This window comes from Miniopterus natalensis, chromosome 10 (assembly GCF_054644295.1).
Source record: "Miniopterus natalensis isolate mMinNat1 chromosome 10, mMinNat1.hap1, whole genome shotgun sequence".
Taxonomy (NCBI): Eukaryota; Metazoa; Chordata; class Mammalia; order Chiroptera; family Miniopteridae; genus Miniopterus; species Miniopterus natalensis.
In genome coordinates, this window is record NC_142090.1 from 28,091,351 (window position 1) to 28,235,529 (window position 144,179).

At 34.7% G+C, this 144,179-nt stretch overlaps 1 protein-coding gene and 1 non-coding gene across 2 annotated transcripts; one reads left to right on the plus strand and one right to left on the minus strand.

Moving 5' to 3' along the window:
* Positions 1-40,594: 40,594 nt before the first annotated feature.
* LOC148092223 (U5 spliceosomal RNA) lies at positions 40,595-40,710 on the minus strand. The gene has a single exon (XR_015715254.1). It is a non-coding gene; the product is annotated as a U5 spliceosomal RNA (small nuclear RNA).
* An 11,235-nt stretch (positions 40,711-51,945) lies between these two features.
* On the plus strand, positions 51,946-118,920 carry TFEC (transcription factor EC). Its single transcript, XM_016201629.2, has 7 exons — positions 51,946-52,176; positions 65,325-65,411; positions 94,269-94,383; positions 96,586-96,642; positions 100,992-101,067; positions 117,013-117,160; positions 118,540-118,920. The coding sequence occupies exons 1-7, from the start codon at positions 51,997-51,999 to the stop codon at positions 118,918-118,920; spliced, it is 1,044 nt and encodes a 347-aa protein (XP_016057115.2). The 5' UTR covers positions 51,946-51,996.
* The last annotated feature ends 25,259 nt before the right edge of the window (positions 118,921-144,179 follow it).

Here is a 144,179-nt window from a genome sequence, read left to right on the forward strand (position 1 = left end):
TTGAGCATTGATCCCCTCTACCCTGTACCACTCACTTCAGGCCTTCACCCCACTATTGTCTGTGTCCATGGGTTATGCATATATGTATGTAGATTCTTATGTTAATCTCTCTCCACCCACACATCCAGCCCTGACTTCTCTCTGAGATTCCTCTCTGTTCCATGCTTCTATGTATCTGGATGCATTTTTTTCAATGGTTTATTTTGTTCATTAGATTCCACATGAGTAAGATCATGTGACACTTGTCTTTCTCTGACTCGCTTATTACACTTAGCATAATAGTCTCCAGGTCTCACCATGCTTTCTCAAAGGGATAAGGATTCTTTATTTTTATAGAGGCATAGTATTCCATTGTATAAATGTTCTAGAAGATGCTTGATGTTATTTCAATCTTCTTGAACTTGTAGAGACTTGTTTTGTGTCCTAACATATGTTTTGAGATGCCTAGTGTATAATTTTGGATTAGAATATTCTGTAAATGTCAATTAAGTATACCTGGTCAAGTGTGTCATTTAGTTACTGTTTCCTTGTTGATTTTTTCTCTGGAAGATCTATCCAGTAAAGTCAGTGGGGTGTTAAAGTCCCCTACTATGACTATTATTGCTGTTGATCTCTCCTTTAAAGTTCTTCAGAAGCTTTTTGTTTTGTTTTGTTTTGTTTTCCAGCCTGTGTGAGTCTTTTGTTCTGAGGTGGGCCTCTTGTAGACAGCATATATTTGGGTCTTGTTTTCTTATCCATTTAGCTACCCTATATCTTCTGATTGAGACATTTAATCCATTTATATTTAAGGTTATTATTGATAGGTACTATTGCCATTTTATTTCTTTATGCCTAAGTTTCTCTTTATATTTCAATTTCTTATTACAGCAGCCCCTTTCACATTTCTTGCAATGCTGTTTTGGTGGTGATAAACTCCTTTAGACTTTTTCTGTCTGGGTCGCTCTTTATTTCACCATCTATTTGGAATGATTGCCTTGCTAGATAGATTAGTCTTGGTTTCAGATCCTTGCTTTTCATTACCTTGAATACTTCATGCATTCCCTTCTGGCCTGTAGAGTTTCTGATGAGAAGCCAGCTGAAAATCTTATGGGAGCTCCTATGTAGGTGACAGATTGCTTTTCTTTTGCTGCCTTTAAGATTCTCTCTTTGTCTTAGATGTTTGGCATTTTAATTATATGCCTGCATACGGGTCTCTTTGAATTCTTCTTGCTTAGAGCTCTCTATGTCTCCTGAACTTGTGTCACTTTTTCCTTGACAAGGTTAGGAAAGTTTTATGCCATTATTTCTTCAAACAAGTTCTCTAAAGCTTTCTCACTTTCTACTACTTCTGGCACTCCTATGATGTGGATATTGTTACATTTCATGTTGTTCCACAGTTCCCTTAAACTGTCCCCCTCTATTTTAATTGTTTTGAACTCTGATTGAGTGATTTTTTTCTACCTTGTCTTCTTACTTGCCAATGTGATCCTCAGCTTCCTCTAATATGCTGTTCATTTCTTCCAATGTTTTTGTTTGTTTTATTTTACTATGTCATTTTTAATTTCCTTCATAGTTTCTATATCTTTTTTCATGCTGCTGAGCATGTTTATGATCCATATTCTGAACTCTATATCTGATGGATTGCTTATCTCCATTTCATTTAGTTCTTCTTCTGGAGAATTCTTTTGTTCTTTCATTTGGGGCTTGCTGTTTTGTCTTTCCATTTTGGCTGCTTGTTTGGATTTGTTTCTATGTATTAGGTAGACTTGCTAGAACTCTCAGTCTTTTGGATGGTCTCTGGTGCAGGCCAATGTCAGATGCTGTTTGTGACTAGCCTTGAGTACCCTGTTAGAAGTTTTCCACACTCCACAGCCTGTGGTTTCCTCTGCTGGGGCTGAGTGTGTTTGGGCAGCATCAAGATGATCACTAAGGTCTGCTTTTCCAAGCCCTGGGTCTATAAGCAAATCAGGCAAAGACTCAAAGTACCCAGAGGCTGTTATTCAATCTCTTAGTGAGCCTCAGGCTGTAGAAACTCCACTGGATGGGGCAGCTGATTGTTATTAGTCTCTTAAGGAGCCTCAGGCAGTGGAAACTCCACAGGGTGGGTCCAGAGGTTTTATAGCAGGATGGGGCAATTGCTTCCCACCCCCTACCCCCAAGCAAAAGCTGCTTGGAAGGTAAATGTCTGCTTAAGATGTGTCTTCCTTATGGAGAAATGACTCAGCACCAGGATCCAGATGGATGCCCTGTGAGATATATTCCCCCAGCCAGCCCCCTGGATTCTCCTCACACTGCTCTAGTCCACTCTGCCTTTCCTTTGCCTGAGTCAAAGGTGAGTGGCTGCACACAAAACTTTTTGTGTTGGTCCTTTAAGTGGGTGCCTGCATTTCCAGCTATCTCTCCCTGGCAGACAGAAACCTGATTGATTTTCACAGCCAGATGCTATGTGGGCACCTTTCTCATTTGTGGTGCTGTGGGCTGGGAAGCCCAGCTTGGGATTTAGGCCCCAGAGATCTCAGTGGGAACTCACACAGCTTAGATATCTCTCCGGACCTTCAGCTGCTTCCTGTGGGAGCCCAGCTGGCCCTCTTGTGCTTCCACACTTTCTACCAGTCTCTCTGAAGTTCACTTTTCATCCTTGGTTATGAGGGTGCTCCCCAGCTAGTCTTCAGTTACAGTTGATTATTCAGGGTAGTTTTTCTATAATTTAGTTGTAATTTTATTTTGGTCTTGGGAGAGTGTCAGTGTAGCTTCCACTCTGTCCACCACCATCTTGGATCTCTACAGCATTTGTCTTTTTTAACTCCACTGGGACCTACAATCCATTGATCCTTCCACCATTTCAGTACCTTCATTCTCATTATCTTAATTCTCTCTTTATTCAACGTATTCCACATTCTTCATACAAGAATAGAATTATTGTTATATGAAACCAGACAATGTGAAATTACAGGACTTAAATTCTACCTTCTCTATTTACTAGCTATAACCTTCAATAGTTTACTAAATCTTTAGTCTCAGTTACCAAATTTTAAAAATGCCAATAATAGTATGCATGCCACATAAGGTTATTGTGAAGAAAAATATATATATAATGTGCTTAGAACCTTAGTTCCTATTGGTACATAGTATGCAACATAAGGTTAGCTATTGTTATCATTGTCAACATCATTAACATTCTCACCATTGGCAATATCAAAATGTCCTTGTTCACACTCTTAAATCTTTGGTCCATCTCTTCACCTTTCTTATCTGGCAAAACCTCAATCTTATTTAAATTCAACTTTACTCTGTACATGCACACAGAAAGTAGAGAGAAAAAATTCAAAACACATATGCTCTCTGGTTTCACTTTTAATTAATAACTGTGAATTGTCCCTGATTGTTGTCCATAAATCTCACTACACATTCAAGATTCATCCCATCTCTGTTTCACACCTCCCCTTTCTCAATCACCTAAAATGCTTCTCCTCACTCTTACATTCTGCTTCACTGAGGAAATTTGATCCATTAGAAGAACACATCCCAAAACTCTCACAGCTATGTTTCCCAAGCTTTCTGAGTCTGTCCATTCTCTGGCTTCCTTCTTTTCACTGTGAACTGATTCTTGCTGCCACTAGCCATGAGCAATCTTTCCATTTGTGAAATGCATCTCCAGAGCTGCTATATATTTGCATTTGGATATTTAATAGGCACTATGAAGTTAACATGTTCACACTCCTAATTTCTCCAGCAGATTATCTCCATCTCAGGAAACAGCAGCTCCATCTTTGTAGTTGCTCTATACAAATCACTCATTCCTCCCTTCCTCTCATACCACACATCCTTTACTTGAGCCTCCAAAGAGCACCTGACATTTCAAAAAGTTTACTTATCCAATTTTAGTTTTATAATCTGGAAAATGTAGTGGATAATAAATAGTAGCATGTATTAAAAAATTAGGAGAGAGCTGGCTGGGCGTGGCTCAGCGGTTGAGCATCAACCTAGGATCCAGGAGATCAGGATTCAATTCCCAGTCAGGGCACATGCCCGGATTGCAGGCTAGGCAGCCGAACAATGAATCTTTTATCATTGATGTTTCTATCTCTTTATCTCCCCCTCCTTTCCTCTCTCTGAAATCAATAAAGATATATTTAAAAAAATAAAAAATAAAAAATTGGGAGAGAATTAAACCAATATGCATGAAAAATGATGACCACAGTGTCTGGTGTGTAGTATATATTAAATAAATGTTTGCACCTATTTTTACTTTTAATACTATCCTTTTTTGTGTTTCTCTTCCTCTAGACTATATTAATGTAGATAACTACATATATGCTCCTGAATATAAATGGGCTTAAATGTCATCAGATGTATAATAATAAAAAACATGCTATTTGCCTAAGTTCTATAGAAGAGCAATTTATTTGGACTGTTTATACAGGTTTAGTTTGAGAGATACCTCCCAAAAATCTCATCACTAGAAGTGATGTTGTGTAATCTTGAGAATTCAACTTGAACTAGACTTCTTGAGCTTGAATTTTGCCTCCAGTATGGATTTGGTGCCTGAATATAACTCTATACCTCAGTTCTCTTATTTTAATGTGGAGAGTATAACAGTACCTCCTCATAATATTTTTCAATTTCTTCATATTTGTTCAGTGTTTAGTGCAATTACTGACATATAAGTGAGAGTATGCACCACTTTTTTTATTGTAATAAAGTTGTCTTCTGCATAAGAAAGTTCTAAGGCATACATTTAAAGGACTGTTTTATTGTTTATCTCTTGCAGGTATTAAAGTCTATGCATATGAGAATAGTTTTTCACAACCTCACAGCAAAGGGAATACAGACAATACTATTGTAATGCCTATGTGTGGTGCCAGGTGGGTACTAGACTTATCAAGGGGATCACTTAGTAATATAAATGTCTAACCACTATACTATACATCTAAAACTAATATAATACTGAATACCAACTGTAATTGAATAAAATTGTCTTTTACATTCAGCCAATTTTTTTGTAATTTAAAAAATTTTTAAAAAATATCACAGCAAGATTTTGCCCTAGATCATTTACATATTTTTTGTATATACATCTTGCTGGAACAAAATGGATTATTTCAGCTGCACTTAAAGTGTGGAGAATATAATCAATATCAAGTGCCTGTCAATTTCATTCTTTCAACTGAAAGCTATTAAGCACTAATAATATGCTGTGCACTAAGTTTGTAGTGGGGTATAATGGTTATTAAGCTGAAAAACTTTCTGCCCTCTTATGATATGAAATGAGATATTTTTCACATAAATTACTAAAGCCCAACTATTTCTCTTCTTTTTGATATGAGTGTTGGATTAAAGATCCAGCTAACTTTGTAGCATTATAGGGTGCCAATTTTTAAGTGATACTGCAACAACACTGTGATATATTGGATATGGGGTGCTAGTTTGCTCAGGTTTCCCCCATGCAGTTCTTTACATAATCTAATTTAGTCTCCCTCTCACTGAAATAAACAGTGCTGCCCAGTGGAAATAAATTTGGAAAAGAGAAACCTCTTCACAGTTTCTGGCCTGTCCCAGATGAGTATTTTGCACCTCACATAGGCAGGTTCCAAGTGGAACTACAGATTATGCCTCCAAGTCTGAGACCAGGCAGGTGTCAGATGCCTGAAGTCAGCAGGTATAAGCAGTGAAAATGCTCAAGGAGAGAATGATGCTCAGTATTCAGCTGTTTACCAGGAACCAATGATTCACGTTATCACCTAATCTTTAACCCTTAAATATGCTTCCCAAATAGTTGTTGCTAAAAAAAAAAAAAAAAAAATTAGAACACACAGCCACTTAAGAAACTGGAAGATTTTTTGCTGATATAGTAACCAGAAGACAATAACCATACATTCTGATGAGATTTTATTACAAAATAAGTGTAAGTGTAAGTTAGTCTCATCTATTCTTGGTGACTGTGAAAGGAAAGAATATTCAAAGTATATTCAATTTTATGTTCAGAGTATGTAATTAGTATCTTATTTTGAATATAAAGAAGCATACTAGTAGTATTAATTAACAGCAAAGCTTACTCTCATTAAATAGATATTTTGCAAATACCTTAAAATATCAGAAGGGTGTAACACAGTTAGCCTGTGTGGTAGCCCATAAGGCTTGCTCTGGCTATGATGGAGAATGTGTGTAAGAGAACTTCAGAATATTTAATGAATTCCACTTTGGTCTTCTTTGGGCCAAGTCACTTCTTTGTTTAATGCTCACAGGCCCAAGTTCATAATTCCTGCATAAAAGTTTACATTGTTCACATTTGATGACAGATTCTAATTCTGCCATAAATTTAAATGATATAACTTTACAGACTGTAGGTAACTTTTTGTTTTTGAGAAAATAACTAAACATTATGTATCAGCTGAGTGTCCCTGAAATGGGATACTAGTGGCTTTGTAGTTAACATTTACAGGAAAGCTCCTTAGAGCACCCAGAAGAGTCTTCCTTCCAGGGGTGGGGAACATCCAGCCTGAGTGCCATATACAGCCCACAAAATCATTTAGTCTGGCCCTGCCAAGGCAACTGCAGGTGGGACTCTAAATTCAATAAATCTAGGAGCTTTTTTCATAGCTAATTTTTAAGTTGATAATTTTTTATGGTCCTAGAATAATGTTGTAAATATCCAAATGGCCCTTGGCTGAAAAAAGTTTCCCCACCTCTGCTAGCATTACTATTCCCTCCCAAACAATCTATTTTGTTAATCAAATAACTCAATAGTGATCGGTTTATTAAAAAATCTCCAAGTAGACTGAATATGCATAAAAAGTTGACCTTGGATTTGTCAGTGTATGAGAGAAACCCTTGGTGACCTCCCATCACATTTCATAGCAGCATCTGAAATGGTGACACTCCATTAAATACTAAGACATGCACTTTCATGTGGGTTTACTTTCCTTTTAAATACTATTTGCAGGTAAGGCTTATTTTTAATAATTTTCTTTGAGAACAAGAAATGGTTCATTTTAAAAATATTTTGATAAATGTAAATAGATATTTCAAATTTGATTATAGCTTGCTTAGCAAGTTTTGTTAAGCAAAAGCTCCTTAATTTTATTTAAACCCTTATGTGCTCTGACTCTGTTTTAACGATTATGTTTTAGCCCACCATTTTCTCATAAAAATTTTATGAGGGATTTTTTAAATGACTTTTTCATTCATAAGCTTATTCCTCTTTGTATAACCTTCACTCACACAGCATATAGTTTTTCAAAAACTTTGGTTCTCTGTAGAGTGTGAGACTTTTATTATTAATGAAATGGTGGATTTTTTCCCCTGAATTGTCAAGAGAATAATGTTCTCATGCTCAGAAAAAAGCCCTTTAGAATGAGGTATTCTAATAAAAAATTTTATCCACATATGTTCATAAGATACTTTATTAAATTTAGTAGTCCCATCACATGTAAGCTTCAGATATTGTTGCTTTAATGCATTCCCTTACTACTTTGATAAAAGCCTTAAGATGTTGCTGCTAGTTCTTTGATGATTTCTTCTGATGTTACAGTACCTTTCTGTTTTCTCTAAAAATCTGTTTTGTATAAATATGAGAAGTCAAGCAGTTTGAGTTAATGAATAAAAAATTTCAAGTATTAGTAACAAAAATACTTCTATATGTGATCATTTCTCTCACATATTATAGTCCACTCTCTTAATGTGTGGAAAGTTTATTTATTTTGGAAAGTTTATTTATTTTACATTTCTGCAAAATATGAATCATTAGCTTTAAAAGAAGGCGAACTATGTTATTCAAGTTTATAACTTTGAGGTTTATACAATTATTTCCCCATTGAATTAATGAGATCTATTAATGGAATTGGGAGAAAGAAGAGTTATATTGACCTAGATATTTATTCGTTCTTATTCAGTTTCTCCATTACTCCTGCTTGACTTCTGAATGAGTCTTACATTCTTTTAAATATAAGAATGGATATAAATATAAATAATAATATAAATATAAATATATATATATTAGTTCTAGCTTCCAAATCATTTTGTATCAATCACACTTAATAAAAAGCCATTGTGAGTTACCTGTATGTCCATTCTTAGGTTTAACATTCCTCTAGGAGTGAACTATTAGCAAATTAATAATGAGCTTAAGTTCTGCTTTAAACTAGACTATATCATTAATAATACAGTATCATGTACCTGAAATTAGTTGAAAGTAGGTCTTAAGTGTCCTCACCCATAAAAAAAGGTTAACTATGTAAGGTGATGTAAGTGTTAATTATCTTTATTTTGGTAATCATTTCACAATGCATATGTCTATTGAACCATTACATTGTACACTTCAAATATATACATTTATATTTGTCAATTATTCCTCAATAGAGCTGGAAAAATTAGATAAATGCTCTTAACACTCAGAATTAAATAATATTAGCAAAACAACTCCAGACTTACTTGTGATATGGAATAGTGTCTATCTCATATTATTTTTCTTTTTATCAATGTCTGGACAAGGTTGTCTACACTGTGAATGTTTCCCTGAGCTTATCTAACCCATTTACTTGTTTCCTCTTCATATGAAATGCAATGCTACTTATATTCTATGAATTGGTAACATAGACCTCTAAAATCTAACTATTGTGTTTGACACTTTACCCTGTATTTTCCTTTATTTTTTTTATGTATTTAAAATATATCTTTATTGATTTCAGAAAGAGGAAAGGAGAGGGGGGAGAGAGATAGAAACATCAATGATGAGAAAGTCATTGATCAGCTGCAGCCCGCAACCCGGGCTGACAGGGAATTGAACCCTGATCTCCTGGATCCTAGGTCGATGCTCAACTGCTGAGCCATGCCTGGCTGGGCTCCTTTATTTTTTAAAATTAAGGTTACTAGGCACCACTTTCCCTATTTTTCCTTCCTTGTCACACCTGTTGTATTTCTCCAATACCTTATTTATAGCTTTATATCAGCTTGCCAGCAGGTGTGCAAATTGTATGAGAAATGCATCTCTTGTCCCTCATTTTGGGAACTGGATGAGAGAGAGGCTCTGCCTGGAGGAGTCAGAGTCACTAATAGCCATATAATTTGCATGTGTGCCTGTGTGCATGCATACCTATGTGTATGTATGTTTGTTTCAGAGCTGTCATCCAAAACAGGGAGAGCATAACAGAGCACAGAGCCTGTGAAATTTTGGGGTTTTCAAAGCTCAGCTCTTCCTGCTTTGAGTTGAAATGAGAGTTTTCTACATGAGCAGCAAGATCTACACACAGGAGAAAATAATCTACACACTTCTGAGCACACCATAATTGTCAGAGATTTTCAGATATACCAACTTGGTGACTGCCATTTACAAGCTCTCTCTCCTTTTTTCCCCCTAATTTAATATAGGAAGTTTTAAGAAGTTGAATTTTATCATCTATCTTTATAATTTCTTAAGTATGTTAACTTTAAAAAAATATACCACTGCATTCTATAATGTGTGCAAGTGAAAGCACATAGCATAGCTCCTGGCACATAATACACATCCGCTAAATTACTTGAATCTAGAGCTGATATGTGAATAGAGTTGTGCTTATAATAGTTGCCTTTCTCTAGCATTTAATTGGGTATATTTTCAATTCTTTTTTTTTTTTTTCATGTTTCCATCCTTTTTTATTAGTTGATAGCACAATGAAATAAACATTATCATATGGGACATATAATACACATGTTATATTGAATGACGAGGCAACGTACACCTAGGGTAATTTGTATGTTTACAAGTTAGTCTAGATATGCCCAGTTATTTACACTCTGGGAAATATTTCAGTTAACAGATTTAGCAGACCTCTCTCATTTCAGTGTCATGACAGGAGATAAATATCAAGCAACATGAACTAAATGTTCTGGGAAATTTAGCATTAACATTTCCTTGAAGGAAACCTCTATCTATTAAGAACATGTTCCATTTTAAATCTCCTAAACCATGGCAGTGTATCTAATTTATATTGCTATTTGAACTCTTTCAAAATAAAAGTGAATAATCCAATGTTAATTCTTTACAATTTGGCATAAGAATATTAATTCTCACAGACGCAGAGGCCACTCATAGAGTATGGTAAATCTAGGTTAAATCATATCAGATTAGTCCCAATGGCAAAGGTGCAGTTGGGAAGGAGGTTTGAAAAGTGCAGGATAGTTATTATGGGCCATGATATAAGTGGCTAGACATTGTAAATGTCTAGACAGTGTGACTGTATGTTTATACTTTTCAGATTCAATGTTATTGTTCCAGGCACTCAAAGCTGACTATCACAACACTGTGCTATTATAATAGAGTCTTAATCTGGGGAGAAAAATAAATAAAAATATAGTACTTTAAAAAATAATTGTGAAATAAAAATAATATTAAAATATCAGGTCTTTCTACTTGTAATATCTATTTTATGTGTCCCTATAAAAATCTGAGGGAAAGGATATTTCAAATGCTGATTTGGGTATTTATTTTGGCTGCTCTCTTCTGAATCCAAGTGAGAAGAAAAATTTTAGTAGAAAATATTAACATTCTCTCTCTCTACATATGTGTGTGTGTATTTTTTAAAGTAGAAAATCAGAATGAATCATGTTGGCTACTTTCTAAGATACTCTAAATTCTAAAAAAAGACAATAGTTTCCAATGCATTAATTTTCTTGAGATTTGTTGATACCTTTACTGAAGTCCTATAAGCCTTCTATTTTCCTTTGTTAAATTCCCACACCATGAAGCACTTACTGACCAAAGTGAATTTAGACACCACTACATTTCTTGTCAACAAGAGTATGAGTTATCCTTAAAAGAACATTTATACCTTGCTTTATTCTACTTTTTTGTTGTTGAGATCACATCTAGACATTGCTACATTATTGCATGTTACACTCTCTTATATGAGAAATAAGAATCTTACCCCTCTCTCCTTCTCCTTCTCGTTCTTACCTTACTTCATCAAAATGTTGTTTTAGCAGAGCTAAAAATAAAAATACATATATAAATTAAAACAAGGAGTGTGAATTGATGATTATTTTGTATGCATGGGCATTTTTTAAACCACTAAAGAATTAAAAAAACCCACAAAACTTAAAATGGAAAATATTTCTACATATTTCTTTATTCTGTATCTCTGATCTTATTACTCCTTCCATATTTTCTTCTTTTAAAAATAATTATATTGTTATAATTCTTATAGTTTTCTCAGGAAAATTTTATGTTTGCTTGTAGCAAAATTTGAATTAAAAAAATTTCTCTCTCATATTTTTATGCTTCTCTGAAAGATGCTCTCTTTGCAGATAAATTCTAGAGATCTGTTTCGTATAGAACTAAAATAACAATACCAATAAATAAATATACTTTTACATAGAGCTCTTCTTCTAGTTTAGTTCTTTTCTCCCCAAATCATGATAATCAAAATTATCATCTTTGTCTCTGCTCCCTTTCCTATTCCTGTGCCCACTTCTCCTTCTTATTTATAATAAAATAATTTAATAAAACTAATAGCTTATTGGATGGACTGAATTTGTTTCTTAGGTGACACTATAGAAGAACTGATCTTTATTCTAGAAGGATTCTTTTGGAAAAGTTGATTAGTACAAGCCAATAGGAAAGGGTCATAGTCATTGGCCTTAATAATAAATATCTAGTTCTCTCTTCTCAACACATAGTAGAATTATAGGTTAATTTCCTTTGAAGTAGGCATGGCCATTGACAGCTTTGGCCAGTGAATGATGAACAGAACTTATGAGTATCATGTTCTGCAGAAGCTTTAGGAACCTGCACATGCCAGTCTCCTTATCCCGTTTCCTTGCTTCAGTGGTGTGGAGATGTAGCCTCCAGATCCTGGGTCTCCTACTAATTCATACTGGACATGTAGAGTATGAAATAACATTCTGTTTTTAATACTTTGTGTTTTTTAGGAGTTGTTTGTTACAACAGCATATCCTATTTTCCCCTGTCTGACAGGGACTAACTGTACAATTTTGTCAGACTGTAGAAGTCTTGTCACTTTTCTAATCTCTAGGGAGCAGAAGTGTCAATCATGGGAGATACCATCTCATTTGGATCATCCTAACATTGCAAATGAAGAAGCTTTATACTTTTATATATGTTATGGATAATACATTGTTTTCTCTGAGTATAGCAGTGCTCAGATTAAATAGCAGTCTCCATGGGATATTTTTGGTTTATCAAATTTATATATAATAATCCCTTCCCAATTTTAGCTATATTTTTTCCTTCTTTACCTTAAAGATTCATTACCTTCAAAATGAAAATGCTTTTGGGAGGGAGAATATTTTATGTCTCATCAATCATTTATACCTTTGTGAATAAAGTGTATAATGAATTAATTATAGAGTTTCTAAAAATAATTTTAGATAGTGGCAAAGTGGGGAGATGGCATCATGGCACCTGTCTGGCAAAAGGGAAAAGCATGTAGAGATTGCATACTAAAGACATATTTTACCTACTCCATAAATTTCAGAAGAGCTGGCTCTTTGTTTAATACTCCAGTGTATGCAAAGATTAAATATAAGCTCTAGTGAAATCTTAAAGCCCTTGGCATCACAGAATAATTAAATTATATTAATGTCATTAAGGTTTCTAGAGACTCCTTGTTCTTCAAAACTGAGTTGGGGACACAAACTTAGGAAAGTCACTTGATTCTCTTGATTGAATTTACCCATTTCTTTTGGAACAATGATAAGTCCATGCACTACTTGAACAAGGATGGATTAATGAGTTGATATTTCTTAAATTCATTGAGGTAGATAAAGAGCATTTTAGAAGTGAAATTCTAGGTTTCTTCAGTGTTTAACAGATTGTAAGTTTTTCATAAATTAATAATTGTCTTTAACTTGGCTACTTGTTGGTTGGTAAGATTAAAGGAATACTTATGGGTATATAGACCCTCAACATCCCAGGTGTGTATGTATAAAACCAATTGCCATTAAAAGGATTTTTAACAATAACCCCTTTTTTAAAAAGAAAAAAGTATTTTTATTGTTGAGATTATTCCAATTGTCTCTCATTTTCTCCCTTTGCTCCACCTGGCTCCTGCCTCACCCCAGGCCTTCACTGCACAATTATCTGTCCATGGGTTATTCATATATGCACATAAGTTCTTTGTTTAATCTCTTCCGGCCCCCAACCTCCCCACCTCTCTCTGAGATCTGTCAGTCTGTTCCATGCTTCCATGTCTTTGGATCTATTTTTTTCATCAGTTTAATTTTTTCATTAGATTCCACATATAAGTGAGATTATATAATACGTGTCCCTCTGACTGGTTTGTTTTACTTAGCATAATACTCTCCAGGTCCCTCCATGCTGTCTCAAAGGGTAAGAGTACCTTGTTTTTTACAGCTGCATAATATTCCATTGTGTAAATGTACCACAACTTTTTTATCCACTTATCTACTAATGGGTACTTGGCTGTTTCCAGGTCTTAGCTATTGTAAATAATGCTGCTATGAACGTAGAGGTGGATAAGTTCTTTCTAATTGGTGTTTTGGTATTAGTACATATACCAAGAAGTGAGATCACTGGGTCAAAAGGCAGTTCCATTTTTATTATTTTGAGGGAACTCCATTCTGTTTTCCACAGTGGCTGCACCAGTCTGCATTCCCACCACCAGTGTATTAGTGTTCCCTTTTCTCCACATCCTCGCTTGCACTTGTTTGTTGATTTATTGATGGTAGCCACTGTGGCATGAGTGAGGTGTTATCAAATTGTACTTTTAATTTGCATTCTCTGATGATTAATGATGTTGAACATATTTTCATATGTCTCATAGCCATCTGTATGTCCTTTTTGGAGAAGTATCTATGCAGGTTCTTTGCTCATTTTTTAAAAAATATTTTTTAATGATTTAGAAGAGAGAGAAAGGGAAATGGAGAGGAGAGGAAACATCAGTTGAGACAGAAACATCTATTGGCTGCCTCCTGCATGGCTGCCTCCTGCACACCCCCTACTGGGGATAGAGCCACAACCCAACCATGTGCCCTGACCAGGAATTGAACTAGGTACCTTCTGGTACATGGGGCAATGATTAACCAGCTGAGCCACACCAGCCAGGACTTTGTCCATTTTTAAAATTGGATTATCTGTCTTCCTTTCATTAAATTGTATGAGTTCTTTATATATTTTGGAAATTAACCTGTTATCAAATGTATCATTGGTGAATATATTCTCCCGTACGTGTTCCTTTTCCATTTTGAGGATGGTTTCTTTTGCTGTGCAAATGCTTTTAGTTTGATATAGTTCCATTTGTTTATTTTTTCCATTGTTTCTCTTGCCCTAGAAGATGTATCAGTGAAAATTCTGCTATGTGAGATGTCTGACATTTTACTGCCTATGTTTTCTTTTAGGATTTTTAGGGTTTTGAGACTTGCATTTAAGTCTATAATCCATTTTGCGTTTATTCTTATGTATGATGTAAGTTGGTTGTCTAGTTTCATTTTTTTTGGATGTACCTGTCCAATTTTCCAAACACCTTTATTGAAGAGAGTGTCTTTACTCCACTTTATGCTCTTGCCTCCTTTTTCAAATATTAATTGACCATAATGAAGTGGGTTAATTTCTGGGGTCTATGTCTGTTCCATTGATCTGTATTCCTGTTATTGTGCCAGTACCAAGATGTTTCAATCACAGTGACTATGGTTTCCAGTATTGTGATCCCTCCAACTTTGTTCTTTCTCAAGATTGCTGTGGCTATTCTGGGTCTTTATTGGTTTGATATAAATTTTTGTAATATATGTTTCAGATCTGAGAAATATGCTGATGGTATTTTAATAGAGATTGCATGGAATTTATAGATTGCTTTGGGTAGTATGGACATTTTAATGATATTAATTTTTCCAATCCATGAACATGGCATATGCTTCTACTTGTTTGTATCTTCTTCTATTACTCTTTTCAATGTCCTATAGTTTTTCAAGTACAGGTCTTTTACTTCCATAATTAAGTTTATTCCTAGGTATTTTTAAAAAATATATCTTTATTGATTTCAGAGAGAGGAAGGGAGAGGGAGAGAGAGTTAGAAACATCAATGGTGAGAGAGTCATCATTGATCAGCTGCCTCCTGCATGCCCCTGACTGGGAATCGAACCGTGATATTTTGGATCTTAGGTAGTTGCTCAACCACTGAGCCACGCCCAGCCAAGCCCTAGGTATCTTGTTGTAGTTGTTGTAATGGTAAATGGGATTTTTTTTTTTAGTTTCTCTTTCTGAGAGTTCATTATTGTGGTATAAAATGCCATTGATTTCTGGATGTTAATTTTGTATCTGGCTGCTTTGCCAAATTCATGTATTAAATCTACTAGTTTTTTGGTGAAGTCTTTAGGCTTTTCTATGTACAATATCATGTCATCTGCAAATAATGACAGTTTTACTTTCTCCTTTCCAATTTGGATGTCTTTTATGTTTTCTTCTTGCCTGATGGCTAGGTCTTCAAGTACTATGTTGAATAAGAGTGGTAAAAGTGGACAACCCTGTGTTTTTCCTGTTCCTAAGGGAAACACCTTTAGTTTTTCCCCACTGAGTGTGATGCTGGCTATAGGTTTGTCATATATGGACTTAATTATGTTGAGTTATGTTTCCTCTATTCCCACTTTGTTGAGAGTTTTTTCAAAAATTGGTGCTGGATATTGTTGAATGTTTTTTCTGCTTCTATTGATATGATCATTTGATTTTTATAGTTTATTTTTTATGTGATGTAACAGATTTATTGATTTGCAAACACTATACTAGCCTTGCACCCCTAGAGTAAATCCTACTTGGTCATCAGATGGGATCTTTTTAATGTATTTCTGGATTTGATTTGGTAATATTTTGTTGAATATTTTAGCATCTATGTTCATCAGGGATACTGTCTTGTAATTTTTGTTCTGTGTAGTGTCTATTTATTTAATTTAATTTTATTGTTGAAAGTATTACAGATGTCTCCTTTTTTACTCCATTGATCCCCTCCATCCTGCATCCACCCCACCCCCAGGCCTTCCCCATAACAATGTCTGTGTCCATGGGTTATGCTTATAGACATACAAGTTTTTTGATTAATCTTTACCCACCCACTCCCCCACCCCCACCTTCCCTCTGAGATCCCTCAGTCTCTTCCATGCTTCTATGTTACTGGATCTATTTTGTTCATCAGTTTATTTTGTTTATTACATTCCATGTATGAGTGAGATCATGTGGTACTTGTCTTTCTCTGACTGGATTATTTTGCTTAGCATAATACTCTCTAGTTCCCTCCATGCTGTCCCAAAGGATAAGAGATCCTTCTTTTTTATAGCTGCATAATATTCCATGGTGTAAATATACCACTGCTTTTTTATACACTCAGTCCTCTAGAAGTCTTTTTATAAATTTAGGTGCTCCTATATTGGGTGCATATATGTTTATCAGGGTTATATCCTCTTGTTGGATTGACCCTTTTAGTATTATGTAGTGACCTTTCTTGTTACGGTCTTCATTTGAAGTCTATTTTGTCCACTTTGAGTACTGCTACCCCAGCTTTTCTTTAATCATTTCCATTAGCATGAAAAAATTGTTTTCATTCCTTCACTCTCATACTGTGTGAGTCTTTTGTTTTGAGGTGGGTCTCTTGTAGACAGCATGTATTTGGGTCATGTTTTCTTATCCATTCACCCACCCTATGTCTTTTCATGGGAGCATTTAATCAATTTACATTTAAGGTTATTATTGATAGATACTTAACTATTGCCATTTTAATTCTTTATGCCTATGTTTCTCTCTCTCTTTAGTTCTACTTCTAATTACAGCAGTTCCTTTAACATTTCCCGCAATGATGGTTTGGTGGTGATAAACTACTTTAGCCTTTTTTTTGTGGTAACCTCTTTATTTCACCATCTAACTTAAATGATACTATTGCTGGATAGTGTAGTCCGTTTCAGATCCTTGTTTTGCATTACATTGAATACTTCATGCCATTCGATTTTGGCCTGTAGAGTTTCTGATGAGATGTCAGCTGGCAGCCTTATAATGGCTCCTTTGCAGGTAACAGATTGCTTTTTCTCTAACTTTCTTTAAGATTCTCTCTTTGTCTTGAATTCTTGATATTTTAATTATGGTGTGTCTGGGCATGGGCCTCTTTGGGTTCTTCTTGCTTGGGACTCTCTGTGGCTCCTGAACTTGTGTGATTTTTTTCTTCACCAGGTTAGGGACATTTTCTGACATTATTTCTTCAAATAGGTTTTCTAACTATTGCTTACTTTTGGCCTTGTCTGGCACTTCTATGATGTGACTATTGTTATGTTTCATGTTGTCCCACAGCTCCCTTAAACTGTCCTCCTGTTTTTAAATTGTTTTTTCTTTTTGGGTCTATGATTTAGTGATTTTTTTCTACCCTGTCTTCTAATTCACTAATCTGATCCTCAACTTCCTCTAACCTGCTGTTTATTCCTTCCAATGTATTTTTTATTTCTGCTATGTCATTCTTAATTTCCTTCAAAGTTTCCATATCTTTTTTCATACTTTTGAGCATCTTTACAATCAGTATTCTGAACTCTGTATCTGATAGATTGCTTATCTCCATTTCATTTAGCTCTTTTCTGGAGACTTCTCCTTTCATTTGAGGCTTCTTTATTTGCTTCCCCATTTTGGCTGCCTGTTTGGGTTTGTTTCTATGTATTAGGAAGGCCTGCTAGGACTCTTAGTCTTTATGGAGGGTCTCTGGTGCAGCCAATGTCAGATGCAGTTTGTGACTGGCCCTGAGTACCCTGTTTGGAGCTATCAATAGCCCTCAGCTTTAGGTCTCCTCTGCCAGGGCTGGGTGCATTAGAGAGGTCCAAGATGCACACCAAAGTCTGCTTTTCCAAGGCCCAGGACCAGAAGCAGACTAGGCAAACACTCAAAGCACTCTGAGGTATGCCTCTGCCTGCAGACTGATTAATCTGATTCTCTTAATGAGCCTCAGGCTGTAGAAACTCCTCCGGGTAAGGTGAGGTTTTCCAGCAGGGTGGGGCAATTGCTTCCCCCACCAGGCAAAAGCAGCAAATTGTCTGCCTATGAAAGTTGTCCTCTGCAGTTTGGGGGAATGACTCAGCACAGGAATCCAGATTGGTGCCTTCTGATCTCAATCTCCAGAGCCCATAACCCTAGATTCTCTTCAGACAGCTCCAGTCCACTCTGCCCTCCCTCTGCTGGAGCCCAAGGTGAGTCACTGCACACAAAATTGTGTTCTCTGGCTCTTTGAGAGGGTGTCCGCATTTCCAGATGTCTCTCCCTGGGAGACAAAAACTCTGTTGCTTTTCACATCTAGTTGTTGTTTGGGCACCTTTCTCAGTTCTGGTGCTCTTGTCTGGGAAGTCCAGCCTGGGGTTTAGACCACAGAGCCCTCAGTGGGAATCTCTCACAGCTGAGATATCACTCTGGACGTTCAGCTGCTGCCTGTGGGAGCCCAGCCAGCCCTCTTCCACCTCCACACTTCTTACCAGTCCCTATGCTACCTCTACTTTTCCTCCCTGGTTATGAGGGTGCCTTCCAGCTCATCTTCAGTTGCAGCTCATTATTCAGGTTGGTTTTTCTATATTTTAGTTGTAATTCCATTTTGGTCCCAAGAGAGTGTCAGTGTAGCTTTCACTTAGTCTGCCACCATCTTTAATCTCTCTTTGTAATGTCTTTATCTGGTTTTGGAATTAGGATAATGCTGGACTAGTACAAAGAGTTCTGTGGTCTTCCCTCCTCCTGAACTTTATGGAAATATTTAAGATGGATGGAAATATTTAAGATGGACAGGGGTTAATGCTTCTTTGAATGTTTGGCAAAACTCTCCTGTGAAGTCATTGAGGGCAGGGCTTTTGTTTTCTGGGAGTTTCTTGATACTGCTTCAGTTTCTTTAGTTCAGCCTATTCAAGTTTTCTAATTCTTCTTGATTGGGTTTTGTCAGATTGTATGTTTCCCAGAATTGTCCATTTCACTCAGGTTGCCCAGTTTGTTGGGATATAGATGTTTATAGTATTTTCATACTCTTCTTTGTATTTCTGTGATGTTTATTGTTACTTTACTGCTTGGATTTCTAATTTTATTTATTTGTTTATTTTATTAACAATAATAATAATACCAAAACAACAAAAAAGAAAAAAAAAATAAAGAAAATAATGAAAAAAGCCAAACAAACCCCAAAACCAACCAAGTGAAGTTCAACTTGAGACATTTTAGTGCCAGCTTGGATTTCCCTTTGGGTCTTGCTATTATGTTGTCTGAAGCTAACTGTATTGTATGCTGATTTAGGGCCTCTTTGGAAGTATTTTTTTGCTAGCCAATGTCAGAAGCTGCTCATGTTTGGCTCTTGGCACCCTGCTTGAAGCTTCAAGTGATCCACAGCTTGTAGCTGCCTCCACTGGGGTTGGCTGCCCATGGGAGGGGCCAAGATGAGCTCCTAGGCCACTTTTTTAGCAGCAGGGGGGAAATGGCTGTGATATTGGAGGGGATAACTCAGCACAGTTATCCTGGCAGCCACCCTCCCCACAACTCTCCCCAGCTCCTTTCATCCCTGTTTCTCCTCTGGTGACTCCAGTCTACACTGCCCTCCCTCCACAGAAACCTAGGGTGAGTGTCTGGGAAGAAAAATCTTGTGCACTAGCCCTTTAAAAAAATGGATTTGTCTCTAGGAACTCAGTTCCTTGGCTGATAGAAACCCTAGCACTGGTTGCTGAATGGGTAGGCTGTTTCTGGCTCTGGCTATCTGGACTGAAGCACCCTGCCTGGAGTCCAGGCCTCTCTCCTCTCTGGGGGAATCCTCTTCACCCTTGGACCACTGCTCCTGGGAGCTGGGCTTGCAGCTCTGTGTCCCCACCCTTTCTACCAGTCTCTAAGTGGTTTCTGCCCTTCCTGGCTTAAAAGTATTACCCTCATCTAGTTTTCAGCTGGTATTTCAGAGTGAATATTTCCCAATTTAGTTTTAATTCCAGTTAGATTCTGGGAGGAAGTAGGGGAAAGATCCACCTACTCTGCTACCATCTTCTAATCCTCAACAATAATCTTTTATTTTTAGGACTTCTATGAAAGCAATCTGAAATAACAGATGTAGTATTTTTCCTTTTTGAAGGGCCAATAGTTCATCTTCTTGTCTGCTTTTTACTTATAGAATTACTTTTTAAGTCAATTTCCAAAAGTGGTTTAGCTGCCATTTGGCAAGCAACAACTTTTTCTTTTATGAACTGTTAATATTTTTAACTTAAACATTATTTAACTTAGACATTATGTATTATTTCTTTTCTTAGTGCTTCCAAATATGTTTTTGACTGTAGAAACCAAACAATCCCTACTTTCTAGGCATTTCTTATTTCAGTATCCTATTTTCCCCCAAAATCAGATGTAAGGAATAATCCTTTTATTCTTTACATTCTTTTTGTTTTGTTAATTCATATAACCCATTACATTCCTATTTTTCTGTCTTTAATTAATTTAAAGGATAGGTACTTTATCTTCCAAATTCTATTAGATTTTAATCTCTTTCAGGGTGATGAGAATACCTGTTTGTCTTTGTCTCTTAGTGCCTGATACAGGGTAGATATTCAATAGAAGTTTATTAATAAATGAATGAATAAATAAATAATTATGGTATTCATTTTGATGGAGAGGTTAATATAAAGAACATTAAGCCTTAGTATTTAATATACACTTTCTGTATACTGGATCAATTCTAAGTACTTGGAGCAGATGCTATTGCTGCTCTGCCTATATACCTCCATACCCCCTTACCATTTCAGTGAATGACAGCCTGTCTCCCAACAGCCTGCAATAGAAGTTTTATCAGAGGGCTTCCCACAGCTTGAGCAGAATTCACTCTGCTCATGTGTAACTTGGGCAGAATGAGTGATTTTTAAAACACAAAGGCAAGAAAAATTTGAACATAACCTTTGCATGAAACTTCAGTAATTAACATGAATGTTTTGCTTCATATATATTGTTTTTAATTATAGGTAAAATAAGCAAATGGTGTAACTGTTACAAAATGAAGGCAGATTTTCACAGCACAAATTGTAGTTTGGGAACAAAGTTGTATCTTTTGATCTTTTAAATTTATGCAGATAACTAATATACAAAATGAGACCTCTTTAGATGTTTCATTTGCAAAGGCAATGAGTAAATAATGTTCATGTCCCTTAAAAATACTAGGTTATGAAAAACAATAAAAATTAGACATCTTATAAGTTAAATTATATACCTTCTATCTACATGGGAAGATAAAATATTTTTGGACAAGATAAATATTATCCTGAAGTTACAGTGAAAGGAAAGTTACATATGTAAGGAAAATGTGATTATATAAAATATGGAAAATTTGATGTCCTTGAGTAAAAAGTCAAAATCTAGTAATACTCTAAACAAAACGGCAATTCTTAAAAACTGGAAATTGGTGCAGGTTAGTTTATTGAAGAAATGTTAAATGTGAGACTTAACACCCTACAATGAATGTGGGATCTTATATTTATATGTTATATTTTGATAACCATATAATGCTGTGTATATTCTGGGAAGAATTTTTACTTATGGAGCAATAATGGGATAAACGAGAGCTTTCACTATGCCCACAGTACTATGGTGGAGTAGTTTTGTTGGAGTGCTGTTTTTCAAATTGGTAGCATACTTTAGATAAAGAAAGGAACTTCCCTTACTTGAAACTGCTGTGTCATTTCTTCTTCCTTAACTGAAATTCCAACCAAGGTCAGGAAATGCCCTAATGAGCCACTTCTCTTTTCTCTTTCCTCTACTAAGTGGATCCCAACCAGCCCAAATTATTCATGATCAGATCCTTTACTTTGGTTGTCTCTTTGGCTTGGTGCTTATGTTATGAGAAAAGAGATTATACTTTGGTGCTGTTTGTAGAGGTGATAACAGTGATAGAATCCGGTCACTGCTGGTAGGTAACTAAACTGGCAAGTTAATCTGTATTTTAAACAAACTCTGAAGCGATGAGTCTAATCAATACCTATTTTACTTTGATATGTGCTACTTGTTTATAATTATGGTTTCATTTTGTATGATCACTAGGCATCAGGATATTAAAGTAGCCAACTCTGGTTTGCTTTAATTTGGGTAAACTATATCTGTAACTCAGTGCCTTATGTTAACCAAGATGGAGAAATCACTGTTTTACTTCATGATAACCAAAGCAATTTCTTCTTGCAGTTTGATATTCTCAATTATTTACTGAATTGGAGCATGATTTAACATTTTATTGCATCTTACATATTATTTTATGAGTAAATGTTAATTTCTGTTTACAGTTTAACAGTATATATTTAATTGGCTTTTAAGTGTAGGAAACTATTACTGTTCATAACAGAAATAATAAGAGATAGTGCTTTAGCATATGTTATTTTTCTAAGGTTAAACATTCTTTTCAATTTTTTAATGAAGATTTAGATCCAGAATATTTTTGTAGGAGATGTCGAGTATCCCAAAGCAATAATTTTTTTATAGTAATAGTTTCAATTATAATAGAGTTGGAGTAGGAACTTGAATGTTATATATCTGAATATATACACATACCTATGTGCACATATATTTTATATATTTGTTTATATGAATTATAATTTCATACTTTCAATATTGTCTTAAAATGTTTTATCAGAAATAGATATTTTGAGAAAAATCTTTAGTTTATTTCAGGTAAGTTATTAATGTTATTTACTAGAAACTTTATTTAAAGTTTAAGAGACTAAAATGAACTTCATAATTCTTCCCTGTTCAGAGATTGTCAACCAAGCAAAGTGAAAGAGAGTATGGAGTTCATTATCAAGATTACTCACAATTCTGTTTCACTTCTATTTTAAGTGAATCTGATCATAGCTTTATACTTTTGAATAGTTTTTGAATTAATACTAAATTTTTTATTTTTTTGCTGGAAGGTATCTTAAAGAAGCCAAACTTTGTGATATCCATTTCAGGATAAAAAAATAAATAAATTTTTTTTAGCTGTAAAGCAAATGGAATATATATAATTTTCATGTTGTCTATTTCTTTGGCTTTTATTATTATTATTTTTTTAAGTTTTCAATTTCATTCCAGAGAAGTAGAATAGTTTAATATATGAGTAAGTTTTGTTGAACTGAAACTTGGAGCTGATGTCAAAATGAAACAAACTGAAAAATGTTTCTTAAAAGTCATCTTAATTTTAATGATTGTGGAACAAGGATTTGTTATAAATTCTAGAAAGAAAAAATAATTATGAGGCTTTTAAATATGATGTACATTTCTAGTATAAGTAAAATTTTTTGAAATTGTGGTAATTAACACAGTGGAAGTAGAAAATAATTTTGAAAACAGTGGTTTGAATAGCTAGAAAAGAGAAATAAGGAAAGGAGAAACTGAAAAAAATTCTTACACAATAATTTCAAATAAACTGATGAATTATGGTTCAGAAGGAATAATGATGACTATGAATAAAATAATAAATATACATGTGGAAATGCAATCCTTCAATTCTTTATAAATCAACTTACAAATAAAATTATGTGAAATCAGCTAGACATGCCAGATTCTTCATGGAGATAAATATAATTAATTCTTATAGTAAAAAAAAAAATAGATTAAGCCCTGGAGTGATAGCAGATCCAGAGAGGTAATATTTACAAATAACAGGTTACAATTTTTTACTATTTGGCAAAACAAAACAAATGTATAATGCAAAATATAGCTCCTGTGCAGGTTTTACTGATTATGTTTACTAAGATCAGAAAGAGGGGTCTGTGAGGCAGAGCAGATGTATGAGCAAAGCTGTAAGAATCATACGTGTTCTCAAAAACATAAGCTATGAAGGAAGAGCTTAACAGTAGTCTTGTAGAAAAAAAAAAGGAATAATAAGAAACTAATGTACAGAAGTATTTTTTTTTTATTTTATAGAGTTGTGAATTACCAGCCAGTTAAGGAATCTATGCATTAGGCTGCAGGTGTTTGGAGATATATCAATATTTGGCAAATATTACTTTACCTATGAGACCTAATATATGACAGATAATTTTGTGATTCTGTCAAATTGTATTTATTGGAGTGTAGAAAGCCTTGGTCATTTTATTGACCAAAATAGAATAGTATGAGAATGCATTACAGATAGTTTATGTTAAACATTAGGAAAATTGGGGGAATCTAAAACTGAAAATGAAACAGTAAGATAGAATTTTCTCAGGTGACCTTTTTTTTTGTTTTTTTATTTGTTTGTTTTGTTTTGTGCTTGTTTAAAATATATCTTCATTGATTTCAGAGAGAGGAAGGGAGAGTGAGAGAGTGAGAAACATCAATGATGAGAGAGTTGTCAGTAATCGGCTGCCTCCTGCATGCCCTGACTGGGGACCAAGCTTGCAACCCAGGAAGAGCTTAACAGTGGTCTTGTAGGGAAAAAAAATGAATAATAAGAAACTAATGTACAAAAATTTTTATTTTATTTTATAGAGTTGTGAATTACCAGCCAGTTAAGGAACGTGCCCTGACCGGGAATCAAACCACGATCTCCTGGATCCTAGGTCGATGCTCAGCCACTGAGCCACTCCCAGCCAGGTGGGTGACCTGTTTTAAGAACTGATTGGTCAAGGAGAGAAAGCCCATTTTTCCGATTTTGTAATTGCTCTCAGGAGAGGTTGAGCCTAATGACCTTAAATACCTTTTAGGTCATCCTTTTTCTCTTTATCTCTTCAGTGTTGAAAGAATACGCAAGAATTCAAAAATAGATTAAAAAAGGAATCAAAGGGAAAGAGTCTAGGAAATAGAGATTGAGTTTTAATAAGGATTCCCATGCCTCCTTATATTCATTCCTAAAAGTTACCATGGGAGAATATCTCCAAATCATCTCTTGTCTTTCCTGAAACACTCCTTCTTAGCCTGCATACTAGAACCGAGTGTGATTCACTTTCTAGCTTCTTCCATGGAGCCAGAGAATCTTTCCCTCCCTGCCTTTGTTCTTTTCTTTGTTTCTTATTGTGTGACCATGTTTCCAATACAGAAATTCATTTGTACCTGAACAAATTAAGTTCTGAAAGATATTCAGCTTCCTTAGATGTATTTCCATCCAGATACAAAATTTAATCATATATATATATTGCTATATCTTTTTTCCACCTTTGCCAAAATTTATTTTCTCAAACATCTTTTCCCAGTCCCCCCAAATTTAGACCAGTATCTACGACATTGAAAATCCGGCAGATAATGGGCTCAGTTAGTGTCTGTAAGAAATTCTTCAGCAGCCAAGAAGTTTACACTCTTTGCTTCTTTTGGTCCTGTGAAAATTCAAATGAATTTGAACCTACTGAACAATCTGAGGTCTGCAACAGTTTTGTAAGCATTTTTTTTTTAACATCAGATTTTAAGTTCCGATAAACTTTTATGTTTCTTAATTAATCTTAGTCTAAGAAGCATCTAATCCTTTAGTTATACTCTCAAATGTTTCTCTTTGCCTAGCCAATCACTTTTCCTCTTTGGTAGCTTATTATTTTCCTTCACACATGCAAGGCACTTTTCACATGATGGATAATTTTCTCATTCTATCACAGTTATACCTATCATTAAATGTTCTCCCTATATCAATGTTCTTTACTCTCTCTCTGCTCTCAAATTTTAAGACATCAATAGTTTTTATTGCAAATAATTTTTTTTATTAGCCTTTTGAATGCTTACTGTGGACATATGTGTTTGGAAAGCTCTGAGCATATCCACTCTTAAGTGTAGAAATAAGCCATGGTCTGAGTCTGCCCAATGAGATGACTGATGGCATCATCCTGTGGAGAATGTAGAAAATGTGTGATTTTGCCTTGATCAATCACTTAACTAATATCTACATAAGTTTAGTTAAGTGGAAGGTGTATAAGTAGAGGAGTGTACCAGGTGCTATACTAGGTTTTGAGGATAAGATGTATAAGATATGTTACCTGCCAATGAGCAACTGCATTTCAACAATTAATCACACTGGAAAGTGTTATAATAAAAGTATATATGAATTTGCTGTTAGTCTGGGGTTTTACAAAGTATTCAAAAATATAATGGTTGAAGTAGATCTTGAAAAATAATTAACTATCTTCTAGGTGGGCAAAGAGTAAGAGAAAGGCATCAAACCAAAAACTAGCATGTGTAGAGTTGTGAAAAGCCCAACATATTCTGTGATCTTTGATTAGAGCTTGGGATCTTCACAAGGGGAGTAGCTTGCTCTGATTGTGTTTTAGCAGGCTATCTCTGTCCATTTGGAACACATACTGGAGTTATTAGTTTTAGATTTTACTTATAGAGTATATCTGCTTTAAGAGAGCAAGGACAAGCATGTGTCTCTGGGTAATACTTTGCAAAGTGGTTGTACTTCTGGCAAAAACAGAAGGCAAGTATTTTGCTAAAAATATGATAGAACCCTGCTTCATAAGAAAATCAAAGGTGATGGACTATGTCATTTTTCATTTCAGAAATATACATTTAAACAGAACATGGACTAATTCCCAAAGAGGTGGGCCAAGCAAATATTTGCAAGTGATTTAGTCATTTCTTTGTGGTTGCTTGGTTTAGTAAATAGGAAGTCAGTTCAGCATTTTTAGCTTGCTACTAACTTGCCATGTGACTTTGAGTAAGCCCCCCTCTCGTGTTTGTGTGTGTTTGCTGAATGTTCTTTTTAAAATTTGTCTTTATTATTGAAAGTATTATAGATGTCCCCCTTTTCTCCCCCTTGACCACTTCTACCCTTCACCTGCACCTCCCCAGGCCTTCACCACACTATCCTCTGTGTCCACGAGTTATGCATAATATGCATATAAGTCCTTTGGTTAATCCCTTTCCACCCACCTACCTACCCTGCCTAGTCTCTGAGATTCATCAGTCTGTTCCATGCTTCTGTGTCTCTGGATCTATTTTGTTCATCAGTAAATTTTGTTCATTAGATTCCACATATAAGTGAGATCATGTAAAACTTAATCAGGAAGAATCAGAAAACCTGAATAGGCTAACAATAGCTGATGAAACTGAAGCAACAATAAAAAAAACTCCCAGCAAACAAAAGTCCTGGTCCTGATGGCCTCAGGGTGGAGCCCCACCAAGCATTCTACTTTTTATTACATGTTTGCTGACTATTTTAAGTTAAATTAGTATTTAGTATCTAGTGTGGTGAGTGAAGGACTGGGATATGGACTGCGTGTGAAGAAAGGGTCTGGTAGTGTTATAGGTTAGTTCTTCTGTGCCTGAAGAGCAGTTCTGAATTTATTCCTAGGATACCAAACTTATGTTGAATATGGGAGCTCTAAGATTGGAAATACAGCTTGGAGAATAAAAGTAGAACCTCTCTCCTTCCTATGGGGTGCATGATCTCACATTTCAGATAGATTTTCAGAGCATGAAAGATAACCATGAACTACTATTTCTTGTCTCTCGCCTTTCTTCCCTTAATATCCTCTCCTTAAAATAGCTCAGAGGATTTTGCTTTAGGACACAGCTCTCAGAGAAAAATTAAGTAAGGAACAAAACAATTCTTTGCATAATTTGGGAAGTAACCTTTAATTTTTAAAAAAAATTAATTAATTTATTTAAATATGTCTGTGTTGATTTCAGAGAGAAGAAGGGAGAGGGAGAGAAAGAGAGATAGAAACATCAATGATGAGAAAGTCATTGATCAGCTGCCTCCTGAACTCCCCCTACTGGGGATCAAGCCGCAAACCAGGCATGTGCCCTGAATCGAACTGCTATCTCCTGGATCATAGGTTGATGCTTAACCGCTGAACCATGCAAGCTGGGTTGTTTTTTTCTTTATAGATCCTCTCAACTTTTCCATATTTTCTAAAAACTTTTTGCCAATTAATTTGCATTTCTATTTGTTTCAACATGAAACACTGGTTGTACTAAGTTGTATCTAAATTCACTTACACCCCATCTTTCTGAACACACTTAGTGAAATGTATGACAAAACTTTATCAGTTGTTTAAGATGTAGCTGTCTAAAGAAAAAACAAACAACAACAACAAAATGGTAAGCAAAGATATTTCAAAATATACTAGTAGGGAAGAATTTATAAAATAAATGCACAAGGTAAAATTTTAAGTCCTCTACTGGGGGATAAATGGGAATCAGTAAATGTTAACTACTCTGTTTGAGTAGCAGTCATCTTAGAAGAGTTTTAGTGACTATCAGTATTAACTATATTACATGAAATCTTTTTTTCTTCACCAGTTGATAATAGCTAAATTTGATTGGGCTCTCATCAGGTACTAAAAGGCTTTATATGTATCACCTCTTTTGAGCCTGACAATACCTTTATGGCAAAAGCTGTTAATTGTTCAGAAAAGTGAGATGTTTGAAGGATAACTTTCCCAAGGTGACCAGTGAATAAGTGATGGAGCAGGGACTTGGATCTAGGTCTGTATGGTGCTTAGACATAGGTAAATTATAGCCTTTCTTTTTTCCCCACTTTTAAATTTAAACTATCTTTGTTGTTCGATTTTATTCATTTTGAACAAGATCCTATTTTTATACCAGAAAAGGAAAACAGTTGAAGAGACAAGGATTAGGGAAAATCAGAAAGCACTACTATGCTAAAAATGACTCCTAGGCTTACATATGGATAATGAGGTCTTTGACTTTGTCACATTTGCAAAAAATAGCAGTTGCAGAGGTAACAAGGGACCAGAATAGATGGCTTCAGTCCATAAAAGAAAGGGGCAAAGTGAAGACACTCATTAATGATGAAGCAGTAGATGGATAACCAGTGACAAATATCAAGTAGATTTGCTTCAGTTTGGTCAGAGAAAGGTCATTGATTATTTTTGGTTAAACTGGTTCACCGAGGCCAGGTCTCCTCTAAAAAAGGGAATTAATTGCTTCCATTTCCCACTAATTGCCTCAACATTTCCCTTTGCTTTGTCATTGGAGATTTGGTCAGACAGGCAAAAAGTCAAAAGTCAGAGTTTGATGGAATCTACATAAAAAGGGAATCTGAGGAGACCAAATTATGGCATTTGGTGTAATAATGATAATGATAGTTAGCATTTTTTCCTGGGAGTGCTGTAGATTTTTAAGAGACCTTTTCAATCTTTAATCAGACCGTAGGGCACATTTAAGAGAGTTCACTGTTTTTATTTCCATCTAGAGGATAAGGCATCACAGAGAGATGAACTAACCTAGGGCAAGTCTCCTGAGATGTTAATCCTATAAATTAGAATATACTCACCTATGTTGAGTTTTAGCTGGAAGCTTGGGCTTTTCCCAGAGTTATCATTCACTCATGCTCCTTCAGAGTTTTTAGGCTTTTTGTACATTATTGTCTGAGATTACAACCTCTATCAATGACAGAAAAATCAGCCAAGAAACAACATGAAAGGTTTTGTTGTTATAACAGTTGCTTAGTTTGAAGGTTATTAATTGATGCTACAGCCATCTTCAATTAACAAGACATGCTACTTTATATTTACTGAATTTATCATTCTTTGAAATCCTGTCCAGCTCCACCCACACCCTTTGGGATATGTGAGTTTTATATTTCAGACATTTTGCTTTATTTTTTTGAAACACAAAGTGGCAATATAGAAAATTGAAAGAACATGGGCTCTGGATATGATAGGTCAGTGTTCATTTTGGCTTCTCTGATTTATTTGTAATATCTTCAGAGGCCCACTAGACAAGTTCTCCTTAGGAAGTCCCGAGTCTGCAATATCAACTACTCTTCTTTCCTTGAAGAACCAGAAATATGTTATTATTAATTATATATTTATTATGATATAGGCTCTTAGAAACATGGTAAATTAGAATGAACACAGGTTTTAAAGCAAGACAATTAGGTTTCAAACAAGCTCTGTCATACCACTCATCGTACCACTCATTGCACTCATTGTACAGGTAAGGGTAGTAACATCCTGGGAAGGAAATATTTGACCCAAAGGCATACAACTTGTCAGTGAGGAGCTCAGGTTTGAGGCCATGTGGGCTAATTCCAAAACCTCCAGTTTCAATTGCTGCTCTACTAATGCTTTTGAAACATCGAATTGCAATCCAAGATTGTCATGTGTCCAAGCAGAGAAAGTGAACAGCCCTCACCCTCATTTTTAAATCAATTAAGTGTATTCTTAAAGCTTATCTTTCATTTAACAACAATGGCTATTCACTCTAAGAACAAGAATTGCAAAGCATTATTGACAGTGACATCTATGTCACCAAACTCTGCATTGGGTTCTAAGTGTTTTAATTTAATCTCAGAGTATAACTAGCTGATTCCCTTGTCAAGACACATGTCTCAGTCCTCTAATCAAAAAATGTTAGCCCGGCCGGCTGTGGCTCAGCAGTTGAGCATCGATCTAGGATCCAGGCGATCAGGGTTCAATTCCCGGTCAGGGCACATGCCCGGGTTGCCCGGGTTGCGGGCTTGATCAATGACTCTCTCATCATTGATGTTTCTCTCTCTCTCTCTCTCTCTCTCTCTCTCTCTCTCTCTCTCCCTTCTTCTCTCTGAAATCAATAAAAATATATTTTTAAAAACAAAAAATGTTAGGAACTGGGCATATGAGTCCTTCCTGCTCCCATGGTGCTTTTCTCTTGTCTGCCCCTCACTCCCCCCCCAGCCTCCCTCTGTAGCTCTCAGGCATATCCAGTGAGCCTTTTCTTTCCAGTGCTGAAACTGAGGACCAACTCTGAAGAGGGTCCTAATTATCAAACTAGTTGCTCACAACTTTTTTGACTTGTTTCTCTTAAACAATGTAATTTAGTAAAAGTCCTTTTAAGTATATAAGCAGGGCATACCTACTAAAACAAGAGGAGCTAAGATTGGGAAATCTGGTTTGACTGTTTTGATTAACTTGACTGCTCATGTCAATCAAAGAGTAATCACCAGTTAAGCAAACCATTTTGACAGATTTTTGGCCCACTGTGACTGCTTATTTGACTGGCTTGCTTGTCAAGTTTAAGTGGTCAGATGACTGGAGACAGTCTAACTGAAAAATTTATCTTTGGAGGACATGGGTGTCTGTACACCAGAATCTACTTTATTTGAAATTTGTACCTGTTTTTCTATGACCAGTGAGAGAAGTTTGAAAGTGACACATTGCAGCATTTGACTTTCTAGACTAAGATGTCTTTCCACTTGCTAGGGCTGGCAGTATATTTATAGGCTAAAAAAAATCACATATTTCCCTATGCACATATACAGTTCAATAAGATTGAAATGCTACCCTAACTTGCCCAAGTACTAATAAGGCATCATATTTTCTTACACTTCTGAAGGGTTGATGATAGATGTATGACAGAAAATTACTTCTCAGATACCAGGTGTCCAATTCAGTAGTTAATGACTGTGGTAAGGAAAAGTTGACCTTGCCACTAATCGTCATTCTTCTAAGAAGAATAATTTGAGAAAAAGAAAACACCACAACAAAACAGCAAATAAAACCTTTGATGAGGCAGGAGAATCTGGTTGTCGTTATTAATTGAGCTGCTTTTTAAAGCAAGCCACTTTATATATCTATGCTTATGTTCCTTTAGGAAATTTTCTTTGAAATGAGCACCCAGATTTGGAAACGACAAAAACACCACTAAAAAGATGGAGAGAATGATTTATTTTCACATTTATGGGGAGAATATAACAAGGTTATTGTCTGTGGTAAGCACATTGTTATAAGGTCTGGCCTATGTTGGTTGAGTATCCTAGAGCATTTACATTGATAATTTGAAATATCCTGTTATTGTTTGAAAGACATTCATGTGCTGCTTTCCAGTGCTCCTAAAATTCTAACTTTTTCCATGAAAATTTTTTTGTTCAGGACTTAGACTCCACTTTGTGTACTTTCATTAAATAAGTTCAATGGTAAGATTAGATAGAAGTTAGGGCCAGAGTGTCAGTAATGAATAAAATGATGACATTGTTCCCAAAATAGCTGAATAGTTGTAGTTTTCTTGTGTTAGAGTCACTTGATGTATCATTCTATTTTTAAAAATTTTTTATTAATAGAGGGAAAGAAACCTTGCTTTAGCCTTACTTTCAAAGTTTTTGCTTTTTTAGTAATTTTATGATTAAGTGTATTAAGCAATAAGCCCTTTGACCTGAGTAAAAGTGAGGAGCAAGTTAAATCTCCCAGTTTGAATAATGCTATAGAGTCCATCAGGGTATATACCTTTAAAATTTTATATGTTCACTACATTTTAGAATCATTACTAATAATGTTTCAATAATCATCTTGATGCTTCAAATTTTTTACACTTTGAGTATTATTTCCTTAGGTTATAAAAATGTACAAATTTACCTCCTGGGCAACAACTCATGCTGGTGCCTTTTGCATTGTTTCCTATTCAGTACTAGGTATTATTATTTAAAAATATTTGTTAATTTGAAAGGCAAGCAGCTTCATTTTAATAATTATTCTGATGAAAAACAAAGTCTCAATAGTGAGGCCAGTGAGGATTTGAACCCTTGTTTTGCTCTAGAGCTCTTTAACCTATGCATTATCTTCACTTTCTGATGTGTAGAGCATAGAGAAGACGGGTAGTGCTCCTGTTCACCTTACTGGTTTGTTGTGAAGTTTATATGAGACAAGATAGGTAGTGCTCCAAGTTCTGTGCCTGACACGAAGCAAAATTTCTATACTCACCAGCAATGTATGCCATTATCAGTACTAAGAATATTAACATAGTTTGTACTTTAAAGAGAGCATCAAAATAGAGATAAGCAGGCTTGGATGAATTGATTTTTAACTTTGTGCTACTTTAATAACTTCAATTAACTTAGCTCATCAATAAAATGTGTCAAATAGAGGATCATAATCATAAGAGACCAAATACGAGATCATAAAAAGGATCAATATATAAGAAAGTGCTGTGCATTCCAAACTTTTTAAAGCTTATTAAGATTGTAAAGTCTGGAAGTAGACTTACTAGGTTCAAATCTTGGCATTACTAACTATGTGTCCTTTGGCATATAACTTACCTTATCTTTGCCTCAGTTTTCATCATTGAAATTGGGATGAGAATAGTTCTTACTCCATAAAATTGTTGGGAAGAGTAAAAAACTAATACATGTACAATGCTTGGAATAGTTCTTGGCATATAGTAAGCACCCACTATGTGGTAGTCATTATTGCTTTTGTTTTATTCTCAGTTTATTTCAAAAATATTTATTGAGAACCTACTATATATGAGGTGCTGTGCACAATACAGGATGTCTAATTATAAATGAAAGAGAGAAATTCTTTGTTCTAAACCAGCTTAGAATGTGGTCAGTAACATAGGGAACAAATAATGCCATATGAATAACTAGTTAGAAAAATGCAAACACTATAAATGATTTAGAAATGGAAAATATTAGGGAAGGATCCATTTAAACAAAGTGGCTAGGTGACATTATAATCAAGTCTTGAAAGGTGAGAAGTCATTCCTTTAAAGAACCTAAGAAAAAACATTCCAGGCATGGAGAAAAACATGTCTGCAGGATATATGGGGGTGAAGGGTAGAAAGTCCACCGTGGCTAGACTACAGTGAGCAAAGGAGTTAGTGATTTGAGATGAAGTTGGATAAGCAAGGAATCACCTATCCAACTTTGTAGGCTATAATAAGCAAACTGGATTTTTTTCTAGATGAAATGAGAAGCAACTGAAAGATTTTAAGCAAGAGAGAGGATAATCCATTTTATGATTTTAAAAGTTAATTCTGAATATAAATGAAGAATAGTTGAGGAGAGCAATGGAGGGACATGGAAGATCAGCAGTGGAGACTTATAGTTAGGGATGATGGTGACTTGGACTAGAGCTCTGGTAGTAAAGATAAAGATAGATTTGTTTGAGATATATTTGAGAGCTAGCATGGACAAGGTGGATAATATATTGTGGGTGAGGAAAATGAAAGATTCAAGGAAGACTGTCGAGTTTCCAAGTGGAGAAATTGGATGAATAATGATGCCATTATTTGAAGACTGGGAGAAACAGGTTTTGGGCGTATACTCATGAGTACTTGGGCATATACATTTAAAATTTTGAGATATTTATGAGTAATCTTTCTATCTCTTTCAGTGTATCTCTCTCTCTCTCTCATCTCTCCCTCTTTCTTTAATATATATAAAGCTGGACCTACAAAGAGAGAAAATTTAGGATTTATGTTCTTTTAGTATATAAATGGTATTTACAACTATGGGAATAGATCATGTCATCCACATTGACAAGAAGAGGAGAAGGTGCCTAATGAGGAGTCTTCTGGCACCTTCAATTCACTTCTCAAGCCACTATATTCTAGTGTCTAACCTCACAGGCCACCTGGAACAGAAATGCAAATTTGAGAGTCAAGCATGTAGGTAGTATTTGAAATCATGAGAACAGATGCTTCGTCTGAGAGAGTGTGGAGAGAGAAAAAGTGCAACGCTATGCCCTGAGGTCTCCTTATTTACAATTCACAATGTTCCTCTTGTTCACACAGGCTGGCTTCAGTTCTCACCAGGTCTTGGAGATCATTCTCCTGAGGAACATCAGTGACCCAATTATTTCCCAGTCTGCCAGCAATATCTTCTGCTCTTTCTCTTCCTGCATCCCTGTAGCATTGGACTTTTAAACTACATTTTTTTCTTGAAATTCTATCTTACTTTGTCTTTTGCAGGTTGCTCTGTACTATTTTTTTAATACTTTTTGAGATTCCTTTAGTCTTCCCTGCATATTACATGTTGATGCTCCTCAGAAGTTCTTACTTGGTATTTTGTAATTTTAATTCTTCATCCGGTGTAGATTTATTTAAAACCTGATTCCACTACTTCTTCTCAGCTGGTAACCAAATCTGTATTTAAAAATCCACACATTTAACTATTGACCAGGTCTCCCTCCTGGGAGACACTCAGATTTCATTGAAATTATTATTTTTCTTTAAAACTTTGCCTCCATTACTTATTTGGTAACTGCCACCTTCTCCACCACTTCCCCTTTCAGACTAAAGTATCATATATGAATCTTTCTTCCTCTTCATTACATGTATAAATCAACCAGAAGTCCTAGATATATTTTTTGTTTAATTCCTCTATATTAGGGGTAATATTTGACCTATTTTTTCAATTAAATACCACTGACTTAGCTTGGAACCTTTATTCTTCTCTCACAAAATATTACTGAAAACTCCTAAATATTATTTTTGTGCCCAGTCTGGTTTTTTCATAATTCAGTCTCCATATTGTTACCTGAGTGATATTTATGAAATACTAGTTGTTCATGTTACTATCCTGCTAAAAGCTTTTTATGGCACATCAGGGTTATAAGATTAGGATGATATTTATTCCTCTTTATGAGCTGGCTTCTGCCTAGTTTTCCATTTTCATCTGACCTTAACCTATACTTTCTTGAGATCATGAAAGGAAAGAGAAGAAAGAAAGAAAGAAAGAAAGAAAGAAAGAAAGAAAGAAAGAAAGAAAGAAAGAAAGAAAGAAAGAAAGAAAGAAAGAAAGAAAGAGGGAGGGAGGGAGGGAGGGAGGGAGGGAGGGAGGGAGGGAGGGAGGGAGGGAGGGAGGATGAAGAAAGAGAGAAAGAAGAGAACAAAGAAAGATGAAGGAAGGAAGGAAGGAAGGAAGGAAGGAAGGAAGGAAGGAAGGAAGGAAGGAAGGAGGAAGGAAGGAAAGGAGGGAGGGAGAGAGGGAGGGAGAGAGGGAAGGAGGAAGAATTGAACAAAGAGAGAAAGAAAAGAACACAGGAAGATAGAAAGGAAGGACAGGACAACATTTTGCCTTTATAACTTCTATTACTGGAGCATTTTAATAACACTGAGAAGTTAATTAAAGGTGTTAGATTTAGGAAATTGACCTCTGTTAGGATTTTCCTCAAGTGACTGCAGCTATGATAGGGAAATTTCATACTACCAGCACTTCCATGCAGTGTGTTTCTTAAAAGCCATCGACAAAATTCTCAATGTTACAAGAATGAGAAAATAAAACTCGGAATCAAATTAAAAAGGGGTACATATTAATTCTCTATTGGTGCTGTAATAAAATTTCAATAACTTAGAGACTTAAAATGGCACACATTTATTATCTTATAGGTTTAGAGAACCTTGAAATATTGGGGGATGGAGTTAAGTTTTATTTTTCTTGTGAGCTGATAATAAATAACTTGCAGTTGAACCTATTTGTAATCAAAAGACAAGGAGTTGAGTTCACTTTTTTTGCCTGTATGATTGTAAGCAAGTCAGACAATCTGTTTGAGCTTTAGTTTCTTCTTTAATAAAATGAGGATAAAAGCCCTTACTCAAATCATTGGAATGTTTGACTCAACTTGTCTTTGTGTCTACTATTATTTTGCATTCTGAGCTTTCAACTAGTCCATGAGGCCCTGTGGTCAATCTTCTTGATGAATTAATGTTACATGACAATGTACTTTCTATAATGATAAAAAATTTAAAACAAGTATGTTTACTTGATTATAAAAGAACAAGGGTAAGGTAAAGCTAGAGCAACTATATAACTGAAGGCCTTTCCTACAAGATTATATAATCACTTGAGGAATTTGATTAATGTACATAGTGTAATAACAGGTGGATTTAGAACATAGCCAAAAATCATTATATTTATTCATAAGTAAAACAAAGACAATATAAATTTTACATTTCCCCCCTGAGAAATGGAAGTAATAGCTACAAAAACTGAGTGATAGAAATGTACTTATGTAACAGAGCTATTTTCTTCTGTTTGTTGATCAAAATGAATAATTTCAGTCTCATTTTCAACTAGATTATTTTAATATTTAATTACCTAAAGTGCTCCCAATTATAGTCTTTTTTTAAAAAAAAATTGTCTTTACTGTTGAAAGTATTACAGGTGTCCCATTTTTCCCCCCATTGACCTCCTCCACCTTGCTCCCACCCCCTCCCCAGGCTTTCACCCCGTTATTGTCTGTGTCCATGTGTTTTACCCAGTTTCCATGAGGTTAATTCACACAGAGACCAAATTGACCGTTTGGAATTTATTAGCCAGCAACTGCGAGCAGATTCCCATCCTAAATAAACTCGCAGCCCCGAACAGTCTTTATAGGGAGAATATAAAGGCAAAACTACATCCTGGTTAGCATGGAGTGGGGTGGGAACCTAGCAAAACAATGTGCAGAAGCCAAAACAAGCATTGTTTAACTGTTACAGTTGGCTATTTCCTGGCACTAGCTTGTAACTGTTTGTTCAGGGATATAGAACAGAGTTGACAGATTAAAAATGAAGATTACATGCTTCATGATTAAAAATGAGGGTTACATGTTTCACATGGGTTATGCATATATGCATATAACTTCTTTGGTTAATCTTTTCCCATCCCCCACTACCCTTCTCTTTTCCTTCTGAGGTAAGACAGTCTATTGCATGCTTCAATGTCTCTGGGTCTATTTTGTTTGTCAGTTTCTTTTGTTCATTAGCTTCTTAAAGAAGATTCTTCAACATTTCATGTAGTACTGGTTTGGTGGTGATGAACTCGTTTAGCTTTTTCTTATCTGTGAAGCTCTTTATCTGATCTGCAGTTCTAAATGATAGTTTTGCTGGGTAGAGTAATCTTGGTAATAGATTCTTGCTTTTCATTACTTTGAATATTTCTTGCCACTCCCTTCTGGCCTGCAAAGTGCCTTTTGAGAAATCAGCTGATAGTCCTATGGGTGCTCCCTTGTAGGTAACTAATTGCTTTTCTCTCGCTGCTTTTAAGATTCTCTCTTTGTCTTTAACCTTTGGCATTTTAATTGTGATGTGTCTTGGTGTAGACCTCTTTAGGTTCCTCTTGTTTGGGACTCTCTGTGCTTCCTGGACTTGTAAGTCTATTTCTTTCACCAGGTAAGGGAAGTTTTCTGTCATTATTTTTTAAAATAGGTTTTCAATTTCTTACTTTCCTTCTTCTCCTGGTTCCTTGTAATGTGAATGTTGGGCTGCTTGAAGTTGTCCCAGAGACTCTTTACACTATCTTCATATTTCTGGATTCTTTTTTCCTTTTTGTTCTTCTGATTGGGTATTTTTTTGCTTCCTCATATTCCAAATTGCTGATTTGATTCTCAGCATCCTCCACTCTACTATTGATTCTTTGTAAGTTATTCTTCCTTTCAGTTAGTGTTTCCTTCCTTTCTGACTGGTTCTTTATTATGTCATTGATGATCTCACTGGTTTCCTTAAGAGTCTTACTAAGATCCTTGAGCATCCTTATAACCATTGCTTTCAACTCTGTATTTTGTAGTTTGCTTGGCTCCATTTCATTTAGTTATTTTTCTGGAGATTTATTCTGTTCTTTCTTTTATGACCTCCATATTTTGGCTGCTTTCTGGTGTTTGTTTCTATGTATTAGGTAGAGTTGCTATGTTTCCTGGAATTGGTAGAGTGTCTTTGTATAGTAGGTGTCCTATAGTGTCCAGTGGCCCCAGTCACCTGAGCTGGGCCTTCTAGGTCCTTCCCTGTCTGTACTGTGTGCGCTGTCCTGTTGTAGTTGAGCCTTGGTTGCTATTGACATCACTGGTAAGAATTAACCTCTAGGCCCATCAGCTGTGAGGACCAGCTGCAACTACAGCCAAAGAGATGCTGTGCTGGAGACACCCCTATAGACAGGATTTACTTCAGTGGAACTTTGCTGTTCACCGAGTCCATCCCTTGAGTGTGTCACTCATGGATGTGGTAGGGTTATAATCCAGTATAGTCAAAACTGACCACCAGGTGCACTGTCTCTAGGGACTCCCAGGAAGTGCAAAGTTATCCTTTCCCTGTGCCCTGCCCAGGGCCACCTAGCATGAGCTACCCAGCAAACCATAAATGGCTTCTACTTGTGCTGGGCATGGAGGTGTCCTGGAGAGGCCAAGTTTTGGAACAATACAGGCTGCCTCTACTGCCAGGCCTGAGGCCACTTATGGAGAGGTATGGGGCATGCTGAGGCCAGCTCTTCCTTGTTTGATAGATTTTAGGAAAGTCCAAAGCCTGAGACTAGAGAGGCCACTTTCATAGAAAAGCCACTGGAAATGGCTTGGATGAGTTTGCAAATAAGGAGGGGTGGGGGGTCTCTGGGAATCACCAGGGTGGGGCAAAAGGTATGAGTCAGGTTGATAGAGATTCAGAGAAGGCACCTGCTTGCTAGCTCTGTGTGGGGAGGGCTTATCAAAGGAACAATGGCCTCTGACAACTCATCTGTCTGGGAGAAAGCTGCCCCTCCAGCTCTCACCCTGATTCCAGGCAAGTTAGTTCCCCCCAATATGTCCCAGGTTCCTTTTAAGCTGCTGCCCAGAACTGGAGCTCAGAGGGAGTGCATCTAAGTTCATGCACTGGCCCTTTAAGAGGAGCTGCCTGGTACTCCAGCTGCTGGTTTTCACAGTTCAGAGTTGTGGGACCTTTCTTCCAGGCACTGGAACCCTGAGCTGGGGGACCTGATGTGGGGTTGGGACTCCTTGCTCCTCCAGGAAACCTCCACCAGCTGAGATACCCCTCCTGGTTTTAAACTGCAGCACCTGGGTGTGGGACCATGGCTGCATCTCAGTGATTCAGTCTAGATTATGCCCCACATCTCCACCCCTCCTACCAATCTCGATGTGCTTCTTCAATTCCCTAGCTGTAGGACTTCTGTTCAGCTAGGTTTTAGGAAGTTCTGAATGATGGTTGTTCTGTATTTTAGTTGTAATTTTGATGTGTTTGTAGGGGGTGGTGGGTACCACAGTTACCTACACCACCATCTTCTTGTCTCTCCCAATTATATTCTTTAGAAAATGGTTAGAATAGAATACCAGTTCTAATGATGACATTTTATTATGATAAAAATTACTTCATTAATTGATGACCATATATCAACTCATAAAGTAGATACACTATTTTAAATCTTTTCCAGTCTAAGATAGCATAAAATCATTTTAATTGTTTTTAACTTTTTGAGGAATAAACATTTATGACCCTTTCATTTTTACAAAATTGTGTATAAATTTCTTTGTTATAAATTTAACTACATTAAGTGGCCAGTCCCTTTCTTTTATGAGGTCTGCATATGTTGATAACCTATTGATATTATCCCAAATCTAACCATTAAGATATAGTTGAAAAAGAAAAATATAATGTATTTGTAACAGAACGATACAAGAGATGGTAAGTATTGTAAGGAAGCTTGGATTTTTATCCCACATGTCCTTATGTATGTCTTTGGTTCTATTTTAGAACATGTAAATTTTTTAAAAATGCAATTGATAACTTTCCAAGATATTTGATCTATGACCTTTTAAAAAAGTCAATCTTGTTTCTTCTTTATTCTCTGCATCCTTGAAAGAACATTCACAACTTCGTAATGAAAATATCAAAACGTCACTATACTGAGGATGAAAAAAATAATACATTTAAGCATTACATGGCAGCTATGTTTTTAGTTGAAAGTAACTGTGAAGTGTAAAGCACCATTTAAACACAACTGTTGATTTCTCAAGCAAAATATCTTTTGCTTTATAAAAATAGTCATAATAAATATTAATGTTTAAGCATTAATTCAGTCAAATAAACATTTTTCATGAAATGTTTTACTGAATGTTATACTGAATCTGGCTTAAGCAATTAACTTGTATATTCCCATATTTACAGGAAACAATTGAATTGTATGAGAAACTTCTAAAGAGCATATGAACTGTAGTATTAACTTATTTAAATATAGCCAGAAGCACTAAATACAAATATGACTAATAATCCCACAATTATTGCTGGTTTATCTAATTCTTTTTTTCCCTCTTTAACCTTGCAGATGCAAGGCCTCAAAAAATTGGTTCAAAAGTCAGAATTGTTCGCCTCCATGAAAATCTTTAGTAAAAGGCAAAGTATTTATGCTATCTGAAGAGAAACCAGAATATTACCTAATTCTCCTAAAGGTATAAAGTGCTAATTTTACTATGATACTAACATAAACAAAAAAAATTCAGTGCAGTAGATGGAGTTGGATTAATTCTAAGAGATTTGCAAGGGAATCTTAGACTTTATAGTGCAATTATGAGTGCTTGTGGAGTGAAAGTATTTTACTGCAAGCAATTTACTATTGAGTTAGGAAAACTCTGATTAATAAAATGCATGCACACCATTGGAATTAGCCACATTCAAATGATTAGGACTGAAGGAATATATTACAATCATATTTTATTAGTATCTTTCAAATAGCTTTGGCTTTATAATACTCAACTGAAATATGCTCACATTTATTCAGAAGCTAAGTAAAACTTTTGATAAACTGGGCCTTATTTTGTTCAATTGTTAAATCTCAATCAGACAAGATCAAATATATAATTTTAGGTTTAGTCAAAATGGAATTTATGGATATATATGTATGTATATCCAAAGACTGCTGTGAAGAAAGAAAGAGTTGATGAGGCATTAATCTTTACTACAGAACCTTAACAAATGGCTTTTATAAATAAATAGGAGGTTGTAGATCATAAGCTCCCCAAAATAGATTTCCTCTTATATACCTGTGATACTTGGAACATAATTAATAGTTACTATTACTCACTTGTGAAGTCAAATCTTTTACTTCATTTATTAAATTCAAGCTTTAGTACAAAATTAACAAAATTAAATACTATCATAGTGAATGGGAATGTCTATCTTGCTTTTTTAAAAAAAAATATTTTTGAAAGAATTAAAAATGTTCTCTTTCCCCACCATTGATACACTCCATCCTGCACCCTTCCCCACCAGGCCTTCACACTATTGTCTGTTTCCACAAGTTATGCATATATACATATTAAGTTCTTATGTTAATCCCTCACTACCCACCCACTCACCCAAGCTTTCCCTCTGAGATTTATCAGTCTGTTCCATGCTTCTGTGTCTTTGGATCTATTTTGTTCATTGGTTTATTTTGTTCATTAGATTCCGAATATGAGTAAGATCATGTGATATTTGTCTTTCTCTGATTTGCTTATTTCGCTTAGCCTAATACTCATCAGGACCCATCTCAAAGGGTAAGGGATCCTTCATTTTTACAAATGAATAGTATTCCATGGTGTAAATATCTGAGAAGATGCGAGCTATGATTTCAATCTTCTTGAACTTGTAGAGACTTGTTTTGTGTCCTAACATGTGGTCTATCTTTGAGATGTCCCATGTACACTTGCGGAGATGGCATATTCTGCAGCTTTGGGGTGAAATGTTCTGTAAATGTCATTTAAATCCATCTGATCTAGTGTGTTATTTAGAGTCACTGTTTCCTTGTTGATTTTTTGTCTGGAAGATCTATCCAGTAAAGTCAGTGAGGTGTTAAAGTCCCCCACTATGACTGTATTGCTGTCAATATCTCCTTTAAAGTACTCCTGATGTTTTTTTCATCCTGTGTGAGTTTTTTGTTCTGAGGTGGGTCTCTTGTAGACAACATATATTTGTGTCATGTTTTCTTATCTACTCAGCAATCCTATGTTTTGCTTGGAATATTTAATCCATTTATATTGAAGGTTATTATTGATAAGTACTTATCTATTGCCACTTTATTTCTCTATGTCTATGTTTCACATTCTCTCTATATCAATTTCTATTAAAGCAGTCCCTTTAACATTTCTTGCAATGCTAGTTTGGTGGTGATAAACTCCTTCAGCCTTTTCCTGTCTTGGATGCTCTTTATTTCACCATCTATTTTGAATGATAGCCTTGCTGGATAGAGTAGTCTTGGTTTCAGATCCTTGCTTTTTATTACCTTGAATACTTCATGCCATTCACTTCTGGCCTATAGAGTTTCTGATGAGAAGTCAGCTGACAGTCTTATGGAAGCTCCTTTGTAGGTAAAAGATTGCTTTTCTCTTGCTTCCTTTAAGATTCTCTCTTTGTCTTGTATTTCTGATATTTTAATTATGATGTGTCTGGGTGTGGGCTTTTTTTGGGTCACCAGGTTAGGGAATTTTTCTGCCATTATTTCTTCAAACAGGTTCTCTAAACCCTGCTTATTTTTGGCCTCTTCTGGCACTCCTCTGATGCAAATATTGTTAGGTTTATGTTGTCCCACAGCCCCCTTAAACTGTACCCCTGGTTTTTAATTGTTTTTTTTTTTTCTATTTTGCTAATTCAGTGATTTTTTTTACACTCTCTTCTAATTTGCTAACCTGATCCTCAGCTCCTCTAATCTGCTGTTTATTCTTTCCAATGTATTTTTTTCTACTATGTCTTTCTTAATTTTCTTCATAGTTTCCATTTCTTTTCTAATTCTGTTGAGCATCCTTAAGATCAGTATCTCCATTTCATTTAGCTCTTCGTCTGGAGAATTCTTTTGTTCTTTTACTTGGGGCTTATTTTTTTCTCTCCCCATTTTGACTGCCTGCTTGGATTTGTTTCTATGTATTAGGTAGATCTGGTAGGATTCTGTCTCTTGGATGGTCTCTAGTGCAGGCCAGTGCCATACACTGTTTGTGACTGTCCTTGAGTACCCTGTTTGAAGCTTTCCCCACTCCACAGCTTGTGATTCCCTCTCCTGTGGCTGAGTGTGTTTGGACAGGACCAAGACTCACACCAAGGTCTGCTTTACCAAGCTCTGGGCCCAGAAGCAAATCAGGCAAAAACTCAAAACATCCAAGGTAATTGTTATTGTCTTTTAATGAACCTCAGGCTGTAGAAACACTAAATGGGGGGGCAAGAGGTTTTCAGTAGGTGGGGAAATTGCTACACCCCGGGCCAAGGCTGCTTGGAAGGTAAATGTCTGCCTGAGAAAGATGTCCTCTGCCTTATGGGGAATGACTCAGCAGAGTAATCCCGATGGCTGCCCTGTGAGCTCTATTCCCCAAGCCAGCAACCCTAGATTCTCCTTACACAGCTGTAGTTCTTTCTGCCCTCCCTCTGCCAGAGCCCAAGGTCAGTGGCTGCACATCAAACTTTGTGCATTGGCTCTTTAACATGTGCTTGCATTTCCAGCCTTCCCTCCCTGGTAGACAAAAACCTGGCTGCTTTTCACAGCCAGATGTTATCTGGGCACCTTTCTCAGTTGCGTTGCTCTGGCTGGGAAGCCCAGCTTGGAGTTTAGACCCCAGAGTTCTTGGTGGAAAGCCCCCACAGCTGAGTTATTCCTCTGGAAGTTTAGCTGCTGCATGTGTGAGCTTTGTCACACCTCTTCCACCTCAGCACTTTCTACCAGTCTCTATGTGCTCTCCTCTTTATGTCCTTGGTTATGAGAGTCCTCTCCAATTAGGCTTCAGTTGCAGTTGATTATTCAGGATGTTTTTTCTGTATTTTAGTTGTAAGTCCAGTTTGGTCCTCAAAGGGTGTCAATATAGCTTTCAGTCTATCCACTGCCATCATCTCTATCTTTCTTTTTAATATATGTGTGTACATGTGTGTTTGTGTGTGTGTGTGAGGGGGTTTTGTGACAGTGTATATTTTTTTATTCACTATCACTTGGTAATATATTTAGAAGAAATTTTATTTCTGTCTTAATATACTTCTGTTTATGTCCGTGAAGATAGTGTATACATGCTTACTATGTAGGTGCCCATGTTTGCTTTATTAATTTGTTTTGCTAGTCAAATTAATGGTGATAAAGAGCCTTGTTATTGAGATAATTGCTTATATGATTTTTGCTATCACTTTTTAGTATTGAGCTTCAAAATGTTAGGACGCAGGAGGTGTTTCATCTCCTCCAAGGTTACATGACCTCAGTTTAGATAAGCGGTCTCCAGGTGGATGGTGACACAGGAGTCACAGACCTGCTTTCTAGAGAGGCATAACTTTCCCATGGGACTGGCTTTAACAAAGAGCAAACTCTCAATAATTGTTTGCTGAGTGAATGTTGAAAGAATTATCTGAGGGTTTTTACCATTTTTTTATGCTTTCTCTATCAAAAGATAAGATTTTTAAATAAGCTAAAATACATGCAAGCCTTCATAAATATGAATATATAGCAATATTTAAGGAGATATGATACAACTACCAAATATGATATGTACAACCTTATACATAAAGAGTCACAGGGTTGGTGGAATCCTCCAAAGTGTTTTTTAAGTATGACTATCCATTTACTTCTAAAATTTCCTTGTACAATATACTTTCCTTATTGCTACCCACTGGATAGGTTCTGAAACCCATATAAGAATTAGGTAAAAAGACTACAGTATAGAACACTGAAAAGTAAATTGGGGGAATGAATTCATGTATCTTGGAGCATAATTTGAATACCACTGTGTGAAAATAACAATGATGCCACATGGGGACTTTGAGAGTCTTTCTAGTTAGCACTGCTTGGCTGGCTTAAATTACTTCTCAGTTCTTCCACCTACTAGGAGATTTTAAATCCAAATGCAAATAGGACCACATAATATTTTGTTAGTATTAATTAATTTCTAACTAAATGTTTGCTAATTTATAGAGTTGAAAACTTCCAAGACTGATCTAAACTCTAAGATTTGGAGAAAAAGGCATCAGATGTTCAATACACTAAGTCATATTCTGTTGTTTAAACTGCTATGGTCAGAGAATGAGATCTGATTTTTCTCTATGGTATTAGGGTGCTTTCTCATGGATCTCCATCAAATCTTTCAAAAATCAAGATGCCTGTATCTATTCTAGTTCAAAAACAAGAATAGAAAAAGAAAAAAAAAAGAATCATACATACATACATTTTGCATTTGTGATTGTGATTCCCCAATGATTATGTTTTCTACAACTACAACGATGCTTTTTTTTCTTCCTGACCAATTCCTTTCCTTAGCTCATTGTACTTGCAAGAGTTTGTGTGATTCTAATTATTTTCTTTACTTTTATTGTTCACATTTTTACAACAGATGTTACCAATTCCCCCCTCCACCACCACCTCTGTCCAGCCCCACACTATGCTCTGGCCATCACCACACTGTTGTCTGTGACTATTAGTTATGCATACATGTACTTTGGCTAATCCCTTAAATTTCTTTCATCCATTCCCCAACTTCCACTTTCCCTCTGACAGCTGTTAGTCTGTTTCCATGCATCCATGCCTCTGTTTCTATATTGTTCATCAATTTGTTTTGTTCCTTAGATTCCACATATAAGTGAGATTATATGATATTCATTTTTCACTGATTGCTTTATTTCACTTATCATAATAATCTCCAGATCCATCCATGCTGTCACAAAAGGCAAGAATCCTTCTTTATGGCCATGTAGTATTCCATTGTGTAAATGTACCACAGCCTTTTTATCCACTCATCTACTGATGGGCACTTGAGCTGTTTCCAGATCTTGGCTATTGTAAACAATGCTGCTATGAACATAGGGGTGCATATATTCTCTCTGATTGGTGTTTGGGGATTCTTTGGATAAATACCCAGAAATGGGATCACTGGGTAAAAAGGCAGTTCCATTTTAAATTTTTTGAGGAAACTTTGTACTGTTTTCCGTAGTGGCTGCACCCATGTGCATTCCTACCAATAGTGAATTAGGGTTCCTTTTTTTGCCACATCTTTGCTATCACTTGTTGTTTGTTGATTTATTGATGTTAGCCATTCTAGAAGGTGTGAGATGATATCTCATTATGGTTTTAATTTGCATCTCTCTGATGATCAGTGATGTTGAACATTTTTTTATGTCTATTGGTCATTTATATGCCCTCTTTGCACAAGTGTCTATTCAGGTCCTTTGCCCATTTTTAAAAAATCCTCACTTGAGGCTATGTTTTCATTGTTTATAGAGAGAGAGGAAAGGGACAGAGATATGGAGAAGAGGTAGAGAGAAGAAACACCAATCAGTTGCCTCCCATATACACCCCAACCGGGGATCAAACCTGCAACCTAGACATGTGCCCTGATGGGGAATTGAACCCATAAACTTTTGGTGTATGAGAAAATGCTCCAACCAACTCAGCTCCTGGCCATCCCACCTTTGCCCATTTTTTAGTTGGAATTTTTAGTTGGATTCCTGGTGTTGAGTTGTATAAGTTCTTTATATACAGGGCATCCCCCAAAATGTGTACACACTTTAACAGCTCGTAGCTGAATTTTGAAAATGAAATGTATTTTAACAAATACGGTCTTTATAACTATTCAAAGTGTATGTATACAGTTTTTGTGCAACCCTATATTTTGAAAATTAACTCCTTATTAGATGTATCATTGACAAATATGTTCTCCCATACAGTGGCTTCCCTTTTCATTTTGTTGATGGTTTCTTTTGCTGTGCAGAAGTTTATTTAGTTTGATATAATCTCATTTGTTTATTTTTTTCTTTGTTTCTCTTGCCCTAGGAGATATATCAACAGAAACATTGCTATGAGAGATGTTTGAGATTTTACTATGTTTTCTCCTAGTATTTTTATGGTTTTGTGACTTACATTTAATTCTGTTATCCATGTTGAGTTTATTGTGAATAGTGTAAGTTGGAGGTCTAGTTTCATTTTTTTGCAAGTACTTGTCCAGTTTTTCCAGCACCTTTTGTTGAGGAGACTGTCTTTACTCCATTGTATCCTCTTGCTTTATTTGTCAAATATTAATTGACTATAAAGGCATGAGTTTATTTTTGGGCTTTCTGTTCTGTTCCATTAATCTTTTATTAATTTTTAAAAAATACTTCATATTACACATTGTCTGGCTTCTCTTATGAGTGGGTCTAAGCATTTTTATAGCTTGCCAATACATATATTTCTTTTTTATTAAATATATCAGGGTGAAATTGGTTAATAAGATTATATACATTTTAAGTGTGCAATATTATAATACATCATCTGTATATTGCATTCTGTGCTTATATACTAAAATTTAATCCCCTTCTATAACCATATATTTGACTTCCTTTACCATCTTCAACTTCCCCCACCCCACTTCGCCTCTGATAACCAGAATACATATATTTTTAATTTTTTAAAGACATATGTCTCTCTATTAGAATATGGGAATTTGATTACATTTGAAACAAATTTCTTTGAAAAATTTGCCTTTTTAAGCTAAATTTTATATTTTCATAACTTCAAATAATAAAATTTAAAAACACACACAAGTGTAATTCTCTCTAAAGCCTAGTTTGAAACAATTGATAGTGGGGTAATGATCTAACCAGGTGTACCTTTGGGTTTGTGTATGCAAATATGGAGTCTGCAGGATAAATTGGCTTTGAAAACATTGCTCTGTCTCTGTACTATCAAAGGATTAGTCAGATCAGTACCAAAAAATATATTTGGGTTTTTTAGTTGAGCTGATTCATAGTATTCTTTGGGCCTTTTATAAAAAATATAGTGGATATTATAGTGGATGGCCTAGATTATATCCTTCATAGCTGATCTGCCTGGCCCATGATTGAATCAGATGGAACTGATAATTTGTAGATCAAAAATGGTCAAATATCTGCAGTTTCACAAGTCCTACCTAATATGTATATGTATATTATTGTCCTTTTTTCTTGGTTTCCAGGATGCTCATGAGTAAATTTTGTACTCAATTATAATATTATTCTTCAGCCTACATTTTCTGGTGTAAATACCTCATCACATTCACAACTCCTGTTTATTTACAATTTTTCAGCAAATAGGAAGACTATAAGTTAAAAAAATATATATTTTAATTGAAATAATACATATTTCTGCACATAGAGAAAACCTTGGAATTAAACTGCTAATTATTATATTTAGTTTCCAGTAGCAGAGCGATAATGTTGAAACATAATTCAGACTTCTGGAGGTATGATTTATTTATTGTTTTAATAGCAAAACTTCCTGGGAGATTTGGAGATGGCAGTAGATTGGAAGTTATACTGACATTCTCCCAGGACCAAATTGGACTTACAATTAAAATATAGAAAAAACATCCTGAAAAATCAACTGCAACTGAAGATTAACTGGAGAGCACTCTCATAACATAAAGAGGAGACCACATAGAGACTGGTAGAAAGTGCTGAGGTGGGAGAGGGCTGACAGGGTTCCCACATGTAGCAGCTAAACTTCCAGAGGGATATCTCAGCTGTGGGAGCTTTCCACCAAGAACTCTAACATCTAAAGTTAATCATACACTGTACTTTGTTGATCCATTCATTCATTCATTGAATACATGCAATACATATTTTTAAATGCCTACTGTGTGCCATTATCTGGGTTTTGTGTAGGAAATATGACAGTACAGCATCCAGCAAGGTAAACACAGTGCTATCTATTGGAGATCACATATTTTTCTTCCCTGTCTAGACTGTGACTAGGCTGCAAGATCTTTGAAGGCACTGACTTTTAAAATTTTTTTTAAAATTATTGATTTTTGAGAAAGAAAGAGAGAGAGAGAGAGAGAGAGAGAGAGGCATTTATTTGTTGTTCCACTTATTTATGCATCCATCGGTTGATTTTGTATGTGCCCTGACTGGGGATTGAACCCTCAACCTCGGTGTATCAGGACAGTGCTCAAACCAACTGAGCTACTGGGCCAGGATGAAAATCTTATTTTTTACATAAGTGAATAAATGAACAATGGCAACCTATAATTTCATTTATTTCATTCAAACAAATTCTGGCATCTTTAGTAAAACAACTCCAATGCATAGTTTTAAATCCCAGGCAATTTAAAAGTGTTTTAAAATTGGCTTATATGATTTAACTGATGCATTACACTTAGTTGTATCATTTTCTGATATCAGTCCATGATTGGAAAAGACAGATTTTTCTGGGCAGTAGTTTTGTTTTGTCTTTTTGTAAATATATCTTTATTGATTTCAGAGAGAGGAGAGGGAGAGGGAGAGGGAGAGAGAGACAGAAACATCAATGATGAGAGAGTCATTGATCAAGCCCACAACCCGGGCATGTGCCCTGACCAGGAATCAAACTCTGATCGCCTGGATCATAGGTCAATGCTCAACCACTGAGCCACGCCCGGCCGGGCTGGGCAGTAGTTTAATCACATTCCATTGATTCTTTCTCTGCTCCACTGAGATTTTAGACTCTTCTGCTTAGTTTACAGGTATTACATGAATTGGGTCCAAGAGAGTCTTCACTTTTGCCTGCTAAACATTTGGAATTCCCTGTAAATAACCAATAATTTAAGCAGACTTAGAGTTGGTTCCATTTTATATTTTATTTTGTCTCTGTATAGAGTGGTCTAAAGAAAAGATGATAGTCTTGCTGTGAGAAAGAAAGGTATTTCTGTGAGTTCCTTTTAATGACTAACTTTGTGACTTCCAACTTCTTTTATTCTTTCACTTTGACCCTTTGCATTTGAGATTCCCTTCCTTTTGCTCCTATGCAGGACCATCTCCTTCTAACACCTGATTTATAACCATTTTCTATTTTAATTAGTTGGGTTTTTTTTAACCACTTTTCTTTGTGGCATTTTAAATTTGTTGTGTACATTACTGAGCCAATAAGTATAATGTTTAAGAAGGCAGGCTATGTATTCTGGTTTAATCCCTTATTTGAGGAGTGATGGCATGCATGCTACTTAATCTCTGTCTCAGTGACTTCATCTATATGCTTCAATGGAGATATTAATGATACCTATCTCCTAAGGTTGTAACAAAGATTCAATGAAATAATGTGGGTAAATTGCTTAACATGCTGCCTGATACCTATTGCATATTATTGTCATTATTTTTGCTTTTGCTGTGGTTGATATTAATAGAGCCTTAGATGGAAAAGTTCTAATGCCCTGGGATCACCTCTATGATTTCTCTTGTACTCCTGATGTAATGAAGGCTTTTGGAGTCAGTGGATGGAAAGTGAAAAATAAATTGTTATAAATTCTGATTCAAAATACTTTTAAAGAAGAGATATTTTCCATTTGTAGATAAACAATGTACTTTAGCATTCAGTTACATTGTTTAAAAGATTCAAATTTGTGAATATGAAAATTTTATAACAATGTATATTTCCTAAATGTATACAGATTAAGAAGAATAAATTTAAAACTGTAGGGTAATCTAAATAGCTACCTTAAAAAAATTACCCATGGAATTTTAATGCAATGTTATTTTACAACTTTAAAGTTCATAGTAATATAATTAGTATATGTGTAATCTTTATTACCAATCTCTTTTTTTATATGACTGAAAAATTATTATATGGTAGTATAATTAAAATAATGGTAAAAATGTCAGCATAACAAAATTAAACTAAAGTAAATGCTACAACATGGTACCCCAAACCAGCTAATTTAAATGCAAAAATACTTCGTAAATGCTGTTTATCTGGGCTATTGCATATTAAGGGCTTTAAGGGATAGTTTGTGTAACTGAAATAAACAAAAATAATCACTGTACCCCAATATTTACTATTGTTTAACATGAGGGAAATATTAAATAGGTTTGTGTATAGTCCCCTTGTGGAAAATGTAACCACATCACTGCTTAGTTACTATAAAGGGGATGGGCAGGTGATGCTACTTTCAGAGGCTTTTAAAAGGAAAGCTTAAAATGCTTAAAATTGTCCTTATACAAATAATGATATATTGCTAACTATGATAGCTAGACTGAAGATGCCCAGAATTTTAAGTCTATGTTTTGAAAAAGGAGTTTCAAAATATTAGACCATTGCTTAGTTGCTTAGTTTTTTTCGAACACTTTTTTCTGTCACTCATAATGATTCTACCAAAGTTTTGATTTTACAAAGTGAGAATATGGAAGGGTTTAAAAATAATATTATAAAAAACAAAATTAGATGTATCCATTATAGAAACTTTGGAAAATGTAGAAAAGTGAAAACAATCACCTAGATTTTCACCACCCATAAAGTATCACACTTAATATTTAGTATATATTTTTCTAGTTTCTGCTCCCTCCTGTGTACTTTTAAAAAACATATTTAAATAAATGTCGTAATTATATCCCATAGAATATTTATATTTGTAATATAATGGAATCTAAAAAATATAAATATCACTACTAATAATAAATCAGCTGTATTTTCCTTTCTTTCTTTAGACCTTCAAAAAATATTGCTACTTATATATTTATTCCAAATTTTGTTTCAGTTGAATATAATTTTGAGGGCTATTCTTAAAAACATGGTTAGCATTTTAAATATTTTAGTAAATATTAGACCATAAATTTGAGAGAAACTAGATGCTATAGGGTGTTTACTGTCATAATTCAATTGTTGAAAATGAAGCTTTGAAATGCCAGATGATGTTACACATTGCAATTATTTGGTTTCTATTTTGTAGGTCCCCACACACCTGGGAAGTCCTCTGAGGACACAGCTACAAAAAGTTCAGAGGCAACAAGTAAAACTCTGCATGACCCTTGACCACCAGGTCATCAACCAGATTATTGAAGGATCTCACCCTCCAACGCAAAGCAGTGCTCTTGTGGTACAGTATGGATACCCATCTCCCAAGAATGATGCTGGCATTGCTGGAAATCCACTCATCAACTTTCTAACTCTTGGGAAAGAAGATGACAATGTGGAATGGCATGTATGTCTAATGGATGCTTATGAAAATATATAATGAGTTTTCTTAAAAAAAGCATTCAAAGAAATTGAAGTTGACATTTTTATAGTAAAAATTCCAAGTACAAATTCATTTAACAAAGAAGTGTCTTAACTTATTAATTTATAATAATTAGTTGTACACATTAATTGTGCGTAATAAAATATAACAATTCATTTCAATACTCATTTCAGATATGTATCAATGTAAGTCAAAATAATTTTCAACAGTGATGTATGTTAAGAAGACACCTTTTTTGAGGTGACATGGTAAGATCTTTGTTATAAAGTGTAAACAATTAAAATATATTTTTTTATAAAACACGTTTCCTTCAGCTGACCTTCAAGCACAATTCTTCACAAGTAGAGTGTACAATAACACACTGCCTATATTGGAACCTAGACTCTCGACACTTCACTAACAATAAGTGAAAGCTTATTCTGGAGTTATTTGGGTTTTATTAATATAAATAAAACACTAACTTATGGAATCTATATATAGACCCTGCATGGTAACCATCTTTTTTAAAAAAGGATTTCTTTTACTTTAGTTTCAGGTGTACAGCATAGTGATTAGACAATTATATACTTTAAAAAGTGTTCTCCCAATACATTCAGTACCCACCAGGCACAATATATACATAGTTATTACTGACTGTATATCCTATGCTGTGATTATTTTGTGATTACCAATTTGTACTTCTTAATCCCTTTAACCTTTTCACCCAATACTCCACCTCACTTCCTCTCTGGCAATCATTAGTTTGTTCTTTGTATCTATGAGTCTGTTTCTGTTTTCGTTGTTCATTTATTTTTTCTTTAGATTATATATATAAGTGAAATAATATGATCTTTGTATTTTTCTGACTGGCTTATTTCAGTTAGCATAATACCCTCTAGGTCCATCCATTCTTTTGCAAATGGTAAGATTTAACTCTTTTATTAATAGTCCAGTAATATTCCATTGTATATATGTACTACTATTTCCTTAGCCAATCTTTATTGATGCACACTTGAGTTGCTTTTATATCTTGGCTATTGTAAATAATGCTGCTATCAACATAGGGGTGCATATATTCTTCAAATTAGTGGTTTGGTTTCTTCAGATAAATTCCCAGAAGTGGAATTGCTGGGTCATAAGGCAGTTCTATTTTTAATTTTTTGAGGTAACTCTATACTGCGTTCCTCAGTAGCTGTACCAATCTGTATTCTCACCAACAGTGCATGAGGCTTCCCTTTTGTCACATCATTGCCAGCCCTGGTTGTTTTGTTAATGATAGCCATTCTGACAGGTGTGAGGAGATATCACATTGTGATTTTAATCTGTGTTTCTCTGATGATTAGTGATGTTGAGCATCTTTTCATATGTCTTTTGGCCATATGTATGTCCCCTTTGGAGAAGTGTCTATTCAGATTCTCTTCCCATTTTCAATCAGATTGTTTGTTATTTTGGTGTTGAGTTGTATGAGTTCTTTATAAATTTTGGATATTAACTGCTTATCAGATGTATCAGCAAATATGTTATCCCATTCCGTAGGTTGTCGGTTTGTTTTGTTGATGGTTTTTTTTACTGTGAAAAATCTTTTTAGTTTGTTGTAGTCCCATTTGTTTCTATTTACTTTTGTTTTTCTTGCCCAAGGAGATGTATCAGAAAAACTATTACTAAGAGAAATGTCAGAGATTTTACTGTCTGTTTTCTCCTAGGTGTTTTATGGTTTTGAGTCTGACATTTGTCTTTAACCCATTTTGAGATTTTTCTTGTATATGATGTAAGAAGGTGGTCTAGTTTCAGTTTTTGCATGGATCTGTCCAATTTAATCAAAGCCATTTATCAAATAGGCTGTCTTTACCCAATTGTTTGTGTTTGCCTCCTTTGTCAAATATTAATTAAACAGATAGTTGTGAGTTTATTTCTCGGCTCTCTGTTCTGTTCCATTAAACTATATGTCTGTTTTTATACCAGTACCAGCCTGTTTTGATTATTAGCCTGTAGTATAGTTTGATATCAGGTAGCATGATACCTTCAATTTTGCTCTTCTTCTCAAGTTTGCTGTGACTATCGGGGGTCTTTTGATGTTCCATATAAATTTTTGGGTTATTTGTTCTAGTTCTGTTAAATGCATCATTGGAATTTTGATAGGAATTGTGTTGAAACTAAAGATTGCTCTAGGTAGTAATAGACATTTTAATGATGTTAATTATTTCTAAGTGTGAAAACAATATATGCTTCTATTTATTTGTATCTCTGATTTCTTTCTTCAAATCTTAAAATTTTCTGAGTACAGATCTTTTACCTCTTTTGTTAAATTTATTTCTAAGTATTTCATTATTTTTTGATGGAATTGTTTTCTTAGTTTCCCTTTCTGATAGTTCATTTTTGTTGTACAGTATCATGTCATTTGTAAATAATGACAGTTTTACATCTTTTCAAATTTGGATGCCTCTTTTCTTTCTTCTTTTCTGATTGCTGTGACTAGGACTTCCAGAACTACGTTGAATAGTACTGATGAAAGTGAACATCCCTGTCTAGTTTCTAATCTTAAGGGAAACACTTTTAGTTTTTCCCTATTGAGTATGATGTTAGCTGTGGGTTTGTTGTATATGGCCTTTATTGTGTTGAGGTATGATCCCTCTATTCCCAATTTCTTGATAGTTTTTATCATAAATAGGTGCTAGGTTTTGTCAAATTGATTTTCTACAGCTATTGATATGATCATATGATTTTTATTCTTTTTTTAATGTTTTGTATCACATTAATTGATTCATAAATATTGGACCTCAGGAAAACATCCCATTTAATCATGGTTTCTGAACTTTTTAATATTGCTAATATTTTGTTAAGGATTTTTATATCTATGTTCATCAAGGATAGTGGCCTATAATTTTCTTTCTTTGTAGTGTCTATAATGATTTTGGAAGTAGGATAATTCTGTCTTTGTAAAATGACCTTGGGAGTCTTCTCTCTTGTATTTTTTGGAACAGTTTGAGAAGAGATATGTGTTAGTTCTCTGAATGTTTGGTAAAATTTACCTGTGAAGTGTACTAGTCCAAGACTTTTCTTTGAAGTTTTATTATTATTATTATTATTATTATTATTATTATTATTACTGTTACAATTTTGTTGGTTATAATCAGCCTGTTCAGATTTTCTGTTTCTTTTCTATTCAGTTTTGGAAGATTATATGTTTCTAAGAATTTATCCTTTTAGTCAGGGTTATCCAATTTGTTGGCATATAGTTGTTCATAATACCTTGTTTAAAAGTTTGAATTTCTGTGGTGTCATTTGTTATTTCTCCTCTTACATTTCTGATTTATTTATTTTGCTCCTCTCTTTTTTTTTTTCTCCTTGATGAGTCAGAGTAAAGGTCTATCAATCTTGTTTGTCTTTTCAACGAACCATCTCGGGTTCATGGATTTTTTGTATTGTTTTTTAGACTCTATTTCAGTTAATTTTACTCTAATCTTTTTTTTTTTTTTTTTAATATATCTTTATTGATTTCAGAAGAGGAAAGCAGAGGGAGAGAGAGAGATAGAAACATCAATGATGAGAGAGTTATTGATTGGCTGCCTCCTACACGCCCCCAACTGGGGATGGGGCCCACAACCTGGGCATCTGCCCTGACCAGGAATCAAACCCCAATCACCTGGATCCTAGGTAGATGCTCAACCGCTGAGCCACGCTTGGCCAGGCTACTCTAATCTTTATTATTTCCTCCCTTCTGCTCACTTTGGGCTTTGTTGTTTTTGTCTAGTTCCTTTAGGTGTAAGGTTATATTATTTATTTGAGATCTTTCTTGTTTCTTGGGGTAGGCCTGTATAGATATGAATTTTTATTTTAGGACTGATTTCACTTTGTCCCATATATTTTGGGGTTGTTGTATTTTCATTTTTATTTATCTAAAGGTATCTTTTGATTTTCTTCTTGATATTATTCTTAATCCATTCATTATTTAGAGACATGTTATTTAACCTACATATGTTTGCATGTTTTTTAGGGTTTTTAAAAAATATTTATTTCTAGTTTCCTACTATTGTGGTCAGAGTAGATGCTTGATATGATTTCAGTCTTTTTAAATTTATTGAGACTTGTTTTTTGGCCTATCCTGGAAAATGGTCAATGTGCACTTGAAAAGAATGTGTATTCTGATGTTTTGTGGTGAAATGTCCTATAGATATAAGTAAAATCTATCTGATCTTGTGTGACATTTAAGGTTGCTGTTTCCTTGTTGATTTCCAGTCCAAAAGATCTATCATTTGATGTAAAAGGCTGTTAAAATCCTTTTATGACTTTATTACTGTTAATCAGTTCCTTTATGTCCATCAAGATTTGGTTTATATATTTATGTGTTCCTACATTGAGTGCATAAATATTTACTAGGATTATATCCTCTAGTTGGACTGATTGTTTGATCACTATGTAATGTCCTTTCTTGTTTCATTTTATAGCCTTTGCTTTAAAGTCTATTTTGTCTGATATAAATATTACTACACCAGCTTTTCTTTTGTTTCCATTTGCATGAAATATCTTTTTCTGTCCTTTTATTTTCAGTCTGTGTGTGCCTTTTGTTCTGAGATGGATCTCTTGTAGACAGCATTTATTTGGGTCTTTTTTTTTTTTTTTTTAATCCAATCAGCTACCCTATGTCTTTTGATTGGAGCATTTAATACATTTACATTTAAAGTTATTTAAAAAAATTTTTTTAATCCTCACCCGAGGATATCCTTTGTTTTTATTTTATTTTAAAATTTTATCTTTATTGTTGAAAGTATTACAGATGTCCCCCCTTTTCCTCCATTGATGCCCTCCACTCCACATCCACCCCACCCCCAGGCCTTCCTCATACCAATGTTTGTGTCCATAGGTTATGCATATAAGCATATAAGTTCTTTGATTAAATATAAAGTGATTATTGATAGGTACATATTTATTGCCATTTTATTCTTTTAAATTATGTTCTTTTTTCCCCTTTTCTTTGTTTTTTCCTCTTAGAGAAGTCTTTTTAACATTTTTTTTGGTAATACTGTTTTGGTGGTAATGAATTTCTTTAGCTTTTTCTTGTCTCCAAGCTTCATTACTTCTCCCTCAATTTTAAATGATAGCCTTATTGGTTAGACTAATCTTGATTGAAGGTCCTTGCTTTTCTTCACTTTAAATATTTCATGCCAAACTCTTGCAGCCTGAAATGCTTCTGTTGAGAAATCAGCTGATGGTTTGATAAGAACACTTTTGTAGGTAACCGCTTCTTTTTGTAGTTTTAAGATTTTCTCTTTGTCTTAGACCTTTGCCATGTATGATCTGTTTTGGTGAGTGCCTCTTTGAGCTCACCTTGTTTAGGACTCTTTCTGTTTCCTGGATGTGTGTGTCTTTTTTGTTCAGCAGGTTGGGAAATTTTCAGTTAATATTTCTTTAAATATGTTCTCAAAAACTTGCTCTCTTTCTTCTCCTCTTGATACCCCTATGATGCAGATGTTGTTATGCTTTATGTTGTCCCAGAGCCTTTAAACTATCCTTAATTTTTAAAAAAATTCTTTATTCCTTTTGATGCTCTCTGATTGGGTGTTTTTTGCTGCCTTTTCTTACTAATTGCTGATTCAATCTGTTACAAATTCTGCTTTATCTCATTTGCTGTTGATTCTTTCAAGTGTATTCTTTATTTCAAATATTGTACTTATTTATGATTGGTTCTTATTTATGGTTTCTATGTCCTTTTTTTATGCTTACTATCTCTTTAAATTCTCACGGAGTTCATCCATTCTTTTTTTAAGTCCCTTGAGCATCCTTATAATAATTTTTTGAACTCTGTGTCTGGTAGATTGCCTGCCTCTATTTTATTTAGTTCATTTTCTGTGGTTTCTCCTGTTCTTTCATTTGGAGCATGTTTATTTGTCTCCCCATTTTACTGTCTCTCTATATTTGTTTCTGTGTATTGAGTAGGTCTGCTACATCTCCCCGTCTTGGTATGGTGGCTTTATATACTAGGCATCCTGCAGGTCTCATTAGAACAGTCTCTTTGGTCACCTGATCAAGGTGCTTCAGCAATGTCTTTTGTGTGGGTTATGTGAGCCTTCCTGTGGTAGTTGTGTCTTGATTTTTGTTGTCCTATTTGTGGATTGCATTAACCCTTTACTGGATGACTATGAAGGTTGACCTGGACCACAGTGTATGAGCTGCTGTGAGAAGGCTGATCCCACAAAGTAAAATTAGTATCAGCAGGGTCTGGTGCATGCTGAGATTTTCCCTTTGGATGTGCCGCTTGTGGAGCTAATTGTGTCACATTCTAATGTGGTCTGAAACCCACCACAGAGTGAGTGTGTTGGTTTTGGAGTCTCTTGGGAGGGACTCTGGAGGAGGTCAATGTCAGACATTGCCTGTGACTGGCCCTGGGCTGCCTGTTAGGAGCTCCAAAGTTATCCACAGTTTTTGGCTTACCCTGCTAGGCCTTGGTGTACATGGGAGGGGCCAGGATTCATAACATGGCTGGCTCCCATCATCAGAGTTGATGCCAGGTCAACAAAAGTCCCAGGCACCCTGAGATCCCACCTCTATTTTTCAGGCTTCTGTTAGGCTCAGTCCTGAAAGAGCATCTGGTGGTATGTGAGTTGCATGAAGTAGTTCCTTAGTGAGTCACCAGTTATGGGCTAGTGGTGTTTACCAGGTTGAAATAGATTCAAACTCCATTCAGCAATTTCCCAGAGTACACCATGGCCAGCTGCCACCCATTGGATACCCAAGGACCTTTGTGGTAGGGCCATGTCTCAGGGAGTCAACAGGGTGAGACCAGCAGTGTTCATCAGGCTAAAAAACCAAGATATAGCCATATGGAGGAAGAACTCTGCATAAGAATGGTTGCACCCATCAAGTGGGCAAAGGAGAAAAGGCCCTCAACCTAGAACCACACAATTCAGTTTCTGATAGCCCCAGAGTTTGCCCAGACATCCTCAAAATCCTCCATGAATATCTTTACTGTGGGCCCAGACTGGCTGCAGCCTGCAGACTCCTCCTCAAGGTGCAAGCTTGGCAGAGAGGAGCCACAGGGAGTCAGAGGGTGAGGCTAAGTGCATTTCCCCAGGCTAATGCTATATGAAGAGATGTGCTCAACACATTAAAAATGGCATCTCTGGGTGGTGTAGAAGAGGGTCTCAGCACAGGGATTTTGGCTGCTTTTCCATCGGCCTTCTTCATAAAGCCACACTACACAGCCCCTTCCTGTATGACTCCAGTTTGCTTTGATCTGTTTTCCCTACAGGGTGCCCAGGATGAGGGCTCATTAATGAAATTTTGTGTGTTGGCCCTTTAAGAGGGTGTCTGAGTTTCCAGCAGACTTCTGTCTCTCCCTGGTGAACAGAATCCTTGCTGATTTTCACAGCCAGATGTTACATGGTCTCCTCTTCCTCACTGGGGACCATGTTTAGGGTTGAGAATTCTTGCTTCTCAGGACAGATGTTAGCAGCTGAGCTATTCCTCCAGATTTTTAATGGCCACATGTGGATTACAGGCCATTCCTTTTGGGTCTCTGTCTTTCCTATGAGTCTCAATGTGGCTTCTTCTATAAATACTTGGTTATAAGACCAAGACTCAGCTAGTCTTCAGTTAGTTATTCAGGTTGATTGTTCTATAATTTAGTTGTAATTTTGGTTTGGTCCTGGGAGGAGGTGAGTTTACTTCCACTTCCACTGCTGCCATTTTGGATCCTCCCTCAAGAATATTTAGTTTTAGTATTAAAGGTTTTTAAATAAATTAAAATAATTATCAATACTTTTATTATCTTAAATACTCATTAAAATAAAACAGGAAGAAATTGTTTAAATACTAGTAAATATGTGCTCTAGAAATGTCCGTTAGAATAAGACTAATAACCTTCTTGCACTTAATAATTTTGGAATTATATATGGATTTTTTACTATTTATTATCTATTTATTCATATCTATTTTAAAAACATACTTGCCTACTGTTTACTATGAGGCACTGAGGATACAAAATGAATGAGTATATCCAGCTTCATGAAATTTTTATTTATTGTGACTTGTGAGCCTTTAAAGAATGAATAGAACTGGCAAACAGCTAGAACTGGGGAAAATGCTTTAAAAAAAATATCAGTGTAGAAATTCTACATTAATAACTGAGCTTTCTATCCTTTCTTTTCTTTTCTTTTTTTTTTTAAATTTGATTTGTTAGATGGAGCAATGGTCCTATGATGTCCCAGGTTTAATCTCCCAATTTACATTCCTGATAGATATTACTGATTTCAGGTTGCTGATTTTTAGCTATTAAGCTTGTACCTCTAGGTACAAAATAATAATGCTTAATATCCCTTTATTTGAATTCCAAATGATAGAGAAAGATTTTTGTGTATGTACAAGTTGTATGTTAATCTGGAAAAGGTAAAAGAATAAGAACATGGTAGATTTTTTAATGAAATATAAAACAACCACAAAACAGGATTCATTGAAACCCAAAACAATATAAATCTCTACATGTTTATTTACTTAAACTTTTCAGTAATGGGTCTATAAGGAATCAACCCTCCCCCCCTACTAAATGTAAAACTAGATTCTCTAGTCACTCTATGAAGATGATAAAAATATATGTAGAGTAAAAATCATCTATACAGTAAATATTACAACTAACCCAGTATAATTTATTATTCAACTATCTTCTTTCAAAGTTCATTTCCTTGTATGAAAGAGTGATTTTTAAAGGCAAAAGACAAATCCCAAAGGGTATGCTTATGCCAGCCAATTCTAGGAAAAACCCAGAAATGATCTTATTATATATCTTATGAAAAATGTATTCTAAAAAATAATGTATAATTAACATATATCAGTCTTAGCTTTTCTTAGTAAATATTTTTTATTTTTTATAATATTTATTTTTTAGGCACACAGCTTACTCTTTAAAAAATGATGTTTGTGCAGTATAAAATAAATTAATGTGATCTCATGGTCTTTTAGGTGGTATCAGTCAAAAGGAATTGCATAGCTTGGATGGGTTGAAGACCCCTAGAGTAGTCTAAGGGGAATGATTACATTGGCTACAGACAAAATTTTTTAAGACACATAGTCATATATTTTTTATATCTATATCATTGTTTTCTAATATCTATATCATATCCTTAAGTAAAAATATATCTGAGTATGGTCATATGGTCTCATCTCCTTCTTGTGTATATATATATGTGTGTGTATACACACACACACACACACATATATGTATATATGTGTTATTTATATATACATTTCTTATTTATACCACAAAATTTTTAGTTACTTACTCATTCTTTTTATAATTTGTATTGATTGCATAGTTGTATTTATCATCTAACTAAATTATTTCTTGAAGGAGTATTTTTAAAAGGTCTTCTAGCTTTAAAACTTCTTTCTATGCCTAAGAAAAATTTTATCTAACTCATATACTTAAAAAATATATTCTTGGTTGTAAATGTTGAGATTCAAAGTTCTCTACCTTTAATACTTCAAAAATTATCACATTATATTCTTGTACCCTATGATGTTGAAAAGCTTGATTCTTGGTCTTTGATAGACCTTTATTTTTAAGTCACTTGAATCTTATAAATGATTTCCTTTGTCCTTGAACCTCATACTTTCTATGTTTATTATCTCCATTTTGATTTTCATCAAAATAACATGTTCTTTTTTTTGTATTTTATTATCTTCATTTATCACTTTGAGGGTGCTTATTCTGCAGATTTGTAATTGTGCTTTTGTCTAATCTGTTAATTCTGTTTCATCTGATATAAAGTATTATATTTGTTGTCTTTTAAAAAATATCAACTGAATTTCAAGATGATTAATTATGAAGATTCTCAGAAGTTGTGAAGTAGTTTTAGCCTGGATTTTAGATCTTTAAATCAATTTAGGATACTAGAAGAACCAACTTCTCCAATAAGTTAGGGAAAACAGATATCATGTTGGTGGATGACAGAAGTAAGAGACAGAGATATTAAAGGCAAAAACAGAGCCTCCAAGAGAATGAACTCTCACATGTAGGAAAGAAAGGATTTCCTATGAAAAAAGAGAATTCTTAGCATGTTTACAGACCAGAGGGAAAATAGAAATGCAAGAGACTGGGTTATTTATGGTGTAAGCACACAGGAAATATAAAGGGATGAATGACTTATTTGTAACTGTTACTGAAACTACCAGATTACCCCAAAGAAAAATATTTACCATAAGTTATGCTTAGCATCCTTCTTCCTTTAAGTCTTCTTCACATTTGTTTAGAACAAATTTGCTGTCTATTTAATGCAGAAAGTAAATGAAAGAAATAGCATAACAAGCAAAATAGAAACAGAGGTATGGATACATAGAACAAACTGACAGATGTCAGAGGGAAAGGGGGTTGGAAGACTGGATGAAGAAGGTGAAGGGATTAGCCCAAAACATATGTATATATATATATATAAAACACATAGATACAGACAACAGTGTGGTGATAGACAGAGGGAAAGGAGATGGGGGTTATTGTGGGGGTGGGAAAAAGGGAGAGGGGTTAGGGACAGAAAGAGACTTCGCTTGAGGTGATAGGCACATGATGAATTGTGTAAATTATGTTTTATAGTTTTACTCTTAAAAGCTGCATGGTTTTGCGAATCAATGTCACATCTATAAATTCAATATCACACCAATAAAGTCTATTTTAAAAACAACAATAAATTAAACATATTCTCTCCTTCCCTGTCTGGTTTGTTCAGTGGTTAGAGCATTGGCCTGGGGACTGAAGGGTCTTGGGTTTGATTCCCAGTCAAGGGCATGTATCTTGTTTCCCTTCCTGGCCCTGGTGACAACATGCACAGGAGGCAACCAATTACTGTGTTTCTCTCACATAGATGTGTGTGTCTCTCTCTCTATCCCCCTTCTCCATCGCTTCCACTCTCTCTAAAAAATCAAAGGAAAAAAAATCCTCATGTGAAGACTAAAAAAAAAATTCTCCCCTGGGAAAAAAAAAGAAATATCATGAAATTAAAATTTGAATTTAATAACAATAAATAATATACTGTAAAACTTTCAGAGGCTGGACTAACCAAAAGAAACAAAACATGCATATTTATTATCCTAGATCTTTTAAACACCTCTTAATGCACATAGAGTAACATCTTAAGTTCAAACGATGATCTAGAGCTACACTCTTTCCCGGCCAGGCGTGGCTCAGTGGTTGAGCATCGACCTGGGATCCAGGTGATCGGGGTTCGATTCCCCATCAGGGCACATACCCAGGTTGTGGGCTTGATCAATGACTCATCATTGATGTTTCTATCTCTCTCTCCCTCTCCTTTCCTCTCTCTGAAATCAATAAAGATATATTAAAAAAAAAAATAGAGCTACACTCTTGTATATTGTGTTCACCGGCTGTACGTGGCTCTTTAAATTAATTCAATGCAATCTTTAAAAATAGGGTAAAATTAAAAATTCAGTTCTTCAGTTGTACTAGCCACATTTCAAGGCTCAGTAACCATATGTGGTTAGTTGCTGCTGTATTAACAGCACAAATATAGGACATTCCCATTATTGGAGAAATTTTTGTAGGACAGCACTGGCCCTAGAGGGTTTTAGAATGTAAGTTTTTGCCCACTTTTCAACTTTATCTAAAACCTCTCTTGCTCTTCCTGACTTACTCTACCCCATTCCCATTGGGCTGCTCACTCAAATAGTCTGAGCTTGTTCCTAACTTAGGGTCTTTGTATCTTTTGATTTCTTTCCAAAGTCTCCTCTTCCCCATGTTATTCATGCTTGTGTTCAAATCTCAGCAAACCCTTCTCTGACCATTTTTAGAACAACACTTCTTTCCATCAAGCTCTATCAACTTCCTGCTTTAATTTCTTCAGACTGCTGTTAAGTTGTTTATTGTGTTTCCTTAATAGAGTTTGAGCTCCATGAGAGCATAGACTTTGTGCTATTTATTTCTATACTTCCAGTATTTACAACAAGGTCTTGACATAAATATTGCTCAATAAATATTTTGTTAAATTAATATATAAATAGTGTTCCAATTTTTGCCATATGACTTTTGGGAGTACCATAGTAGATATTTCTGAACATTTGATTCTCTAAAGTTCTCTGAAATTTTACTTAGAAGATAACATTAACCAAATCATAATATATATATATATATATATCTCCCAGAATTTACTCCTTGTTGTTTCTGCACATCCTGGGAAACAGAGTATTAAAAGTTATATAAATTTAGCATTCTCACTCTGTTTACATCATATTTTAAAATTTCCCTAAACAGACATAATGAGAAGTAAGAGACTTAGTAAAGCTAAAGAGAAGTGAAGGGGCCTGCAAGCATGGTATTTAAAACATATAAGCTTTGTACATCTCCAGCTAAAGTACAGAAAGAAAGAAAAGCTATTTTATAAACGAGTTGAGAGAGTAGAAAGCTTATTTAAATTAGGACTATAGAGCCAGGTTTCCAGGATTTCAATCCTGCCTGTCATTTACTAGCTACAAATTATTAAACTTTATTTTCTCTCAGTTTCTCATCTTTACAATGGACATAATGATAATATCCACTTCATAGAGTTATTGTAAAGATAAAATGAGCTGATGTATACAAAGCAGGTAGAACAGTGCTCAGCACATCTCCTATACTATAGAAATGTTTATCATTACTATTTAAGGTGTCTATTATTGTTATTATATTATTATTATTGGTTATTATGGAAAGCTGAATATTTTTCCATGTAATTAGTATTCATATTTAACCACTGATATTTGGATATCCATCTGTAAGATGCATTCAAAACATTTTAAAAGAAAAATAAGGTTTGTAGGAAGTCATCTTTCTATAGGTTAAGGATATGGGCTGTGGCTTGAGGTACTTTATGATAAACAGTGTACATATGTAGATACTGATTCCAAGGGATTAATCGAGGGTGATGTGCCCAGCCATCACCTTCCAGTTGGTGGATGCAAACGCAAAAAAAAAAAAAAAAGCAACATAAATCAAAGAGTATCTGGATTACCTCATTTTAAGTTCTAAAATAGTCTGGGTTTTAATATACATATAACTTTAAATATTAATGATTACTAAATTTTTTTTCTCCAAATTCAGGATGAAGCACAAATTTTATCATTATACACATTATTCTAAATGTATTATATTTTGCTAGATGGAGAACGTTTTTGAGGATATAATCAGTATGGAATCAAGTTTTAAAGAGAAAGGAACAGACTCTCCTCTGCTAATGCAAGGAACAGTAAGTGTTTCTAGACCTGAGGGGGTCAATGTGGTTGAAATAAATAAAAGCTTCTAATTAAAAAAATTTTTTAATTGCTTAGTAAGTGGTGTTTTCTTCTAAACTTTTGAAACACACACAAGATAACAGATGGATATTAGAAAATATTTATTGGTGGAGAAAAAGATTATATGATATTATTGAGGAAGATAGGTAATAGGGCTTGTACTATCCTATCTGTCTATCTATCTACCTGTCATCTATATATCTACCTATCATCTATCTCTATAAACATCCATTTACTTATATACCTAATCTTCTATAGCATTTTCTATGAATGATTTAATCTTCAGATTTTCTGTTTGAAGCACAGCATATAATCAGATACACTTATAAGTTCATGACTGAATTTTGCTTACTTTACTGTGACTAATAGCTATTAGATTTAGAGGCTCTACACTATGCAGAATAAAGAAAAAGATAGTAATGACAAAAAATATAGCTTTACTTCTGAGAGAATAAATAGAAGTTAAAGATGACCTGAAAAAAGAGAGAATGTGCCTTTAAGGCAAGTCTATGTTGAAATCAGCACAAATTCCTAGAATAATAGGTAATGAAGGGTTGGTACCTTATCTCCTATTTTATTGCTGTTGCCTTCTCATTGCTCATTTATTACTCACTAAAAACATTATCTATAAAGAGTGTGTAAGCTCTTTTCACACATGTTGAAGAGTTATGCTTGGTTTGTTTGTTTATGGTTTTAAACTTTATAGAAACATGAAAAAATATGGAAGAATGTGATAAATTGTTACTTTAAGCATTTCACTTAAAGAAAGTGAATCCTTCCTGACTGCATCATATAGTGTGGATACTGTTCATCAGTAAATCAATGGACTGGGCTATGTTAATGATGTATATCTTAAATTTAAGGCCTTAAAAATTTAGGGAAATTTCTCCTTTTTTCTTTATTAATTCCCAAATAGCTTATCTAAAGAGAGAAGTATCTCTTTCATTTTTTTTCTGATATGCAGCACCTCAACTTTATAATGTCACAAATACTAGTTTTATCTGACAAAGATCAAATGAGGTTTAAAATCTAGTTGTTGGGTTTAATTTCACAGACTCAGGCTATTCTCTTAACCAGTGTTCAACTCTGTGTTTGATGAAATGAAATTAATTTCCTGCAATCTTCTCTTCCTTGAATGTGGTATTTACTTCATTGAAACTCTATATTGAAACATTCTTTTTTGTCAATTATCTTGCTTTCCAAAGACTGCATTGGATGGATTTTTACAAATCAGTGGCAGTGACTATTGGGGATTTGCTTTTGATGTACAGAATGTAGTTTATTAAAGTCTACCTACATAAAGAAACAGCTACTGTTATCCAATCAGCAATCATTGATAATTTTAGATCTACATATCAAACCAAGCAGTGCAATTAGCCCAATATTTATTTAAAAGTTATTATGTGCAAAGCATAATACTTGCACCATAGAAAACAAAAAGTTGAGTAAGACTCGATTGACATGTCAAGAGACCACATGACAGTGGGGTGGTGCAATGAGGCACACCTGAGAGGTAGAGAGGGAAAGTGTATGAATCTTGGTGTTAACCCAGGTTCTAATTTAGACATTGTACAAGTCACATAATCTCTCTCTGCTTTCTTTTTCTGTATTTTGAGAATAATTAAAATATTTATCTTTAAGGCTGTTTAAATTTTAAATTCTAGTCAAATAGTGGCTCTTGAGTTCAGGTGAAGAAGAAACCACCCTAAATTGAGATTTTTTTGAAATGTTTTGTGAAAAAATGATGTTTGAAATATAGTTATAATGGATGGTTAAGAATTTAAGGGTATATATAAAGATAAAGAAGAGTAGAGATAGGAAATCCTGAAGGATTTTTATAGTTCATATGGATAAATATAAAGACTTGCGAGGTTCAGAGGAATGCTTTGATTAAGCATGTTAGCCAGTGAACTCTTGGTTGCAGATAGCAAAGCCTGGATCTATGGGGCTTAAGCATGAAAGGAATTTGTTGGATCTTGTAATCTAAAAATTCCTAAAGTACGTATGCGGGCATCACTCCATAACCTTGCCTTTGTTTTCCTCTGTGCTGACTTTATTCTCAACCATTAAGCAGACACTATCATAGCCTATTCCCAGCTATGCACATAGTTCTTCCTTGCTAACTCAGTTTGTTTGTTTTTTCCTTCAGACATCCACTCCTTCACAAAGAAGAGGAAGTTTTTGATTAATAATGTAAGCCACTTTTGGTGGCTCCATTTCCCTTGTCAGAGATTGTTTTTAGAATTGGCTTGTGTTACACTTCTGGCATTTTGAACAGGTTACTGGGGCCTTCTGGGAAATTCTCTTCAGTCCTTAAATGAGACCCAAGAAAGAAGTTTTTTTTTTGGCTTTTTATGATGTTGTAGGATAATGTGACTTAGTCGTTTACTGCTCAGAAGGTAAATTGAGGAAAAACATAAATAAAGGGAGAAGAAAACTGAGGAGAAATTAGAAGAAATGCTCCCTATATGTCCCGGGAGAATTTTCTTACCTATGGATTTTACATTATGTAAGACTTTTTCTTTATTTTGTAAGCTAACTGTGTCAGGATTTTCTGATTATCATAACTAGATGTATCCTAATGGATACACTTAGCTAGCTTTGACAACCGAAGAGAAGGAGAGCTACTTTTTCCCCTTAGTTCCAGTTAAATTAAAAGAATTATCCTAGGGTAATTATTGGAGCAACTTTTGTCACATATCTATACCTAATTCAACTTCTCTGGGTCTTGGGCCTGCCCTAGAGCTATGGATTGAGCAGCTCCACACAACAAAATACCTAGACTGCGTGAGAACCAGGAGAGCAGGAGTTGTTACCAAAATAAATGTGAATGAATTCTAGTGAGGTTAAACAACAGGTGTCCATTATAGTAAGCTTAAAAAGTAAGGGTATTTACTACTATTAATTATTATTATTAATTTTTCACCTACATTTGAGAGGCAGTTTTTAAGTATATTTTCTCTAGTTCCCATAGAAATCTGCGATGTCTCAGGGGCAGTCTATTGTGTGTGCTCTTAGACACTTTATGGTTCCTTTGCTGTGTGGCCTAAGTAGAAAAACTGGAATGTCAGTTAGCTGAGATTTATCCCAGTCGACTGCACAGAAGCTTAACTAAGAGTCATGTTGTAACTTCTGTTGGTGGGAAACTTAGAAGCTGCTGTTTCATAGCCTGGATTACTTGTGGAGGTTCTTCAAATAAATCTAGGTTAAATGAAAGAGTTCAAGGTTTTCACATCAATTTAGCCAAGGTGTTTCTGATCGAGAAATGAATAGAGTAGATTAGTGACTAGACTCAGAATAATTAAGCAGAAGTTACCTCTCAATTTCTATTTGGTTGACAGATCTAACCACCTGTCAATTAATTCTTATTGCAACAACTATGTAAATAGGATTGAAAAGCATCAAAGAACAAGAAACATTTAAGCAAATTAGTTGTGCTTTCATCAACAACTTACCCTTCCAGTCTTTCACTTTCCTTAGTATGAATGGTATTTTTCTCTTCCCTATTTAGTAGTCATCCCCTCACATGATGATATCCTAGAGCTCATTATAACCAATTTCTCTTCCCGTAACATTTTTATTTTACACTTTTTGGCCATTACATTCTATTTTTTCTAGTGTTCTTACTTCACCAATCATTCAAGCTGTGGAGACTCCATATCAATTGACTCTTTCACTGTTTTCAATAGCTATTACTTCCAACTCACAACATTTTGAAACTTAACCTGCCTAGAGTCTTTGGTCAAGCACCATAACGAATTATTTTGCAAACACTCAACATGTTTTCGGTTTCCTTTATTATTTTCCTGACAAAACTCCAACCCTGGTTAAATCTATCTCTTGTTTTATTCTACATCTTCATCTAAGCAGTGAATGGATAAAATTTTACCACATTGCTCATAGTACTTATCTCAAATGCATCATCAAAATTTCACTGGGGCTCTCACTGCTACCAGATAATACTATCACTATTTCCTGGAAAAAATTTTCCATTAATTAAGACAACTTTTAAATACCTTCTCTTCTCTCCTCAAATCTACATGATTCCTTGTCCATGCTCCATTTTTCAGCTAATTTCTCTTTCACAACAAATTTCAGAGTGAAAATATATGCAATCAAATTAGAACTTAATCATTAGCTTTTTATCACCAATATTACTAAACCACTTATATTTTTATTTTTTTCTGCCATCTCTTCTATAATAATAGAATAATTGTCCCAGCCCATAATCTGAAACCAGCCCTATTACTTGCGTCCTAGATCCCTCTCTTTCTTACCTTCTCAAGCAGTTTCCTTCTCTAAACAGCAACTCTCTCTCCTATATCATCAGTCTATTCTGATCCACAGGATTATAAATATTAGCATTACACTAATCTTAATTAAGACTCTCTAAAAACAAATCAAACAACTCCCTTTGGATACATTTTCTCTCTGGTTACCACACCACTTCATGACTCCCCTTACCTCCAAAATCTTACTGCTTCCATTTTCACCTTGCCTTTGTCTCCACACCACCCATTCTTTACTCTCCGATCAAGCTGTTGTCCCCACACTTCTAAAAGGGATCTTAAAACCAACCAATGTAGAAACCAACAGTAAATTCTCCATTTTAAGCTTACTTGGCTTCTCAGTGTCATTTGCCTTGGTTAACTACTGTCTCTCTCTTCAAGTATTATCAGGAATTCTGTGGCACCATATTTTCTGGGTTTACACCACCTTGCTGGTTCTTTCTCCTACAAGCTATGTTTAATTACTAAAGTGTCCCCAAGCTCAGACTAACAGACCTCTTTTCTCATGTATCTATATATCCTACAGGTAATCTCAACCCATTCCAGCCTAGATTTCTCCCCTATACACTAGATTCATATATCCTACTGCTAACTTGACATCTTTTGTGTTTCTAATAGCACCTCAAACTTAATATGACTGAAAAGAAGCTTTTGTCTACCCCAATCTGCTTTCAGCTCATTTTGAACACCCCTGAAGTAATTTTCTCTCTCCTCTCTCTTACTCCCATACCTCCACACCTATTCTTTCTATAGAGCATCCAAAGTTTCCTGAATTTCACAGCTTCTTATCAACTCCCCTACTGAAGCACTTTTCCAGGCTACCATCATGTCTAACTTGAACTTCAGAAACAGACTCCAACCAACTTCCTAGCTATTTCTTGCCCCTTATAGCTGTTCTTCACACAGTAACAAGAATGATCTTCACAAAGCAAGAATCCAATCATGTTTCTCTTTGCTTAACATTCTATTAACTTCCTGAAATCTTTAGAATGTAATCTAGACACTTTACCATAGTCAGACCTTTAACTTTGGTCTCTGGCCTTCATAGCATTCAACTGCTCCTTGAACAGATAGCGTATTATCATCTTTGGCCCACTGAACTTCCTTTATTTGGCTTGGAATGCTTTTGCTCTAGATGTTTGCATGGAAGCCTCCTTATGCTTCAGATATTTAGTCAATATTACTGTCAGAGAGTCCTTTCACAATCACCCTTGCTAAAAACACCATCTCATCACTCCCTAAATCAATATCTCATTTTAATTCCCTCTGACATTTATGATTTGAGTAATAAAAAATTATCCTCTTTATTACTTTATTTGCCTATGTATTGTGTGCTCCTATTCTAGAAAGTAAAATCCTTGAAAATAATGATTTTGTCTGTCTTGTTCACTGCTGTGTCTGGAGCCTAGAACAGTGCCCTGTTCATTATTTTATTTTCAGCACGCAGCACAATGCCTAGAACATCATAGGTGCTGAGCAAATACATATTAAATACATACTATAAAATTCACACAGGGTATTAAAATTTTTCCTATTATACATTACTATTTAGGAATTTTTAATGGAAAAAAAGCAGCAGCAACAAGGATAACAACAATAATAATAGCTATTAAGCCTTGGGAACTTATGTGACAAGGACTGGGCGAAAGCTTTTTGTGAAAAATTGCATTTAATTAACACAACAAACCTATGCAATAGAGACTATTATTACCTATTATCAGTTTACAAATGAGGAAAGAGGCTTAGAGAAATTCAGCAAGTCACTCAAGTTTATAGTTAGTGAACCATAGGGAAGGAGTTTGAATCAAGTCCTGCATGATTCCAAATGCAACAATTCTACCCACTATGTTGTGCTTGCAGCTTCAGAGGAAGCTGTTTCATAGAACTGTAGAATCTTAGTATTTGAAGGGACATTAGACTGATCTGATTATCTGTCACACTCCAGCTGAATGATTGTTTAACCTCTGCATTTAGATATGTTTCCCTCTAATTTCCACCCATTGGTCTAGTCTCACCCCTTCCTTTCAGTGACATGGTTGTGCATAGTAACTAATTTGTTTTATCATATATAGCTGTTTTTCAATCAGGTATGTAAATGCTGGTTGCACTTGACAATTTCAGTAAACTGTTATAGTTCATTCCAGAGACAAGGACTGAGTAAATATTAACCACCTCCTATGCTTGGTTGGAACTTGAAAGGAGTGCATAACATCAACAAGCAAGCTTTTCTCTATCACATTCTAGACCAGATTAATCTTAAAGTCCAAGGAAGAACCAAAGTCCACCTTAGTGTGGACCTTTCTGCACTCCTCTCCTGGTTATTGTTTGCAAGTTTAAGGAAAAGAAAATGATGAAGGAGAAAGAGAAAACCATTGCTATTGTGAAGGTTATAGACACTTCAAAGTTAAAACTGGTGAGCAAGTACATTTTGGCATTCTTTCAATGTTTGGAGATGGAACTACCATGAATATTGAAAGTAAACTTTATAAACTAATAGTGAAATAAGGAATGTAGAAACTGAGCTTTGAAATGTGTAATGTCTAATCCATTGTATTAACAAACTTGTTTACTGACAAAATAGTTTTAGGTGCTTGGAGTGCAGTAAGCACTTTTTAATAGTCTAGTAAAAAAAAATATTAAAAATAAAATAATGTTTTATCATGACTATTTTATCAAAAAGTGAGAGTTATACTAATTTTTATTGCAGTGTTTACATTAAATTAATAACAGTTCTTTATTAGTTTAGAACTAAATAGATTATATGCATATAAAACGTATGATCAAAATTATTTATAAGTCACCATTCTCCTTTTTGTATTTTATCTTTTCTATTTGAGTTATAAGCCAGACAAGAACAAGGGATCTCCCACTCCTGCCCCACATATTATTTTTATTCACTCAGAATAGAACAAAAGTAATAATAACTCAGTGGGACTTCTCTGTTCAATGTTTGCCATTCAAACCTCGTAGCTTTTCTTTAGCAAATAAAGTTAGAGGGAAATCAACCATGTGTGCCTTGAAACGGAAAAAAAATCTGATTTATTAATTTAAGTGAATAAATACCCCAAAGGACAGAAAATATTCTTTAAGTGCCAGTTTTTCAAGTATGCATACATAGTGTGGTATTAGCTCCTCTACTGTGCTCCCTCTTTATACCTGAAGTTTATCTTGTTTTTTATCTACAGTTATATTGTCTAATAGTCTCATGCTCACTTTGATCATTTTAGGTTCACAAATGAATGTCTTCACAGGAAGTCAAAATAGAAGATCAAAACCACTCAAATGTTTCTGTTTCCCATAAAGCTCACACTAAATATATAGTATAGATAGATATATATCACACATACACATACATATGTCAGGGTTCAGAGTTTTTATTTTCCTTTTACTATTTATATTGAAAAATATCTGTAAATATTATATATATATATAATATAACCTTTCCTTATATGTTAAAATGTGCAATGTGCATACAGTTTTTGGCACATCCTATATATATATATTTTGGCAAATCTTTATATATATATAAAGATTTTATTTCCTTATATGTATAGTACCTATAATGATATTATCTGGGAGATAGCTATATCACACACATTCACAAATGTAGACTATATATAATACATATATATATATATCATATGTATACATATATACAAATGTATCACAAGAAAATTCTCTGGATTTCAGATAGTTTTCAGAAATATGGTGAGTATATACTATGGTGCCCTCTCTCTTGTTGAATGATATAAGTGAATAGGGGTAGAACAATAAACATAAATTAAAATTTTAAGTTATGGACAGGTTAATTAGTCTTATAATATTTTGGTGAAGAAAAATAAACCAGGCTGCTATGAGAAAGTGTGTTAGAGATGGTTTGGACCTTAAATTGAGGCTTATAACACAGGTTGGATTTTGATACTTAGTGAAGGAACGAGGACGTTTGTGGTACAGAAAACAGCAATTGGAAAGAATAAAACTGAGAAAATATAGTCCAGTGGATTCCAACTTTTTTGGGTATTCCAAACATTTCTCACCATTAAAAATGTTAAGGCAAAGACCCATCACAATTGGGTTGGTAGTGAAGAATACAGCCTTTGTGTCACAGACCTAGGTTTGGGTCCCAAGCCCCCTATTTATATATCTGTATGGCCTTGAGATAACAACAGTTTTTTAGAATTTTACTTATTTTATTTTTAAAGTAGGAACTATGATACTTACCTCATAGAGTTGTTATAAAGATTACTGGAGATATTATTATTATAAAACATGTTTAGCTTAATAGCTGGCAAAAAATACTCAACTCTCTATGACACAGTATATATGTTATGATAATAACATATTACATATAACATATAATAACATATTATTATCATAACATATATATGCTATGATAATGTTTATATTTTATTATCTTTAAAATTTTTTCTATATATGAATTCATAGATTCCTCATGGCAAAATTGTTTCCCCTACCCTCTCCCTCCTGGAGTCTGAAATCTTTTGTTGGAATCCATGGCTTAGGGTATGTGTATGTGGTGATGAGAAATCATTAAAAACTTGAGAGCAGTGGTAAATAATGTTGGCTAGATAATGCAGGGCTACTTAATAAGATTCTGAAGGCTAGATAAAAGACTTTGAGCTTAATATGAGTTAAAGGGGAGATATTTTATACTTTAGATTTTGAGCTGGAAAAAATCAGAGGAAGTTGTATATTTTAAGCATGAGTTGGTCTGAGAGGGGCAGTTGGGAATTAATTGAAAGGAATGAAGGGATACTAGATGAAGGGACATAATTTAGGCTTAGGGCCATGAGGATCTTGAGATACAAGAATAGAGAAGAACATTTAAACTGAAAATGATTTAAAGAAAAAAATTGTCAAAATTGTCAAAACTGTATAGAAAAGGAAAAGGGAAAAACAGTCAGAAAAACATGTGGAATTTAGGTGAGATGACTTATGTTACCCTTTAGTGTGTTTGGCCTAATAAGAGTAAATGGATATATGAACATTTTCATAGTTCACTCAGATGTTTTTACAATAATTTTGGACCTAAATTTTATTTTCTCATATGGAAGCACTGATTTTAAATATAGGCAAAGCTACAGTTTTCTAGGATTTTGAAAAATAATTATTTTCTCAAAGACTAAGAGTTTTATCATAATGGGGTTAAATTTCATCAGATAATTTTTCTGAATTTATTGAGATGATCGAAGATTCATTTTCCTCTTTTAACATCATAAAATGTATTTATGGGAAATCTAACTTGATTATAACAAGTTATCCTGTTAAATTTTCTTGGATTCATATTGCTAATAAAATTTTGCTTAATTTTTATAGTCAGAAGAGAAGAGGTCCTCCAACTTTTCTTTTTTATAGTGTCTTGTATGATTTAAATCTCATTGAATTGGAACATATTCCCTCTTGTCTCTGTTGTCTGGAAATGTTTGTGCATTGTTAGAATAATGTTTTTCTTGAAAATGTAACACTTTTGCCCATAAAACCATCATGTCCAGATTTTGTGTATGCTATGTGTTCGAAGTTTATTTTGATATCTTCAGTAATGAAAAAACTATTCAAGCTATTAATTAGTTCTTCAGTCAGTCCTACTAAATAATATTTTTCAAGAAATTTATGCACTTTGTCTAAGCATTCACAAGCACTGGCAAATTATTGGGGGTAATATCCCTTATTACCTTTAAAATTTTTTCTTTTTACATATATCTTTATTGATTTCAGAGAGAGGAAGGGAGAGGGAGGGAGTTGAAACATCAATGATGAGAGAGTTGTCATTGATCAGCTGTCTCCTGCAAGCCCCCTACTGGGGACTGAGCACGAAACCCCGGCATGTGCCTTCATCGGGAATCGAACAGAGATCTCCTGGATCATAGGCCGATGTTCAACCACTGAGCCATGCCCAGCCAGGCTCTTATTACCTTTTAAATTGTGGTAAAAATGTACATAAAATTTGCCATTATATACAGTTTAAAGTGTACAATTCAATGACATTAAGTAAATGCACAATGCTGTGCAACCATCAACATTGTTTTCAGGGTTTTTTCATCATCTGAAAGAGAAACTGCATCCATTAAACAATAGCCACCTATTTCCCTCTACCCCTCAACCTGTAATAATTTCTTTTCTACTTTCTGTCTGCATGAATTTTCCTAATTTGGTACCTCTTATGAATGGAATCATGTAATATTTGCTTTTTTTTTTCTGTCTAGCCTATTTTACTTAGCATAATATTTTCAAGATTCATCCATGTTGTAGCATGTATCAGGATTTCATTTCTTTATCAGGCTTTACAATATTTCCTTATAATGTATATACACATTTTGTTTATCCATTCATCTATTAATGGGCATTTATGTTGTTTCCAATTTTGGCTACTGTGAACAGTGTTGGTACAAACATTGGTGTGTAAGTATCTGTTTAGGTCTCTGCTTTTAATTCTTTTTGGTATAAGCTTAGAGGTGGAATTGCTGGTCATATGGTAATTCTACGTTGAACTTTTTGAGGAAATATACTGTTTTCCACAATGGCTACATCATTTTACTCTCTCAGTGGCAATGCTTGAGGGTTCCAATTTCTCCATATCGTCACCTATGCTTGTTATTTTCCTTTCATTTGATAAGTCATCTTAATAAGTGTAAACTGTTATCTCATTTTTTTTTTAAGATAACAATTTTTTTTTTTTACTTTAATTTTTATTGTTGACACTATTGCAGATGTCTCCAATTATCACCCCTTTCGCCCTCCTCCACCCAGTCCTCACCCTACTCCCTTGGCCATCACCACACTTTTGTCTGTGTCCATGGACTATGCATATATGTTCTTTAGCTAATCATTTCACCTTTCTTTATCCAGTCTCGTTACCACTCTCCCCTCTGGCATTTGTCAGTTTGTTCCATGTCCTATGCGTCCAGCTTTAATTTGTTCATCAGTTTATATATTCTTCATTAGATTCCACATATTAGAGAGAGTATATGGTATTTTTCTTTCTCTGACTGGCTTATTTTCTTTCTCTGACTGGCTTATTTTATCTCCAGGTCCATCCATGCTTATGCAAAGGGTAAGAGTTCCTTCTGTTTTACAGCTGCATAGTATTCCATGGTGTAAATATACCACAGCTTTTTTATCCACTCAGCTACTGATGGGAACTTTGCTCTTTCCAGATCTTGGCTATTGTAAATAAGGCTGCTAAGAACATAGGGGTGCATATATTCATTCTGACTAGTGTTTTGGGATCCTTAGGACATATACCCAGAAGTGAGATTACTGGGTCAAAAGGCAATTCCATTTTTAATTTTTTGAGGAAACATCATACTGTTTTCCACAGTGGTAGCACCAGTCTACATTCCCAGCAACAGTGGACTGGGTTCCCTTTTTTCCACCTCCTCTCTAGCACTTGTTGTTTGTTGATTTATTGATAGTAGCCATTCTGACAGTTGTGCAGTGATACTTCATTTTAGTCTTAATTTACATCTTTCTGATCATTAGTGACTTTTAGCATTTTTTCATAGGTCTATTGGCCCTCTTATTTGGAGAAGTGTCTATTCAGGTTCTTTGACGATTTTTAAATTTGATTATTTGTCTACTTTTTTTTTGAGTTGTATAAGTTCTTTATATATTTTGGAGATTAACCTCTTATCAGATGACTCATTGGTAAATACATTCTTTCATAGGGTGGGTTCCCTTTTTGTTTTGTTGATGGTTTCATTTGCTGTGTAGAAGCTTTTTAGTTTGAAGGAGTACTGTTTGCTTATTTTTTCCTGGGTTTTCCTGACCCTCCAAGGCTTCTCAGCAAAAATATTGCTACAAAAGATGTCTGAGATTTTACTGCCTAGGTTTTCTTCTAAGATTTTTATGGTTTCCTAACTTATTTTAAGTCATTCACCTATTTGGGCTTATTCTTGTTTATAGTGTAAGTTGGAGGTTCAGTTTCATTTTTTTTGCTTGTACCTGTCCAATTACTCAACACCACATACCGAAGATACTGTTTTTATTCCATTGTATGCTCTTGCCTTCCTTGTCAAATATTAACTTACTTTAAAGGACATGAGTTGATTTCTGGGATTTCTATTTTGTTCCTTTGATCTATATGCCTCCTCTTATGCTAGTACCAGGCTGTTTTGATTACATTCGCTTTGTAGTATAGTTTGATAGCGGGTATTGTGATACCTCCAACTTTGTTCTTTTTTCTCAAGATTGCTGCAGCTATTTGGGGTCTTTTTTGTTTCCATATAAATTTAATAGGAATTGTATTGAATCTATAGATTGATTTGAGTAGTATGGACATTTTAATGATGTTAATTCTTTCAATCCATGAACATGGTATATGCTTCCATTTGTTAGCATCTTCCTCAATTTCTTTAATGTTCTACAGTTTTCTGAGTAAATGGAATTGTTTTCTTAGTATCTCTCTCTGAGAGTTTATTATTGGTGTATAAAAATGCCACCCATTTCTGGATATTAATTTTGTATGTGTTAGGGTTTGGGCTAGTGACAGAGGCTGTGAAAGATTTCAAAACTAAAAGGAGAGATACAGAGAGAAAGTTTATTTCCCCACAAAGGGGAAGGGGCCAGTGCATTGCTAATCAATACAAGGGCAAGAAACAAAAGACCCAACCTGCTTTTAAGCAGGTACGATTGCTAGGCAACAAGGAAGGAGGAGTTTGGGTTGTCTTGAGATTTTGGGTTGTTATGTGTTCAGTTTCATTTGTTTCCAGATACCAGGGAGGTTGTCTTGAAAAGTTACACTTTGTTTGCTTTCCAGGAAACAATCTAGCAGATGTCTTAGGGAGGTGTCTTATCAGTATTTTTCCCAAGCCTATAAAATGTGCTTGGAGCAAAAGTTATGAAGAGCTCAAAAGAGGCTTGTTTGAAGGAGAGAAGGAAAGAGAACTTTCTACTAACTAGAGACTCCTTGGTGTGAATTATGCCTGAGTTGTGAAAATATCAAGGAGGAGGAAGATGCAAGAATGTAGCTCTTGCCTTACCCAGTTTGGCTCAGTGGTTAGAGAGTTGGTCCACAGACTGAAGGGTCCCAGGTTCGATTCCGGCCAGAGGCATGTATCTCAGTTGCAGGCTCAATCCCTGGCACCTATTGGGGCACATGCAGGAGGCAACCAATCTATGTGTTTCTCTCACATCAGTGTTTCTCTCTCTCCCACTCTCTGAAAAGCAATGGAAAAAATATCCTCAAGTAAGAATAAAAAAAAATGTAGTCTTGAGAATAGTTTATCTTGGATAGCAATTTGAACAAAGGAGCTGTTTGGATCAGAGAAGCCAGAAATCTTGGGGTTTAATTATCAGGTGCTCTCATAAATTGTGGAAGGCCATAGCAAAGAAAAAAAGGGCCTCTCTTTCTGGCATTACAGCATCCTGCTACTTTGCCAAATTCACTTATTAGATCTCATAATTTTTTGTGGAGTCTTTAGGGTTTTCTATGTAAAGTATCATATCATCTGCAAAAAAATGAGTTTTACTTTCTCTTATCCAATTTGGATGCCTTTTATTTTTTCATCTTGTCTGATCATTGTAGCCATGAATTCCAGCACTATGTTGAATAAGAAGTTTTTTTTTAGCTTTATCATTATTGTTGTATTACAGATATCCTTCTTTTCTCCCCCATTGATCTCCTCCACTCCACATCCACCCCTCCCCAGGCCTTCACCACACTATTGTCTGTGTCCATGGGTTATGCATATAAGCATATAAGTTCTTTCATTAACCTTTTGCCACTCACTCCCCCCACCCCCACCTTCCCACTGAGATTCGTCAGTCTGTTCCATGCTTCTATGTCTCTGGAACTATTTTGTTCCTCAGTCTATTTTGTTTATTAGATTCCACATATGAGTGAGACCATGTAAAACTGAATCAGGAAGAATCAAAAAACCTGAATAGGCTTATAACAACTGATGAAATCGAAGCAGTAATAGAAAAACTCCAAGCAAACAAAACCCCTGATCTGGACGGCTTTACAAAGGAGCTTTCTAGTTCTTTAAGTTGTAGGGTTTCATAGTTTACTAAAAATTTTTCTTACTTTTTGAAGTTGGCCTATAGTGCTATGAACTTCCCTCTTAAGACTGCTTTCACTGTGTCCCATAGATTTTGGGTTGTTATGTGTTCATTTTCATTTGTTTCCAGGAACTTTTTGATTTCTTTCTTGATCTTATAGGTAACTCATTCATTGTTTAATAACATGCTATTTAGCTTCCATGTGTTTGAATGTTTTTGAGTGTTTTTACTGTAGTTGATTTGCAATTTCAGGCCATTGTGATAGGAGATGCTTGATGTGATTTCAATCTTCTTGAAGTGGTAAAGACTTGTTTTGTGTCCTAACATGTAGTCTATCTTTGAGAATGACCCATGTGCATTTGAGAGGAATGTATATTCTGCAACTTTGTGGTGAAATGTTTTGTAAATATCAATTAAATCCATCTGACCTAGAGTGTCATTGAGAGTCACTGTTTCTGTGTTGATTTTTTTATCTGGAGGATCTATCCAAGGAAGCCAGTGGGGTGTTAAAGTCCATGACTATGACTGTATTGCTGATCTCTCCCTTAAAGTCCTTAAGGTTATTATTGATAGGTCCTTATTTATTGACATTTTAATTCTTTATGCCTATGTTCTTCTATTTCTTATTATTACAGAGGTCCCTTTAACATTTTCTGCAATGCTGGTTTGGTGGTGATAAACTCATTTAGCTTTTTTTTTTTTTTTGGTGTGGAAAGCTCTTTATTTCACCATCTATTTTGAATGATAGCCTTGCTGGGTAGAGTAGTCTTGGTTTCAGATCCTTGTTTTGCATTATTTTGAATAATTCATACCATTCCCTTCTGGTCTGTAGAGTTTCTGAAGAGAAGTCAGCTGACAGCCTTATGGGAGCTCCTTTGTAGGTAACAGATTTCTTTTCTCTTGCTGTGTTTAAGATTTTCTCTTCACCTTAAAATGTTGGCATTTTAATTATGATGTGTGGGCCTCTGGATTCTTCTTGCTTGGGACTCTGTGCCTCCTGAACTTGTCTGACTTTTTCCTTCACCAGGTTAAGGAAGTTTTCTGTCATTATTTCTTCAAACAAAATCTCTACCCCTTACTTTTTCTCTTTCCTTCCTGGCACTCTTATGATGCAAATATTGTTACTTTTCATGTTTTCCCAGACCTCCCTTAAACTTTCCTCCTGTTTTTTAATTGTTTTTTCTTTTTGGATCTCTGATTGAGTGATTTTTTTCTACCCTGTCTTCTAATTCTCTGGTCTGATCCTCACCTTCCTCTAATTTTCTATTTATTCCTTCTAATATATTCTTTATCTCTGCTATGTCATTCTTCATTTCTGACTGGTAATTTTTCATAGTTTCCATATCTTTTTTTCATACTGTTGAGCATCCTTAAAATCAATATTTGAACTGTATACCTGATAGATTCCTTATCTCCATTTTATTTAGCTCTATTTCTGGAGACTTCCCTTGTTCTTCCATTTGGGGCTTTTTTGTTTCCCAAATTTTGACTTTCTATTTGGGTTTGTTTCTGTGTATTAGGTAGGCCTGCTACTACTCAGTCTTTTTGGATGGTTTTTGGTGCAGGCGACTGTCAGACGGTCTTTGTGACTGTCCTGAGTACCTTCTTTGGAACTATCAACAACCCGTGACTTGAAGTCTCTTCCATGGGGGTTGAATGTGTTTTGGCAAGGTACACACCAAAGTCTGCTTTTCCAAGGCTCAGGTCCAGAAGCAGATCAGGTAGACTCAAAGCAAGCTGAGGTCTGTTTCTGCCAGTAGGCTGATTAACCTGATTTTTAAAATGAGCCTTAGGCTATAGAAACACCATGGGGTAGGGTGAGGGGTTTTCCAGCAGGATGAAGCAATTGTTTCTCCCTCAGGCAAAAGCTACTTGGAAGGTAATATCTGCCTGTGAAGGATGTCCTCCACAGTATGGGGAATGACTTGGCACTGGAATCCAGAGGGGTGCTCTCTGAGCTCTATCTCCAGAGCTTACATCCCTAGATTTTCCTCACATTGTTCTATTCTACTCTGCCTTGCCTCTGCTGGAGCCCAGGGTGAGTGGCTGCACAGAAAACATTGGCTGTTTAAGAGGGTGCTTTCATTTCCAGCTGTCTCTTCCTGGCAGACAGAAAGCCAGCTGCTTTTCATAGCCAGATGTTATGTGGGCACGTTTTCAGCTCTGGTGCTCTTGGCTGGGAAGCCCACCCAGTCTGGGGTTTAGGCCCTAGAGTTCTCAGTGGAAACCCCTCACAGCTTGATATCCCTCCAGACCTTCAGATGCTGCCTTTGGGGGCCCAGCCAGGCCTCTCATGCCTCCACACCTCCTACCAGTCTCTGCAGTTTCCACTTTTCCTCCTTGGCCATGAGGGTGCTCTTCAGCTCTTCTTCAGTTTCAGTTGATTATTTAGGATGGTTTTTCTATATTTTAGTTGAAATTCCTGAGTTTTTTTTAATCCTCACCTGAGGATATTTTTTCCCCCCATTGCTTTTCAGAGAGAGTGGAAGGAGAGAGAGAGAGGGAAACATCGATGTGAGAGAGACACATCGATTGGTTGCCTCCCGCACCACACACCAACACTTAGGGCCAGGAATCAAGCCTGCAACCCAGGTACATGCTCTTGGTTGGAATCAAACTGGGGACCCTTCAGTCCAGGGCCAACACTCTAACTACTGAGCCAAACCCACTAAGTCTTGAATAAGAGTTTTGAAATTAGACATCCCTGTCTTGTTCCTGTACTTAATGGAAACAGTTTTAGTTTCTGCTCTTTGAGTATGATGTTGGATATATATTTTTCATATATGAGAAGATGTTTGGCATGATTTCAATATTCTTGACTTTGTTAAGACTTATTTTGTGTACTAATATATTGTCTATCTTTTAGAACGTTCCATGTGCACTTGAGGAGAATGTATATTCTGCTGCTTTGGGATGAACTGTTATGCAAATATCAATTAAATGCATCATATGCATTGCGTCATTTAAGGTTGTTGTTTTCTCCTAATTTTTTCTGAAATACCTATCCAGTGTTGACATTAGGGTGTGAAAGTCTCCTACTAGACCATTATTGCTGCAGATCTCTCCCTTGAAGTATACACCAAGAATTTTTTTATTTACTTAACTCCTATATTTCATGAATATATGTTTACAAGGGTTATCTCCTCTTATTGTATAGAGCCTTTTAGTATTATGTAGTCACCTTTTTTGTCCGTTTTGTGGTCTTTCTTTTGAAGTCTATTTTGTGAGCTATGAATGAATATTGTTACCTCAGGATTTTGTTTGTTTGATTGTTTCCATTAGCATGAATTTTTTTTTCTATCCTTTCACTTTCAGCATGGGTGAAGCTTTTTCTTCAGAGATGGATCTCTTGTAGACTGCATATATATAGGTTGTGTTTCTTATCCATTCAGCTACTGTATGTATTTTGGTTGGAGGATTTAATCCACTTACATTTAAGGTTATCATTTTTTTCTAACTTATGTATTGCCATTTTTTCTTTGTACCTGTGTTTATCTCTCTAATTTTTCTCTTAGAACTGTTTCTTTAACATTGTTTGCAATACTGGTTTGGTGATAATGAATTCCTTTAGCCTATTGTTGTCTAGTAAGCAATTTTATTTCACATTCAGTTTTAAATGATAGCCTTGTTGGATAGAGTAGTCTTGTTTTCAGGTCCTTGCTTTTTTTTTTTTTTTTTGGTTAATCTTCACTAGAGGATATTTTTTCCATTGCTTTTAAGAGAGAGTGGAAGGGGTGGGGGCAGGGGGAGAGATAGAGAAACATCAATGTGAGAGAGACGCATTGACTGATTCTCTTTCACAAGTGCCCTGACTGGGGTCAGGGAGTGAACCCACAACCCTGGTATGTGCCCTTGAGTGGGAATCTAACCCACGGCCCTTTACTGAAAAGACTGATGCTCTAACCACTGAATGACACCAGCCAGGGCAGGTCCTTGCTTGTCATTACTATCAACACTTCATGCCAGCCCTTTCTGGCCTGAAGTGTTTTTATTCAAAAATCAGCTGACAACCTTATGGGAACTCAATTGTAGGTAACTGTTTTTCTTGCTGCCTTTAAGATTCTCTCTTTGTCTTTAACCTTTGCCATTTTAATTATGATGTATCTTGATGTGAGCCTCTTTGGGTTCATCTTGATTGAGACTCTGTGCTTCCTGAACTTGCATGAATTTTTCCTTCACCAGGTTAGGGATGTTTACTTTAATTATTTTTTCAAACAAGTTTTTTATTCCTTGCTCACTTTCTTCTCCTTTTTTCACTATGATGTGAATACTGTTATGTTTCATGTTGTCCCAAAATTCCATAAACTCTCCTGTTTTTTAAAAATACTTTTCACTATTTTTATTTGTGTTTTTTCTTCCTTTTATTCCAAATCACTGTTTAGACCCCCTGCTTCATCCAGCCTACTTTTAATTGCTTCTTCTCTGGTGTCATATATGCTAGTCTTCATTTCTGCCTGGTTATTATTCATGGTTTCTATGTCTTTTCTCATGCTGATGTAGTTCCCAATAAGTTCTTTATAGTTTCCATTAAATTCTTTGTTGTTCTCACCAATTTTCTTGAGCCATCCTTATAACCATTCCTTTTAAGTCCATGCCTGATAAATTGCTTGCTCCCAGTAGTTTTAGCTCCTTTTCTGGACTTTCTACCTTTTCTTTCATTTGGTGGCTGTTTCTTTGTCACCCCATTCCAGCTGTCTCTTTGTTTTTGTTTCTATGCATTAGATTAAGGTGCAATTATTACCAGTTTTCATGAGGTGGCTTTATGCTGAAAGTGTCCTCTGGGACCCAGTGGTACAGCCTCCTTGATCACCTGAGCTGGAGGCTCTAGAAAAGTCCCATGTGTTTGTTGTTTGTGACCTCCTGTTGTATTTAGGTTGTGATTGTTGTTTTCCCATTTGTGCGTAGAATCTCCCCTCAGTCTGGCTGACTGTGAGGCTCAACTGTGACCACATTGTGTGAGCTGTTGTACAGGTGCTGAGAGAGAAAACAAAATAAAACAAAACAAAAAAGAACAAAACAAAAACATACAAAAGAGCCCAACAATAATAACAAAGACAACCATAAAAGAAAAAAGAATTCAGAAAAAGAAAAGAGAAGAATGAAATTTAAAAATACAAGAAGAAAAAAGGGGAAGATAAAAGTATATAAAAAGAAAGAAAGTAGAGGAAAAAAATAAGAATAAACAATAGAAAAAGAGAAATGGTAGAAAATAAATGAAGAAAAAATTAACAAAAGAAAAAAAGAAGCAAAAAAGAAAGAAAAAATAGAGTAAGAAAAGGAAAGAGAAAAATAATAGATATGGGGGGGAAAAAGTAAGAAAAAAATGAAGAAGATAATGACAAAGTGGAGTTCATCTTGGCAAAGTTTAGTGACTGTTTGGATCTCCAATTGGATCCCAGTCTTAAAATGTCTGAGGCTGACTTTTTGTGTCCTGGTTCTGGGCCTCCTGAGATATGCATTGCTGCTAGCAGATTTCAGAAGCTGTCTATGTTTGGCTCTCTGCAACCTATTTGAAACTTTAAGCAATCAACAATTTGTGGTTGCCTCTACTGGGCTTGGCTGTGCATGGGAAGGGCCAAGCTTTTCTCCAAAGCTGGCTTTTTAGCATCACGTGGTCCAGGGACAGGTCAGCAAATATCCCAAGGCTCCTTGGGATCTGCTATTGCCTGCCTCTACCTGATGTCCAGATGTCAGACTTCATCACTGAAAAGGACATTTTTTTCTTTCTTTGTCTTTTTAAAAATTCTTAACCAAGGATATATTTTCCATTGCATTTCAGAGAGAGTGGAAAGGAGAGAGAGACAGAGAGAAACATCAATATGAGGGAGACACATCACTTGGTTGCCTTCTGTACTCAAGGGGTCCAGCCTGCAACTGAGGTATGTGCCCTTGGCCAGAATTGAACCTGGGACACTTCAGTCTATAGGCTGACACTCTAACCACTAAGCCAAACCAACTAGGGCAGAAAAGGCCATTTCTGCTAGGGCTTTTGGCAGAATCAATATAATGGGACCTCTGAATCTTATTTGAAGAGCAGGTGCTGTTCAGACTTCAGGGTAGATTGAGGGTGTGTTCCCCCACCCCAGAGTTAATCCTAGAGTATTTCCCTGATCTCTCAGAGTGGAGCACTTTGTAGGCAGGTCATTGGGGTCTGCCAGAATCTGGGAGTTTCTATCCTCTCTCTTGTGAGGGGAAAGCACCAGTCAGGTTTCCAGGAGAGTTGGGAGAATGGTCCCACCCCAAAGCCAGTCACTGATGCCCCTGAGTCTGCCCAGACCCATAGGCCTGGCCTCTGCTGCTTTCTCTTCAGCAAGGGTTGAGATGCAGTGGGGGTGTGGGGTCCAACCATGCCAGGGGAAATCCCCCATAGCCAAGATATGCAGCCTCGGCCTGCCATCTGTGGGAATGGGACCAGTCCCTCTCATGACCCTGCCCTTCCTACCAAGCTCGAGGTGGTTTTTGCCCATCCTCATTTAAAAGTCTCCTCTTCAACTAGTCTTCAGTTAGTAATTCAGGGTGAATGTTCCCTAACTTAGTTTTATCCACAGTTTGGTTCTAGAAGGAGGTGCAAGAATTCTCCACCTATTCTGCCACTATTTTGAATCTCCATCATTGTGGTTTTGATTTTAGTGGCGTTGAGCATCTTTTCATGAGCTTGTTTGCCATTTGTAATATCTTCTTTTAAGAAATGTCTGTTCAAGTCCTTTGTCCATTTTTAAAAATTGGGTTGTTGTTGAGTTGTAGGAGTTTTTTATAATATTGTTTTTATATTAATCTCTTAGATATACGATTTGCAAATAGTTTCTCCCATTACATAGCTTGTCTTTTTCATTCTCTTGGTAGTGCTTTTTGATGTTCAAACTTTTAAATTTTGATGTTAATTTTACATATATTTTTTGGTAACCTGTGATTTTTGTGTCATATCCATAAAATGATCACCAAACCCAATATTATAAAGATTTTCTGCTATTTTTTAGGTGTTTCATTGTTTTAGCTCTTATTTTATGTCTTTGACATATTTTTTAGTTAATTTTTGTATATTGTGTAAGAAAACTGTCTAACTTCATTCCTTTGCATGTAAATATCTAGTTTTCTCAACACAATTTTGTGAAGACTGACCTGTTTCCACTGAATGGGCTTTGCATCTTTGTATATTTGAGGGTTGATTTCTGAAATCTCTATTCCACTCTATTGATCTATATATGCCTGTCTTAATGTCACAGTGTTTTCATTACTCTTTGTTGTAAGTGTTGAAATTTGAAAGTGCAAATTCTCCAACTTTGTTTTTTTCAAGGTTTTTTTTTTGCTATTTGTGGGCCCTTGCAATTCCATATGAGTTTTAGTATTAGTTTTTTTCTTTCTGCAAATAACAGTGTTAGAGATTGAAGCTGTATATCACTTCAGGTACTACTGTAATCTTTTTTTTTTTTTTTTTTTTAAGATTTTTTAACTTATTTTTACAGAGCAAGGAAGGGAGAGGGAGAAAGAGAGAGAAACATCAATGTGAGAGTAGAACAACAACCAGCTGCCTCCTTGCCCTCCTACTGGGCAAGCCTGCAATCTGGGCATTATCCCTGACTGGGAAACCAGCAGCCTTTCAGTGCATGGGATGATGCCCAACCGAGTTACTTTGGCTAGGGTGTTACTATTGTCATCTTAAGAATATTAAGTCTTTTCATCAATTAATATGGAATGTCTTTCCATTTATTTATGTCTTAATTTTTTTCACAATATTTTCAGTTTATGTGTTTTTTTGCCTCCTTTTGGAAATATATTACTAAGTATTTTATTAAGAATTTCTTTACTAAGAAATTTATTACTAAGTAAATGGAATTATTTTCTTAAATTCATTTTCAGATTGTTCATTGTTAGTGTATAAAGATGTAACCTACTATTGCATGTTGGTTTTGTATCCTGTAACTTTGGAGAGTTTACTTACTAGTTATAATAGTTGTGTATGTGAATGTGTGTGTGGGTTTTCTAAATATAAGATTATGTCATCTGTGAGCAAGGATCATTTTACTTATTCTTTTCCAATTTGTAAAACTTTTGTTTCTTTTTCTTGCCTGATTTCTCTGGTTATAACTTCCATTTCTACATAGGGTAGAAGTGAAGGCAAGCATCTGTGCTTCTGATCTTAGTAGAAAAAACATCTTTTAAATCTCAACTTTTATTCTAGTTATATCCTTCTTTCACTTAAAATATTATTTATTCATTTTTTCTTTTTTTAAAAATCAGTCTTGTCAGAAGCATGCCATCTTGTTAATTAAAAAACAAAACAAAACAATAACAATTTTGCCTTGTGGATCTATTTATATTGTTTGGTTTTTACCCCACTAATTTATGCTCTTATTTTATTATTTATTATAGTTTCTTTGGGCTTTTTTTGATTATTTTTATAGCTTCTTGAAAAGGATAGTTGTTTTATCAAATATCAAAATTTTATCTTTTTCCCCAGTATTTTCTTTATAGCATTGTTTTGCCATACTCAGAAGTTTCTTTTTTCTTTCTTTCTTTCTTTTTTTTTTTACTTTATCTTTATTGTTAAGACCATTATAGGTGTACCCCTTTTAACCCTACTGATCTTTCCACCCCACATCCATCCCACCCCCAGGCCCTCCCCACACCAATGTCCACGTCCATGGGCCATGCTCATAAATATACAAGTTCCCTGATTAATCTCTCCCCACCCACAACCCCCTTCCCACCTTCCCTCTGAGATCTCTCAGTTTGTTCCAAGCTTCTGTGTTACTGGATCCACTTTGTTCATCATTTTATTTTGTTTATTATATTCCACATATAACAAGATCATTTGGTACTTGTCCTTCTCTGACTGGTTTATTTCACTTAGCATAATACTCTCTAGTTCCCTCCATGCTGTGCCAAAGGCCAAAAGGTCCTACCTCTTCACAGCTGCATAGTACTCCAAATGTGTCATAGCTTTTTTATCCACTCATCTACTGATGGGCACTTGGGCTGTTTCCAAATCTTAGCTATAGTGAATTTCACTGCTATGAACATAGGGGTGCATAAGTTCTTTGCGATTGGTGTTTGGGGTTCCTTAGGATATATTCCTAGAAGTGGGGTCACTGGGTCAAATGGCAGGTCCATTTTTACTCTTTTGAGGAAACTCCATACTACTTTCCACAGTAGCTGCACCAGTCTGCGCGTTCTCACCAGCAGTGTACTAGGGTGCCCTTTTCTCCATACCCTCGTCAGCACTTGTAGTTCGCTGACTTGTTGATGGTAGCCATTCTGACAGGTGTGAAGTGATACCTCATTATGGATTTAATTTGTACCTCTCTGATGATTAGCAATGTTGAGCATTTTTTTATGTCTCTTGACCATTTGTATGTCCTCTTTGCAGAAGTGTCTATTTAGGTCCTTTGCCCATTTTTAAATTGGATTGTTTGTCTTCCTTTTGTTAAGTTGTATAAATTCCTTATATATTTTGGATATTAACCCTTTATCTGATGTATCATTGGCAAATATGTTCTCCTATACGGTGGGCTCCCTTTTCATTTTGTTGATGGTTTCCTTTGCTGTGCATAAGCCTTTTATTTTGATGCAGTCCCATTTGTTTATTTTCTCCTTAGTTTCTCTTGCCCTAACATATTGCTATGAGAGATGTCTGAGATTTTACTGCCTATGTTTTCCTCTAGGATTTTTATGGTTTCATGCCTTACATTTAAGTCTTTTATCCATTTTGAATTTACTTTTGTGTATGGTGTAAGTTGGTGGTCCAGTTTCATTTTTTTGCATGTATCTGTTCAATTTTTCCAACACCATTTATTGAGAAGACTGTGTTTACTCCACTGTATGTTGTTGCCTCCTTTGTCAAATATTAATTTACCATAATAGCATGGGTCAATTTCTGGGTTCTCTGTTCTGTTTCACTGATCAATATGTCTGTTCTTGTGCCAGTACCAGGCTGCTTTGATTACAGTGGCTTTGTAGTATATGTAGTATATGCAAGTTTTAAGTGGTATCTTTCATTTATTTTAAATCTGAGCTGTTATTTATATTTAAATATAACATTTGTCTTTACCCTTGAGTTGTTTAAAAATTTCCAAATTTGGAAATTAGAGACTATAAAATATGTTGAAGTGGTTTTTTTTGGCTAAGTTTATAAGCAATATTTGTATATGTTCCATGTATACTCAAGAAAATTGTGTATTCTCTATTTTTTTGGATGTAGATCTATAAACTTGTCTATTATGCCAAGCTTTTAGTTTTATTCTTCAAATATTATGTAACATCACTGCCTTAGTGATTATTTTGGTCTGCCTAACTTCTCATAAATGAGGAGAAATGTTGAAATCTCCACACTACAGTTGTAGATTTATTAATTTCTCCTTGTAGTACAAACCATTTTTTATTTTTCATATATTTTGAGGGTTTATTTTTTTCAGGTGCATGCAGGCTTTAAGTGCTATGCCTTTTTGTACAACTGAATTCTTTATTATTATTTAGTGATTCTCTCTATCTCTCATACTATTTCTAATTTTAAAATGTTTTTCTCTGATATTAATAGCTACATCAGTTTTACTATGGTTATCATTTGCTGGATATATCTTTTTCTTTCCTTTAACTTTACCTTTCTGTGTCTTGTTACTATGTAGGTATGTATGTTATAAGTTACATATATCTAAATATTGTTTTTACCCAGACTGTCAACATTTTAGCTGAGAAGTTTGATGTGTTTATATTGATTATTATTATTCATATATTTTTACCTACTTTATCTTTATATTTTTATCCCATATTTTAATGTTTTTTCTTAGTACATTTTTTAACCATTTTCACATCTTTTAAGTTCCTTACTACTAAACCCCAATGATACTGATATTGTCCAGACTGACTTATATGGAGATATATATCTTTGAACTTGTTTTTTCTCATCTTTTTTTAGATCACAACCACTTAACCAAGATATTTGGTTGTTTTATTTCGTATTTTTGAAGCACACCTTTTAAATATATCCTTCTAGGTAACTTCTTTACCTGAAACTGTTTTCAGTGTTATTTTTGGATAAACATTCTTAAGTATCTTATGCCTCTAAGAATGTTTTTATGATGGTCTCATATGTGAATTACATTTGAGCTGGATATGAAACTGTGTTTTAAGTTCTTTACTTTCAATTTTTAAAGAATATTAATTCACTTTTTTCTTTCATGTAATTTTGCTTTTGAAAAACCTTATGTTAATCAGATTCTTGTTACTGTGGACATAATTTTCTCTTTTTCTATTTAGGCTTTTAGGTTTTTCTCTTTATCATTGTGTATTCTTAAATTTTAATATAGTGCATCTGGGTGTAGATTTTCTTAAGCCCTTTTATTTTTATATCAAAATAAAAATAACACAAATAAAATTAAAAAAAATTATCTTAGTCTTTTTTTAGTGTTAATTCTCAGAAACATATCTCCACTGTTTCTTAAAATACTTTTTCCTTTCAATTTAATTTTCTTTCTTTGAGACTGCTAATATCTATATTTTGTTCTAATAATTTTATCTTCTGTACTGGTTTCCTTTTTTTTTCATATTTTCTAATTCTTGGTCTATTTCTTCATACCCTGAGAGATTAATTTGGTTGTATAATTTAAAAAATTCTTTAGTCTTTTTTCAGTGTATCTATTATGCTATTTTTATTTATTTTATTTTATTATTGTTTTAAATGTTTTTTTATTTTTATTGTTGAGAATATTACAGATGTCCCTTTTTTCCCCCATTGATTCCCCTCCAGCACACATCCATCCCACCCCAGGCTTTCCCCATACAATGTCTGTGTCCATGGGTTGTGCTTATAAACATATAAGTTCTTAGATTAATCTCTCCCCACCCACACCCCCATCCCTGCCTTCCCTCTGAGATCCCTCAGTTTGTTCCATGCTTCTGTGTCTCTGGATCCACTTTGTTGATCAGTTTATTTTGTTTATTATATCCCCCATATTAGTGAGGTCATGTGGTACTTGTCTTTCTCTGACTGGCTTATTTCACTTAGCATAATACTTTTTAGTTCCTTCCATGCTGTGCCAAAGGCTAAAAGGTCTTTCCTCTTTACAGCTACAAAGTATTCCATGGTGTAAATGTGCCACAGCTTTTTTATCTACTCATCTACTGATGGGCAACTTGGGCTGTTTCCAGATCTTAGCTATTGTAAATTGCACTGCACTGAACATAGAGGTGCATAAGTTCTTTGTGATTGGTGTTTGGGGTGTCTTAGGATATATTCCTAGAAGTGGGATCACTGGGTCAAATGGCAGGTCAATTTATTTTACAGATTTCTTTTTTTAAGTATTATATTTTCACACCTCTTATTTCTGCTTGATCACTTTGGCCATTTTTATGTTCAACTGTTTTATATTAAAAATTATTGCATATATCTTTCTTAATTTCTTTAAGATTGTACATGACCAATGTATGCACTTGGTTTCATATGATTTTTTTTTCCTTTTGATGTTATTTCTAACACTGTTTTTTTACTTTTGATATATTCATTTTACTCAAATATTTTGATATTTTTACCTGTGAACTCATTTTCTTTAGGGAATATTGGCTACAGTTAAAGGCAGATATATGTGGAAGGTCAGATCCCCATCCTTCAATCTCTATGATCTCAGTAGTGAAATGTAGATAAAACCTAGGGTGGAGAAATTTCAACAACAGGAACCACTGTCAATTATTTCTCATCTCAAAACAATTTCTTAAATAATGATTTTATGTTTTTTACTAGTAAGGACTATTGTCTTAAGGAGCATGTTCTACCTTGTTGAAAAGATTTTTTATGATAAATTATTTATTATATGTCTCTAAAATTTGTGAATTTGTTCTTAATATGTTTTCCTATTGTCATGTTAAAGATTTTCTTTATTGAAAGAGTAATCTGTTTTTTTTAAAGAATAATAAGCATTTCTTTATAAAATATCTATGCATTTGCCAACTAATTTATAAAATAAACTCTTAGACCTTATTACTTAAGTGAATTATATCTATGATAATAATAATAAGTTTATATAAAGTAAAGATGAAGAGTCCTAATAGAGTGAATAATGAAAATAAATAATATTTGAAAATATACATCAGAATACCATATGCATTCTATAATGTCTCTATTGATATATACATACAGTTATAGATTAGCCTGATTTCCAATGTATTTTTAGTTTTCCCTGAGAAATATGCACTATCCATGATATACACAGCTTAATGGATTATTCAAAAATTAAATTTGATTTTCATATTTTTTTCTTCACATTTATTTCTAGTCTGACTTTTTAAAATAGTTTATTGATTTTTAGAGAGAGAAGAAAGGAGAGGGAGAAAGAGAGAAATATTGATGTGAGAGTATAATATCTATCAATGGACTGCCTCCTGCATGCCCCCTACCTAGGACCAAGCCTGCAACCCAAGCATGTGCCCTGACAAGGAATTGGACCAGCAACCTTTCAGTGCACAGGACAATGCACAACAAACTGAGCCACAACAGTCATGGCTCCAGTCTGATTTTATAAGTATCAAAAAAATTTCCTTTGTTTGAATTGGAGTTTTACAAAAAGTTGAAATAAGGAGTTACTTTCTGTAATAATCTGGTTATTATTTGTATTGTTTCTGGTTCTTAAAAGAAAGAAAAAAGTTGCTACTTATTCAATTCCTAGTTTACTGTCCTGAAATGAAATGAAGATACTTAGAATGGAAATATTTCAAATATTAAAATTATATATTTTGAATGTAGTTTTTTCTGGAATAATGAATATTCAATTATAAATGTTACTTAAATTTAATTTGCTTGGGAGACCAAATCAATAAGCGCATTTTAAATAATCAATTAGTACCATTTTGAATTGTGTATAAGACCTCTTAGTTTTCTGAAAAATTATTCCTAATAGCACTTTGATAATTACAGTGTTGCTATAATTAGATGTACCCTATATCTATTGAGGCAAAAGTGGTTTTAGACTATTTTATGTTACTACCTGGAATATTTATAATAAACTAGAACATTTAGTGTACAGTGAGAAAAGTATGCCTTCCAGGAAGGAAAGAAAGTTTCTTATTTAATTAACAGTGTAAAACACTTCTTGACTGTGAGTTGCTAGTATCACTGATGGTATTAAGGAGGCTTCCAAAGTGTTCAACCATTATAATTAGTGTATGAAACTCAATGATCTTTCCAGCTTTGCTAAGATGTATATTGATTTTTATCCAAATGGTATTTTTAATCTTAATCATTTGTAAACAGATAATGTACTAGATCAAACTTTTATAACTTTATAAGTATTAATTAGAATTGTCCTTCATAAGTGAATTTATTTATTTTTTGCTTAAATACAAATAACTTTTTAAGCATTTTCACAAACATACTACATTGATTTACACACTATTAGTTAAAATTAAAATACATATTATAAATAACTTTCAAAGTGGCAAATTTAAAATATACAACTAAATATATCAATGTCTTCAGAAGGCTAAATTGACCTTTTCTTTCTTTTGTCTCTGAAGTTATCTGGAAGTATTTTGAATGTGTATAGTGGTGAGCAGAAAAATTCATCAGTTAATATGGGCCTTACAAATGCTTCCTACCCAAGGAGTCTATCAATGAAAAAAAAAATTACAGGTAATGTTGCTTTTATAGTTTTATCCTTTTTAGTCAATTACATAATAAATGAATGACATATATTACCAAACTAAATAAAAATTTTAAAATATTATCAAAATTGTCAGTTAAAATGGGGGACATTTAGAGAGCATAACTTACAGTTCAACTGACTTGGTTCATTCTTTTAGGAATTGAACCAATTCCTAAAAATTGAGCAAATACACAAATCTGCTCTTTCTTGCTCTTTCTCTCTCTCTCCCTCTCTCTCTCTCTATATATATATATATATGAGAGAGAGCAATATATATATTTATATGTATAAATATATGTATATATATGTATATATATGTATATATGTACACATATACATATAAATATAAATATATGTATACACATAAATATATATATATGTATATATATTTATACATATAAATATATATTTATATATATGAGGGCAATATATATATGTTTATATGTGTGTGTATATATATATATAGAACAGCTTGACTAAGTTTATGTAACAGACTCATTTTGATATTAAATAGATGCAATTTATTAACATGGTTGAAAAATAATAGGTTAATAGACTGGGGAAAATTAGTACTTTTGTATGAAGACTTTAATATAAAACAAGCAATTAGATTTTCCCCTTTAGCTTGTTTTATAAATTTCATGATAGACTCACATTTAATTTTCTCAAGGGGATAAAAACCCCTCTAATTTTAAATAGTACTTTTCAAAATTGTTACAGTTCAAAGGGGTACTTTCAAGTAGCTTCAATATAGAACTGAGGATATCAAGGGTTAGAGGAGTCATTTTCCCAAAGTCATACAGCTAAGTAGAGGAAGAAATAGATAAATAAGGATTTCTTGACTTATATGTCCACTGTTAGTTTCTCCATATGAATAAAATAAAATTTATCTGAAATTTCTGTAATGTATTTTTGGTTTGGAGCCTAAACCTTGTTCTTCAATAATTTTTACACAGTTAATGTTAACATTTTTTAGTAAATGTAATATGTCCATTCTGGAAATCTAATCAATAACTCAAAAATATCTATGCATTCAAATAATTTAGGCTAAAATTAATTACTATGGTTTGAAATGAGCAAATCTAAATAAATGTATTCTTGTATTATTTTAAAAATTAGAATAATTTAAGGAACACTGTATTAATTATCTATTGCTCTATAACAAATTACTCCAAAACTTAACTGCTTGAAATAATAAAAACTTATCTCATATAATCTCTATGGGGACAGAAATCCAGAGGTGGATCAGAAAATTGGTTCTAACTCAGAGTCTCATAAGTCTATAGTCAAGATGTTTGCTGGAGATAGACATTTGACACTTGATTGGCAGGAGGATGTGTTCCCAAAGGTGGCTCGCTCACAGGTCTTGCAAATTAGTGCTGCTTGTTGGCAAGTGACCTTGATATTTTACAATGTGGACTTCCATAGAGGTGCTCGTGTCATCATGACATGACAAGTGCTGATCCAAGACACACCAAATTGGTAGTAGCTAAAAATGTCTTTTATGACCTAGTCTTGGAAGCCACACTAGTCATTTTCACATTATTCTATTGGTTTCACAGGTCAACCCTTATTCAATATGAGAGGGAATTACCAAGTGTGTGAATATCATGAATGAGAATCATTGTGGGCCATGTTGGAGGCTATCACAAATGCTCACAACCACATAGCACATAAAGTGTCATTTATTGGAAGTGTGGAATTGTTTGATAGCAATATCTTAGAAATGTACTTAGTTACAATGCTTAGAATGTAGAAATCATAATTATTTAGGAAAAATGTATGTTGTAGGAATTTAGGTTGAAAAACTTTGAATAATCTTAAAGTTCTGGAAATAACAATGATTGAGCAGTTTAATATTTGCTGTGCACTATACCTCTTAATCATCACAATATTATACCAGTTTTACAGATGAAGAGCCTGAGACACAGAGAACTTAGAGAATAGATCACATGGCTATTAAATAGAGGGCCAGAATACAAATCTAGGTTTTTCTACTTAAAGTCTAAGGGGTTTGCCATTGCCTCTTACTAAGAGCACTGTCTTCAAATTTCTAAATATTTGCATAAAAATATTATACCATTTGGAGCAAGTAATATTATATTTTTACCTAGTATTCCTGAATTTTATTGATTGAATGGGTATAAAGTAGAACTAAAAATTGTTTTAATTATCTCCATTTTGATCAGAAACTGATACTCGAGCTTTGGCAAAAGAGAGACAAAAAAAGGACAACCACAACCTCAGTGAGTATATTTTCCGTTGCTTCCAAACAAAATTAAGTAATGGAAGAAAAAATGCATGGAAGTTAAAATGATTGGTCATTCACCGTCACTCCATAAGTATTTTGAGGTCATATGACAAAAATTAGTACATGCTCATAGTTGAGCTATTTGGCAAAATTCAAACAATGTGAACTCAGAAAAGCTATACACTTTTACAGAGTTAAACATTTCAAATTCTCAGATCACTCTCTCAAGAATGCTGTGTGTGATGGAGATGAGAGCACTTAGTTATAGTTGAATTCTGTTGTGACTCAGGTTTAAAGAGTTAAAAGTGACTTTAGAAAGTGTATACCATTTAAATAACAAGAAACATAACTCCGGGTTCTTATCTTTTTGTCAATGTTCTCCTTCCTTCCGAATGATAAGTTATCTGAAAGGTATTACTTATGTTGGATTGTGGAATTCCGTCTACCAGTCCAACATAAGTAATACATATATGTCTCTGATGCCTTCCTAGGGTCAGTTTAACTCTGATAACAGGTCTCATGAGATGAAGAAATACAGACAAAGGAAGTAGTTTAGCGAGAATGTTGAGTTTGATAGTGTTTGGCCATGTCTCAAGTGCTTAACTGTCTCATGTGAGCTTAACCAATTGAGTGTGAAGCCTTTTTATAATGGGACCCAAATCATAAAACGAGAAAGGAATAAAATAAAATAAAAATAATAAAAAATGTTAATGCTCTAAAACAAACCAGGAATTTCCTTACATGTGATTAGCAGAAATTGATTCTACATAAACCTGTGAAACCTGAATCTGTCTGTTCATATGCACCTGTCCATGTCACAGAGTATTCACAGTTTGCTGACTATGTGACCCTAAGGGATGAGCTGGCAAGAGATTGTAACAGTCCGTAGGGTAGTTGTGGTGAGGAAAACTGATTCTGATAGCCCTAGGGGTAGAGCAGATAAGCTTCAGTCCAGATTATGAGACAAGTAGAACATGAGTAGGGAGAGCTAATTATTGATAGAAAGAATTAATACATTAAGGAACTATGGGCTTCTCTCTTAGTTTAACCTGCTAATTATTACTCTCCTTGCTTCTTTCTTTGTTCTTTTATTTCTGCAGCTTAAACAACTGATCATTTAATATAAAGTATGATAGGTGCCTGGTATGTCCATTATTGAAATGTTTTCTAATCTGGATTTCCTTACTGAGTGATCTTGCTTTTAGGAGATACCAGGGTTAAAAAAAATTAATATCACATTTTAAATATGATGAGTCTAGGCCAGCCCCTAGAATTTGTGAAGATTATGGCAAGAAAACAGAAGTCCAACTTACCAGATGTCTAAATATTTAAAAGTTATAACTTGAGCTAGAAAATGCTAAAATAACTATGCTCTATTCTTCCTAATAACTGGAAGGTCAGGTATGAATTTAAAATTCTCAGATCCTCAGAGTTCTGAGTGGGAATGTCAGGATGGGGCAATGCCAGCCCATATCACTTGTCTCTTCAGCCCATATTCCATTTTATGTTGTCAGTGGCCCCAGGCATAAGTGTGAACACCTCATGCAGTGCATTGAAGCTCCATGCAAATTTCTGCAAACAACTGCCCCTTGCCCACATCTTGGGCCTCAGGGTGAGCACACTGGTGTCATAGTTCTCCCTCAGGAAGATGGTCCTGGAAAGTGGCCTGCATGAACTCTGAAAGTGGGCTCAGGGTATTGGAGAGGATAGTCTTCATGCAAAGTACTCAGCATGCAGTTTAGAAGGGCTTCACTTGGCTCTGTAGCTGCCTTACTCAGTGAGGATGGGCATGATGAGAGAAGGCAAAAGTGGTCCCCCTTAAGTATGGGGTCCTGGATAAGGGCCCCTCTTGCCTGGATCTATGGACAGGAATGACTGATTATATCAAAAACTTTGTGAAGAGTAAAACCACACGTGGCATGAAATAACTTAGCATTTTGTTGTTGTTGTTCATCCTCATCTGAGGATATTTCTTCCCATTATTTTTCATAGAGAGTGGAAGGGAGAAGGGAGGGGGAAGAGAAAGAGAAAGAGAAAGAGAGAGAAACATTGATGAGAGAGAGCCACATCAACTGATTGCCCCCTGCACAAGCCCTGACCAGGTACTTGACCTTGATCAGGAATCAAATCCAGGACCCTTCAGAGCACTGGCTGACACTCTAGCCACTGAACCACACCAGCAAGTGCGTTTAGCAATTTTTTAAAGATTGGCCCTTTTACAAATAACTAGTAGTACTAGGTATTAAAACATTGAGAAATTAAAGATCTCATAATTGAACATGTATCAAGCACAGTCTAAATAGAGTAGAAACTTCTGATATTTCACATAAGGTGCATTTCAATAATAGATTGTGGAGAAATAGTATAGGACTAAAACACCACCCTGTTTTGAGATAAAATTATGAACATCCTTCAGAGCTGTTATTCATTTTATATTTAAAAGTCTGTTTTATAATATAGAGGTGAGTATGCATGAACAGAGTTATTAATAAATTCTCACTGTGAAATATATATGTATTCCTATCAGCTTTACCTTTCTTTTCAGTTTTTTTTTTTTTTAATGTAGTGTCATTGTTTTTTGAATCACATGCACAAGAAAAATAATATTGATAAAGAGGGAAAATAAGCTCTATCAAGAATCAATTATATTCTAATTTCAGAGGAGTTCCAATGTATTATTCCTGAAGGTCAAATCCATTCATGGTAAATTGCTTTGTAGAGTAGGTTCACCAAGACAATTGATGATCTTTCATGACTTTCCTTGTTTCTGATAGTGGATCCTAATTTTCAAGCATGTATTGTTTAAGTATTTTCCAATATTTTTGATATATGATTTTCTGTTTCTTCATGACATTTTTCTTTCTTTAATTTCCTGTACCAGACTATAAGACTACTCTATAGTCTATGCATGCTCTTAGAGGAGGTCAATATAGGAAACTGACATTTATTGAACATTTATTAAATGGACTAAATTTCCATTAGTGATGACTGCATAAAAATGCAAGCAGAGAAAACAGTCTTTGAATCAGAACCTGTATCAGTAGTTCTCAAAGTGTGGGCCCTAGTCAAACAGCATCAACTGGAAGCTTGTTATAAATGCAAATTCATAGGCCCCAACCCTGACCAACTGAAATCAGAATGTCTACATGTGGGTTACAAATCTGTTTTAGCAATCCTTCCAGGTACGTCTGATGCACACCAAAGTTTGAAAACCACTGCTCTATATATTATTGAAAAAATTTAAGTTAGAAAAATATATTTAAAGCTTAATCAAAATACAATTATTTAGCTGCTCCTATATACCAAGCATTCTTGGGTTATAAAAATGAGAAGAAATGGTCTCTGTCCTAAAGAAGTCATAATCTATTTTGGCACGCACACCTACTGTGTGCCAAACTTTGTGTTAGGCCTTCAGGGAAGTATATAAGAAGAGCTAAGTATGATGCAGACCTCAAAATATTATAATCCTTATGGACTGACAAAATGAATATATGTGAAATAATGGCCAAATAAAATATATCTATATCATCTATATCTATATCATCTATATCTATATCTATATCTATATCTATATCTATATCTATATCTATATCTATATCTATATCTATATCTATATCTATATCTATCTATATCTATATCTATATCTATATCTATATCATCTTTATCTATATCTATCTATATCTATATCTATCTATATCTATATCTATATCATCTATATCTCTATCTATATCTATATCATCTATATCTATATATCTATATCATCTATATCTATATCATCTATATCTATATCTATCTATATATCTATATCTACATCATCTATATCTATATCATCTATATCTATATCATCTATATCTATATCTATATATCTATATATCTATATATCTCTATATCTCTATCTATCTATATATCATCTATATCACCTATATCTATATCATCTATATCTATATATCTATATCTATATCTATATATCTATATCTATCTATATATCATCTATATCATCTATATCTATATATCATCTATATATCTATATCTATATATATCAGTATGAGTAAATATTACAGCATTTCAAGGAACGAAAAACATGTTTTGGTTAGGAGATGTATTTTTTAAATATGGGGAGGAAATATTTTTAAAATATGAATAATAGAATCATAATTCCAATATTGTTATTTTCACTTTTAGAATAAAGTATATTTAAATTTTTATTTTATTTCTGAGGAATACTCTTTTGACTAAGTGATAATTTTCATTTATTGTTTTTAAAAATCATTAAGAAAGTTGACAGTTATTCAAACGTGAATTGTACTTTAATGAGAACAATAACTAATATTTGTTTTTTAATAGTTGAAAGAAGAAGAAGGTATAATATTAATTACAGAATCAAGGAGCTTGGCACTCTTATTCCAAAGTCTAATGATCCGTGAGTTCAAAAATTATTTCTATAATAATGTTATGGTTTTCATACCTCCCAAAATAGGTGGGAGGGAAGAGGGGTAGAGGAAGACTAATGACTAGGAAACTAAGCAGCTTATGGTAAAGATTAGGCTGCTTCTGGTCTATTCAAGGCTGATTGTCATTAAGCACCAAGGTTGTTGCTAACAGTTGTCCTTTTGAGCTATGAAAGATAAGTAAATTCTTCTTCTTAGCTTATAGTGGATTTTTCTGTGTGATACCAGTCTTGACAAAATTTAATGGTAATGTCACATGCTATTACACTGACTGCTATACTCAATTTATGGTTATAACAATTCTTTCAATGTAAGATTTATGTGTACATGAATATTGAATTATTGGATTTTCAGAGGTTCCAAAGTTCTGGAGACATGCAGATACAATTAAACACATAAACAATTTTTTTTTAAAGGAATTAAAAACTCTTACCAAACAAGCAATAAAACTGAGAGCTTTAACACTAGAGATCTGGATCGGTATGAAAATAATCAACTTGCCATTCAAAAGAAAAACTGTTGCCTTTTTTTTTTTTTTTAAATATATCTTTATTGATTTCAGAGAGAGGAAAGGAGAGGGAGAGAGAGAGATAGAAACATTAATGATGAGAGAGTCATCATTGATTGGCTGCCTCTCGCATGCCCCGGACTGGGGATTCAGCCTGCAACCCAGGCATGTGCCCTGACCAGGAATCAAACAGTGATCTCCTGAATCCTAGGTCGACACTCAACCGCTGAGCCATGCCTGGCCGGGCTGTTGCTTTTTTAATAGCAACTTTTCCAAGAAAAATGTTTAAAGATCATTGCTCAATATAAAACCATAGCATTTTGTGGGAGGAGCCTATATTTTAATCACCTCTGTGCCAAAAACAGTACTTCAAATGAAGCAGGTATTCAATTCAATAAATATTTGATAAATGAATAAATGAATGATTGTAGTTAAAATAAAATAGAATTGTACTGTAAAAAACATGTTGACTGATGCCAACCACTAATTGATTATCATGAATTTTTAGCCAAGTTTTGGTTTTATACACATACAAAGTCAATTAAACAAGATGTTTAAGGTTAGGAATTTCAACAAATAATTGACTAAAGTACCAATTTAAAATGTTTTACAAAAAACATAATAACATGATCTGTAGCATCAATAATGACTTGAAAAATGTTTCATTTAAACTGAGAACTGGCCTCTCCAAATGCTGGCAATTACATATTATTTAGGAACAATGATGTTTGATAAAGTGATACTTGTGAAATTTGGAAATAATCTTTCCCTATATCCAAATGTGCCAGTTTACTCAGACAATTCAATAATTTGTAATAGAAGGAATGTAATATTTATTCTCATGGGCATCTAGAATAGAATAGCAGAAAGAGCACTCAATGGAGAGTCTGAAGAGTTCAGTCTTAGTCCAAGCCCTACCAATAATTCTCCTAGAGTCTAAGCAAACAAGTCTTTAGTAGAAAGAATAAACATTCTTATTATTAGTAGAAAGAATAAACATTTTCCTGACAGAATTTTAACACTTAAAATATAAATGCACATTTATTTACCAATTATTTGATGTAAGTCTAAGGCCTTTTTATTTGAATATGTGTTTCAAATATTATTTCTTACAGAAACAGCACTAAAATGTATAGTATATTTTAACTTATTTAAAATAAAACAAAAACGCCCGGCCGGGCGTGGCTCAGCGGTTGAGCATTGACCTAGGATCCAGGTGATCAGGGTTCAGTTCCTGGTCAGGGCACATGCCCGAGTTGTGGGCTGCAGCTGATCAATGACTCTCTCATCAATGATGTTTCTCTCTCTCTCTCTTTTCCTCTTGGTGAAATCAATAAAAAATATATTTAAAAAATAAATAAATAAATAAAATAAAACAAAAACGAAGACAAGTATAGATAGATTTTAGAAAGGATTATATCCTAATTTGTTGCAGCACATTTTTAGTAACCTACTTTTACTGACATTTTTTCCAAAGCTTTTAATATAATTTACCTAAAAACAATAACTATTTTACAAATGCTTTCTTATTTTGCACTCATATTTTATTAATGTACTTATAATTTAATTATATTATCATCATAATAAGTACAATGGACTATAATTTAACAGCCTCTCATTAAGTATATGCCATCACAAGATAACAGAAGTACCCGAGTGTATCAGAAGGTAGCCTAGTGGCCTCTATTACTTACTTTTTTTCTGACAACAGTCAGTGGGTGCTACAAAGAGAATCAAGAACATTACTTAGTCCTGAAAGTGGTTAGGTAAAGGTAAGTTAAGAGTGCTTCTCCTATAATAGTGCTTCTCCTATAACTAACCCACAGTACCAGCGCACGGTTATATGCAGAAAGCAGATGTGACAGTAAAATTGGATTCTGAAGCCTAACTGAGCATCTTCAGATGTCAACATGTCTGTAAGACACCTATTATATGACTGATTTCTTGTAAAAAAGAAATAATATAGATGAGAATGCTTTACAAGTGATAAAGCTTATGTAAGATTACTATTAGCCTATACTTTTATAGAAGGTTTGGATATAATGTCTCCATTCTAGTTTTAATTCATTGCCTAAAATCAAAAAACAAAATTGCAAACTTTTCCTGTAAAGGGCCAGATAGTAGTAAATATTTCAAGCTTTTGGGCCATATAGTCTCTGTTGCAATTAATCAACTCTGCCATTATAGCATGAAAACAGACATAGACAAAATGTATATGAATGAGCATAATTTCGTCCAATAAAACTTAATTGACAAAAACAGACTGCAGGCTATAGTTTGTCTAGCGCTTATCTAGAAAATGGAAAATCAATTTATTTGTAAGGGACTTCAATTGAGAAAAGCTCACTGTAAACATTCTTAAGTATGTTTCTCTTCTTTATGGATCTCAGAAAGGGGGATTATTTTTTGTTTTAATTGTATTATGCTACATGTAGGAAAATTATGTTTATTTTTGGTCTAATTGAAACATTAATTAGTCAGATGTCTCATGGTTGAATCCAGAATGTATCCTCTTAAAATTGAGTTTGCCCAAGAAGTAGAGACTGGATCTATGGACCTAAGGAGTAACCGTTTCCCATTTACATAATGAAATTATTTTAAATTCATTTACTAAACTTTTACATGCTACTATGGATAATATAAAAGTTACAGAAAATAAATTAATGGGAAGAGAGTGTGGGGTAAAAGAAAGGATGCAAGTTTCACTTTGTTGGTTTCTCTTTTAGAATTTTAATTAATCGATCAATTATTTCTTAATTAAATCATTTATTTTTACTATTACAGTTTACATACAATGTTATATTAGTGTCAGGTATATACCCCAGTGATTAGACACTATATAACTTACTAAGTGATCATCCTAATAAATCTAGTACCATCTGACACCATGCATAATTATTAGAATATTATTATTATTGTTATTTTATTTAAAATATTCCAAATGTCCCTTTATCTCCCCAATGACCCATTCCACCCCATCCCCCCCCCTCCCGAGTCCCTCTCCATACCATTGTCCCTGTCCTTGAGTTGTGCATATATGCATATAAATTCTTTGGTTACTCTTTCCCCCTCCATCCCCCCCCGCCCTCCTCCCTCCCTCTGACATTTGTCAGTCTGATCATGCTTCGATGTCATTGAATCTATTCTGTTCATCAGTTTATTTTTTTATGTTTATTTTTATTTTTTTAAAATATATCTTTATTGATTTCAGAGAGAGGAAAGGAGAGGGAGAGAGAGAGATAGAAACATCAATGATGAGAGAGTCATTGATCGAGCCCCAACCAGGGCATGTGCCCTGACCGGGAATCGAACCCCGATCATCTGGATCCTAGGTCAATGCTCAACCGGTGAGCCACGCCCGGCCGGGCTCTTCATCAGTTTATTAAGTTCTTTAGATTTCACATATAAGTGAGATCATGTGATGTTTGTCTTTCTCTGCCTGTATTAGTTCACTTAGCATAATTTTCTCCAGGTCCATCCATACTGTCCCAAAGGGTACGAGATACTTCTTCTTTATAGCTGCATAGTATTGCATGGTGTAAATGTCCCACAGCTTTTCTATCCACTCATCTACTGATGGGCACTTTCCAGATCTTAGCTATTGTAAATTGTGCTGCTATGAATATAGGGGTGGATATATTCTTTCTGATTAGTGTTTCAGGATTCTTAGGATTTATTCCTAGGAGTGGGATCACTGGGTCAAAAGGCAGCTCCATTTTTAATTTTTTGAGGAACATCCATACTGTTTTCCATCGTGGTTGCACCAGTCTGCATTCCCCTCAGCAGTGTACGAGGGTTCCCCTTTCTCCACATCCTCACCAGCAGGAGTTGTTTGTTGATGTGTTGATAGTCGACATTCTGACAGGGGTGAAGTGATACCTCATTGTGGTTTTAATTTGCATCTCTCTGATGATGAGTGCATTGTATATTTTCTCATGTGTCTCTTGGCCATCTGTATGTCCTCTTTGGAGAAGTGTCTATTCAGGTCTTTTGCCCATTTCTTAATTGGGTTGTTTATCTTCCTCTTGATGAGTAGTATGAGTTCTTTGTACACTTTGGAAATTAGCCCCTTACCAGATACATCCTTAGCAAATATGTTTTCCCAGGTCGTGTATTTTGAGGCTGTTTTCTTTGGCTGTGCAGAAGCTTTTTAGTTTGATGTAGTCCCGTATGTTTATATTTTCTTTTGTTTCTCTTGTCCTAGGAGATGTATCAGTGAAAATTCCACTACGTAGGATGTCTCTGACTTTACTGCCTATGTTTTCTTCCAGGATTTTTATGGTTTCATGATTTACGTTTAAGTCTTTTATCCATTTTGAGTTTATTTTTGTGTATGCTGAAAGTTAGTGGTCTAATTTCATTTCTTTGCATGTAGCTGTCCAATTATCCCAGCACCACCTATTGAAGGGACTGTCTTTACTCCAATGTAAGCTCTTGCCTCCTTTGTCAAATATTAACTGACCATAATGGCTTGGGTCTATTTCTGTGGACTCTGTTCTGTTCCATTGATCTATATGTCTGTTGTTCTACCAATACCAGGCCGTTTTGATTACAATGGCTTTGTAGTACAGTTTGATGTCCTGCAACATGATCTCTCCCACTCTTTTCTTCTTTCTCAAGATGCTGCAGCTGTTCAGGGTCTTTTTTGGTTCCATACAAATTTTCAAAATGTTTGTTCTAGATCTGTGAAATATGCTGTTGGTATTTTAATAGGAATTGCATTGAATTTATAAATTGCTTTGTGTAGTATGGACATTTTAATGATACTAATTTTTCCAATCCATGAGCATGGTATATTCTTCCACTTATTTAAATTTTCCTCTACTTCTTTTATCAGTGTCATGTAGTTTTCTGAGTACAGGTCTTTTACATCCTTGGTTAAGTTTATACCTAGGTATTTAGTTTTTTTAGTTTCAATGGTAAATGGAATTTTTTTTTTTTTTTTTTAGTTTCTCTCTCTGAAAGTTCATTGTTGGTGTATAAGAATGCCGTTGATTTCCGGATGTTGATTTTGTATCCAGCTACCTTGCCGAATTCGTTTATCAAATCTAGTAGTACTTTGACAGAGTCTCTAGAGTTTTCTATGTACAATATCATGTCATCTGCAAATCATGACAGTTTTACTTCCTCCTTTCCAATTTGGATACTTTTGATGTTTTCTACCTGTCTGATGGCTGTGATGAGGACTTCCAGTACTATGCTGAATAAGAGTGGTGAAAGTGGACATTTTTGTCTTGTTCCTGTTTTTAATGGAAATGGTTTAATTTTTCACGTTGAATATGATGTTGTTGTCGGTCTGTCATATAAGGCCTTTATTATGTTGAAGTATGATCCCTCTATTCCCATTTTGCTGAGAGTTTTTATCAGAAATGGGTTCTGGATTTTGTTGAGTGTTTTTTCTGCATCTATGGATATGATCATTTGATTTGTGTCCTTCATTTTGTTTATGTGATGTATCACATTTATTGATTTGCGGATGTTGTACCAGCCTTGCATCCCCGGAATAAATCCCACTTGATCATGGTGTATGATATTTTTAATGTATTGCTGGACCTGGTTTGCTAGTATTTTAGTGAGGATTTTAGCATCTACGTTCATCAGGATTATTGGCCTGTAATTTTCTTTCTTTGTAGTGTCTTTATCTGGGTTTGGGATTAAGATGATGCTGTCCTCATAAAAAAAAGTTTGGAAGTTTTTCCTCCTCTTGAATTTTCTGGAATAGTTTGAATAGAATAAGTGTTAATTCTTTTCTGAATGTTTGGTAAAACTTGCCAGTAAATCCATCTGGTCCAGGACTTTTGTTTGCTGGGAGTTTTTTGATTACTGCTTCAATTTCATAAGTTGTTATTGGCCTATTCAGGTTTTCTGCCTCTTCTCGATTTAGCTTTAGAAGGTTGTATGCTTCTAGGAATTTGTCCATTTCACCCATGTTTTCCAGTTTATTGGCATATAGTTGCTCATAGTATTTTCTTACAATCCTGTGTAATTGTATTGGGTCAGTTGTTATATCGCCTCTTTCACTTCTGATTTTATTTATTTGGGTCCTCTCCTTTGTTTCTTGATGAGTCTGGCTAAAGGTGCATCAATCTTTCAAAGAACCAGCTCTTGGTTTTATTGATTTTTTGTATTTTTTTTAGTCTCTATGTCATTAATTTCTGCTCTGGTCTTTATTATTTCCTTCCTTCTAGTTCCTCGGGGCTTTTCTTGCTGTTCTCTTTCTAGTTCTTTTAGTTGTTGTGTTAGATGGTTCATTAGATCTTTTTCTTGTTTCTTGAGATAGGCCTGTATTGTTATGAATTTTCCTCTCAGGACTGCTTTCGCTGTTTCCCATAGATTTTGGGTTGTTGTCTGGTCATTTTCGTTTTTTTCCATGAAGTATTTGATTTCTTCCTTGATCTCATTGGTAACCCATTCATTGTTTAATAGCATGCTATTTAGCTTCCATGTGTTTGAATATTTTGGGTTTTTTTTATAGTGGTTGTTTTCTAGTTTCATGGCATTGTGATCCAAGAAGATCCTTGATATGATTTCAATATTCTTGTATTTGTAGAGACTTACTTTGTGCCCTAACATGTGGTCTATTTTTGAGAACATTCCATGTGCACTTGAGAAGAATGTGTGTTCTGCTGCTTTGGGATGAAATGTTCTATAAATGTCCATTAAATCCATTAGGTCTTATGAGTCATTTAAGGTTTGTGTTTCCCTGTTGAGTTTTTGTCTTGATGATCTATCCAGTGCTGACAGTGGGGTGTTAAAGTCCCCCACTATGATTGTGTTGCTGTCAATCTCCTCCTTAAAGTCCCCCAAGAAATTTTTTATATATTTAGGTGCTCCTATATTGGGTGAGTAAATGTTTATAAGGGTTTTTTCCTCTTGTTGGATTGATCCCTTTAGTATTATGTAGTGGCCATCTTTGTCTCTTGCTATGGTCTTTATTTTGAAGTCTATTTTGTCAGAAATAAGAATTGCTACTCCAGCTTTCTTTTCCTTTCCATTTGCATGGAATAATTTACTCCATCCCTTCACTTTTAGCCTGTGTGAGTCTTTTGCTCTCAGGTGGGTCCCTTGTAGATAGCATATATTTGGGTCCTCTTTTCTTATCCATTCAGCTACTCTATGTCTTTTCATTGAACCATATATTCCATTTACATTTAAAGTTACTATTGATATCAACTTATTTAATGCCATTTTTCCCCTTTTTGTCAATGTACCTTTCTCTCACTATTCTTTCTTTTTCTTAGAGCAATTCTTTTAGCATTTCTTGCAATGCTGGTTTTGTGGTACTGAATTCCTTTAGCCTTTGTTTATCTGGGAAGCTCCTCATTTCACCTTCAATTTTAAATGATAGCCTGGCTGGATAAAGCAATCTCAGTTGCATGTTCTTGCTTTTCAGTGCTTGGAGAACTTCATGCCACTCCCTTCTGGCCTGAAGAGTTTCTGTTGAGAAATCAGTTGTCAGCCTTATGGGGGTGCCCTTGTAGGTAACTAACTGCTTTATTTTTGTTTCTTTTAAGTTTCTCTCTTTACCTTTAACCTTTTGCATTACAATTATGATGTGTCTTGGTGTGGACTTCTGTGGGTTCATCTTGTTTGGGATCCTGTGTTTCTTGGACTTGTATATTTATTGCTTTTTAAAATTTATCTTTATTGTTGAAAGTATTACAAATGTAATACTTTTTCCCCCATTGACCTCCTCCACCCTGTACTCTTCCCCCACAAGCCTTTACCCCACTATTGTCTATGTTCATGGGTTATGCATATATACATATAAATCTTTGTGTTAATTTCTCCCCAACTACCACCCATCCCTGCCTGCCCTCTGAGATTCGTCAGTCTATTCTATGCTTCTATGTCTCTGAATCAATTTTGTTCATCGGTTTATTTTGTTCATTAGATTCCACATATGAGTAAGATCATGTGACACTTGTCTTTCTCTGACTGGCTTATTTTGCTTAGCGTAATACTCTCCAGGTCCCACCATGCTGTCACAGAGGGTAAAGGATTTGTTGTTTTCACAACTGCATAGTGTTCCATTGTGTAAATATCTGAGAAGATGCTTGATATGATTTCAAACTTCTTTAACTTGTAGAGACTTGTTTTGTGTTCTAACCTGTGGTCTATCTTTGAGAATGTCCCATGTGCACTTGAGGAGAGTGCCTATTCTGCAGCTTTGGAATAGAATGTTCTGTAAATGTCAGTGAAATCCATCTGATCTATTGTGACACTTAGAGTCACTGTTTCCTTGTTGATATTTTAGTCTGGAAGATCTATCCAGTAAAGTCATTAGGGTGTTAATGTCCCCTGCTATGACTGTATTGCTATCAATCTCTCTTTTAAAGTACTCCAGAAGTTGTGGTTTGTTTTTTCCCCAGCCTGTGTGAGTCTTTTGTTCTGAGGTGGGTCTCTTGTAGAGAGCATATATTTGGGTCTTGTTTTCTTATCCATTCTGGTACCTATGTCTTATGATTGGGACATTCAATCCATTTATATTTAAGGTTATTATTGATAGGTACTTATCTTTTCCCATTTTATTTCTTTATGCCTAGGTTTCTCTTTCAATTTCAACTTCTTATTACAGCAGTCCCTTTAACATTTCTTGCAATGCTTGTTTGGTGGTTATAAACTCCTTTAGCTTTTTTTTTTTTTTTGTCTGGAAAGTTCTTTATTTCACCACCCATTTTGAATGATAACCTTGCTGGATAGAGTTGTTATGGTTTCAGATCCTTGTTTTGCATTACCTTGAATACTTCATGTCATTTCCTTCTAGCCTGTAGAGTTTCTGGTGAGAAGTCAGCTGACAGCCTTATGGGAGCTCCTTTGTAGGTAACAGATTGCTTTTCTCTTGCTTCCTTCAAGATTCTCTATTTGTCTTGAATTCTTGGCATTTTAATTGTGATGTGTCTGGGTGTGGGCCTCTTTGGATTCTTCTTGCTTGGGACTCTGTGTTTCCTGAACTTGTCTGACTTTTTCCTTCACCAGGATAAGGAAGTTTTCTGCCATTATTTCTTCATACAGGTTCTCTAAACCTTGCTTGCTTTCAACCTTTTCTGGCACTCCTCTGATGCAAATATTGTTACATTTTATGTTGTCCCACAGCTCCCTTAAACTGTTCTCCTATTTTTAAACTGTTTTTTCTTTTTGGGTCTCTGATTGAATGATTTTTTTCTACCATGTTTTCTTTTTCACTGATCCAGTCCTCATTTTCCCCTAATCTGCTGTTCATTCCTTCCAATGTTTTTAAATTTTTTTTAATTTCTACTACGTTATTCTTAATTTTCTTCATAATTTCTATATCTTTTTTCATGCTGTTGAGCATGTTTGTGATCAGTATCCTGATCTCTATATTGGATAGATTGCTTATCTCCATTTCATTTAGCTCTTGCTCTGGAGACTTCTCTTGTTCTTTCATTTGGGGCTTTTTTTTTTTTTTTTGTCTCCCCTTTTTGGCTGTCTGTTTGGGTTTGTTTCTATGTACTAGGTAGATCTGCTAGGACTCCTAGTCTTTTGGATGGTCTTTGGTGCAGGCTGATGTCAAATGCTGTTTGTGACTGGCCTTAGGTACTCTCTTTGAAGTTTTGCACACTCCATAGCTTCTGGTTTCCTCTACTGGGCTCGGTGTGTTTGGAAAAGACCAAGATGTGCACCAAGGCCTGCTTTTCCAAGCTCTGGCTCGAGAAGCAGATCAGTCAAAGACTCAAAGCTCCCAGGGGTTGTTATTCATCCCCTTAATGAACCTCAGGCTGTAGAAACTCAACAGGGTGGGAGCCAGAGGTTTCCAGTAAGGTTGGGCAATTGCTTCCCCTCCAGGCAAAAACTGCTTGGAAGGTAAATGTCTGCCTAAGGAAGATGTCCTCTGCCGTATGGGAGAATGACTCAGCACTGGGGTCCAGATGGATGCCCTCTGAGATCTAGTCCCCCAGCCAGCTCCTCTGGATTCTCCTCACACTGTTCTAGTCCAGTCTGCCTTCCCTCCACTGGAGCCCAAGTGAGTGGCTGCAGACGAAACTTTGTGCGTCAGCTCTTTAAGAGGGTGCTTGCATTTCCAGCTGTTTCTCCCTGGTGGACGGAAACCCTGCTGCTTTTCAAAGCCAAATGTTATGTGGGCACTTTTCTCAATTCCGGTGCTCTAGGCTGGAGACCTTAGCTTGTGGTTGAGACCCAAAAGCTCTCAGTGGAAATCCCCAGCAGCTGAGATATCCCTCTGTACTTTCAGCTGCTGCCTGTGGGAGTCTAGCCAGCCCCCTCATGCGTGCCTCCACATTTCCTACCAGTGTCTTCTTTTCCTCCTTGGTTATGAGGGTGCTCTCCAGCTAGTATTCAGTTCCAGTTGATTTTCAGGGTGGTTTTTCTGTATTTTAGTTAAAATTCCAGTTTGGTCCTGGGAGAGTGTCAGTGTTGCTTCCACTCAGTCTGCTGCCATGTTGGATCTCCTTTATGTCTATTTCATTCACCAAGTTAAGGAAGTTTTCTGTCATCATCTTTCCAAATAAGTTTTCAATTTCTTGCTCTCTCTATTTTTCTTTACCCCCAGGATATGAATGTTGGTATGCTTGAAGTTATCCCAAATGCTTCTTACACTATCTTCATTTTTTGATTATTTTTTCTTTTTACTGTTCTGATTGGATGTTTTTTGCTTCCTTACAATCCAAATTACTGATTTGATTCTTGGCTTCATCTACTTTACTGTTGTTTCCCTGTAAATTATTCTTCATTTTGGTTAGTGTATTCTTCATTTCTAACTGGTTCTTTTTTGTAGTATCCATGTCCTTTTGAATAGTTTCTATATCCTTTTATATACTTTCCATGTCCTTTTATGTGCTGTTGAAGTGCTCTGTAAGTTCAGTTACTCTTCTTCATTGAGCATCCTTATAACCAGTGGTTTGAACTCTGCGTCTAGTAGATTGTTCGAGTCTATTTTTTTAGTTCTTTCTCTGGAGTTTTGTTCTGTTCTTTCATTTGGGACTGGTTTCTTTGTCTCCTCATCTTGGCAGCCTCTCTGTTTGCTTTTATGTATTAGGTAGACCTGTTAAATCTCCTGGTCTTTGTACAATGGCCTAATGAGTTAGGTGTTCTGTAGAGCCTAAGGGCACAGCCTCCCCAATCACCCAAGCTGGGCACTCCAGGTGTGTCCCCTCACACTCCTGTGTGGGCTATGTACACTCTCCTCTTGAAGTTGAGCTTTGATTGCTGTTGGCACATCAATAGAAGGAGTTTATCCCCAGGAGGAATGGCTGTAAATTCTGGCTGCAACCACCAACCACCTGGAGGATCAGCTGTGCAGAGGCCTGTCCCAAGGAGCAGTACTTACTTCAGTAGAGCTCTGGTGCCCACTGAGTCTGCCCCTTGAATGTGTTGCTGTGGAAGTGGTTGGGTGGCGCTTGATGTGGTCTGAAGCTATCCACCTGGTGCACTGGGTCTGGGACTTTCTGGGAGGCAGTGTCAGGATCTGCCTATGTTCTGCCCAGGGCAACCTGCTTGAGCTACAAAGTGATCTGGAGATAGCTATAACTTGTGCTGGGCTTGGAGATGCCCAGTAGAGGCCAAGCTGTGAAGCAAGGCCAACTGCTGCTAGTGCCAGGGTTGGGGCCACTTAGTGAGAGGTACAGGGCATACTTAGGTCAGATGCTGGTTTGAAAGATTTTAGGAAAGTCTGAAGAGTGAGCCAGGACAAGCCATTTGTATGGAAAAGCCACAAGAAATAGTTTAGGTGAGCCCACAAGATGGCAGGGGAGGGTCTTAGGTAATCACCAGGACTGGGTGAACAATGTGAGCCAGGTTAACAGAGACTCAAACATGGCTCCCACATGCCCTCTCTATTGGGGAAGGGCTCATCAAAGGATCATTGGCTTCTGCCAGCACTTCTGGCTGGGAGAAAGCTGCCCCTCCAGTTCTGGTCCTGATTCCAGACAATTCAGTTCCTCCCTGTATGTCCCTGGTGCCTTATGAGCTGCTGCCCCAGTGCTGGAGCTCAGAGAGAATTAATCTGATAAGTCTGTTTATGGGCCCTTTAAGAGAAACTGCCTGGGACTCCAGCAACCCTCTGTCTCACTCAGTCTCAATTCTTGCTGGTTTTTTAGCCAGAAATTATGGGAACTTCTCTTCCCAGCACTAGAACCCTGGTCTTGGGGGTCTGGTGTGGGACTGGTTCCACTTGCTCCTCAGGGGGTCCTCCACAACTGAGATATCCCTCCTGATTTTTATCAAACATACCTAAGTGTAGGATCAGCTCGTTTTGGATCTCTGCCCTGCCTAATAGTCTAGATGTGGCTTTTTCTTTAAATCCCTAGTTGTAGGACTTCCATTCAGCTTGAATTCAGGCAGTTCTAAATGATGGTTGTTCTGTAGCTTAATTGTAATTCTGATGTGGTTGTGGGAGGATTTGAGTACCACATTTACCTATGCTGCCATCTTAACTGGAAGTCAAAGTTTCACTTGGAGTTAATGTTATCACCATGTTATGGCAATGATGAAATTAACAAAAAATGAATTTAAAAAATCAGATTAATTTGTTGAGAAGGTGACAGCAACAATTAAAATGCAAAAAATCATTTTCTCTTTTTAAAAATATTAAAAAATATATCAGATCATAAAATTGTATAGAATGGGATTTTTCAAACTTGTGCCATAACCTATTAATGGATCATGAAATCAATCAAATGGGACAGATCCAGCATTTTTAAACAAAGGAGGAAGAATGGCATTGAAACTATCAAAAGTATTACATATTACACCCAAGGAAGATAGTAATAACTCGTGAAACATCTGTTGCAATTTTATGCACTGAGTCATTATAGAAAACATATTTCTTAGGGCAGATGCATTTGAAAAAGTAGGAAAGCCAGAGACTTGCAGAAAGATTACTGAATTGAATGAAGAGACCTGGGTCTTCTAAACACCATGTGCTCTTGGGCAAATAGCAGGAACTGTGAAGTAGTTGAACTCTGAGGAGCCTTTCAGCTCATGATTAGAATAAACTTATGGGTTGGCTCAGGAAATCAAGGCTAATACCTAAAGACATTTTTAGTTCTATGAAGTTGCCATTTTTATGCATCAAAAACATTCAGAAATTTGTATTTCTTTGCTACGTCAAAATAGTAAGGTCAGAAGTGGAAATAATATAGTGAACAGCTGTAGTTAAGGTCTATAGGTTGAGAAAAAAAAGAGCCAAAACAAAACAAAAACAATGAAGGAATGACAATCTCCTGACCATTGGTAAAAAATAAAACCAAATGAAACTAAAACACAAAAAGTGAAAAGCTTCTGCAGATGTGTGGTCTTGGTGTACTTTATATGTGCTTTTTATGAATCAAAGTTACAAAATAATAATAATAATAAAAATATAAAATACTACCAGGACATAAATTATTCCATTGATGCTCTAAAATTGTTCTTTTTTTTCTCTACTTTTTTATTTACAACACTGATTACAATGTTTTATTTACATTTTTTTAAATAGTCATAACATTCTCCTACTTTTAGGTATGAATGGTAGTTGAGGTAATATATGAAACCTAATAAGCCTTTTTAAATGTTTGTCTAAGCAAGAAAAATCAAGTCTGTCATGGTTTCTACTTTCTTTTTTATGTTTTAATGATTTTAAGTGATGTACACTCCTAAAATGACAATAGATTGTGCATTTTCAATATTTTGGACTGGCCATACTTCTGCTACAATGTATGCATTTTTGTTGCCTGCTTTAAGTTTAAATGCATTCAAGTTCCTCAAAAGTTTTAAGTTTTTCAAAGAAAGTTATGTTGTAGAAAATGAAAAGCCAGTATTAACATTCATTCCTTAAGCATGCCTTTACATGTGTTGGCTTTACTGTCATATATGATGCTTTTAATGCCTAGCTGCTTGAAATTGTCTTGGAAGAGAGGCACACATCTCCTTAATAAGTTTGGAAAACTTAAAATATATTAAAAAGAAACTTTATGTTTAGATCTAAATAAACAGTGCTTTAAACTTCAAAGTTAGTCCTTCTATCCAGCTTTTTCTTCCCATGAGAAGAAGTAAAACGAAATTAGGCCCATAAGCCTCCCTACTTCTCAGAGCTTTTTAATTCAGGAGTTCACTACCTTTTTCATATACAAATGCTTTCTTGGTTTAGTGACAAAAGTGGCTTCTTTTTCCCCTGCCTTTGCACCACCAGATAAGTCACTGTGAGAGAAATGAGACCAACAGCTATTATAGTTCTAGAGAACTGACAAAGCATTTTCAAACTTGAGACAGACACTGAGTAGTTTAGTGCATTTCAGTAGAAGAAGGCTTGTGAACATTTTCACCTGGTGGTTGAAAAATGCAGCGCCCTTTAATTTTTTGAGGTTAATGGAAATGTAATCTAACATGAACTTCCAATGAATCATATACAAGCAGATTTTTTCTCAAAGTATATTTTTTCCACTTCTGATCACAATAAATATAATAAATATTTCACCAAAATCATTTCAATTAAAATACATGTGGTATAATAACTTTTTAAAATTTCCCTACATGCTTACTTTGTGCTGTATTTAGAACATCTCATGACTCTAAATTGAAAATTCATCAGAGTTTCCCAACAACTCAGGTTAACGTTTAGTACTTAGTTTGGCTTACTTCTCCTCAAATATCATTAACTCACATATAGTATTAAATTTACTGCTGTATGGATATCAAAATCAGTAGCCTGTTCTGTAATTTCAGATTTATCATCCTCCTATTTTATAAATAAGTTTTAATAAATTTTGTTATATGCTATAGCCTGAAAGGTTATCTGGTAATGTTTAATTATATTTATTTATATGAAACTTATTTAAAAATATGTATCTGGGTTTTTAAAAAAGTATTGATACTTTTATGCAGAAAAATTTGCTTAATAATTTTAGAAAGTTTTGCTGTATTGCATAAAATGATGTTGCCAAATTCTGATTTGTTTCACAATCACTCAGGATCACCATTCAGGAAGGACTTTATTTTTTCCCCCTTAAAAGTATAAAAGCAACCTTATTAGGAAGTAGGTACATTTGAAACGATCTTTAAAAATTTAAGCTTAAGTCCCCAGTAATGTACATTTCCTAGTTCATTAATGCAGAAATACCACACATAGATTTTAATCTTGGAGTTAATAATAAAAGCAATTTTCACTAAAAATATAAAAACTGTAATGGTAGAATCATGATATTGCATTTAGCTCTCCCACAAAAAGTCACTTTATTACTTTCTTTTGACACTTATTTTCATTCTGGGATTAATTTTACTATATAAGGGCTCCTTAACTATTCTATTAAAATTTCTATTCAGAAGCAATAATATCTAAAAGTGAATAATTATCATGTAAGTCATTATTTCATATTAATGTAAAAAGATTTTGTAAGTTCTTATGAATTCTGCTGACATGCACAATTGTGAAAAGGTTATCTCTGTTCTACAGTGATATGCGCTGGAACAAAGGAACCATTCTAAAAGCATCAGTGGAGTACATCAAGTGGCTACAAAAAGAACAACAGAGAGCTCAAGAATTAGAACACAGACAGAAGAAATTAGAGCAGGCTAACCGGCGGTTTCTACTCCGGATTCAGGTTTTTATAAGAATGTTGCCATGAACCATGTACTTAAATATGACTTACCTGTCATCAGTTCTATTCAGTAGTCTCATTTATTTTTTTTCTTATTAACAATTGTTTTACTTTCTGAAGGATAACTTTGTTCTCTTTTAGAAGTTCATGAATTGGGTTGTTTCAGTTAGATATTGATTAGAAATCTAGGGTCAAGAAGGCTTTAAAAATATATAATGAATGACAACTAACTGCAAAATGCAGAAATAGAATGAATGTTATAAACACACTTGATGTTGTTTCAGCCAAAAAATAATAATAAACTAGAACATTTGATTCTCTAGATAATATTGGACACTATATTCTTCCCTCCTCCTTTTATTTCTTTAGTAACACTGCTGTTGATTTTATTGCCTCAGGCATATTGTGCAGGTTTATATCCTCCTCATCTGTTCACGTGACACAAAATATCAAAATATGGGTTTTTATAATTCTCAAGGTTTTTTTATGTGAGTATGCTTATAGCCAGGTAAACCACTTACTTTGTTTCCATGAAATTGTAATAGAGTGAGAAATTAATCTGGAAAAATAAATGTAAGATTTTCCACTTTCTCCAAATGTAGTTTGAGTAACTGTTTGACCCTAGTGTATTCTTTTATAGAACAATGGGAGGAGAAATTTTTTTAAAATCTGCATATTTTTTGAGGGTTATTTTTTTTAATTGACAGTGCTTTTTTATTTTATTATTTTTAATATGTTATTGATTTCAGAGAGAGGAAGGGAAAGGAGAGAGAGAAACATCAATGATGAGAGAGAGTCATTGATCAGCTGCCTCCTGCAAGCCCTCAAATGGGGACAGAGCCAGTAACCCAGGCATGTGCCCTGACAAGGAATTGAACCATGACCTTCTGGTTCATAGGTTGATACTCAACCACTCAGCCTTGCAGGCTGGGCTTGAGGATTATTTTTTAGACAATAGGAATATATCAGATTTTATTATTTGCAAAAATGTTTATAATTTGTATTACTCTTCAGTTTGAATACTTGTTAATATTTTGATTCTAGCTTGGGCTCAGGCTCAGTGGTTAGAGCATCAGCCCATGGACCCAAGGATGTCGGGTTCAATTTCTGGTCAAGAGCATATACCTGGATTGTGGGTTCAATCCCTGACCCAGATCAGGCATGAGCAGGAGGCAACCATTTGATGTGTCTCTCTTACCTCGATGTTTCTCTCTCTCTAGCTCCCTCCTCCCTTCCTCCCTTCCACTCTCTCTAAAAAAAATCAATGGAAATATATGCTTGGGTGAGGATTAAAAATAAAATTGGTGTTATATCTGGTTTATTATCTAGAGTTAAGTCCACTTTCAAAGTCATTATTTAATTATTCTTGTTTGAAATTGCAGGAACTAGAAATACAGGCTCGTGCTCATGGTCTTCCAACCTTGGCTTCACTTGGCACAGTTGATTTATGTGCTCACATCACCGAACAACAGACCCCTCTTGAGCAGAATGCAGGAGACTATTGCCAAAAACTGACTCTATCTCAAGGAACAAGCCCCGAGCTCTGTGATCAAGCTATGGCCTTCTCTGATCCTTTGTCTCACTTCACAGATTTATCATTCAGTGCTGCTCTGAAAGAGGAACAAAGATTGGATGACATGCTACTGGATGACACAATATCTCCTTTTGGAACAGATCCTCTGCTATCTGCCACTTCCCCTGCAGTTTGCAAAGAGACCAGTAGGAGAAGCAGTTTTAGCTCAGATGATGGTGACGGGTTTTAAAAAATAAACACAGTCAATTTGTTAACCAGGAAACAATTCTGTGCTGTTGCTATGCAATTATATTCTTTGTTTCATATATTGCTGTGCCTCCATTTTTCTGTAAGGATTACATGTTCATGAAAAACTGATGGACTAAAAGCAAGAGTAGAATTAATTCACAGGAAGAAGAAATATGATGAAGAACTATTGAGGACTAAAAGATTTTTTTCTTCGTTGACTACAGAGTTCAAATCTACTTAAATTTTGTTTCCTGGAAAGAGGTACAACATAAGAAATAGCTCTCAACTTGATGTACTAACAGATTGCAAGGAGTAAACCTCTGAAATATATATTTTCTTAGTTATTCACATATATCTTCTTGCCTTTTAACTCTTAAAACAGTTTTCAAGAATCATGATTAATGGATTTGGTAGTTCATTGCTTTTCTCCACTGTCTGGTTAAGAGATAGGTTTTCTGTGATTCAATAAACAGAATTTTGCATAATAAAATACAAAAAAATATTTAAAAAATGATTTCTAAAATAGTATACTGATTTCGTTAGTCTCTTTAATTACATAAATTCTAAAAGTATTTTTGCATATTTATGGAGACATGCTCTGTTCAGAAACAGGAACACACTGAATACCTACTCAAGAATATAGATTAGAACTTTTGTTTCTTCACACAGACATACCCCAACATACATGCACACAATGCAGATGGTAGAGTTTGAACAAAAGAGATCTAGAAAGAGAACCAATATTTGCTGCTACTTGGAGATTATAATAGCTATTTGGGGATTGTAAAATGGGTAATGAATTTTTAAAGACAGAGTAAAAGTGGTTCTGTGTCACAAAAGTTATAGACCCTCTCTCCAGAAAAATACAGAATTGTATATACAGTCAAAAATTTGCATGCACAAAGAGGTTTTAAGGACCTTCTGAATGTCTCCTTGAGACCCAGGTGAAAAATTCCTACATCAGCTATGTTACTGTAATATATAGCATTGTAGCTATGTATCCATCAAGAGCTAAGTGTACAGTTAATGTTATATATAATGATGGAGGAGGGAGCCCTTGTTATCTTAATATCATTATCCCATCACCAACGATGATGAGTTTGCATAAGAAAGTGAAAGTATACCAAACACTAGACAATCTACTAAGGGAGATGCTCACTTATAAAATAGCCCCCTTTCAAACACCCTGTTATATATGTAGGACTCTTGCTATATATTTATGTTAAATATTTATGGGTCAGTTTCTCTATGACTACTGCATGTTGCAAACATATGACAGTAACATTTTAAGTGGTACAAATAAATGCCAAAGTGAAAATTATGAAAATCCTAGAGTAAAATTATTTGAGTAAATAAGAATTATGAGTGAACCTTGGGAAAATTGTCAAGAATATTTTTGCAGAAATTAGACTTAACATTGAAAGAGTAATATTGTTTATCAAACAATTTTATCAAAGAAAGCATTAGCTATCATTGGGCTATTAATACACAATTAAGCAAGCCTGTTTATTCAAATAATTAATGCATAATTGTAATGAAAATTAAAACTTTGTGAAAAATAAGATTAATTAATCTTGTTTCTATTATTTTTAGCTGACTTTTAAAGATAACGTCCTGTCCCCCTGGCATGGCTCAGTGACTTAGCATCAACCTATGATCCAGGAGGTCATGGTTCAATTTCCAGTCAGAGCACATGCCAGGATTGCAGGCTCCATCCCCAGTAGGGGGTACGTGGCTGGGAGCCGGTCAATGACTCTCTCATTGCTGATGTTTCTATCTCTCTCCCTCTCCCTTCCTCTCTCTGAAATCAATAAAGACATATTTTAAAAAATTAAAAAATAAAGATAATGTTTTATTCATTCTAGTTTCTCTATTTATTATAAGATACTGGCTGCCTTTTCATTAATTTCCACAAAGCAACCTTTCCAACTCCCAATGACCTTAACAAGGGACTCCTATGAATTGGCATAGATCTTCATAATTTATTTTTAGTTCTTTCTTCTCAAAACTTTTCTATAACTGAAGAATATATAAAAAAATGTTTTCTCATTTTACAGATGTGTTATCAGCGACTATAGCTTTTTTTATCTGGGAATGAAACCCTCAATAATACACAACGAACTGAGCTGAGGATATGGGTAAATCACCTTCATCCTCCTTTTGAACTCATTTTTCCACTCACATAACTAAATAAAATATTTAATAACTTGCATTAAAAAATCAGACACCTTGAGTTTCTTGATTTGGTATACTCACCTTTGTGTCAGGGAGAAGTTAGATTTCACAACCTAAGAAAGAATATATTCTTCCTCTATTTTGATAGATTGAATAATATTGGCATTTTCTTGTACTTCAAGGTATTATGAAAATACTTTTTGCTGTTCTGATATTGTGGAATTTTAATATTTAAATAAATAAACGGTATAACTAAATGTTTCAATGTTTTTACAATATCTCTAGGCTGATATTTACTGGCCTTATAATATCTAAGATGTAGATGAATACTGGAATCAATCATTTTGCTGTGTTCTGAGCAATAGATCAATCATCTTTGTTTCTTGAAAACACCTGAAGGATTGAATTTTGCTTCAGTATTAATAGTGGCACAGGCTATATATGCTACATGAAATTACATTATTTGTTTCTCCAGTACCCTGCATGTTGAAAAGCAGAAAATGTCAATCTGAGTTACTCTAAGTTACACATATAGATATTTTATTACATTTTCTTAATAAGTACTACACATATTCCGTGTTGCAGATCTAATATGTCATATGACCTTCCTGTAATCATTATTCATTGCATACACTAATATTTTTTATCATTTGTATGATTTTAATTTTTAAACAAACTATTTGAAAATTATAAAAATGGCCTAAATTTTTCTGTTCTAGTTTTTTCCCCTGAGGTTCATAGAGAATTTGAGTGTATAAGAGATTATTGGAAAATAGTTATTTTGATCTTTTTTTAAACCCCATTGGATTCGACCTATTTAATAATGAAATCTTACTATCTGCTGCTTTACACATAAAAAGGAACTTTTTGTCTTCTTGTAAAAGGATTTATGCATGTATTTCTACACATCCAAATGATGTCTATTGTGTTTTCTATTGATGAAACCCTCAGTAAAATGTATTTTTTTCTGCATTTATCCAACTAGCTTCAAGAATAAATGTAAAGACTTTTATTTTTGCAATGCTACCTCTCCCATTCCTGCAGTACCATTTTATTTTAAAAATTCTGTATTTTAAACTTTTCTTTTTCCACAGAAATAAATTTTATATGTGTGTTATTTAAAGCTGGTCAATTATATAACAAACAAAATAGAAAATATGCCAGAAAAAGGGAAGACTTTGTTGAAAGAATTATATATAATTGGGAAGTTATATATTATCTTTTAATACATTACTACTAAAGTTTAAAAGCTCAGTAAATTCAAAGATTTTATCTAATCACATTGCAGTTGTTTAAGTATACACAAGGCTATAATTAATTCAACTGTTTAATCTTAATAATAACAATGCAGTTTAAAATCTTTGACTTTAATAGCATTTTGTATATATGAAGAGCTGAAGTAATATTCGTATAATTTTAACCTAACATTGGTTAGATGAAGATAAGATTGTTAGTGTAATACAACTGTAGAATTTGTAATTATTGCTATTTTTTCTTTTTAATAACACAGTGATTTACCTTATTTTCTGAGAAAATGAAGAACACTGGTGTACTCTAACACATACATGAATCACTGTACTCGAACTTTTAAAAATGTGCCAACATTTTCTTTGCTTATATTAAATGAAAGCATAAAATTACTAAACATTTAACATGCTTTCTGTTCTGCCTTTGTATATAGACAGTCCTGTAAAATACAGAATGTGGGTTAATTATCTGAAAGTATACTTAACAGCCATGAGACTTCACAGTTGACAACTGCTCACTGCAGAGCCCGTGCTGAAAATGATGATCCAATATTTCCCTATTCATGAAAATGATTATTACATTTTCTAATATAGTATCCTGCCATCTGCTTCTCTATGCTGTTATGGTTTTGATTTATGGAAAATATTTGTTAAAATGTTGCAAATTTGCTAACAGGCATAATAGTAGCAGTAAAATCATTAAGAAACTCACAAATTCTTAATATACCAGGTGGTCCCAAGACAATCTAGGATAAATAGAATGCTGTATTTTAATATATAAAACACTTTAAGTTGCTAATTGGTATTGACTAGACATATCCCTTGATAATAAAATTAATAAGAATTTCAGTTAAAAATTAAGACAATATGTAATACCATGTTTATGATTTTTTTCTACATACTTGTTTCAAAATTAATAAAACAGGACAGCACTGAGTTAACTATAAAAATGATATTTTATGTGAAATATAGGTTCATTTTTTTTTTAAGTTATGTATATTTTTCTTAAGGCATTGTTAGTACCCAAAATACTAATTAATAAAGTAATTTCTCTGTGGAAATAGCCAATTTAGCACAGGTAAAAATAAGTCAGGATAATTTTTGACATTATATAGACTGAAAAGTTGGATGAATGAAAATATTTTATGCTTGATTGTTTATTGTATTTGTATGTACATGCATGGTGTATTTGTGGACAGACGTGTGTCTTTGTGGGAGCTTATAAAATGTTTTCTAATCTCTTGGTATTAGCAAGGGCTTACATATAAGAATATGTTATTCTTTGCTTAAACTTATGTCTAGGCAACATTTGGAGCTATCCTCAAATCAATTCAATTAGAAACCTACCTACATACACACACACACACCCTGCCCTCTCCACACTTTACACTAAGTTAAAAACATGGAAAAAATGAAAATTGTAACAAGTTTTAATATTTTTGTTAAAGTAAGGGTTTTATACAGCTATAAACCATTTAGATATAATGCAAGTTTTAATTTTATTAACTCTCAGAAGGAATATTAAAGCCAATCTAAAAAGTTGTTATTATTGTTATCACCTACAGAGTTCTAGTCAAGTAGTAAAATACAACACGGCTTGTTGGTTAAATAGTGGATAGCCATCAGGTTAAATATACGTCTGTTTCATTAATTAGGGCTGTCAAGCAAGAGTACAACATTCTAGCCCAACCGGTGTGGCTCAGCGGTTGAGTGCTGACTTAGGAACTAAAAGGTGGCAGTTCAATCCCTGGTCAGGGTACATGCCCAGGCTGTGGGCAGGATCCCCAGTAAGGGGCATGCAGGAGGCAGCTGATTGATGATGTTTCTCTCTTGATGTTTCTATCCCTCTCCCTTCCTCTCTCTAAAAAATCAATAAAAGTATATATATATTTTAAAAAGAGTACAACATTCTAGATGGTGGTAATTTTAATAGAATTGACCACATTATGGTTAAGTATATATTTCACATAATAAGAAAAAAGTGCCTGCAGGCTGTTGTCCCAACATGGGTTAAAATTTACATATTGCTTCTCCTTATGCCAAAACATCTGGTCCTGCAAATGCTAACATTTTGCTAAAACATTTCACAAGCCTGGAAAAGTGGGTTGGAAACACTGCATGTAAATCATACAAGCATTATCATAGAATAAGTGCTATGTTCCCCCAAATTAAACTGCCGCAAACAATAGTATATTCAAGATTATATTTATTTGCTTACATGAATGAAAGGTGATGCTGTGTTTACCTGTGGAGGAGAATGATTTTTGAGCTATATGATTATCTCTTCCAAAATACTTGTTTTGTATAATCACTTGGAACAAGTAAGTTCTGAAGCCCTTCAAGACTTTACAATCATCTATGTTAGAAGAAGTATGCAGCTGTATAAAACTCATTCTGATATTTCTAAGGACAGGAAGAGGTAGATGATTGAGACTTTATTCATTATGGAATTAAATTTTTATTTATTCATTGGTAAATATGAAAAGTAGATTAAAGATATAGATGAATTGCATTTTCTACACAGATTCCCAAATCAATAAAGATAGTCCTTGCAACGTTCATCCTAGTCTGGCCTTCTGTTTTTTAATCTAACAAGGCTACTACAAGATTTTTCTCACCATCCAAGTTAACAGTCCTTGCTGACTACAGCAGCTAGCTGCTTCTAAAATCTTTGTATTGCTATTTTTTATAGCCATGTATAGGTTACCTTCCTCATTAGATAGATGGGCACTGGAAGCCAAAATTATGCCTTAGCCTTCTCTATATTCCACATTACTTAATACAGTGTCATGCTTAACATGTTATTTCCTTAATAAATTATTAACTGATGGTTAATTATAGGTAAGGGAACTGTGAGTTGTCAAATTTTTCAAATAATGAAATGGTGCTTACTCAAGGCTATGAACATTCATTGAAATTAATCTCTTCCAATTTTTCCTTTGTCAGTTTTTTCAATTACAGTGAGATAAGTATTTGTATCTTCTTTTGTTTTATCTAAATGAAAATAATATCAAATATACCAACAATGGATATAAATAAATATTTTACTCTAGAATTCATCCATTAATTCATTCACTGTTTCCCCCAAAGAACAGTGGTTGTTGCTGAGGGTAATATAAAAGATGATCTTTTAATAAAGTGTAGCAAGTGTTATGTTGGCAGAATCAGGATGATATGGAAGCACGAATCAGCTAATCTTGACCAGTCTCAGAGAACCTGCATCCTAATGCACAGTTGGGGCTAACCTGGAGAGAGAGAGAAGGGAGCATGTTATTTAAGCAGAGGCAATCAGTCAGATTACTATTAATGATTCAGGAGGCTCATCAGTACTTTCTGTACATGGAATGTAACTTTTTGGGGTCAAAAAATTTAGATTTATTTGTAGTAGTTAGTCATAAAATCTCATTTATCACACAAAACCCAGGTTATTCAGGCACTTAATCAGAGAAGCTTTGTGTCACCTCTCTTACATCAGAATAAGAAAGAATATATTTCAGGGTGTGTATGTGTATGTGTTTGTGCTTATGTGCATGCATGCATGGGTGAGGGGGTAAGAGGAGGAAGGGTAGGAAGAGAAGGTGGAAGTATATTTATGTGATGAACAAAGGTACTGTTCTCAAATAGCTTCACCATGACTTACTTCTTTCCAAACAGGGGTCAGGTTTTTTGTTGATTCTTGTAAGTATTTTTTAATTAAATTTATAGGGGTGATAATGGCTAATATGAACATACAGGTTTCAGGTGTGGGTTTCTGTTACAAGATCTGTATATTGCTCTGTGTGCCCACCACCCAAAGTCATATCTTCTCCCACTGCTCTTGTAAGTATTAAACATGTAGCAAAACCTTATGCTTACAGCAGCAGTTCCCTCTTTTAAGTATATTTTTCACATTGTCTATAAATGTACAACAATACTCAATGACACTTTGCCTCTCTTTATTAATGTTTTACATATATTATTTAAGAAACCTAATGTCAAAATGAAACTGCACAAGTAGAAAGGTATACTATTTCCTTCAATGGAAAACTGAATATAATAAAGGTTTCAATTCTCCCTAAGTTAACTTACAAATTTTATAAATACTAATAGGTTTTCATAAATCAGACAAGTTGATATTACGCTGCATAAGGAAACATCTGAAAAAGAAGAGCAATTAAGGAAGACTAGGGATACAGCATTAAAATATATCTTAAAGTCTCACTAATTAACATTGTGGTATGGGATGCAAATAAACAGTCCAAAAGATGGAAATAAGCCTAAAAGTATATTGGAATTAAACATACAGGAAGCATTATAAATCAGTAGAGAAGATGCTATTCCATAAATGGTGTTGGAACTACATAAAATATCCATCTACATGAGAATTATGGTACATCCATAAAATGGAATACTATGTTCCTGTAATGAATTAAATAAAGGAAAAGTAATAATATGTGGTATTCAGTTGCATGTATACAATAGTCTCTTTTGGGTGATAAGGAAAGATAGAAATATGTACTTTTATTTGCTATATGTGCAAAGTATACTGTTGGCACATATGCAAGAACTTAAAGAGGGAGCAGACATGAGAATATTTTCACTAAATATTTTTTTTTGGTGTGAAAAAAAATGGAGCATATAAATGTGTTATTTATTCAAAGAAAATTTTAAATGAATGGTATGTTTGTACAGCAGTGTCTTATTCATAGTTTCATTTTTGCAGTTTCAGTTATCAGTGGTCACTGTAGTTCAAAAATATTAAATGAAAAATTCCAGAAATAAACAAATCATAAGTTTTAAATTGCACACTGTTTTGAGTATTGTGATGAATCTCACAGGGACTGGCTCCATCCTACCTGGAAGAGAATTATCTCTTTGTCCAGTGTCTCCATGGTGTAGATGCTTTCTGTACCCCACCCCTTAGTCATGTAGGGGCCCTCTTGATTATCCTATTGACTGTCACAGTATCTTAGTGCTTGTGTTCAAGTAACTCTTATTTTATTTATTGAAGTGCAATTCAGATATGCCAAAGATAAGCCATAAAGTGCTTCCTTTAAGTGAAAGTGTGAAAGTTATCAATTTATAAGGCATTTTATCATCTCACATCATCATAAGAAGAAGGATGAGTTCAGAATAATATTTTGAGAGAGACCATACTAACATAACTTTTATTACAGTATATTGCTATAATTGTTCTATTTTATTATTAGTTATTGTTTTTAATATCTTGCTGTGCATAATTTGTAAATTATACTTTATCATAGTTATGTATGTATGTACAGGAAAAGACATAGTATATATAGTGCTCAGTACTATCTGCAATTTTAGGCATCCATTGAGGATATCGAAATGTACCCCAAGCATGTTAGGGGGAACTACTATATTAGTGGTTTATTGTTCCAGTTGCCCTTTCCCATTCTCTTCATTCACCCATAGCACTTTCTGCAATCTTGGCTTTTCAGTGTCTTCTGCTAGTAACAATACTAACTTTTTTGTTTGAAGACAGGAAAGGCAGATGAAGCAATATAGAAGTAAAGTTTTTGCACTTATTTTTTTCTGAGGATACTTAGAAATGAGTTGATCTTCATCCTGATATAAACATTAGCTTAAAGAGCCCTAGGGTGGGCAAAATAATGCCCTCCCCCCCCAAAGAGTCCATATTTTAATCCTGGAGCCTTGGAGTACTTTACATAGCAAATGGGACTTTGCAGATATGGCTAAATTAAGGGTCATAAAATGAAAGATTATCTATATGTGCCCAATCTAATTATATGTGACTTTAAAGATAGAGAGCCTTCCCCACCTATGGTCAGAATTGTGACTGTAGTTCAAGATAGTGAATACTCAGTGGAGATAGGAAAAGCTGTATAACTTGTAACCATCACAGAATTATATCAAGGATTAGAATCCCAGTTCAACTGGCTTCAGGCCAGTGTGCTACTACCCAGATTGTAGAACCCCTTTCTAGCAGCTGATACAGTGCTTGCAATACAATTATTTCTTCAATAAAGATTTATGGGATGAATAGTCCTTAGAATTTGTTAGTAGATGAAGAAGTACATTGCAAAGAATTAGTCAAGATTTTACACCTTAAGGATGAGGATAATCATAATTCCAGTATAGACTGGGCTTTAAAAGCATCCAACTTAGAGTGCTGTGGCTACTATGAACAGTTTATTAGAGGTACAGTAAAATTGTGGTAGTTTTGTAGATCACTGAAGAGAGCATCAAGGAGATGGAGACTGCTCATAATATTTTGGTATTTAAAACCATGACAATAGTGGGGCCTCTGAAAAGGCAAAACAGAAAAAGAATAGTAGAGAGGTTAAGAATAAGAAGAGTAGAAGAGGAGGGAGAATGAAAAAAAGGAAAGAACGTGAAAATGGGGAGAAGAGGAGATAAAGATGAATCACTTCAATGAAGAAAGCCTATCTGGTGTGTGTGTTTTTCTTTTTGATTATTCATAAAAGGAAAGGAGAAAGGTTGAGGTATTGAATGAGCTTTTTGCTTTTAAAATTGTACTCTTCACTCTAGATCCTATTGTTATTAGCAACTCTTTTGAAATAACTTTACTCACTTTAAGTATTTTTCCAGGCAGATCTTATTCCTTTAGCAGATAAGGAAATGCAAAGGGATTGGAGACTTTCAGATTAGATTCTGAGAAAGTATGTAATATTTGAGATATTTGTACTATTTCAGATATTTGAGATATTTGTACTATTTCTTACTACACAGTCTTTGTAGTAAGACAAAGTTAAAGTCTTTGCTCTGCAGTTTAAGGGTGGCATGACCTTGAGGATTCACTTAATATCTGTGAATCAGTCTCACATGTAAAATGGGAACAAATTTAATAACCAGCATATTGTTAATGTGAAATAAATAAGAGATAGTACATAAATAATTAAGTTCAATCTCTTACATATGTTTAGTTAGCATCTTTATATAATAGCTATGGTAAGTATTATGAAAGATGAGGAGTTTTGCTGTTTCCCAACAAAATTGTATTTAATTTTTAGGTAAGTTACTTTGTGGCATGCTATTGTCAGAGTTTCTATTATACATTCCAGAATTTTTTCTTATTATACAAAGTATTTAAAGTACACAAGATTTTATGAATTTCAAGGTGCTTTCCCATGCAGTAGCTCATATATACAACATAAAAGTGATGAATGATTGGCATAACCCAGATCACATACCCCAGATCATAGCTTCTTGCTCTAACTTATTTACATTTTTTACCACAAAAGGTGGTGTCGATACTTTGTTAGGCATTATTATAGACACAGAGGCATTGTAGTAAATAAAATCAGGACTCAGCCTTCAGTAGCTTAGATTTAAATTGGGAATATAGGCAATTAACAACTAAAAAATAGTAAATAGTAAAAATTATTTTAAAAATATAATACTCTGTAGTATTATTACTCCTATGAAGAAAATAAAGGATGATAAAATGACAGTAATAAAAGTGGAGTTATATGCTTTGAATATATGATTAAAGAGAGCATCACAGATGAGTTGACATTTGGACAGAGATCACAAAGTTAAGAGTGAACAAGCTGTGCAAAGGACCAGGCCAGGTAGAGAGAGCAAAAGTTTAAAAAGCCTCACTGTGGAAACAACTTGACCTATCTGAGGAATAGAAAGGCCAGTGTGCTGTATTGTAGAGAAAGAGGAACAATGTACTAAGAGATGTGGGTAAAGAGAGGTAGAGTCTTATATATAGGTATCACCTGCATATCTTCCTGCTACAGCTTAATCTTCCAAATTCATCTCATAATAGGACATGCCAGTTTGGATTTACTTGTAGGACAGAATTATGTTCATATGTGCCTGGCAATATTAAACCATTTATTTCCCAATTTAATCATGATGAGATTATAACCAGTTATGATATAAGCAAGTTATTAATCACCACTTCTCCTTTCCAATACTAATTGAAGTAGTGTGGTTGGCTTCTGGTGCCTAGAATAATTCTTGACAAAGCCACATGTATGTATTGAATGTCTTTGTCTGCCAAATACCTTGCAGACAGAGATTACTCAAGAGTATTAGAAGGCATTTACTACAAATATGTCAAAAGGATAGTCTAAAACATTTGAATGTTGTCAGAAGCATTTAGGGTTTTCTTCAACAATATGGAATTAGCATAGACCATCTTTCATTCCAGCCCTTCCCTCATGGAAAGCAGCTGTGTCCATTTGGTAGAACTGATTCCATATCGAGTTTCAAGTGTAAGTTCTTGCAGTAGGGATTGGTTCAGGTAACCAATAAAAACAGCTGACCTGTGGCTTTTCTTGGCAACATAATTGGTTCAAGGATGGTCAAGTTCATGAAGCTAAGAACTTGTTTAATAGTTTTGGAAAGTGACTTGTTTGCTATCTTTTCATGTTTGTGAATAAGGCAGCATATGGGATGAGTTAATGCTGGCAGTCATCTAATAATCATCTTGCAGGAAAATCAGATTGAGGACAAAGTTGACATATGTGGAGAGGAAGGGGCTTTGAGAATTCCAGAGAAACATGCATGCATTTCTAACTAAATCCTACCAAAATCCTGCCCTATCACATGTCTTTTTAAGTTCTGTGGTTTAAAAAAAAAAATCTCTTTTAATGTTTCAACCAGTTTGGGTGGGAATTTCTGTTACTGGCAAGTGAAAACATGCTAATAAATACACCAGAACTGAGGGTACTAATCTGACAGACTTGGCCATATGTGTGAGATCTGGTTACCTGAAGAGGAGAAGATCATGACTCCCATGTATTGATGTTTCATATGGGAGCAGGAGATCAAGAGATTCTTCATTTGAACTTTTTGCTGGCATCACAGACCCATTCACATACTGAAATGCCCAGTTTTCATGTCTTAGGGACTCACAAGCAATGTTCTAAGTTCCTTCAGCTTGAGATCTATGCAGGAGGAAACTTAGGTGTTAGAGATAGTTCTCTTCTTTTCAAACCCAACAGAACTTAGTCACACTTCTTTTTTGCATTCCCCTTAATGTGAGTAGATTCTTTCTCTTATTGGTAAAAATAACTTGATTTGTTTCACTTAAAAAATTATTTACTTGATATTCACAGAAATACAAGTAATCTCCTGGTCTATCCATGCTGTTGCAAAAGGCAGGAATTTCTTTTTTATGGCCATGTAGTATTCCACTGAGTAAACATACCACCAATTTTTTATCCACTCATCTACTGATGGGCACTTGGGCTGGTTCCAGATCTTGGCTATTGTTAATAACACTGAGATGAACATAGGAGTGCATATATCCTTTCAGATTGTTTTTTTTTTTTTTTTTGGTTTCTTGGGATATATTCCCAGAAGTGGGATTGCTGGGTCAAAAGGCAGTTCAATTTTTAATTTTTTGAGGAAGCTCAGTACTGCATTTTTTTCTTGCCTGACTGGTTCATTGGTTAGAACTCACAATGGGTATTGAACAAAGCTATGAAAGTATGCTGTTCAGGTATCTTATGTGTTCTTCATCTTTTGAGTAGTAAAGATTTAGTATTTCACCATTAAATATATTTGCTAAAGATGTTTCATAGATGCCCTTTTTCAGGTTGCATAACTTCCTTCTGTATTAGTTGTCTATTGCTACATAAAAAAAAAAATACACTGAAACTTAATGGTTTAAACAACTATATCTTATGCTTTAAGTTGAGAATGTTTGTACCTTAAAAGTAAAGATAATGTGCTGAGTCATGGACCTGCCTTTGGAATGACAGCAAAACTGAATCATACTGACTTTAATAAAGCCTAAAACCAAGTCTCAACAGCTGCAATTCACCCATTAATAATTTAATATTTTAACAAAATAAAATTTTATTTCTCCAGAGGAAAATAACATAATCCAGAGTTTTTTCTAGTATATTTTAACAATGCTTGGAATATCATCCAATATTACTAGACAAACGAAGGATCAGGAAAAAGTTACCAATAAACAAGAGATTTTATTAAAGTCAATAGGAGCCAATCCAGGGAAAGCCCAGATATCAAATTTAGCAGAAAATTATTTTAAACATAACTTCCCAAATACTTTTACATGTGCAAAAAGATATTATGATTGTAGAAGCCAGTTAAAAACCTTTGGTTTTTTTTTCTTTTCCTGTGGTAGCAATTCTATGTTCTCATTGGTAAATGAATGACCTTGTAATAGTAGGGTGAGTTATAGAAAATAAAAAAGGATAAGCATTATAAATACAGCAAATAATGTGTCATCCTTGTTTAAATTGCAGTTTTAAAAGGAAATAAAATACAATTTTATGTCTATCAAATTTAGAAAGAAGAACATTCAGCCTCTGGGTGCTTTGAGCCTTTGCCTGATTTGCTTCTGGACCTGGGGATTGGAAAAGTACACCTTGGTGGGCATCTTGGTCCTTTCCAAAGACACCCAACCCCAGCAGAGAGAATTACAAGCTGTGGAGTGTGAAAACCTTCAAACAGGGTGCTCAAGCCAGTCACAAACAGCATCTGACTTTGACCTGCACCAGAGGCCATCCAAAAGACTGGGAGTCCTAGCAGATCTACCTAATACATAGAAACAAACCCAAACAGGCAGCCAAAATGGAGAGACAAAAAACAAGCCCCAAATGAAAGAACAAGAGAAGTCTCCAGAAAAAGAGCTAAATGAAATGGAGATAAGCAATCTATCAGATATAGAGTTTAGTATATTGATCATAAGAATGCTCAACAGCATGAGAAAAGAAGTGGAAATTATGAAGGAAATTAAGAATGACATAGTAGAAATAATAATAATAAAAAACATTGGAAGGAATAAACAGCACATTAGGGGATGCTAAGGGTTGGATCAGTGAATTAGAAGACAGAGTAGAAAAAATCACTCAATCAGAGATCCAAAAAGAAAAAACAATTAAAAAACAAGACAATCTAAGGGAGCTGTGGGGCAACATGAAAGGTAACAATATTCGTATCATAGTAGTGCTAGAGGAGGTTGAAAGTGAGCAAGGGTTAGAGAACCTCTTTGAAGAAATAATGGCAGAAAACATCTAATCTGGTCAAGGAAAAGTCACACAAGACCAGGAGGCGAAGAGTCCCAAGCAAAAAGATTCCAAAGAGGTCCAAACCCAGACACATCATAATTAAAATGCCAAGAATTCAAGACAAATAAAGAGTCTTGAAGGAAGCAAGAGAAAAGCAATCTGTTACCTACAAAGGAGCTCCCATAAGGCTGTCAGCTGACTTCTCATCAGAAACTCTACAGGCCAGAAGGAAATGACATGAAGTATTCAAGGTAATGCAAAACAAGGATCTGAAACCATAACAACTCTATCCAGCAAGGCTATCATTCAAAATGGGTGGTGAAATAAAGAACTTCCCAGACAAAAAAAAAAAAAAAAAAAGCTAAAGGAGTTTATAACCACCAAACAAGCATTGCAAGAAATGTTAAAGGGACTGCTGTAATAAGAAGTTGAAATTGAAAGAGAAACCTAGGCATAAAGAAATAAAATGGGAAAAGATAAGTACCTATCAATAATAACTTTAAATATAAATGGATTAAATGTCCCAATCATAAAGCATAGGGTAGTTGAATGGATAAGAAAACAAGACCCAAATATATGATCTGTACAAGAGACCCACCTCAGAACAAAAGACTCACATAGGCTGAAAAAAACAAACAAAAAAACTTCTGGAGGATTTTAAAGGAGAGATTGATAGCAATACAGTCACAGTAGGGAACTTTAACACCCCACTCACTTTAAGGGATAGATCACACAAGAGCAGATGGATTTAACTGACATTTACAGGACATTTCACCCCAAAGCTGCAGAATATGCACTCTCCTCAGGTGCACATGGCACATTCTCAAAGATAGACCACATATTCGGACACAAAGCAAGTCTCTACAAGTTCAAGAAGATTGAAATTATATCAAGTATCTTCTTGAACATTTACACCATGGAATATTATGCAGCTATAAAATAGAAGGATCCCTTACCCTTTAAGACAGCATGTTGGGACCTGGAGAGTATTATGCTAAGAAAATTAAGCCAGGCAGAGAAAGGCAAGTATCACATGATCTTTTTCATATGTGGAATCTAATGAACAAAATAAACCAATGAACAAAATAGGTCCAGAGACATAGAAGCATGGAACAGACTGATGAATCTCAGAGGGAAGACAGGGGTGGGTGGTGAGGTGGGAAGTAATCAATCTAAGAACTTATATGCAAAACCCATGAATGCAGACAATAATATTATGAAGTCCTGGAGGCTGTGTGCAGGGTGAAGGGAATCAAATGGGGGAGGGGGGTGACAGTTGTTATACTTCCAAAAATAAATATAAATTAAAACAAAAAAATATATTAAAACACCAAAAAAGAACAAAATAGGTATTACTACAACATTCCTTTTTTAGTTGGAAGGTTTAAATTACATATATTCAAGCAGCATGTTCTTATATCACAAATATCAAAATCCCTAACATATTTGACACTGGTTTTATCTCCAGGAGTATATCCTAAGAAACTAAGTTCAAGTATAGCAAAGAGTTATATGTAAATATGTTTATTCTAACCTTATTAATAAGAGCATAATGTATGGAAAACATAAAATTTCTATAAAGTTAAATGATTAATTATTTCTATTATTGTAAAGTATAGAGTCATTTAAAATATTTATATAATTATTTAAAGTAAACATATATTTTAGATGTATATAATTTACACATACATGTACCTATATATATATAATCATATGTGTATCTAACATACACACATATGCATATATGTATAATATATGTATAATATATAATATATACAGTATATTCTCAGATATTTAAATAAAATTATATCACAAAACTAGAAAATATATAACAGTATTAATATTGATTGTTTTTGGCTGAAAGGCTATAATTCAAAATTATTTTCTTGCATAAATGTTTCTGAATTTCTAGACATTCCCATAGTGCTAGAATGTGTTATACTCCTCTCTTTCACACACTTAGAATTTCTTACTTTCCTGCTCTTGTGCCTTATTTAACTTCTTCCAAAATGTTTCTTATCTCTATAAGTTGATTAATCTTCATGGATCAGTTCAAATTTCACCTCCTCCAAGAAGCTTTCTATAGAACCTCTAGCTGGAAGTCATTTTGACAGTTTCTAAACTGTTATGCACCTTATCTCTACCTTCTTTATTGTCTTATCACTTTCCATCTTGGGTTATAACTACTTTTATATGTTATGATTCAATGGATAATGGAATTTAAGTTCATTGAAAAAAGGACCTTTTAAAACTTTTTGTGTGTATTTCATATCATCTAGCTTACTGCATAGAATATGGGTATATAAAAATCAGTTGAATGAATAAATTTATGAAAAGATAGATAACAATTAAAACCAATAATGTAGTAAACTAGAATTTACTATGTAAAATTTTGTGTATGTATTTTAAGATATTGGCTAAATAAGCTTTATCTTAAAGAACAATTTACTATCTTAATGAAAAATGTATATATGATGTTTTTCTCTTGTCAATCATTGCTGCGGTACTTTATATTACTAAATCTTCTAAATTACCTTATCAGGAAATTTAGGCATAGAGAAGTTAAACTTAGCCAAAATCACACAGTTAGTAAGGACTGTAACCCAGGTAATCTGTTTTATGAAATCTTGTTCTTAATCACATTACAGTGTTATGTTTTCCTTTAATAGTCTGAAATATTACATGCCTCTAGAAATCAATGCTATAAAAATTCTTTCACTTGAGTAGTATTAAGGTTTGGGGAAGATTCCATATTGGGAACTTCTGGTAATAACTGTAGTTCACCATTTATTTGGGATCAGTCCACAGTCCCCATTCTTTGGGGTCTGCTGGTCCAGTTTTATTGTTTTTGTTTTTATGGCAGAACTTAGCCTTTTTTTAAAATAATTTTTTATTTTCCAATTAGAGTTGACATATAACACTAGTTTCTGGTGTATGCCCCAGTGATTAGACATTATGTAAGTTACTAAATGATCACCCCAATAAACCTCATACTCATCTGACACTATATATAGTTATTAGAATATTATTGACTATATTCTCTATGCTGTATTTTACATCTCCATAACTATTCTGTAACAACCAATTTGTACTTATTAATATCTTCACCTTTTTCATCCATTTTTTCCAACTCCATTCCCATCTGGCAACCATCAAAATGTTCTCTATACCTTTGAGTGTTTTACTGTTTGCTTATACCTTTATTATGATTTTTAGATTCAATTGTTGATAGATATGTATTTATTGACATTTTATTGTTCATAATATTGATCTTTTTTCCTTCTTTTTTCTTAGGAGGACCCTTTGGCATTTCCTGTCATACTGGCTTGGTGGCGATGAACTCCTTTAGCTTTACCTTGTCTGGAAGCTCTTGTGTCCTTTGATCATAAATAATAGCTTTACTGGGTAGAGTAATATTGGTTGTAGGTCCTTGCTCTACATCACTTTGAATATTTCTTACCAATCACTTTTGGCTTGCAAAATTTCTCTTGAGGACTCAATTCACAGTCTTATGAGAGCTTCACTGTAGGTAGCTAATTGCTTTTCTCTTGCTGCTTTTCAGATGCTTTGTCTTTAAACTTTTGCATTTTAATTATGATGTGTCTTGATGTGAGCCTTTTTGGCTTCATCTTGTTTAGGACTCTCTGCATTCATGGACTAGTATGTCTATTTCTTTCAATAGATTAGGGGAATTTTTCTGTCATTAATTTTTCAAATAGGTTTTCAGTTTCTTGCTCTCTCTCTTTTTCTGATATCCCCATAATGTGAATGTTGGTGTGCTTGAAAGTGTCCCAAAGACTCCTTACACTATCCTCATTTTTTGGAATATTTTTTCTTATTGTTGTTTTGATTAGGTGTTTTTTGCTTCCTTATCTTTCAAATTGATTAACTGACTCTTGGTTTTATTTTCTCTACCATTGATTCCCTGTAAATTTTTCTTCACTTCAGTTAGTGTATCTTTCATTTCTGACACATTGTTTTTTATGGTTTCTCTGTCCTTTTTTATGCTGTTGAATTTCTCACTAAGTTCCTTGAGCAGCCTTATAACCATTGTTTTGAACTCTGTATCTGGTAATTTTCTTGCCTCCATTTTATTTAGTTCTTTTTCTGGAGATTTCTTTTGTTCTTTCATTTGCGACCTATTTCTTTGTCTCCACATTTTGGCTGCTTTCTTATGTTTGTTTCAGTGTATTAAGTAGAGCTGCTATGTCTCCTAGACATGTAGGTGTCCTGTAGGGCCCAGGGTGCAGCCTCCTTGTTTACCCCTAGCTGGACACTCCAGGTATGCCCCTGTGTGGGCTGTGTACACTGTCTTCTTGTAGTTGAGTCTTGATTGTCATTGGTGTCACTGGGATGGATTGACCCCCAGGCTAATTGGTTGTGACTACCAGCTGTGACTACAGCAAAGGAGCTGCTGTACAGGAGTCAATGCTGCAGAGCAGGACTTGCTTCAGTGGGACTATAGTGCTCACCAAGTCTGCCCTTTGAGTATGTTGCTTGTTTTGATGGTATAGCTGTAATCCGGCATGCTCTGAAGCTGTCCACCAGGTACACTGGCTCTGGGGCCTCCCAGGAGGTGCCACATCAGTCACCATGTGTGCCCTTCCTGGGGCCATTTGGCACAAGCTACATAGTAATCTTCAGATGGCTGCAACTTGTGCTGAGCTTGGAGGTTCCCAGGGGAAGACAAGATACAAACCTAGGTGGGCTAAAACTAATGCTGGGCCTAGGGTCATTTAACCAGATGCTGCTTGTTTGAGAGATTTTAGACAAGTCTAAAGCATGAGGCAAGAAAGTATAGTTGTATCAAAAAGCCACTGGAAACGGCTTGGACAGGTCCACAATATGGGTGGGGAATAGTCTCAGGAAATCAGCAGGGCAGAGCAAACAGTGTTGAGCCAGGTTATGGAGACTCAGATATGGCCAACACCTGTCCACTCTGTAGGAGTTGGGTCCCAGAAAAGGAGCAATGGCCTCTGCCAACACTTCTGTCTGGCAGAAAGCTACAACATTCAGCTATCTCTCTAATGCCAGAAATTGAGCTTCTCCCTATATGTACCTGGTTCCTTTCAAGCTGCTGCCTAGCACTGGAGCTCAGGAGTGAGTCTGAATAAGTCTGTGTGTGGGTCCTGTAAGAAGAACCACTTGGAACTCCAGCAGCCCTCCTTCTCACTTAGCCACAACTTTTGCTGGTTTTTCTAGCAAGAAATTATGGGGACTTCTCTTCCTGGCACTGGAAACCTGGGCTTGGGTGCTTGGTATGGGGCTGGGACTCTTCACTCCTAAGGGGGGAACTCCACAGCCAAGATGTCCCTCCATATTTTAAAACACCACATGTGGGTGTGGGACCAGCCTGTTTTGCATCTTTGCCCCTCCTACCAGTATCAGTGTGGCTTCTTTAAATTCCTAGTTATAGGACTTCCATTAAGATAGATTTCAGGTGTTTATGAATGATGGCTGTTCTGTAGTTTAGTTGTAATTTTGATGTAGTCATGGGAGATTCCGAGTATATATTTACCTATGCTGCCATCTTGACCAGAAGTCTGGTTCTGATATTTTAGTTTCTCTGAGAAAAAATTAAAATAGCAGATGGAAAAACAGTTGGCATCAATCCAGGCCACCTAGTTAAGTCACATAGACACATCCACTAGAACAATTTACTTATAATAACAGGAGGATATAGAGAACAGGCTAGAAGACTGGAATTCCTCTTCATCATCAAAAATATGCCCAGAATTGCCCAGCTGGTGTTGCTCAGTGGCTGAGCATTAACCCATGAACCAAGAGGTCACCAGTTCAATCCTGGTCAGGGCACATGCTCAGGTTGTGGGATCAATACCCAGTAGGGGGTGTGCAGGAGGCATTCAATCAATGTTTCCCTCTCACACCAAATTTGCATAAATCTCTCTATCCTTCTCCTTTTCTCTCTCTCAGAAACCAATAAAACCATATATTCTTAAAAAAATATATGCCCAGAATTGAAGAACTGACATTCTCATTTTATTTTCTCAGCAAAGAAACTTGTAAATAAAGATTATTTCAGAGCTTCAGAATGCTATATGTCTACATAAACCAGTCAGTTCATTGGGAAAATAAGTCTATTACACTTATAATTTTATTGTAGAGAGTACTACTAGATTGAACGATCTTTTACACTCCTCAACTCATACTGTCATAGTCATTGTGGTGTTATATCTATTTGACTGTGTGATAATTAACCTTATCAGGTTTTCTGGTAGTCCATATGCAGATAGCCTATTTTTCTTCTAGCAATTAGGTTAAGTATGACCTGTCAGAATATTTTAACTATTAAGTCTACTCTCAGAGCACACAAATGTTTTCTCAAGAATGACAGATATCTACAACACTGGATTCTTATTTTACCTGTAGCATTTCTTTAACAGAAGCCTGAAAATACCAAGAAAAATAAAAACACATTTCCATATGTTTTTTTTTATACTTTATCCCCAATTACAAATAATAATACCAGCATGTGGTCCAAAACTCTAATTATGTAATCCAGTCTTAGTGTTTTACTGTCATTCCTAAACTGCTTCAGGAGAACTAGTTGTGATTTACAGCATCCATAGAAACCTTGAAATTACATATTATTTTATGTTATAGGGCATGTATTGCCCTATGGTCTTTCATGCAATGTCAGCTACAGAGGGACCAAGAAATGGAAAAAATTGTGATTTCAGTGTAAATCAAAAGCTAAGTGTTATTTATGAGCCCTGGAGTTTTAGCACATGATATTATTTCACTTTTTTTTTTCTTTCTTTCTTAAAGAAGCTAACCTAATGTGGAACAAAACTAAATTCAACAAGCACTTATTTATACTATAATGACTTTAGATACTGAAAGATATATATACCTACCCCAACTATGTATAATACATTGTAAGCACTCTATAGACATTTGTTGAATTTTTCATTAGTTTTAAAAATAAAATTTTCAAACCAAACTAATTTATCAAATTTTATTTAACAAAGAAAATAAAACAAATGCAAGTTGCCTTTGAGAAGTGATATACAGTCACTGATGGATTTGTTTATTTTTTAATTTGGTTAATACATTTTAACAAGTGAAGTCACAGACACACAAACACAAAAGTTGGATTCAGAGGACACACTAAATTCATGGCCAAATATTTGAAGTGTTCAAATCATATTTAGTGATTTATTTTGACTCAGGATGACAACTGTTCTTTAAGAAAGCATTTTTAAGGTAGTTTGACCTTGATTTTTTACATAATAAAGATGTCTTTTGACCTCAGATTTCCCCAAAAAGTCTGAGCCTACTAATAATCCAAAGTAGTTAAAGATAAGAGAAGCAATCCTTTGTAATTCAAATGTAAGCATTTCATTTGAGCATAACCAGATTTACTTACCTGGGGGTAAAATAAGAGACAGACAAAATCAGGGTGAAAAGTCAGAAAAGAACAAATACTTTTGATATTGTAACATTTTCCCCTAGCACACACATAAAAAAGGTATGTTGGCTTTCTGGTCTCTTCCATTTGTGATTTTTATGTCTCCAAATCCTGTTCATACCATAAGCAGCAACTTTATGAAATTTCCATAAAAAATAATATGTGTACTGATAAAAAATGTCATTTAAAAAATATAGATTCTCAAGCCTATTTGGATTCAGTTCATCTCTAAAGAGGTTGGTTAAGAAATTAAATGGTGTTATTTTTATATTCTGTGTCTAATGGGGTATATGAGGTATTTCTACATTCTATGTTTCTAATATTTACCTGCAAGCATATATGAAATAATTCTAAAACAACTATGACTACTTAAAATTTACAGAATTGAACATATGCAGACAGTAGTTGATCTTAAACTGACACAAACCAGCCAGTCTCGTAATGTTACTCTAAGGAATTTTAAAGTGACTCTGTTAAAGCTGAAGTTATTTGCCTTGGGGATGCCTAATGGAAGGGTAATTATAACACTGTCCACAAATAGGGGCCTTGAGAGAGTCAGGCCATAGCATTCCATTGACAGTTAATATATTGGGCCATTGTCATGTTACAAGGACTCCAAGGCTAAACGACATATCTCACCCTTAATATTTAAGTATAGATACTTGACAAAATCAGAAAACACTTTATAGCCAATGATGGCTGCTGCTTTCAATTCATACGAACCATTACAAAGTCATGCTAATTCTCAGCCTTCTTAAAATGCATGATAACCTTTCATAAATCCATCTTTTTTCAGAGGTCCTTGGAATTGCCAGTTATAAAACTCCAAATAATTTATAATGCAAAATGAGACTGACACACTTGAAGATTATGGCTTGATGTACTAAAATGACTAAGACTGTAGTTAACAACAGGCATAAAATGCATAAATAAATAGCTATTGAAGTAGCACAAGATTATTTTAAACATTCTTAGTAAATGTTGAAAAAAAATAAAGAAAACTTATGTTCACAATATTGCAAGAGCAATTGACTTCATGATGATAATGGAACAGAATTCCTCTGTGTGTGGGATAGCTGGGAGACATAGCAAACCAGTTATGCTTTGATTTTTTCCAAGGATTAGAATTTTTTTTCTGTCATTTTTTTACATGTAAACATATGGACTTGATTTTTTAAATTTTTAAGGAACACTCAATGAGTTGAACTTAATTATATATTATTTTATACTTAACACTTAAAAAAAATCACAAATCAAGTAAGTGCCTTATCCTATTAACATATCAAAGAAGAATCATAAAATCTAATGATGATGAATAGAGGAAGATGAAGGAGAAGGCTACTAATGGAACACAGATGGATTCCAACCTTCTTTTTATATTTTCTCTAATACCTGGGAGCAAGTTGCAGTCTTTTTTTTTCCCTCTTGTGCTCAGTCACCCTATTTTTTGAGGTCTCTTTTCTCTCCTTTACATCATGGTCCTCATCTTATTTGGGTGGGAAAATACAGTGGGAAAAGAGTCTCTGTCTCTTTCTATTCCAAATTCATTTTTATCTCATCTCGTCTCTACAAAAACTTTGTGGAATCAACACCACTGTGCTCTGTGGGAGAAAGAGAAACCTTCTGCTCCCTTAGTTCTGCTGGAAGCTGGAGGGTGTAGTAGTGCATATAATTCTGTTGTGTGTGTTTTTCCACCCTTTATCTATTGGGCTTAGAGTTTACATTGAGTCTCTATGAATCTGGGCTGTTACCACTTACCAAAACATGTATTTGTCTACTTTCTCTTGTTTAAAAAAAGAAAAAATAATAACTAAAAAAAAAGGGGGAGTTATAGAAGGTAAGTAAAGGGTGGGTTTGAGATGTTTGGGTGGCTTAAATGGGCATTTTGACAACATGACCTCTCCTTTGGCATGTTTAATTGTGATGTTTAACAAACATCCTTGCAGTTGAATACACTTTTAAAATAAAATTCTCAATGATGACTTGAACCCTGACACTTGAGGGGAGAATCAGCAAAACCTCTCATACCCTTTGGGACAGTATGGATGAACCTGGAGAATATTATGCTAAGCGAAATAAGTTGGGCAGAGAAAGACAAATATCACATGATCTCACTTATATGTGGAATCTAAACAACATAAACTGATGAACAAAATAGACCCAGGGACACAGAAGCATGGAACAGACTGACAAATCTCACAGGGAAGGTGGGGTTGGGTGGGTGGCTGGGGAGAGATTAACCAAAGAATTTACATGCATATATGCAAAACCCACAGACACAGACAATAGTGTGGTGAAGGCCAGAAGGTGGGAGTGGGTGCAACTTGGAAGGAGTCAATGGAGCAAAAAGGAGACATCTGTAATACTTTCAACAATAAAGATAAACTTTTTAAAAAAAGGATCATTTTCAGAATTGACATTATTGTAATTTTGTTCCTGCTTATTTTTAAATTTTCTTTTTCTTTTACTGGAAGGACAATGCTCAGTTTTAAATGTTAAAATTTGCTTTGTTACAATAAAACTAGATGTGTGCACACACAAAAAACAAAACATAATGGGAAATATTTTATACTTAATCTTTACTGTTGATAAGACATATTAACAGGATAATTTGGGGCTGTGTATTTAAGCAAAATGTACCAATGGATGTTTTCAACTGCCTGTTATCAGAGAAAATGAAAGTCAGGAAATAATTTGAGGCAAAACTAGTATACAGTAACCTAAATTTTTGAATAGCACTTAAAGAAACTTAAATACTATATTTTTATATAATTTTGAATAACCTACATGATAAATCATTTGCCCTATTATACTTTCAAATATCAAGTATAAGGCCTGCCTCTGAAACCATCAGGACAGTACTAAGAGCTTGATCCAACATGACCTTCTGCTGGAGAAGCAGCTTACAGCTGATCCATTTTCAATGCTTAGGTTTTATTTGCATCCTATTCTTTTCTCCATATATTCTCTACTGGAATCAATTTCTTTCATTTTATTTCACTTTTCTTCTTAATGACTCTTCAGTAAAACTGAGATCAAGCCCATGACTGTGATTCTGCTAGATGTGGGACAGGGAAAGGCCAACTTAAAATCAATTGAAACCTTCAGATTTCAGTCCCTTATTTACATTCTGAGCTCTTGAAAGTGAGTCATAAGCCTTTCAATATTAATGACCTAGAACTAGAATTATAATAAAGAATTGTTGTAGAGGAGGTAATACATCTTTGAAACAGTAAATAAACCATCTTTGAGGAATCTAAGTTTTTCTATAAATAGTTGCATTTGTTAGATCAAATTTACTCAAAGTAGAAAGTTCATTTCAGAAAGTTTCTGGATACTGTGTATGTGCTAAGTTAACTATAAAAATATTTGATGAAAGTATGGAAGAAGAACATTTGTCTTATTTTTTCAAGTGCTATAAAATATG

What these genes read in the sequence shown, in the direction of transcription:
- TFEC (XM_016201629.2), top strand. Translation starts at nt 51,997, where the DNA reads ATGACCCTTGACCACCAGGTCATCAACCAGATTATTGAAGGATCTCAC. An exon ending in AATGAAAAAAAAAATTACAG is followed by an intron (nt 94,384 to 96,585) that starts GTAATGTTGCTT and finishes CATTTTGATCAG; the next exon opens with AAACTGATACTCGAGCTTTG. An exon ending in AAAGGACAACCACAACCTCA is followed by an intron (nt 96,643 to 100,991) that starts GTGAGTATATTT and finishes GTTTTTTAATAG; the next exon opens with TTGAAAGAAGAAGAAGGTAT.